Source organism: Chaetodon trifascialis, chromosome 18, assembly GCF_039877785.1.
Source record: "Chaetodon trifascialis isolate fChaTrf1 chromosome 18, fChaTrf1.hap1, whole genome shotgun sequence".
NCBI lineage: Eukaryota > Metazoa > Chordata > Actinopteri > Chaetodontiformes > Chaetodontidae > Chaetodon > Chaetodon trifascialis.
Genome location: NC_092073.1, coordinates 14,162,819 through 14,277,636, shown reverse-complemented (window position 1 = coordinate 14,277,636; position 114,818 = coordinate 14,162,819). Strand labels below are relative to the sequence as shown.

Below are 114,818 nucleotides of genomic sequence, written 5' to 3'. Positions count from 1 at the left end.
AGTAAATTTTGACCTATTGGAGTTTAGACAGAAAACATCTTTGTGACAGAGAATAAGATGTACCTTATATTTTTGGAAAGACAGTTGACTCCCAGCGCCTGTCAAAGGGATGGATGACTTTCCCCAAGGTCATTAATTCATTTCCTGGACTAGGTAGGCTGGGTGATCAATCCCATTCCTCCTCCTCCTCTTCTTCCTCCTCCTCCGCTCCTCATTCTGACGCTCTTCTTTCTTTTCCTCCATAGCATTTAAACAAAGCCCAAATGTCAAATCTCTGCATCACTTCCCACAACGTGTGGAAGCAAATGACTAATATTTTTGTGATGTCTCCTGGCATTAAAAACGCTTTCTTTTTAATCCAAAGTGAAGCACAAGATCTTTTTTTTTTTATTATCCCCCACAGTGTGCAGGCTCATGCGGTCCACCATCTTCTTGTGCATCTGAGAGAGAATAATTGTCTTTCAACAGTCAATCAGAGCAATCAATGAGAGGCATCATGGTCCATCATAGAGGCCTCTGTGGCCTGAGATTTTCATTCCTCTCTCTAGCTATCAGCACCCGGCAGGCTAATCAGTACCACAAACCACCATGAATACACAAAGCAAAGGGATAAGAGGAATTATTTAGCAGAGTGGCTTCATCTCTGCAGTACTTCTGCCAGTACAGCCGCAGTAATTAATCTATTATAGAGGCAAAACGTGTGATTTGCTTGTGAAGTGCTCGTGCTTTCACCTATCGCCAATATACCATATCTGCTGACTTCTATCAAATGCTTTGCAGCTTGTAGCAAGGTTTTTCTTTATGTTCTCTCTTTCACAAAGCAGCTCTGCAGTCCACAATTATTTGTTGTTACTGGTGAGTCAGTGGTTGCCAACGTTTAGATTAGAGAAAAGTCCACAAAACTGAACATAGATTGTGCAGCACAGTTTTCTCCCACCTTGTTTTGAGTTATCACTGAGAGTAAAAGCTTGACTTCACCAATTGTCACTGCGTTTGCCTCATCTTTAACATGTCTGTCAAAGCCACAGGGCACATCCAGCTCAGTTCTGTAGCCCTAATTCTCTGTATATAAGCAGGAGGAGTTGAGGAAGTTTTGAGTAGAAGACGAACATGAGCATGCAATATGCTATATAAATTCATTGTCCACAGCAGATTTTATGCCCGCCAAATGTCATCGATTTAGAGAAGTTGCACGATTAGCCCAGGGACATTTAGTTAGCCCGTGACCTTTCTTAAAACAGAGAGCGAGCCTGACTGCAGACTTCACAGATGACAGGAGCAAGCCTTTCTCCAAAGGTTAATATGTTCTTGCCTTCTCAGAAATAGTTTTTAATGGAGAACAGAGTAGCCTGAGAAGAATTTGGCTTGAATGGCCCACAGCAGCAGAACAAAACGTGTCTGTTTTTGGTGCAGAAACACAAACAGAAAACTTCCCATGCGAACAAGTGCACCAGTACAACAGAGACTGAACAAGCATGCCTGCATTTTTAAAGAGGGAGGGGGGGTCGCGACAAAGCTTTCCTTCATATCGAAAAGTTTCCCACAGCCATTGCCAGCAGTTATTGCTGTATTGCATTGCTCAAATACCCAGCAGTAAAATATACAGCCTCTTATTCGAACAACTGTAAAAACAGTTTATCGCTCATAGGGGGTCAGAAATCAAACCTACTTAAAATATCAATATTTGTGGGCAGCATTCAGACCGGTGATTGATCATTCCCTGTTAACTGTGTAAAATTCAATGAAACTGTAAACTCAAATAAATAGACTATCGAGGACGCCACCTTGTTAATAACATACTTAAAATGTGATGGTGTAATGCTCTGTTTTCAAACCTGAGCACTAAGCAGAGAAATACAACAGCACCCTCTGCTGCGCAATCCAGCTCAATGAGGCCAGGTGCTGCAGACTGCTTGTGTTTCTGAACATGACCAGTAGATGGCGCTTAGCCCTCAGGATTGTTGAGGCGCTGGGCCGCTTAATGGAGTACATGTACACGTGAGAAGCTATTTTTGTTAAAGGAGCATCTGTCTCTCACAAGTTACTCAGTTTGGTTAAGGGGCAATAATAAGTTGATGTAATAGCCCTTTAAAAAGCTTTAAAGGTTTGACAATGAGTTTTTTAAACTGGCAAAATATAAAACTAACTATCTAAAGGTATTTTTATTTATTTTAGCTTTATATATTATTCACATTAGAGAATGAAGTACTCACAACCTTTACTAAAGTAAAATGTACTAATAACACAGTGTAAAAATAAATTGTTACAAGTAAATTTTTTGCACTGGAAAATGTTACTCAAGAAAAGTATGCATGTATAATAAGGAATATGTACTTAAAGTATTAAAAGTAAATGTACTCAAGTGACTGTTAGAGTAATATATGATTAGATTATCATATTCACGCATTAATGTAAAAACAGGATTTTAACATTGTATTGCTTGAGGTGGTTTAGCTTGTTTTGAGCTATTTTGTTCAGGACTAATAATGATGACTAATGATATTTTCATTATAGATTCATCTGCTGATTATTTTCTCCATTGATCCATTGATTGTTTGGTTCTCAAAAATTCTGAAAACAGTGAGAAATGTTGCCACAATTATCCAAAGGCCAAAGACGACATGATGAAATTAGTAAAAGGAAAAGTTTGTGAAGCTCAAACCATGACATTTTTTTACTTGAAATTGTTGCCAATTAATTTTCTGTCAACCAACTAACTGATTAATCATCTCAGCTGTACTTGTGTTGTACTGTTGAGTATTTTAATTCATAACAAACCATCATATTTTATAAGCCCTTCGTTTGTTTTGTGTGCAAAAATCTTCATCTGTAAAGTAACTAAAGCTTCCAGATAATCGTAGTGATGGAAAAATGTGTAGAAGACGTACAAAGTGGCATGAAAAGAAAACTACAAGTACCTCAAATTTGTACTTAAGTACAGTACTTGAGTTACATTCTGCTGCTGATTATCTGACAGCCAGTAATATTCAATATGCCTTTGATTTTGGTATTTATTTTTTCTTCTTTTTCTAGACTGTCCAGTCTATTCAATGTCTGATCAAAGTGTTTATTACAAAGATATTGTGCCGGTGAGATCTTCCCCTGTCAGTTCATGATTCATGTCATCATCATCATCATCATCATCATCATCATCATCATCATCATCATCATCATCATCATGTGCAGCCTGCCTCAACACTTCCCATGGCCTTGGGCCGGTCTCCCCCTGCTCCATCCCACACTCTTCCTGTTAACCGTCCCGACGTTATTGACATTACAGGAATCACTAATGAAACATCATCTGTTTCTCAGCTCGCTCTTTAGGGGAATCACGCTCAAACTTACACGGACATGTGTGTTCATAAGTATACTATACACCCCCATCCCCCCACGCTTCACGTCTGTAGCCTTGGCTGTCACATCCACCAGGTAACGTACGGGAAAATGCAATAATGGCCGACGCTGAGGTGCGTGCATCTGTAACTGGAAGTCAGAGGCGCTGCAGGGAATTCCAGGATACCTGCCTCAGAGGGAAGCATAATTAGTCCTTTTTTCAGCGGCCTCTTCATTGTCTGGCTGGTTTTGCCTCCTGAAAAGAGGTGAAGCAAACAATCCAATCATCTCCGACTGTTGCACGGCTTCATCAGCTAATGGCTTTACAGCAGCACTCAAAGATATAGGAGGACTCTATGCTTGAACTGTTACCCTCTGTGGTACTGTTTTACCACATTCTGTTTACCGGAAAAGGCATCCTTTTAAATTAGGCGTCCTCTTGGTGCTGCTTTCTAAGGTCAACATTCTTGTGTTCTTGTGGACAGACTCCCTGGTCTGTAGCCAGGACTACTCCCCGAATGAGGTTACCCATTCAGAGGGGCTTCCAACTGGAAACTGTGCAACCCTGAGAGCGACTGATACATATGAATAAGGCGAGCAGATCAGGACAGAAGGGTGGTGTAGTAATTGTGTTAAAAAGTGCAAGGGCCCCAAAATAAAGACCCCCGGTAAACCTGCGGAGGCCCCCTTACTGTGCAGAGCAATCCCAGCAGATTGGGCCCCATGCTTATGCAAAAGTCCCTCACCCCTCCCCTCCAGACCCATTACCCTCAACCCTACCATCACCTCCAGAGGCCTGATTGGTAGGCCAGGTTAACAAATGAGTGGACTCACACACAGCTCCTCCATGACAAAGGCTGGCTGAATGTCCCTTTCCTAATAAATCACGAGGACATTAACAAATATGGTCCTCTGCTAAGAAGAGCTTCCACGTTTGGATCTTTAACACTGATAACGCCTTGGATTAGCAAAGACCCCCCCCCCCCCCCCCCCACTGAGCGGAGCATTGGAAAACATTTGCCTGATTATGGATCACTATAAAGCTCATTTTCAAGTCAAGCCTCTGTTTGTGTGTTATGTTTAACATAACTGAAATGAATTCTTCTTGTGGTGATTTCATTTCAGTTTCTCGTATATATTGAAGAGAATATCAGTAGTCAGTTACACACACCTGCACTCTCACTTCAATTCAATACATATAATTTGACTAAATGTAAATGGGTGTGAATTTAGATGTTATGTTTCACCAATGTTGTAGTATTGTCTGTAACATTATTTTAGTGGTTTGCTATCAATTCAGCATTAAAAATAGCAATGTTAGCTCATTTTACAGTAAGCAATAATTACTGCTCCTCATGAATCAAATCACCGTTTTGCTAGAATTATTTCCAAAAAAACACATTATTTTGACTATGAATGCCTCAGAAACACAGATAGCAAGTGTCAGTCATGGATTTGAATTGGAAAACAGGACAACGCATGAGAGTAAATAAACTGAACACATGCTGTTTAATAGACATCACCTGACGATGATGATGAATGTGGGGGACTGGGCTGCTGGGATGAGTTGTGGAATAAAAGCAGTTCAGCTGCATACTCAGCATGTCTGTCCTCCTAGAAGAGACCCTGAGTTTACTGTAAACAGGGGGGCTGTTTCAAGCCCTCCTCAACTCCCCACACACACATATGGAAATGGGCCATACCTTTGGGGCTTTGTCCTCCTCCAAGAGCATCCGCACAGCCCTCAAAATGTTAAAGGAGGGACTGGCAAACATTTCATATTCATGGGCCACAATTACCTCCATATGAATGGAATAATTGCTCTTTAGAGGCTTAAGCCCCCAGCTGAAGTATGTGTACCTTTTTCTGGCCCTTGGGCTAAGGTGATCAGCCATCTAAGCAGAGGGTGTGCTCTATCGTCTGCTTTAGGGAAGGTACGTTTGACCGCTGTGTCAGCCTCGGCTCACATGTGAGTCACAGAGGTCCCAGTATGATGTACAGTGTGTGCATGTGTGTGTCTGTGCGTGTTCGTCGAGGATTGCCTTACCAGTGTTTATCTGATTGTCTATCAGCTGACAAGAAATGCCCAGCTTTAAAGTGATCATATCTTTTGTTTGTTTTTGTTGTGAAAAGGAAGCATGGTGGCCAAAGATAGCAGTAAAGGACTTAAATTACAGCAGCAGCAAATAGTTTTACGGCGCAGGGCTTTGAAATTAAAGGAACTCATCTGTCTGTTGAAACTTTTTTGCAAAACAAAAAATGTTCGTGATATATTGCTGAATGAAATATTTAAAAAATGGCAGCACCAGCCAAAATTACATTTTTGGGACAGCTGTTGCTATTAAAAACATGTCTGTCACTGAAAACCATTATGCTGTGGTGTACCTCTTTTCCTCTGAACAGGGTGGGTCCTGCTTGGATGAACCTAAAGGGAAATCCCTTTCCTATTGTTGTCATACCACCCTGACACACATCAGCTCCTCAGAAGCCAGAAGATACTTGTGCTTGTGCCTTCTTAACCCCTGAAGAGGGTCCTTCTGCCCGGCTCATCCCACTAATTACCTTCTAGCCATACTGTAAATGGGCCACTCCTGATAATCAGCCTAAGCTGGGAGGAAGGCTGCATGGAAGTGCAGGCAGAGGGACACAGGGATAGATAGGGGATGAAAGGAATGGGGGTGTTTCAATGAAACTGATTAGCCTGGGCCTAAAGCCTCAATTTAACAACCTGTAAAGTTTTGATGATGTCATCCCTGATGCTACAGTGGCTTAAGCTCAACCCCCAACTGAACAGCTGATTGATTTCTTTTTCTTTAGTGTGTTACTGCCTACAGAATTGGGAAAGTCTGCACGCGTGAGACATGGTTTAAACGTGAGAGCATTGAACTTTGTTTAAGGGATAGTAATTATAATTATACTCATCACTGTCATTTTATTGAGAGAGCACGGAACAAAGAGCCTCACAATCGAAGAGACAAATAAGAGATTTAGCAACAGACATTAAATGCAGTCAACCGGCTAAAAACAAAAATGAGAAAAAACTAATTTAACAAAAGCGAGTCTGAACAAATGGGTCTAGAGCTGTCCAATGGGAGAAAGTTCCAAAGTTTAGGAGCTAAAACCTCAAAAACACAGTCTCCTTTCATCTTGATCCTGGAGCCAACAAACTGTGGTCAGAGGACATCACATTCCTACTGAACATATTTGGCTGCAGGAGCCAGTAGGTGTGAGATAAGTCTGGTGATATTCCTTACTTTTCATGTGTTCAATAGATCCCATGAAAACCTACAATGAATTGATTCTAATAACACATTTTAACTGTGTAACAAACTCCAATTTAGCTTATTCTTCTGTGCCATAAAGCTATTAACTATCAAAACTTAAGTAAACCACATTGTTGCACAGGGCGACATGCTCCTTCAGTACGTTTATCATGGGTGCTGCAGTTTATTTGAGTCAAACCCACAAACATCATCCACATGGCATGAAAACTCACTTGTGCACCAAATCCCTGTTCTCCTTTAAGACTTTAAGTAATATTTAGCAAAAAACCACAGTGACCATTTTGAGGAAGCATAAGAAGAAAAGCTGCACGTCTCTCTTTGACTCCTCTGGATCATCCTAAAGGCCCCACACACACATCCTCCTCTTACAGTAGTCAGGTTCTTGAGACACAGCTGCTAATAGAGCAATACCTCCTGCCCCCGATCCACATGTCAGTACACACACACACACACACACACACACAATACACCCATGTTTGCACTGTAATTACTGCAACACTGTCTTTGTCTGGACCATAATCCGGGAGATCCATTGTTGGTCATACGTGCCTACTCCTTCATTATTACCAATACTCGCCCTCCTCCTCATCCCTCAAACCACCCCCCAAACCCCTCCAAAAGGCTGTGTCTCTTTCACCCTCTCCGCCCCCACACACAAGAGAAGTGTGCTGCACCACAAAGGGGATAAAAAGAGGCACAATTAGCCCTGTGACAGTAAGCCCCGGCGTGGGCCAGGAAGCATGCCGCACAATGGGGCAAACTTTTATACGACACTTTAATGCAAACACTGGAGTGTGCTGCCTCGTGCCTCGCTGTTCAGAGCCTGGCCGCTCTCATCACGGGCCTTTGTGACTGAGAGACAAGCGGTCATTCATTTCATTTATTGGTTAGCCATTATTTGGGGAGGTACAGCATTGCCATTGATGCAAAGGGGGCGATGGTGTTACACAGGCTGGTTTGAAAAAAAGAAATCATCAGCGGCCGAGCCTTTAATTGAATCCCATGCTAGCCATTCAGAGGTTGCTCTGTCAATGATTATAAGGGGATCAATGCAGTGAGGGCGATTGGTATGTGAGATGTGGTGAGCTCCCAGTTTTTTTCTTTTACGGTAGGGCACACACAGCTCTGCCAGTGCATCCTGCAAGACCTCTTATACACTCTTAGAGCCCAGAATCACACACACACACACACACACACACACACACACACACACACACACACACACACACACACACACACACACACACACACACACTGCCCTTGTTTGTGCTGCTAAGCTGCGTTGGAGCACTTCAACAGGTTTCCACTGCCCTGCAGGACCCACATTAATGATCGGCAGACTTAAATAAACCCGTTGTGGTTGTTCTTATCGATCAGGTGATCTGGCTATCAGATAAGCTAACAGATCTATGAAGGACTCGTGCTGTAATTGAGTTGCTCTTTGGGAGTGTGTGTGTGTGTGTGTGTGTGTGTGTGTGTGTGTGTGTGTGCGTGGGGTGCCAGCGTTCCTGTTAGACCGTATGTGTTTACAAGCACAAAGTATGCTCCTGGAGGATTATCACACACTTTCGGCACATCGTGTTGCTTTTTTGTGTGTGTGTTTCACACTGTCGACCCAACTGGGAGATGTGCTCCCTGTGCTAATTATGAGTTGTAAAGCTGGTTGTGATTGTGGTTGTTGGTTTGAGTCCCAGAGGGGGATCAGTATTCAGTCTGTCCACTGTGCTGTTTGATTAGAGAGATCGGGAGAGGAGGAGGAGGGTGAAGCCGAGGTTGAAATGCAAATAATGCAAAGACCGAGATATCAGTCTGACTAGTCTGATCATTCTAATTTTCATCTGATTTCTGCAATGAAGTATGAAAAAGATGAAAAGTGTTTTATTGAGATGCACAAAACTGAACCCTTTTTGAGACAATGCAGTCTTATATGAACAAAGTGTACACAAATACACAGACATTTGACTCAAATGTTGCTTGTAAGCTGCAAAAAAGCTACAAAACACTGGTGTTAAGTTCCACATCTGAAGAAAAGTAATGGCTTGATGTTATTCAGGAAATGTATTCAATGGAAAACTGACAAAACTTTTGAGAGTTAAGGATGTTTTGAGATGATTTACCATTTATATGATATAAGATGCTGAACAAGTAATGGAATAAGTGGACATGAGTGTGTATATATTGACATGTCTGAGTGCTTCATAGCAGCTGTTTGCTCCATTTTCTATTGTTTTGTAACTTGCATTTAATCTGAACATTTTATGAAAATTAATCCATCAAAAGGAAGAAAAGCAAATGAAGAAAAAGGGAAAGTAGTGACACTGATAAAGGAAAGATAATCATGAGGTGGTTTCAGGTCATAACTCTGATATGATCACCACTAATATTACTCTTCAGAGGGGATACAAAACTAGCGATATTGCCACACTGCAGAGTGTCTGACAGTGTTGTCACTCTTGTGCGTATATATGTGTGTGTGTGTTTGTGTGTGCGTGTGTTTGTGTGTGCGTGTGTGTGTGTATGCGCATGGCACTTCCATGCTTCTGTGACCACCTGACGCTAATGTTACCTGTCAGCTCCCTCACCACAGCAGCCATACAGGCGACATAGTGTACACAGATGCGCGCACACACACACACACACACACACACACACACACACACACACACGCACAACACCATCATCCAGCAGGAGATGGGTTACTGGACAACAACAGTCACAATTAAGTGACTGTCTGCGAGCTGCCTTCATTAGGTGTGTATTCTTTTACCGCAGGAGTTGAAGGGGCAGTCTAATGGTCAGGTTTAAGGCTAATAGGGCACGAGGGGATAGGAACACCTGATTGAGGCCTGCTGCCTGCATATTACAAATACACACTATGTTGTAGAAGAGGAGTTTTCCCCTCGAAAAGGTCAGGGAGCAGGAGAACTCGAAAAGGAGATGTCCCATTGTTACTGATTTCAGTAGAAAGTAGCACCAATAAAAAAAGTTACCCCAGAGTTTTGTGGATTATCAGGGTTCATATCTGGGTGGCTGCTGCTGCTCTGAGCACCGCTAAGGATATTCATGCATTTTGATGGCAACATCCTCAGCGACGGATACCTGAAAACATCAGCTGATGCAACCAGAAAGGGAAAAATTGGCCTTATTGTAATTTAATGTGAACTGGCCCTTTAAACTCTAATGAGGAGAAAAAACTGTTGTGGGCTGCTCAGCTGAGGTTTTCTGCATTGTTTTAACTCTGTCAGTAGTAACCAACATCTGCACTTTTTCAATTTTTATTCCCAGATTTGATGTTTTATTGCACAAGTAAAGAGCTTTTTATCCAGACTGAAATCACTGAAATCTTAATAAGGGTCAATGTAAACCTGTCCTTTCAGACACAGCGCAAAGCAGGATGCCTGTTGCAGCTGCCTGACCCTGACCTTAAAGAGTAGCTCACACAGTTATCTCTGTGGATCCACATCTCGGCCTCTAAATCAGGGCCTGTAGCCCATCAGAGTTTTCCCAGCCTGCCTCCTCCTCCTCCTCCTCCTCCTCTGCTCCAGACAGGACTGATGGCTTTTGTTTGCAGAGGTGCATCATCGCTCACAGCTGCTGCTGCTGCTGTGAATCTGGCCAGCCTCAACCATCCGCCAAGACAACCAAATGAGCTCATCCTGTCGGCCTCACGTGGCTCCTCCGTTGCAGTGGTGAAATATCGAGGATGATGATGGCGATTATTGGTGATTTCCTGGGCTGTGTGTGTCATGAAGGGGAGGAGGGGGTTGTTGCTCTTTGTCTTGTTTATGTGTGGAAGGGCCCACTCGAGGCGGGATGAATTGTCTGTCCTCGGGTCACTGTTTGGATCACCTGGCTGATTGTATTTCAGCTGCTGATTAACTCAGGGTGGATTAATGTGAAAGCTGTGCAGCAAAAAAGAAAGAGTGATTAATCCAAGCGTGTTGTTCCTCATCCACTGTCTATCGCTGTCTTATAAATCGGTGCTTTATAAATGGAGCTCTGAAGTTCTCTATCTCATGTCCACGTCGAGCTGCTCTTCTCCTCTCTCCTCATCTCCATGTTCCCTCTTCCTTTAATTACTGTGTTCATGCTTGACGGCCGCTGATGACTTGATTAAGCCTGCCGTGTGCAGTTCCAGTCTCTACCCTGCTGATGAATGAGTCTAAAGCTTATTAACTTACTCATTCTGATCAATAAGGCGCTGGGCTTGAACACTGCAAGGACAGAGAGGAAACTGCTGTGCTGCTGCCCTCCACGCTGGCAGCATGGATCAAATCATCACACATGATTAGCCTGTGTAACCAATCCGGCTGCTCTGTGGAGACAGGAGCGCAGGTGAATTGATTTTCTGGATTACTTTCAGTTGCGGAGAATTTAGAGCTTTCCTCACATGACTGGCATGATAAATATCCCTGCTTTGGCAAACTTATTAAATTGTTTAGGTTGAAACTGATCATAAAGTGTCTATTTTAAGGCTTACCCTTCAGAACATTGATTTTAAAAGGAGCATGACATTTAGGGAATTTGAATGGTAGCACTGTCTTATACTCAATCACTGAGTAAAAAACAAAAAAGATTGAGTTTTGGAGTCAATCTGACCCTGAATATAGCACTTAATATCTTTGGCATCCTTGCTAACAACACATCAGACAGTTAGTTGAGTTATCTGTTAAGATTTCTGCTTCTAATTGCAGAGAACAAATTAGAAATTAGAAATATCATTAAGTATACTTATATTCTTAAATAGATTTGTTTAGATGATTTCATTAAAAATGTTACTGTTCATCTCACCTGCAGAGAATACTGTTACAGAGTCCAGATTTATACTCGGGAGGCCTTCTGACAGCATCCAGGAGGCGGCAGATGAAGAGGAGTTACATCTAAACCCTATTCCCCCGAGGAGGCCTTTCAGCTCCACTAGGGCCTTTAGAAACGAGAGGCTCATCATTGAGGCTAATTTGACCTCCAATGGAAGCAGTCAGCGTGTGTGCAGCCTTTACAGCGGTGAGCAGATACTGTTCGAAGGTGACATCTTCACTGGTAATCCTTGCAACAGGAGATTATGACTGCAGGTGCCATGTGTCTGTCTGTCTGTCTGCACCCTGGAGCCACAGGACCAAAAAAGATGCTTTCCACTCTTCACATTCCGATATTGATCATTTTTTTGTGCTGCAGATTGAATCTTTTATGGTAAGAGGTGCCAGTATCGATGTATTGTGGTCAGTGATACACACAGCAAGCCCATACACACACATAAGAGAGCTGAAAGGTGTTTGATTCATTTTTCATGTCCAGAAAGCAGAAGCTTCCTGCAGCAGAGAAGATGCAGATCATACGATATCCCCCCATGTCTGAGAACTACCTCTTGTTTTGTCGGGGTCTTTAATGAACAACACTTGGTAATGTAAGCCATTAACTGCAAGCAGGCCTGGCTAGGCTAAACAAGACGTGGTGCAGGATAGCCTGTATTGACCTTTGTTTCCCCTTTGCTGGCTGCTGTGTTCGGAGCTCGTGTGAGAGCGTGAGGGTCTTCTGGGAAGACCCCTTTAAGATGATGTGCGCCATTAATGTGACTGTAGGCCGGCTCCATTTCAGAGGCATTGATCTGCTGCTGGAGCTCACAGAGCGGCGTGGCAGCAGAGCTGAGTCGGAGCCCGAGAGGTTGGAGGGAAGGGCCGGAGGTGGATCTAAAAATGACGTAATGAGGGGTGCTAATGCAGGAGTACTGTGGGTCCTCTCCGTTTCACTGTGTTTCGTGACTTTGACCTGCTGTCTGCTTGCTTTAAAGAACAAAGAGTTTTGTTTAATATGTTGTTTAATATGGATTATTAAAGTGATAGCATTGCTTTTTTTATGGATGTCACATGTAAAGAAGTTATGCAACAGACGAATATAGGCCCAGCTAAAGCTGATTAGTAGCCCCCGTCCCTGGTTAGGTTTCTAAATTCAGCTTAAAACAAATGGACCCTTGTGGTTGTCCACGACTGACAATAACAACAACGCTGAGCTCTGCATCCTCGCTGCAGCACAGCCGGCTGCTTTCAGAAACGTACCTCCCTCCACCTCCTCAGCCTCCTCCTGTATTAGCCTTTAATGGTACCTGAATTTTGAATGTTTCTTGTAAATATGTTGATGTTTATTAAAGTTCATCTCATCTTCGTATGTTCCAGAGCATCACAAGAGCAAATTAAGGTTAGATATATTTGATAAAATGCATACTGTTGCAATAAATGGTGTCCTGACTGAAAGAAAAATAGAAATGTATGAACAGATTCAGGATGAAAGAAAAACCACAGTACAGAAAAAACAGACTGTATGCATGTAAGTATATACTGTGTGTATATGTATGTGTGTATGTGGAAGGTGTGTTAAACCATTGTGCACTAAAAACTTGAAATAGTTTACATATCTTTGAGGAATCTTTGCTGCATTCAAACCTGTGTGTCTTTGCTATGTGGTAGCAGTTTTGAAATCCTCTTGGTTTCAGTGTGTATAGAAAGACTAAGCATGTAATTGAATTAATTAAAGAGGCTGACATGTAGAGGAATCTATTTCACAAAATCCATTAAAAAAAGCCAAGGATACATTTTATAGCCAGACTCCGGACACTCAGCAGGCACCGATAAATCCTGAAGTGAAGAAAATACTTGCAGAGCTCTGCAGTTTTCCTCTGATGAATGCACATTATCAGAAATATAGACTGACTCTTACCGTATCTTGAGTCTGAGCCATCTTCTGTGACTTCTATTACCTCAGTCAATATGAACACTGTCAATAAAGTGGTCTGGCATGTAGAGTTTGTATTAAGTGAGGGTTTGTGTCTTTTTCAAGTATTGGATATTTAGTCCAAATAAAACAAACTGGTCTACACTATCAAACAGTATTTATGGAGCTGCATTGTTGCATTATTGAAACAGGGTAACTGATAATGCTTTGATAATGATCGACTACTGAAAGCAGTAGTGATTGCCACCACTAATTAATTGCTCTGGTGTTACCAGATGAATCAATGACCATCAGAAGATTGTCTGTGGCCGAGATGAATCTCATGTGCTGGAGATTGTTAAAAAAGCATAAACAGATCAATGGAGCTCCACTTTATAGGCTTGGATATGGCTTAGATATCCGCTCTGCTTGATGTTGGAGTGTGTGTGTGGGGCCGACCGTCCGCCTGGTAACCGGAGCCGTAACACAAGCCCATTTAGCATATGGCATTTTTTACCACGGAGAGGTAAACACAGTGGGGAGGCCAGGAGAACAGTAAAACACACTGCTCAGGCCAGATCTCCCTGTGGACCCACACAGGGTGGACACACACAGAGGACACAGTGTCCAGCCCCAATGACAAGCTGAGGTCACTCTGCTCACTTTCAGAGGCTATATCCGCTTTTCTCTGTGTCTTTAATCTGGTCGCTTTTTCAGTGTGCACCTTTCTTACTTTCTCCACACCCTGTCTTAAAGTTTCTCATCCACAGGCCCTCCCTGTGCCTCTAAAACCCTTTTTCCCCCTCTCTCTCTCTGGTGTGTCACAACACGAAAGGATGTTGATATCAGCTGTCAAACCTTAAAACCCTAATGGGGCTTTTTTAAAGTGACAATCTTAACAGATCAATGCACCCGTCAGGAGTCCGATTACAAAGACCGTCAATGACCACACGTGAAGGAGAGGAGAAAAAAGAAGGGGAACAACATGACACTGGAAGCGTACGAGAAAAGCTGCTTTTACACAGCCTGTTCAAGGCGAGAATATCGCGCCGTTATCCCTGAAATGTTCAGGAACATTTCCTGCTGGCAAGCATCTCTGTGTAAAGGGAACCAAAGATATGGAGCACAGTGTGCATACTCACCTGCAGCATGATTTCATAGACATCTTGAGGTAATTGCGCTGCAGCCATTGTTTGTCTGCTCAGACAAACTTACCGGGGCGAGGCCTCTCCAACAAACTGCTGAACGAGCGTAAAAAAACAGTGGTGGCCGCCGGGTGTTAAGAAGTTAGATGCCGGGAAGCAGCACTAAGGTGGCGCTAGGCTAGAGAGAAGCCATAAAGGCTTGTTAGGGTACATTAGGTGGAGGAGAGGGTCATAAGGTTTCATGAATGTTTCAGCAGGGCGGGGGGTATTTGTCTTCCAGCTCCACTGTCAAAAAGCCATCATGACTCAGTAGGGGGGGTGGGGGGGTGGGTTGCGGCTCCAGAGCCAAGGCAGATATGAAGACAGAATGCACTGAGGAACCAACACCAGCACATACACTCTTAGCTGTGGTAGTGCACTCAGTGCCCGCCTCATCCTTCATGGTCTTCATCTCCATCACTGTCAACACACTCACTGTTGAATCATTGCCTCTCGTCTCTTGGATGAGCAGGTTTAAGACCTTTCAGCTTTTCCACTTGCTAATGTTTGGCACCATCGCAAAGCATCAGGTGCTTAAACAGTCATTCCAACCCTGAGATCACTGCTAAGCACTCACACCACGGGGCGTTTTAGCTTCTTCTCCCCTTTGACCCTGGGGGACCTTTGGGAGCTGCCTGGGGTCACGGTCAATTGTCCTGTGAACAATAGAAGAGCTGTGATAGCAACAGAGACTATATAACCTGGTTGGTAAGCTGTGTTTTGAAATTGCAGTGGAAGGAAGACCCTGAAAGAGGAGGATATCGACCCTGACATCAATGTTTTATCATCAAAAGCGTCTACTGCTGGCATCTACATGAGTTAGAGGCATGTTCCTGGACGGTGCATGCACAGCAGGAGTTACATTTTCATTCTGGACACAGCGAAACACGCAACTTTGAAGAAATCCAGAAAAATCTGGATTCACGCTTCTGTAAGACAGTTTGTGATGGCCCTGCCTCAATGGAGACAATGTAGAGGCTTCATTAACCTCACCAGGTGCCACAAATCAGATGATGGTGGCACAAGATTACCTGCAAGACACTGCGGATATCGTCAGAAGCACCACTGGTCACACCACATATACATAAGTAGCACATAGGAGGTTGCTGGTGTTGATCTGAAAAGTTCCATCCCGTGACTTCAGACTTTAAAACATCCCCTGAGTTTAATCCTTTGCTGTCTCACACCCCAACTTCTTTTTACTACGCCATTGGCTCCCAAATCAGACTGTAAGCTGATGGAGCAACAGTATTATAGTGATAGGAGAAGGTGAGGTGGAGCAGAGGAGATGATGAGAGGAGGAGGGAGCTAACCAGCTGATAAAGCAGTTGTCCTCCCTTGTTTCTGTGCTGTTAGCTTTTGTTAAATGTGACTGACAGCTATTGATGGATATGTAGCCCACCGGCCTCCCCCCTCATCCTTCATTTCATGCGCACATGTGTTTTTATGCAGCATGAGTAAATCTTCAGATGTGCAGATTCTTATGCGTTTGCTCATCCGCGCACACATACCCGTGCACTGCAGTGTGTGTGCGTAAGAGGGCTTGGTTTTGCAGGGTTGTAGTGCACTGTGTGGCTCACTCCTGTACTCTCATGATGGCCCACAGGGAAATCAATCATCAGCTGTCCTGTGTGGCTGGAGACTGCACTCTCCAAGAAGAAGAGATGAAGGGAACAAGGAAGGTGAGGAAAAGGCAAAAGTGCTTATTAGCTAATCCACTTCAAGAGGGTTGAAATCTTCCCACTTCCTTCACTATCTCTTGCTGTCTGTCAGTTCATAGCACAGCTCCAAACATATATATAAAGCACACTCCGTATCCCCCTTCCTCCCCCTCTCCGACAGTAACAGAGAGAAAGCAAACATCTCTATTTGGCAGGATGGTGCAGAGTCTATGTCTGCCATACGTCAGTGTTGCCCTCTATGTGTTCGTCTAAATGGAGAGCTTAGTTGGGATTAGCTGGACTAACAGCAAACATCTTCAGAGGCAGGGAGGTCTCCTCGTCTGTGCATGGATGCGCATGTGGCAGGAGTACAGTGTCCATATGTTGTAAATCCTTCCCTTAGGGACAACACAGGCACTTCTTCTTCTGGTAGAAAGTACACACTCCTAGGCGTTTTAGCATTAAACCCCCCTCTCTGATCTCTGAAAACCCAAGCTACCTTTTGTCATATCACTTGCACCTCAAACAAGACTTGAAATGTCTAAATTCAGTATTTTTTCTTCTTGTTTCTGCAGTTGAATATCGGAGCTTCACTGTGCAGAATGATGTATAAGCAGAGCTTGACAGTAGAAGGATGTTTTCATGTCCATCTGCTGAAAGTGGAAAGTTTCTTTAGTGCTCATTGAAAATCTTATTTTAAAGAGGTGGGCTTACAAGTATGATTTGTGACATCACAAATAGTTTGAAAGCCAGTCCTGGTCCAATATTTAACTGATGCTCCAGTGCACCAACACTGCGAATAGACTTTTCAGTAAACCAGGAGACATGTCCTATGAAGTAGTTCAACTTTTGAATTAGACATATTTGCATAGTCACAGATTCAGGATTTTTAGAATAGATAGATAGAACTTTACTGTGAAAAAAACATATCGGAAACACATAATCAGTAAAAGTATAATGGTTTATATGCATTCAGGATACTCTGCTGAACTTTCACACTTACACTGGCATGCACCAGTGTGTGTCTTTCCTCCGGCCAATAGTGTCGTAGCAGCATGAGGTCCAACTGTCCTTAAGTATCAGTTTAGAACATGCCGGGGCCTTTCAACGCCACGACCCCACCGAGAGAAACATTCGCCTGAGAATAGACCCCGGCACAACAGGGGCAGCCAAAAGCATGATGTAGCTGTCATGCGGGAATTACGTGGTCACAGTCTATTAGAGGACAACATATGCAAAATTTGCATGTGTTGTTGTTGGAAAGGCAGCATCAGGCTGCAGTTTCTGGCAATTTATTCTGTTTCTGCACAGATATGAGGACATGGGCACACACAAACACTCGGCAGAGGGGAACAAAAAAAGCTGGGTGATCCAGTGTGAGGGAGAGAGGGAGGGATGGAGGTAGGGAGTACTGTAACAGTAGCTCCTCTCCTCGCCACCAAACTGTGAGCTTCATCACCCATAGGAATAACAGTTGAGCACATACAATAGCCTTGTGCTTAAAGGCCCACAAATAGCACACCGAGAACTATTGTAAAGCGCAATGCATGGGGAGAAGAACCCCATAACACTTTCTAACATCCCGAATAACAATGCCAGATGTCAACCTACAAGCAGATTTACTCCTTTCAGCACTGTTGCATATGAATCGGCCTAAAAGAAGAGCCTGTCAGTCCATCAGGGGTTTAATAGTTCAAAGAGGAGCAAGCAAAGAAGTTTTTTTTAAAGTTTTTTTTTACAAGCATAGATAGATAGATAGATAGATAGATAGATAGATAGATAGATAGATAGATAGATAGATAGATAGATAGATAGATAGATAGATAGATAGATAGATAGATAGATAGAGAATTTATCTAGGTATACAGTAGTTTTTATGAAAGGTTACTTTGGGGGTTACTTTGGGGTATGGGTTTGTGTGAGTGTGTGTGTGTGTGTGTGTGTGTGTGTGTGTGTGTGTGTGTGTGTGTGTGTGTGTGTGTGTGTGTGTGTGTGTGTTGGGGGGAGGTAGGCCAAAATATGTTGCCCCGTGGGACCCCAGTGGAACCTCACACCAGCCCCCACAGAGCAGGATAAGGCCATCTGCCCTCCTCATGCATCAATCCCACCTAGAAGACACACGCACACACTGAGTGCTGGGCAGCAATATGGAGAGGCTTTGCAGACAGTGTTTGATCCGCCTTTCATCCAGTCAGCTGCATGCAGGCCGCTGAGCCTCTCAGTGTGTCTCCTGCTGTACCGTCCACTGTCCCAGTGGAAATCACCAGCCGATAACAACAGCTCCAACCTGAGGCATGAATGGCAGGACACAAGCCGATCGGCCTCATCTCCTCACAGAGGGAGCACAGGGAGGGCACAGCTCAGTGGATCCATTCAAACTTAAATGACTTAAGTCAAATGTTTCTTTAAAGGCAGAAGTCACACAGATAACATGCTGCTGTGACGTGAGAGAGTTAAAAGTAAAATTCAAAGTAAAGACAGGCATTAAAAATGCGGGGGAGACAAAAAACAGATGAAAAAAACTTAATAGTAACAGAAACAAAACAGCATTTATTCTCTCATGCCAAATGAAATCAGTTAAATCAAGGCAAAATTTATTTGTGTAGCACCTTTCAAACAGAGGCTTCAATTAGGGGAAGAAATCTTTAAAAACATGATGAAAAGGGGAAAAAAGTCAATTCAAGCGATATAAAATGAGACAAAACAAAATTTGTCATAAAATAATACACCAGAAATCCAGTTAAACTGCTGTTTCAGTGCAGTAATAAGTAGCTCCAAATCCAATAAAGGAAAAATAAGTACAGTTACTGCAAGAGAAACAAAAAGCAAATGTCCAACTATACCAGACCACTCATGTAAAGATGGTATTTTTTGACATATTTTCTTACAAGAACACACAAAAATAGAAAGAGATGGGATGATGAATTGCAGGGAGAAAGCCTGGGCGTGGATCCAACCTCTGAGCATGAACCCGAAAGCCCAAAAACAGCATGACAAGAGTGTGTCTTTGCAGAGAATGAAGTCTGAAACTGTACAAGTGTCCTTATCTACGCAAAGAGAGGAGTATTCTCCTTCATCTTCATTGTCACTGGGTTTTCAGGCGGTTTGACGCAGACATGAGGCACAGATGGACAAAGAGCTGGTGTGGTTATAGTTTATGAGTCCACTCAGCTGAGAGTCTGAGGCTTGTCTGGAAAGAGGGGCTAGCCTCAACATCAGCCAGACTACACACACACACACACACACACACACACACACACACACACACACACACACACACACACACACACACACACACACAGTCCACTGGCAGCTATTAGGCAATCAATAGAAGCTAATACATCAGAGCATTTGACCACTCAGCTCCACCAGCTTAGCAAAGAGAAGAGAAGAGAAGAGAAGAGAAGAGAAGAGAAGAGAAGAGAAGAGAAGAGAAGAGAAGAGAAGAGAAGAGAAGAGAAGATCTATTAATCACGCTGTATGACGAAATGCATTTAACAAAGCATGAAAGCACACAGGTGACCCCAAGTGTAAGATTACCCCTGCGACGGCAATCTCCTCTTTATACCAGTGGACATTACTAATTGATCACGGCATCAATTTCAGTTGTGGCTGCAGTTATGGGATGAGTGTTATAAAACATCTCACATTCTTTTGCAGAGAGTTATGGCCATCTGCTTCAACCTCAGAGGGAATTACCCAGTGCAAACCTACAAGCCATCAAACTCCAATGTTCCTATCATTAATATCACATTAATATAGAGATTAATTGGACGGATAGCCCTCCGGAGGCCCTGTTAACTTGCCAGGAGCTTAAGTGTGAAATCAATCCATATAAACGACCTGGATAAAAATTCTTCCATGCTGGAGCGTCGAGTCCTGAACCAGCCAATCAAAGAGGTGCTAGTAAAACCAGTCTTTTAGCACAGCTCGCTAACAATCTCACTATTTCAGCCCTGGCAGCTCATTCTCCTTTTTTGTCCTTCTGTCTTTCTTTTTGTCTTTGTCTCTTGTTCCATCCCTCTCCTCCACCCCTCTGCTCCTGGAAGGCCACAAAGGGGAGTGTGCTCTCTTTTTACAGCAGGCCCCTCGTGTCGGCTCGGGGGTTGTATACATGGGAGGTGCAGGTCCAATGAAGGGTGATCTAGACTTGTTCAAGTAGCCATATTTTGGCTATTTGAAGGGAGAGGGAGGCTGTCAAACATTCAGTAAGGAGGTGACCCTCGACCCTGAAGGCTGCTGTCCATCCGTTACAGAAAACAAACAGAGAGGCTTGGCAGAGTGACTTCACTGCTCCTCTCCTTGCAGACAGCTTAGAAAGATGTGCAGAAAAGAGGAGCTAGAAGGCTAATCTTCAGCTCTTTATCACTCTGATCTCATGGCCAAACAGGAGGATTTCAGATCTACATCATGGAAGCTGAAAAATCTGATTTATCTTTTATGCTTTCAAGAAACACACCAGTCATGTTTTTCAGTTTATGTGTTTATTTCTTCTTCTCCGACTGTTTGAATCTGTGTTGCTACACTCACTTAGCGCTGTCGCAGCGTTGTGATGTTTGACTGCATGCCCTCAGTGTGAGGTATGGTGACCCAGAGGTTAGAGGTGACATAACAGAGCACTGAAACAAAGGCTGGACACTGTGTCATCTGTCAGACCCCATGCTGCTGACACCACCAGTAACAACTGGGGCTTTCCTCAAATTAACCCCGACACACATACAGACACACGGCCTGTTATCTATCTATCTATCTATCTATCTATCTATCTATCTATCTATCTATCTATCTATCTATCTATCTATCTATCTATCTATCTATCTATCTATCTATCTCAGGACAACACATGTGGGACAGTTGGAGACAGCGTGACGGCAGATGTCAGTCATGGTGAGCTCCTTTGTGCGTGGAGCAATAGACCACCTTACTGCTGCACTCTATTGTCATTCATTGGGTCCAGTGGGGTTTGTTCATTTTTACGGTGAGTGCACAGTCTCCAATTCAACACTCAGCTACGTATAAACACTCTGTACAGCGGATGCATACAAAGGGACACATGCACTGACTGGACTGACACATAGGTGACAACAGGGCCTGCACACACGGGCGGATATGCGTGCAGATGTCTGCAAAATGTTAACCAAGACATTGCTTTTTGCAGCTTTACAGCCTGTAGCTTGTTTCATTTAACTGTTCCGTGAATAAAATCTCCCATTTTTGTTTCTATTATTGAATTTCATTCAAAAATCAAACATGTACAAATATTTAATGGCTATACTAAAAGCCCACAGGGAAAGTCTGTGCTGTATTAATCAACTTTTAACCGATTTATTTGTTCTAAAATGACATTTTAATGCATGACCTGCTCACTTTGGACACAAACCCAAGCCAGCAATGTTGTTTCCATGCGCTGATTTTTTTTATTTGTTAATCATGAAAAAGCAGGCGCTCATAGAGAACAAACGAGGACACTTTCGATTGCTTATGCAGCCTTACATTACAGTAAAAAATATTATCATACATTATAAATTAGGAGAGGGTATAACATTGATTTTGTACACAAATAAGCTCAAATCCGCAACAATAAAAATAGCTATGCTTTTCAAGCTTAGTCAATGCAAGAAAACCCAACGTGATAATAATAATAATAATAATAACCATTTTTATTATTATTATGGAATCGAAATGGTTTCACCAAACCATTGCAGAGTGAAAGCTTTAAGCCACAAAACAACAGACAGCATATTTTAACATAATATAAATAGATTTAGACATTTTTTTGCAACAATTTAAATTATGATTAGCCTATTTAATTAGGCCTATTACAGAACAACATATTTTCTTAAGCAGCATTTACATAAGAAAAACCACGAGATCCTACCTTACAGGCCATATTTATTTATCTCTTATGGCGTAATGTTCCTGTGTGGATTTAGTGTTGTATTTATCGGCTAAAGTCCTAAAAATATTACACACAACCAGAACGGATCTCAGGATTCAGAAGGATCTCAGGCCATATTTGGTTAGTTCCAGGGTCGATATTCTGGATTTAAAACTGTTAACCCGGTGTAAGGAAAGTTTTGTCCGGTGTTTTTCTGTATTTTTGAATTGTCCTTCGCTGCAAACACGGAGTCCTTCAGTGATCCGTTCCCCGGAGAAGACGGAAGAACTGTGCTGTCCAAGACCTCTGCAGGGCGAGAAAAATAAAGCTCAATAAATAACCAGTTTTCAAGGCGGGAGCAATGCAACGTTTTCCTTCTGCAGTTTACAATATTTATTCTTACGAAATTATCATTCAAAAACAAAAATGGGCCTGTAAATTATTGAGCAGTCAGCCTAAAATGCATTTATTCATACACACGCTGTCATTCAGTGACACAATTCCCAAATATATTGCAATGAATTTGCTACGGAATTACCTCATTATGGGATAATAATGAATTGTATTTAACAGACGTTAAATTTTACTAAATATTCGATTATTGCGTTATTTGACTTTTATCGACAAAACAAAAAGGAAAAAGAGACTTAAGGTGAGTCTGCCTTTTTTGTGCTAAATTCAACGAGAGGATGCATCGCCTGTCAGGCCTTTAACTTAAATAAATAAATCTTACTTTTGTGACTTTTCATGTGGTAATTAAGCTCCTGTTCGTCTTGAAAAGCAGCCCCGCACAGGTCGCAGGCATGCGGCTTGTCCCTGGCGTGGGTCCGCCGGACGTGGCTGTCGTGGGCGGCGTGCGAGGCGAAGGCCTTCCCGCAGTGCTTGCACTTGAAGGGCCGCTCTCCGGAGTGCTGCCGGATGTGTGTTCGCAGAATACTGGAGGCGGTGAAGGCCTGGAGGAGAAAACACAAGTGATATTAGTTTTAGACAGTTTTGGCAACAGTAATGGCGGCATGGTAAATACATTTTTACAAGTGAGGTTTTACGCAGTTTATAAAATAGAGAGCGCAGGCCCGGATCTTTGGCTATTTAACTAAGCTAATTTGGCTAAAGCTCAGCCTAAATGTCACATTTATAGCATTTTACCGGTTGAAGACTTTACGGGGCGATTACTGAGAATTTGTCCAACATTTTAATTGCCGTTTTATTTTAATTTTCGTTGTTTTTTAATGAAAGCAACGCCTCCTAATGTTAGCTCTTTTAAAATGACTGTAAGCCTCTGGTTTCGTGGCGTATTGCTAAAACAGGATAAGGAGAGCGGGGATTAGGTTAAACAAAACCTTCTCCGGGTGCATAAAAAGGGGAGGATATCGAGGGGAAAAAAAAGGACAAAAACCACTTCTGCTCATTCCAGGGCCGTAAATCAAAAGTATAATCTCGGCAGACAAAAGGGTGGGTGTACATCTGGCGATAATTAGCATGTAAGTGTCTCCGCGGAGCGTGCCCGTCCAGAGAAACAATGACGAGGGGCTCGTGCCAAATGCACCATGAAACGAGGAAGTGGTAAATGGACCCAAAATGGTGCGAGTTAAAAAGACGTAGAAGAAGAGTGAGTCAGAGGAGGAGTACAACAAGGCCTGCAGGTCCTGTGCTGAACCAGCGGAACTAAAAATCGTTACTCTCCTGGAAGATAAAAACCTTTATAACAGCTTAATTCCACAAGGGGATACAACCGGATCTTTTTTTTTGTTTCTTAAATGGTTTTGTTGTCATCTTTTTTGTTTTCAATGTAACCACCACACATTTAAGTTCTTGCTGAATATTTGAAGACATTTACTTTTAAGGCAGTCTGGTGATCACTTTTAATGCATTTGAATCTACGGTATCTGCACCGAGTCTGCAGAGCTAGAGCCGAATAGAGCGACTCGGCTTTGGAGAAGGAGAGGCAAAGAAAGGCTTCTTACCTTATTGCAGTAGACACACTTGTATGGCCGCTCTCCAGAGTGCACGCGCATGTGTTTGTTGAGACTGGACGACTGGGAGAAACTCTTTCCACACACTGAGCACTGCGGATCGGACACATATAAGACGTCAGTATGAAGGAAAAGGCATTTAAATTTGTCACAATCTTGCTGAGGGGTTAAGTTATCCTGAACACATTTTTAAAAAAGTTTATCAACATGTAAGACTGATTTAGATCCTCATAATTACAGCAGGATATTAAGTATAATAATTGTGAGTTTCTATTGGGAAAAATCCTGAATCCTTGTTTTTCTTTTTTTTTCCCTTTTTGCTACAGCTTATTTATGTTTACTTGGGATGCTTCGGGCTACATGGCTACCACGAACCAGAAGCCTTACAGTAATTTGCTTTTTTACGAGCCCTAATAAAAACCTGAAGCATCCGTTTCTAAGTGACGCTGCAGGGAGCTGTTCTTTCAGCACCACACTAACATCAGCGTGCACCTAACAGCTTCAGCGCGTGATGTAATGACGCAAAGACGTAATGGTCCGCAGTGTGGGGGGTGTCAAGCACGTGCACGCGCACTGTCTCTGTACCTTGTGAGGCCTGTGCTTCTCGTGAACGTGTAAAATGTGAATCCTCAATCTGTCTCTCTTCTCGAAGGATCTGTTGCACAGGTGACACGGGAACTTCCTGTCGCCCTGGTCCACGCAGCGCGTGTACTTCAGATGCTTGTCTCTGTAGTACTTGTACGCAAACACCTTCCCGCATCTGTCGCACTTGAAGCCCTCACCAGCATCTGGAGGATGTATAGAAAAAAAGTTAAGCAATGGTGGTAGGACAAACAAAAAGAGATTAAATGAACAGAGGGTTAGATTCTGACCTTCAGTCAGAGGCACCATGTTGTTTTCCTCTGCGGGGTCTTTCAGGGTGAGAGGGATGCCGAGGAACTGCATGTAGCAGTCGCCATACCACACCAGCAGCTCCTGTCCTGGCCGGATCTCTTTGCAGGCCTCGTAGAAGATCTGACCCTGGACCTGCACAGCAATTAGGTTCTGCTCGTCTGGGAAACGGGCACACTTCACTAAAGACATCCAGTTCCCCGAGCCTCCCCTGCCGTCCACGAAGTGACTCAGCCGGCCGTTTTCAAACACCTGAGAGAGGAAAAAAAAATGTGTTTTTACATTAGAGGTAAAACGATCAGATTTCTTTCTTGATGTAAAAGACTTAGAGAACAATTTCAGCACATTACCTCCCACATCAGGGTGTTGTCGTCGTATGTTTTAATCTCGCTGGTGTTGACCAGTTTTCCCTGGAAGGGTCCGAAGCGCGTGCCTTTAGGGATGCTGCTCTTATCGGTGAACACCCCGCGGTGGGAGACGTTTCCCCAGGCGGACTGGAGGATGGTCAAGCCTGCAGCACAGCGTCGAAAACAGCGTCAAATCTCAGTGCAAATGCGCAAAACGAAAGCTGATTCGTGAGCAGAAAGTTGGCAGATCTTACCCTCTGGAAGATCAAGTGTGTCTCTGTCCAGTGGGAGGATGTGAGGGTCTGAAACTGAGACAGAAAACAAACACGAATGAGCGACTGAGGACACTGATAAGCAAAGAATTTTTATTAATTGCTAAAAGTGATGTGCAATATGACACTATGTGCAACAGTCAGATGCATGTCCATATATTTTCGGACATTTCTGCAGAAACCAAGGCCAGCACGTCGTTTTATCTCGTATCACATAAAAAACTTCAGCAGAAGTCTCACCTGACTTTTCGGGCAGGGCCAGTCCGGATATAGCGTGACCCACGTTTCGCTCCTGGCTGCCGGAGTAGCCGTAAAGCACCATGAACAAGTCATCCTCGCTGAAATTATAAGAAGTGCGCGTTGAGTCCGGGGACAGGTCCGCACTCCGGAGGCGAAATAAGCTCTCCTTAGGCGGCGAGGTGGCGGAAGAAGAGGCGGAGGAGGACGTCTCGCTGGACGGGCTGCTGAAGTCCGAGGACAGCGGACCGGCGGCGTGCTCGGTCACCACAGCGGCCAGCTCCTCCGGTTTGGAGTAGAGCGGCTGTCCGGGCAGCATCTGGCTCAGGTACGGGAGGCCGGAGGCGCTCAACATGTGTTCGTGCAGGACCGAAGCGTGGTGGCCGAGGTACGGAGGGGCTCCGCCGCGCAGGCCGAGCGGCAGCGACGCCTGAGTGTCCGACACAAGACGACCGAGGGACTTGAGCGGGTGGAGCAGGTTGTGGGTCCGCGGGAAGAAGTCCATGTACGGGTGGGGGCCGGGGTAGAAGCCCCGAGCGGGACTGCCCTTCAGCATGCCGACTGGGTAGCTCTTATCCTTCAGCACTACAGGGATGCTGGACAGGGACACCGACATGACAGCAGGGGGGTGAAGCTGAGGTTCAAATGGAGAGGGTCGTGTATCCTTCAGTGGATGAGAGAGAAGAGAGGAGAGGGAGAGGAAGTGGGGGTGAGTTATAAAAGTTTAATGCAAGAAAGCTAAATAAGGAAACACGACATCCTTCGCTTAACGAAATAAAGCTAAAACAAAGTAGTAAACTTGTGTGTGTCCTGTAGGCTAAATTATAGATCCTGAGAGGAAATGAATGAAGAGATAGAAATACCATGAACAGAACAACATGCGCGTGATTTTCCCCTAAATTTGTATGTTAATGAATCTAAAATTGCAAAATATATCCAGAAATTTCCATTTTAAACTGAAAACTTCACCTATTGAATATACACTGCACATGCAAATATTGAACAAAAGCTGCTGCACGATAGGAAAAAGCAACCCTCAGTGAAATTGGACCGCCGATTTTGCAATATTTCCAGCTGAGAGGACACACGCCGGACACACATCAAATGTTCATCAGCGGCTTGAAATGAGCGGCTGGAAGACGGTGCGGTCTTTTTAGGAGCCGTTTACCAGTCAGCCAGTAAATAGAGAGACAAATCAGGGTCATGACACTAATTAAAGAACAGTCGGCCAGAGCAGAGGTCAACATTAATGAAGCTTTTTATGGACTTTACAGTTACCGCACAATTCATGGAAAAGAAGAGGTCAGCGAAAGGAAATTATTGTAGTGAAGACAAATAAAGCAGGATTTGGGGATTTAACATGAGAGCGTCATGTGCAATTTGAAAAGAATATCAAAAGCACACACAGATAGGCCTATAATATAAAGAAAATGAGTAACTCAGTGAGTACCACAGACTGATTTCCCAATCATACAGAAATGATTTTTAATTGGCAGGAAAAGAGGCTTACCTTGTTCGATGAATTAAAGATGTTTCACAGTCTCTGTCATGTCCACAGGTCTCACTTTTAACAACCTCCCGCGTTTCAGATCAGCCTCAGCAGACAAATGTCCAGAATCTGCAGGTGATCTTCAGAGTGCGTGCGCGCGCGTGCTGCGGGACCCGCTCTGTCTGTCTTCATGTGGGTCGGTGGTCATCTGAGGGCACCTACACTGCACTCAGTCAGGTCTGCTGAAGATGCTGCCCGGCACCTCGCTCCTATTGGCCAGGAGTCAGCTCAGCCTCATGCATCTCAAAGCCCCCCCGGTGGAATAGATTTTCTCAGGGACGACCCACCCCTTTAACTTCTCCACACCAGTCCGCTTTCTCTGCCGCACAATGAGGCTGATGGAGGGGTTACCGAGCATTTCCATACGAGGACCCCCCCCCCCCCCCCCCCCCCCGCCCCAACACACACACACCTGATAGGATTTTATCTGAGGGACCCATCTGTGGGGTATAAACATGCGTTGTTGTGATTTGGATGTGGTGAATTAGGAAGAGAGAAAAGAATAGGCAGAAATAAGCATTTATTGGGCCAAACTTCACAGTTTAGGCCGCGCGTTATACAGATCTGGTGATTGTCATTGACTTTTACAGTAGCTTTATTGAATCATTGTTCGCGTTTTGTGCTATTTTGAGCTAATTTGTTTGTCTTTTGTGGTGTTTTGTAAGTATTTTCTTACCAAGTTTTGAGTTTTATTTGTATTGAGGTTCGGCTTACATGCTGGGCTATAGGCAAAATGCTGGTATGTCACTGGTCTACATGTCCCTATAAACATCATATATATGCATTAATAAGTTTATACGCTACTTAAGGTATTTATAACAATAAATTTTTGGCTGTTCGCTATAAGTCAGTTAAAGCAGCGAGTGCCCCAAGCGGAATTTGTAGCGCTTATTTATTACATTTCCTTACTGTTTTTGTAAAATTAATTATTTTACTGTTAAATTGTATTTACTATAAAATTGACATTAGTATCATTATGGTGTTCCTTACAAAAATTTGGAGTTTCAATAGAAATTCAATAAAAACCTCCGTTTTGGTTTAATCATATTGATTTTTCTTTCACTTGGAAAATAGAATAAAAAGCTACATGGAGGCCCAAGATCACACCTGCTTCTTCTCACTTTAAACCTCATGAAATAAGAGCCACTCGAAGAAATACTGCAATAACAGAATTCTTTATTTACAAGGCAAATAGCATCAGCGAAGCCATATTAGTTCACAACTTGCATAACTGTGGTTTTAACTTCTCTTGTATATCTAATTTTGCATAAAACGCTCACACACACTAGGGATACAAAGATGGATGCGGGTATACGGTGTGATTCCTGTGAACAATGCAGAAAAAAAATATCTCGGGAGAACACAACAGTAAGCTTTCTTCAGAAAGTCCATATAGTATATTACATATTGCTTCAATATCCCTATGTATCATCTTTTCCATACAAACAGTGAGAGGGGGAAATGAAGTAACAGAGTCTTCAACCCAACACAGAACAGAGAGCAATGATGAGGGGCAGTCCAGCTGGGACTGAGTGTCCAGCCGCTGCAGAGGTGAACCATGATGCACCCACTCAATATTGTACACAAGTCATTATACAAATTTATACAGACAGCGGTGTAATGTACAAGAACGAGAACGGACGAAATCTAAGGCATTATGCTAGGGTTTTTAGCATTTCAAGGTTGCATCTTAGCTCTAAGAAATTGGCAGACAATACAAAAGGGCATTTAAAGTTCTTCAAAACCATAAGTTAAAGAGAGAAAAGGAAAAATATTTTCGTTTAGTGGGTCCAAAGCCTGGATACTTGTAAGGGGCAAAATCACTTATTTGCACCTGTCCTCATTATAAATGCTAAAAAAAATGCATTGCTACCACATGGCTTTAAATCTTTTTCAAAATGTTGACAATCTTTGGAAATTTGCAAAGGGCTGTGAATCATTCGTCTCAATGGCTCAAAAAGGCTTGTTCTGCACGACTGTATGATACAATCAAAACAGCACTTATTTAAACACAAAGTGTGATCTCCTGGAGGCCTGCAGCCACACGGCTGCAGGGCATCTGCAACGATGACAACCAAAACATTAATGCAAACTTCCTTTGTCCCAAAGTTGACTTGCTACAGCTTCAAATTTCATGTAGAACTCCATTTAAAAAGAAAAAGAAAAAGCGACAATGGGCATCTCCCTACCTCAATGCTGAGAAGAGCACGGTGTGACAGTACAACACCATGTTGTCAACCTTAGGCCTTCAATGACAATACATTCAGAATGATTCTCTTCCTGTCTTATGCTGCAACATCTACATTATAGACCCTGTTAAGTGACATCATCATAAATTTCTTCTTTTCGGTGGGCCCCAAAGCATGCGAACCAACAGGCCGCCTCTCACTATGGAAATAAAAGCTGGTAGAATTCAGAAATCCAATTGAAAGGTGAGGATTATTTGGCTTGCTCCAAGTCTGTCCTGGGTTAAAACAGCTGATATAAAAAGTTTTTTTTCTTTTTGAGGAAAATGTACTTTTGAGGTTAGAGAGGATGACGTGCTTTAGTTCTTGTGAAGGTCAAACCCAAACCCATACAGGGGCACAAGAACAGCATGTCATTACCGAACACTTTATAGTTGAACGAACTGCCTGAGGTCATAAAATATGGCTAAGTGTCTGTCAGAGCAGGTCTCATGAACCGTGCAGTCTTAACTCTGACCTCTGCTATAGAAGAGCGGCTGGAGGCAGAGAGGGCGTGTGTCAACAAGGGGACCACAAACGGCCTCCCTCTCCAAGCCTCAGCCGATGCTGCATAATCTAACAGGAACGCTGCGTGTGGATGTAGACTTTCTTGGTACAAACTGCAATAAAAAACTGTGTTTAATACTGCATCCAAACGTGGAGCAAAAATGTGTCCGTTTTATTCAGGAAACTGTACAAAAATTACAAAAACAAAAACACAAAAAAACCCCAAGAGTTTATCAAGTATCGTTATTGCTTGTTTACATCACACCGGAACAGTTTGCACCTAGCAGCTTGTATGAAGCATTTTTCACTCCAGACAACATAGAAAGCACACTTCTGTTATTTTTTGAGTTATTGTATGGCTGTGTTGAAGTTGTTGTGTTCTTTTTTTTTTTTTCCTTTTTTTGTGGTGTTCTATGCTAAAGGCAGAGAAGCAAGCGATAATCTGTACACTGTATACACAGCACACCCCCTTACAACCCATCCCGACCTCCCACCCCCACCCCCTGTCCGCATCGTACCAGAGCATCAGACCGCGAAGGCTCCCGATCCACTTCCCAAAAACAAAAAAAAGATAAAAAGAAAACAAAACAACAACAAACAAACCCTGCTCTGCTTCAAGAGGCAGTTCTGACCAGACGGGGAACCAAACCCTAAGGAATAAAATAAATAGGAAAGAAAACGTTTTACTTATTGTTATGTACAATCTCTGTAATTCATTTTTAAACCATATATGATTTTGACATCTTCTGAAACTACTGGACCAAAGCATAATCCATTATTCAGGTTAATAGAAGAATCTTCTCAGAAAGAATACAACCATTACTGTTAAAATTATAAAAAAAAAAGTGCCTCTTTCACACTTTTAGAAATATTTTTTCTTGTTGCTACTAGGATAAAGAATCATCTACAATAATTAAAATGAATCTATACAGAAAAATAAAACTTAATTTAATACACTATATAAACCTCTTGACTAAATTAGTCTAATCATACAAATCCATTCCACTCAAACCATTCTTCTGCAGTGTTTTTCAAGATCAGTTTTTTTCAACCATATCTTCATTCTACATCTTAATTCTCACGACAACAACAACAACAACAACAAAAAAACAAAACAACTAAAATGAGAATAAAATAAAGAACAGCAAAAAGGCAAAACCGGCTAAGTGTTTGAGCTCCATCCGTGACTTTGAACATAATTTGGAGTCCTTGCTGCCATTTTTGGAACTATGTGGAAATGTCACAAATGTGGGAGAAAGGGAGGACAGAAAAGAGAAATCAGTGTACGTCATGTTTTGAGATGAGATTGTAAATGGCCGCTGTCCACTGAGAGGAATACATTCATCAGAACAAGGGATCCCACCCAATGCTGCCCCCTTAGGTCAGTGTCCCCCACCAGGTGGCCTACAGTAAGTCACACTACGGTGAATGCAGCTGGACAGGCAGACAGACTGGCTCATCACAAGGCTCTCCTCCAGGAGGGTTAGGCATGTTGTACAGAGATCCACAATCCTTCCCCAGCCCTGTTCGCGCTCCGGCGTCTGTTCGGGGCCCGGGCTCCTCCGGGGCGGCCGAAGAGGCCCAGCTGGGACAGACCGGCAAACGCGGGCTGGGGAGACGGGGTCAGGGCACGGCCTGGCTGGTCCAAGGGGCAGTCGGTTGGTTACATGTTTGTACAATTTTTAAAGGGCCGACGTGCTCCTTGCGCCAGCTGATCACTGAGGTTCAGGTTAAGAACTCCATGAGGGTCAACAGTATTTCTGCAGGGAAACAACACATGTTGAGTCACCACTTGGAAAGCATTTAATAAATACACAGAGCAACAGCAGAAGGGCTTGGTTAACTTGCACAACTTGAACTTGTCTGGAGTGAATCAGCCACATGGTGCAAAAGGCTATAAACAATTAGAAACCATGCTGGAACACACCATCAAGCCCAAAACAAGTCCGTAAATCACAAAAGCACTAATGGCCAAACGGTAAATAATTGAAATTATCTAAGTGCCAATATATTTCTATAATCCTGGAAGGAGGATAAATCAAATGACAGATATACTGGTATGTTACAACGGTCTGAAGTGCAGACAATCAAACAGCAGCACCTTGATTAAATATTCATGGGCCTTTATTGGGCTTAAAAGCATCACGGACAACAACAGTGCATTCCACATACCAATCTAACAGTACCAGGGAGACAAAGGAAGAAGGATTAACTTGGTTGACATTAAATAATCACCTGAACTGGAGAGCTGACAAAGTGAAAATATTTGTAAATTTACCCCTTTGCCCAAGCGAGGTCTACTGTCTACATGCAAGAGAACGAGTGACTTCTGATGTGGTCAAATCTAATTTATTCTGCTTGCGTTCGTTTGTAGACTTTGACACATCTCTGCCATAAGGAGTCAAGTTCCCCATGATAAGCGAACCAGTTGATTAGTCCAAAGTCCAGACAGGCTATACAGTCTAAATGGTCTGGCTCTAAAGTGCCCGCTGCTAATTACATCATTGTCCTCTAAGTTCACATGAAGCATCAGAACTGCAGCTGGAGGAGTTACGTAAACTATGGAGTAAATTATTCACTAGCATGGCTGTTCAATAAGTGTACACAAACACTTAGGGTCTTATGATAAGACAGAGACACACATAAACAGCCTGGAGTGGTGAGGAAGAAAGACAAACCTCTTAGTTTTTCTTGGTCCCTCGCTTATTGTGGAAAACTCTAAGGGGTCCAGTTTGTTACCCTAGGAGGCTTGAACCCTGCAAACGTCTGACTCATACTCATACAATTAAAGGGACACTCCAAAACCTTGAATTTGGTCTGCCCATGCTTCATGATACCCGAACATGAAATGCTTGAAAACACCCAAAGTCTTCCTGCTGCTACCTGCTCTAAAAGTGTATTTTTTAGCCCATTTAGAGAACAAATGTGTCAGGATCAGCCTGGTATTTACCTGTTCTTGCCCCATGGAGGGCAAGCCGGGTGAGGGCCCTGAGGCCATGGACGTGACGCTCATCTGTCCGGCCATCTGGCCCATGCTGCTCATGCTGCTGGTTGCCATGTTGGTGGCCATGGAGACATTGTTGAGGTTCATGCCATTGCCGTTGTACATGTTGCTGTTATTCTGCTGGGTGAACTGCGGTGACGCCTGCTGCTGTGAGAACATACTGGAGAGAGGGGAGGAAAAGCAAAAAACATTCACTGATTTTACTGATATCACTGGAAAGTGTAAGCCACGCTGAATCTAAGCATCTAAATCAGAGTCAGGAGTAAGTTCCATCCATGTTTACCTGTTGCCTCCCATGTTGCCCTGCGGCCAGCCGTTCATGTCAGGGGAGCCCTGGAAAGCAGCATTTCCTTGGCCTTGCTGCATCATTGGGGACTGCGTGTGGGCCATGCGGGGTGAGAGCAGCGGGCTCTGTGGTGTGCCGGGACCCCCAAAGCCTCCGTCTGCCTGCTGGCTCATACCTGAGGTGGACGCATCAAGACAGGTCAACCAGACTGGACCTGCAGAGCCTCAGCTACAAGCCAATGTACTGAGTGGACTAAATGTTAGCGTTCCTCGTAACTCGCACAGTCATGCCACATAAAAACCAACGTTTTGGCAGAGAATGAGCAACTGAGCAAGCATGATGATTGACTGAAGACTGTTCATTCCAGTCTGCATGCTGGATTATTGACAGGCAGTCACTATTTCCTACATGCACATAAAGCAGGCAAGGAACTAGGAAGAAAGGGAATAAGGAGATGACTTAGGAGAAAAGGGAAAGAGAGGAGTAATGTCTAGTGGAAGTTACTGCTCTGTACGAACCCACGGGCCAGAATCAGATTAAGGAGTGGAGGATAAATCAAACATGTCATTATACAAATCAGTATTACATGAGATTATCAGATTATGTCCAGATTACACAACACTCTGTTCAGACTGACAGGCACAGCCTTGATTATTGCTCTGCCTGCTCACAATCAACAAAGAGTCAGGTGTCAGTGTGTGAGTTGAGCTTTGATTATTGTACTCGTGGCGCCCTCTGGTGGAGCATCAGTGTATAACCAGGACACCATTTTGGACAGTGCACAGAACAACGAGAGTATACTGTAACACTTCCTGACAACAACTCACGTTATCACCCTGAAGAGTGAAATATGGCTTAGTATGATCTGAATCATTCGGTGGCAGCTGATCAGTGCATAACATTATAAATCTGATGGTTGCCGCTACTAAAAAGCATGTGATGTTGTGCAACTAGAGTCACATCAACACACAGACGCAATGGCACGCACACACGCACGCACACGCACGGGCTGCAGAGTGAAGTGTGTGGTAGGCTGGGGTGTGGGAGCAGTACCTGAGTTGGGAAACTGAAAGGCACTGTGCTGCATTTGGGGGCTGAGTACGGCCCCGTACTGTCCGCCCATCATGTTTGTGTTTCCCATCATCATCTGTGAGGAGGAGGAGGAGGTGGAGGAAGAGGAGGAGGTGCCATGCAGGTGGAGCTGGGGGTTGGGGGGGAGAGAGGGCAGGCTGGGGGAGAGAGGGGAGGAGAAGGGGCTGGTAGAGGGAGGTGGCGAGGCCAGGCCTGTACTGGTACCGTAGCTGGGCGGGTAGGGGAACTGCTGGGGGTTGGCCTGGGGGATCCGGGGGTTACTCATGCCTCCGGCGGCCATGTTGGGAGGCAGGTTGAGACCTTGGGCCCTCATGGCCATGCTCCGCTGCTGCTGGACCTGCTGGGCCTGCTGCTGCTGCTGCCTCTGTCTCAAGTGGTTACTCAGCAGCTCCCGCTGACGCTGTGCCAACATCTGAGCGTTGATGGTCCCCTGGAAGAGGAAGGAGGGCGAAGTGTAAGAATAGAGGAACACAGCGGAAAAAGTGTCATAGATTTATATTTAGTAAATCTACAACATAACAAACACTAGAATTAAAAGCCTTAAATTTACTGCAAGTCATCAACAAGTTAAACACAGTCATTAGGACATGTCTGTGCAGACAGATTATGCGATGGCAGCAGTGACCTACCTGGTTTGGAGCACTGGCCCGAAGAGGTAGGTTCACATTTGACACACTACTCATCTGAGTCATCATTGGTTGACGGTTCTGGTGGGAAAAGAAACAGAAGAAGAGGTTACACAAAGAACATCTGCTGAACTGACCGATCTTTCATCCCTAATTCCTGCAAATGTTTGAGACACACAAACAATAAGCTATCAATGCAATTAGTGTCCCACATGAGACAATTTGGATTGAAATTATATTAGATTTTCTGAAAATGATGGTTACATTCATGGATATAAATCACCCTCTCTGCGGAAGAACTACAGTGCACCCTCATGAATATCATTCCAGTAAATATCATGAAAGTCCAGCAGGTGGCAGGTAGATCTAAATGTCCCAACTATTCCTTGTGTGCACAGAGGAGCTGCCAAAATGTCAGCCTCAAGGATAATTACACAACTCCTGTCTGCGAGTCCAGTCACACAGCCACTGATCAAACAGTGTGGTTGCATCAGACAGATTAAAGGATCAATGGACAGTGTGTCTGCTACGAATGTCAGGACAGCAGCCGCACATGTACCTGCTGTGACTGTAGCCGGTGCTGGAGCTGCAGTCGTAGCGTGTTGGGCTGGTTGGGGACGACCCCGGTGGGCCTGAGTCCGGGCCGGGCCTGCATCCTCATCATGGAGTAACCAGGCCGTGGACCCATCTGTCCAGACATGGGGTGGAAGCCTTGCTCTTGCATGGCGGCACCGGGGTAGCCCCTTTGGGCCATGTGGGATGGTGGGGGACCAAACTGCTGGGTGTACATGGGGGGCTTTTGGTCTATCATCATGGAGGGATCCTGGGGGAACTGCTCTGGCTCCAGTGACTGGCTCTGAAACAGGCAGGCACAGAACACAGCATTACAAAAAGTAACTAACAATAATACATGTGTATTAATGGAGATAATGTAGATTAGGAAGGGCGGAGCTCACCTGTTCTACCAGAGCAGGGATCCCCAGAGCACGATCGATCTCCTCCAGGCCATCAAAGTCTTTTAGTGCGGTGTACAACTGGGACATGAGGGCCCCCTCGTCTACTGCACTGCCCTCACCAGAACTGAGCCCCGTACTACAGAGCAAATCATCCTGCTGTGCTGCGTGCACCGGCCTGAGCAGAGAGCAGGCAGGAAAGGAAATTCATGTTTTCTCAATGAGAAAATGATGTCCAGTGTCCTTGATTAAAGAAGCCAGTAAGATGCATTTTGCACTCTTAACAACATGTACTGGTAATTTGCAAGTCAGTAGCTTACCTGTTCTGGTTTACAAACGCTGTCTGGTCAATGGGCATCATGCTGTCTGGCCAAGGGGCAGTCTGGTTGGGTGGAGCCTGTTGCTGGGAGAAATGGTGTCCGGCCATGCCAATATCCATATCAGGTTGGGCTAAATAGGGAGAAAAACAGATTAAGACAGGGTTGTAGACTTATCCAAAGTCAGTTCTTTCATTTTGGCTTCATGAGGAAAACAATCTGGTAACCTATATAAAGGTAAATATTCTCTTAAACCCTGAACAACCAGCACACAGCTTCACCTTGATATTATTCATTCTTCAGTGCAGTACTACAATCAGCCACTGGGTGGAACCTTTTAACACTGAGCAGCAATATAACAACACTGATTAAAACAAAGTTGTGACAGTGTGGAACACATGAATAAAATGGAAAATGGTTTTTGACATATACAATATATTTAATGTTTGACCTCATCAGCTTCATTGATTTAATAAATATGTTTATTGTGAATTTGATGCAGCAACATGTTTCACACAAACAGGAGCAGCAGAAGACTGGGAAAGCTGTGGAATGCTCCAAAAACACCTGTTTGGATCATTTCACAGGTAAACAGGTTAACTGGTAACAGGTGATGGTGTCATGAGTGGCTATGAAAGGGGCATACAGGAAAGACTCAATCGTTCACAAGCGAGGTTCAGCACTTTGTGAACACTAGACTGATTCAACTTCAACTTTATTTATATAGCAGGATTATTTCAATTTATTAAGGATATTACTACATGGGATCAGGAACACTTCATAAAGCTGTTGACTGCAAATAATTCTGTTTTTATTTTCATTTTACACAGCGTCTCAACTTTACACATAATGCTTCATCAGTGTCCCTGCACCAAACTCTTTTAACGACTGTGGGCTGGTAAAAAAAAAAACAAAAAACAAACACTTAAATCAGGTTTCTGTCTTAAAATGCTTTAGCTTGGGCTTATTGGTCAATCTGGAATCTGTCATCCTGTCATGTAAACTCTATGTATTCTGTGTGTTTAGGTACAGTGAGCTCTCACCATTGGCCATCATTGGGGCCTGGAGCATCTGTCGGGGCCCTGGCTGGCTGTTGGGCCTCATGGGAGCACTGTTCGGCCCCATCCTGGCCTGCATGGCACCTTGCTGCCCAGGGCCAGACGCTCCTAGAGGAGGGGCGGAGGCTGATCCCACCCAGCCCTCCTGCTGCTGCATGCCCGGCCGTGGACCACCTGGTGCCATCAGCCCTAGAGGAGCAAGCACACACACAGGGAGATGAGAAACGGTGAGAGACCTGAAGACAGACCTCGGTGGAAGTCCAGCGTCCACCATGAGTGGTGTGATATGAAGAGAAAATCCATCGATGTATAAGTGGGGGATGTTTGAGGGCTGCTAATATGTGGGAGTGACAATGAGAGAAACTTTGTGCCAGTGCGGGTGACTAAATACTTCCTGTCACAGGAAGTGAGTCACCGTGCCACGACATGACATGTCACAGGCTCAGAACGACACAGATTAAGGGAAAAAAGGTCTTTCCTCAGAAAGAAGCAACAAGTGTGAACAGAAATCATGCAAGAGGATGTCATTGCGCTTCATCAACTGGTTTTGCCATAGTGAGATAAACCAGTGGGTTTAAAGAGATTTCACAAGAGATTTACATTTAATAGTGAGCTGGAACTGAAAGAACTGTGAAACAACTGTGATATTAGTAAAAAATTAACGCAATCTTAACTGAATATTAGTGCTTTTAGTTTGATGCCTACTCTAAAGTGTAAAATGGCAAAAGAAACAGATTTTTCTGTTGAAGTGTGTGATTGCTTCATGGATAAAATGCTTTATCACAAGCTCTTCATGTGGTTATTCTATGTCTTCTACTATTGGTGCTTACACAATCCTATGTAGGAAGTGTATTAATCTTGATAATATGATGTCGAGACAACACCTATAAAGAAGTCTGTGGGCTGGTCGTGGCTTGCATCATTGTTTGAACAGACGCTGGTGCAACGTTTCATTGTTTTCTTTTAATCAGGGCACACTGAGCAATGGCAGTACCAGCGCTCACAAACAGACGGCGACAATATAAACAGTGACCACAAAAGCGTAGCCATCACACCCACCTGTGCTGACCATACCGGCCTGGTTAGCTATCATGCCGTGACTTCCCACAATGCCTTGCTGCTGTTGTTGCTGTATGAGAGTGTATGGGCTTGTGGCCCTTATGGGGTACTGTAATGAGGGCTGCTGGGGGGACACGTTCATGTCCAGAGACACGCTCCTCACAGGCAGACCCCTGCCTGGCTGGCTTGGTCGGACACCTCCGAAGTCTGCAGACAGGAATAAATGGATTTTAGCCACACATGCAGCAATGGAAAAGCTTAGGACCTCATGGTGAGAGTATCTTTAATAATTTGAATATAATGTGGTCTACATCATGTTGTGCACTTTTTCCCCCTCTGAGCAAATGTGGCACTCACTCGTTGGGCCCATGCCAGTCCCGATGCCCCGGTGCTGCTGCTGCTGCGCCGCCATGGCAGGATTGGTCTCCGACATCTGCAGGATGTCATTGATGATGTTCTGTTTGTCCATGGGACTGGGCAACGAGACGGGCCGCGGCTCACAGAAGAGCTGCGGCTGAGCATTCTGCAGGTCATTCAGGATGTCGTCCAGCTCTGACGACTGGAGAGAGAGCGGAGAGGGGGAAGAATGGAAAAAAAAGAAACCAATGAACCACTTAGGCCTCTATTTACAAAGCAATTGTTGCTTCACCTGCGGACACTAAAACAAAAATATACATGTGACAGGTGTACACGTTTCACCGGAGCAAACCGCGTCTGTAAACACCACAACACTTGGGTGAGGAGTCTTTATCTGGGAGATGGGAACAGCAGGTTTGGCCTTGTTTATAATACAGCAGTAACCCCGGGATAAAGTGGACCACTTTCCATCAAATCTAGGCCACACTTCTCTTCGACTTAGCTTATAAGACACGTACAAATCTTCGCTTACCGGTTCGTGTTTTCAAAACGCACAACTGCGTCTGGTCCCCGTTTCAAAATCCACAGTTTGTCACGCACATGATTAAAACATGCCACATCAATTTGAGCATCATTGTCTGTCCTCATCGAGTTAAAAACAGCAAAGACAGAAACGATGAGGCTGCTGAATCTGCTTTCTGCTGAGTAACATGGGAGAGCAGCAGGAGGCGGCAGGAGTATGGTTGGTGCCAAATTTGGAATTGCTCTGTGCCCCCCTACTGCAAACAGCTGGACTGAGCCTGCCCAAAACAGCCCAAGGCTGCATTCTCATACACAGCTGGGCTTTGGACTCTTCGCGACAGTTTTTGTTTAGTTTTTCACACAACTATCTTAAACAAAGACCAGGCCATACCGGGCTCTGCTTTCACTTGCTGAGAGGAAGAACTGCTCCAACTATGAAAGATGAATTTCTTGGAATCGTTTCTTTTTTTTTTTTCTGGTTTCAGGACACTTCCTCTCTATGAGCCACGAGGGGTGGACAAAATAACAGGAACACCTAAATAATGCCGTCCAATACAACACCAATGAGACAAAATTTCACAGAAAAGTGGAATGCTATTAACTTTATAAGAGGCAACATTAGCTGCAGCGTTACCATACTGGATTTCATTTCACTCTGGGCTACAGTCAGAATTGAACAGGAATATCCACATAGGCAACTACAGTGGAGGCCTGAGGGACTTAAGGTAAATAAGATGCAGTGGCTGGAACTGGCCACGAGAGTGCAGCACGCTTGGAATCACTGACAGCTCTGATCGTGACATACTGTACAGCAGGAAAACAGCACACCAGCCACTGTTTCCATGTTGTACTTCACTGTTCTAGGCACTGACATGTGTCTGTTAGGCACGAAAAGGCTGATAGAATGCTTCTCTTAAGACTGGGACTAAAGCCTGCATGTAAGACTTTTTGGATCCTCCACCCTTGAAGATATGTTTTAAAAACATCAACAACAGACAGATAGCCACACAGCGCTAATCACTGTAAGCGGCCGACAAGCATACAGGATATGTGGGAGAGCCAGAGAGAGTAGCAGAGTGAGGGGTGGGGTGGTGGTGGTGGTGGGAGAGAGAAAAGCCCTAATGAGGTCAGGAATGATGTAATGCTCCTGTACGCTGCTCTCAGTTTGCTCTTTTCCTCCTCCTCCTCTCCAATTCTCTCTCCTCCCACTTTCTATTCTCTCGTCTTCTCCAGTTGCTTTTCCCCTTAATGGGTCCTATTTCTATCAATCCCAGTTACCGTCTTCTTTCAATGCATGTCAGCGCATGTAATGCAATCCGCGTCTGTCTTTTCTGCACCTCGGGCTGCCGTACTGTATTTGGTTGAAACTGCAAAGATTTGTGAGGCCAAAGGACCATTATCAAATATTCAGTTTTAAGCTACATCCCATTTGCAAGATCATTATTTAAGTTCTTCACGCCAGAGCGGAGCTCGGGCTGGGAGAGCAGCTGAGGACACGTCCTGTACAACACAACATGCAGTTTGTTTAAGGATACACGTGCGTATTTCAAAATGCTTAATCCCTGTTTTTCTCCTCAGGCCCTCTCTCTTACACCCAATAGACAAATAAGAATTTGATTCTGTCTGAAAAAAAAAACAAACAATTATCTCCCACACTTTCATTTAATGTGTTGCAGACTTATACAGTTGCATGTTTAGGAACAGCAGAGGCTGACTGTCTCACAGCAGGTTGGTGACATGGCTCTGCCAAATGTGTATTTTTACAAACTGACCTGAATCCACCTGGGACTCAACTTAAACCGAACAGTCTGTAAATGAGCATGTTTTACTTATTATGGAGTGCACACCCTGAATCTGTTTTCCCATACAGTACATGCCCTAATGTCAGCGTGGAGTTAAAGGCAGTAGGACCCTTGCGTCTCTCTGACCTAACCCATGCAATTTCATAGGAAAGGGAAGTGAGAAACAGGGTGGGTAAAGCAGAACTGCCACTGTCAAGTAAGGCAAAAGGAAAAGTCATTCCACCCCAGAATCATGCGGCCCTTTTTGTCAGCTAAAATAATTTAACAAAAACAACTACCCGATTTGCCGCCTGAAAGAGCTGAAATGACAATTTTTAGAGTCGCAAGAATGGCTGCAATAACTGCAATCCTCATTTAATGCAATGACGATTAACTTCTATGTCAGGAGTGTCACTGCTGCTGGTGTTTATTAACATTGCATAATTTGAAGTCATTTGTAATAGATTTCTTCTCTGTGTGACATCTTGGGGCTTTGAACGCCACCAAAAAGGGAAGTTAAACACTGATTTGTAACACACTCAAGGATTATTTTTAAAGGCAGGACTACTTAAGGCAAATTTTAAGAAATTTGATTGTTAAATGTTCACATTCACCAGTGTAACACGCTCTCACTGAGTGCCAACTCTTCAAGTAATGAACAATACTTCTGACAGCCATTGAAAAACTCCCTCCCTTTTGCTTTAGAGGATTACTGGTTCACCACTTGTTGAAAACTCTTGACATATACCACACAAAAGTTCCTGCGTGATGTGTAATGCATTAGGTATATGTGCCTGTGAATGAGCATCCAAATGACATGTTTTGGCCTGCAGCTTGACATTACAGAGTGTAATGTCCCTGCCGTTGTAATACTTAGGCACAGCACCTTAGCTGGATAACCAAAGAAAGAGAGCTCTTTACCACATCCACCTGCTTTGTCCACAGTTGTTGTTTTACACCACCCCTGCACGCTTGTTAAGATAACTTTCCTGTTGCTGTCATTACATTTAAAATGCACATCAACTCTAAACCTGTTCTGAATTTCTTATGCTGAGGTGAAGATAAAATCCAAACCACACCCACCTCGACAGCTGTTCAGTCCCTTCACCCTGACTTTGGGAGGATGAGTAAATTGCAGTTCAAATCATTTCACTGTCAGCCTTTTTTAACCATTGTTAATATTTTTTACAGCGCATGTGAGGGATTACTTCAGGACATTGCACTTATTTCATCAGTGAGCATATTTGTTTAATTCTTCTCCTGCTAATGCCTGAGTGTAACGTGAAAAACCGCAACCTGTGTGTCATTTTTTAACGAATACCTTAATGACAATCATCTGAAGTCAAGTAAAAATGCATATTTTTGAAGTCAAATCACATTGAATTTTTCTTGGGGGGAGTGAAAGCTAAGGAAAACCCTGTTACACCATCTTTTATATAAAAGTCAAGAGGAGAACTGCTGTATCTAGTTAATTCAGTACAGGTTAATTCAATTCAATTCAGCTTCAGAAGACAATGTGTTTACATGACAGTGTTTGCAATAACCATGGGAACACACACAGAAAACACACAGGCGACGACTAGATGACCATAACTATACTTTCTTCAGCCATCAAGCCGCTACTACCGAGCTCTGCTCTGATTTCTCATTTAGCTCTGCTCCAGCCATCAATAATTCAACCCTCAAACAACCATGAGGAGGAGTGAGGCAGAGGGAGGGAGGGAGATACAGCAAAGAAAACAGTGGGTGAGGTTAGCAGAGAGAAGGATGAGTGGACGTTTTAACTAGTACAGTCAGCTTTCACACATGGCCAAGCAGCAATTTGCCAGCGAGGAACTGAAACCCACTCGCACACGCATGTAATGGCGCTAATGAAGTCATGGCTTGGTTCATCTGACAAATGCTCTTGTTTGGAGTTGGAAACCGTAGTCGGTGAAATATGTTGAGCAGGAACGAGCCACCGGCATCACTGTGCGAAGCTACGGGTGCTTTAATCTCCATCTAACTGTGAATCTCAGATTTCACCACTTGCATCTGTACAGTCAAAACAGTTACAGACTACCCCGAGCATCAAGACATACATATTAAACCTCCATTTTTCTCAATTTCTATCCCCCCCCCTCTATTGTTTCTCTTACGTTGCTTGTTCTATAAACACACCACTCCCTCTCCCCTCTATCTCCATGGTAGCAGAGAGGACATGCAGGAGCATATGGCTCATCATTTTCACTCTGCCTGCCGAGGCTGGGCTCTCCTGGGGGTATCTACACCTCTCTCATCTCTCCTTCTTTGTTCAGTTCAACAGCAGCTCTTATTATCTGTCCAATCACCTTTTCCTCTTTCTTCATATGTACCCAAGTGGCAGCATGCATACTGTACATACATAGCTAGCGTGCGTAGCTAGCGGACATGCTGTCTGAGGGGGACTGTCTGCACGGGAAAAACCACACCGTTTCTGCAGAAATGTGCCAGAAATCAGACAGGAAGCAATAAGAAAGCAATTCCCCTTTAAGACCGACACACTGACGCTGGTTTAACCTTTTTCTTCAAACCAGGATCACATGCATCTCGGACACTCCTATGCTGTTTTATGAAAGGATGAGCACCCATTTCTACAAAAAAATGTGAGTTTTGTTTCATGTTATTAACATTCAAATGGTGTAAGTGTCACCTACACTAATGACTGGTCTAAGAAGATGGAGGTAATGAGAGAAATGGAGACAGCAAAGCGTGCAGCTGTCATATAATTTTGTGTAATTCTATGGTTTAGCAGTGATGTGTGTGTTAGAACTACATCTGCTAGACTCGTGTGTATACCGCGTGTTCAGGGGAATGCATCGTACAACAGTTTCATGCGTAACAGGTCTTTCCTGCATTACAGAATCTGCAAGCTGAGACCTCTGCTACACTGAAAGTTTGAGTTTCACCAGCGAACACTTTCCCCGCTCACGTCCTTTTACTCTTTTCTACTCTTCTCTCTTTCAGCGCCAGGCCTGACCAGAGCTCGGTGCCAAACCTGAGGATCCTGGCCAAGTGCGACCAGGATCAAATGGCTGGAGAACCACAGGGGCTCCTTCCAAATGTCACAGTTGTTTGAAGCTGGCGGACAGCTTCCCTCTGCTTGTGCTGCCAACACACTGGCAGTGAAAGGACCAGATGTGTTTATATATGTGAATTAAAAAAAATGCATGATGTCTTAAGTGCATATGACAAAATTGTAAATCTGAATGAGACTGCCACAAATGCTGTCTGACCTCTACGCTGCCAGACCGTTTGTGAGTTTAGCTGTAGCATCCTGGTGTGGACATGGGACTTGGAGGAGCCAACATCTGCTACCTAACCCAGATTAACATTCAGACTGAGGCAAGTGGAGCAGTACAGGGCAAAAAAGTTTTGGTTTGTGCAATGGGCTACGGAGAAGGAGGTTACAAAATCAGTTTTAGGGCAGCTCTAGTTCTTTCACCACATAAACAAGCTGCTCCTCAGACATAAGGACAAAACGTTCCTTTAATGTGCACTTACAGAGGAGGAGTACAGCTTTTTGTAAAGACTGACCTGTTCAGCCCGGTCGTATCCTGTGTCTTGTTTCTCCGCCTTGACAAGGGGGTGTTTGCCCCCTTCAACCTTCACCTCCCCAGGCTCCAACTTAGGGACCTTGTCCTTCAGTACAGTATCGTCTTTATCCAGTAGGTAGCGTAGGAGGGCATTGTCTTTCTTCTTGGGGCTCAGGGGCTCCTGCTTGGGAGCAATGTCTGCCCCAGAAGCTGTACTACCAGCACCCTGGCCCTGGTCTTGAAGCTCTTTGCCTGTAGCCTCTGCAGTGAGTTTGGCCAGATCTACAGGAGACGTACTGTTCTGAAGCAGCTGGTGGAGGATCTTGTGTTTTTCTTTAAGCGATGTAGCATGAGTGTTCCCTCCAGTGTGGCCACCCCGGACCCCTGCCCCAGCCTGGTCCTTGCCCTCACCTCCTGCACCAGGGGAGAGGGGTGTCTCCAGAGGCTCTGGCTTGGTGGTGAGCAGTTGCAGTAGCTTTGTGTGGCCCTTGTTGTCATGAAGACGGTTGTGAGCATCATGGCCCTCAGAGGGCCCCTCCCTCTCCTCTTTGGGCTCAGCTAGGTTGCTCTCTGTCTGCCCCTGGGGGTGCGCCTGACCCACCTCTGTGTGAGGTCCAAACGAGTCTCCTGTGCCACCAGTAGTGCCACTGCCTCCTCCAAGTTTTGACATTAGATGAGTGTTAACTCCTGACCCTTGTGTGACCCCAGCTGGGGAGCCTATTTTCCGCTCTGGAGACCCCAGTGTATGCGCATGAGGGGGCCCATGGCCATGTCCGACACCGTGGCACTCACTAAGGGCCTGCAGAGCTGACAGAGAACTGCTAGTGTAGCTGTTAGCATGAGTGCTAGTCGTGCTACTACTACCTGCACCTCCAGGCCCCCCACCACACATGCCCACTGGGGAGGGCGAGTGCAGGCCGCCTGCTACACGGGGGCTACCCGCACCCCCAGGACTACCTCGGTGCCTGGGCGACAGCATAGAGTTCTGTTGAGGTGGATGGGGCCCACCGGCTGGGCTGGGGCTAGCACGAGAAGGGCTGTTCATCCTCCAATTAGAGCCCTGCTGTGGTGGCTGCATGCCCCCAGTGTGGTTGTGTGGTGGGGGACAGCCAAAACGGTAGCCCTGCATATGGCCCCCCATGGCTGCTGGCTCTCTGGGGCCAGCAGGGCCTGGAGGGGAAAAAGGCGTGCTGTTGCTGCTGATGGTAGTGTCTTGGCCCTGAGGCCCTGAACCTGGCAAACTGCCTGGGGTTGGAGGAGTCATGGAGGGAGTGGAGGAGTTCATTGGTTTGGGAGCCATCCCTGTAGCCTGACTGCCAGGACCCATGTCCTGGCCCATTCCACATACTGTCTGCTCCCTGGATGTTAAACACAAACACACAGATATACAATTGATTAAGTCACAGTTTTACTTACCACAAATTCTCTGTAGAAGATGTAGAAAATAGAGAAAATTTACTATTTCATGGTCTTGAGGTGTATGTGTAAGCACTGTTTTTGGAGAAGGGCTAATGCTGCTGATCTTTCCAAATATTATTTTGCTGTTTTTTGGCCCCAAGGTTGTTTAAAATCTACATTGAATTGGTGGTATAAATCTAAGTAGTGACTAGGCAAATGCAGCCAAAATTATCTACCATGAGGGGAAAATATTTTTTTACTTTTCTTTTCAATTAAATACATTTTATTTTACTGTGAGACACAGACCACTAGCAAGCATTACTTTACATATTAAGCTATCTGAGCAGAACACATGAAGCCGACAGGCCACGCTGCAGGGCACCAACAAGCTAAGACATGTCATCAAGTTCAAGCGGCAGATTTCTCCCCATCTTCCTGACACAGGTGTAGTTAGTGAGACATACCTCTGAAGAATGTGCAGGGACATGTAGAGCTGGGGTTCGTTGGTGGCGGGAGAGCGCACAAGTTTACTTTTAGTGTGGGCAGACACGATGGTTCCATCAGAGAGGGAGAAACGGTAGATGGGGCTGAACGCCTGGCCATGGCGGAGCACTGAACGCACATATGAGCTTATATCAGTAGATGCAAACACATTTTTGTAACTTCGATGTTTAATTTGTATACAAATAATGGATGACTGACTGTGAGAATGTGCGAGTGGCGTTACCTTCCTGCTGATGTCTCTTGGCAAAAGACATCTCTCCGTCATTCTGCAGGTGGAACCTCTGGATGCAGCGCCTGACCAGATCCTCCCATCCCGGCTTCATAGACGCCCGCAGGAGACTGGTATCAAGGGATGTTATCTTACCTAAACACAGAGGACCGCATTAGGGTGGCCTGAGTCACACATGGAAGTAAGGATTTCTGTACATGTGCGCAAACCAACATCAGGTGAGCTGATCAGGTTTCAACACCTCTTGCGAACATAAACATGTAGAGCAGCTTGATGAGCTTTCCTTGGCTACTCTGCTGCACAACAGTTCTGCAGTTTGATCACAGTTGAAGAAATATTGAAGATTTACTGGAAGTCTCTCCTGTGCTAGTACGGCACTGGGATCAAGTTTAAATCAAGAGCAGAAATGCAAAAATAAGTACAAACACGGTCAGTGTAATTTAGACATTTAGACGCTCAATACAACAGAAGGATTCATTTCATCACCGGAGCAGCTTAAGCTCAACTATCTTTAGAGCTCAAAAAACACACCCATGCTGCCTACGTGTGTAAACACACACACACACACCACACACACACACACACACACACACACACACCACACACACACACCACACACACACATACAGGCGCACTCTCTCGTAGCAGTGTAACACTTGTCCCTGGCCGGGTTGGAATTTAAATGGAGGCAGTGATGCATTTCAGGGGCTGACAAGCAGACTGCTGCTTGAGTGACAGTCATAGGGACTGACTTAAGACTTGTCACTTGGCTCTAGATATGGCACAACACTATATCCAACAAGTTCTCACTGGCAAAAGATGACTGCAGAGGAAATATCTATTTTTTTTTCAATCAGGAGAAAAAAATTCTGTCAATCTTGAAAAAGAAAGTCATGATACTTTTTATCCATAATTGTGCAGCCCTGACAAACAGCAGGCATGTATACATGCACACCTACAGAAGTCTAGGTGGGGAACTACACTAAATTACTACATGCCAGTGAGAAACTATGAGTATGCCTTTGTGGATTGTGTCTGTGTCTACACTACACACACACACACAAATGGTACAAGTACATCAAATACCAGGTGAAACGCAGACGACTGTCTGCATCGATGTGCCGGTGTTCAGACAGATAGTTTACCTCCCAGAGTGCAGACAGAGGTGGGCAGCAGGTTCAACTAACGCGTTCAGTCCTGAGGGCCTTTTACCAAGGATATAATAATCTTTAAATACTTAAACTGTTGTGTGAGGTGATTTATGGGCTGGCGACATGGGATGAGGTGGTGCTGGGCATGTGCTGGGGTATAGGCACTATATTATTTTTTGCAACGCAGGGAAAAGTGTTATTGGAACAGCTGTATGAGTAGGGAATCTAAAATGGTCATATAATTGGCATGACCTATTAGAATTTATGGACAGTCCTTTTCTGTGGGTTAAGGTGGTTCTGTGAGTTTGCTATGAATGTGTGTGACTGGTTTGTGTACCTTGCAGGTCCTGGCGTGTGGTGAAACTCTCATGCGTGGGAAGCATAGGTCTTTCCTTCATTGGCACCCTGCGAGCCACACAGATCAGGCATGACTGGAAGTCTAAAAGACAGAGGAGGAGAGAGAGAGAGGACAGGGAGTGAAGCGAAGATCAGGTGGAGGATGTAACAAAGAGGATAGAGCAGAAAGAGAAGGGATGAAGGGGGATGGGAGAGGAGGGGAGAGAGGGGAGGAAGGGGGCGTGAATGATAGAGACAGAGGGAGGGAAAGAAAATGAAATGCATGTTATTCCCAGGCAGCATAATTAATACAGTTATTAATGAGCATGGGGATCAGGGCTCCGCTCCTTTCATGAGGAGGAGCAGCTATCGCTGGCAAGGGAAATGATGAAGTGTGACCTTTGAAGGTGTGTGCGCGTGTGCGCTCGAGTGTGTGCCTCTCCGGCTGGTCTCACCTACAGTGGCATCTCACACAGATGACACCTCCCCTGGCCCAACATTAAAGATTGCCATCGCTCAATCATGGCAGTTGCCTCTAACACACACGCGCGCGCGGACACATGGAATGACATCGCCAAGTCCAGGACTGGGGTGACCCCAAAAAGTCTGCCGTCTAACTTTCCCGTGTCAGTAATATCCTCAATCCCACACATGTCTCTGGCAAAGAACTGCATGCCAGGGCTGACACACACACACACACACACACACACACACACACACACACACACACACACACACACACACACACACACACACACACACACACACACACACACACACACACACACACACACACACATTCCTCATTTTGACTTGTAAACAGAGCCTCTTGGGTGGTCTAGCCCTTAGATCTGTGAATCCCTCTAAATTGTCTCTCTCTGTGCCTGTCTGTCTGTCTCTCTCTCTCTGTCTCTCCTTCCTTCCTCTGTCTACGGCTGGACAAATTCCTGCAACTGTAACTACTGATCCTGCCTGGCCACACACACACATGCGCACACACACACACCTCTGGCCTGGGTCCTAGTCAGTCTATTTGCCAAAGTATGGTTGGCAAGCAGCTGGTGCACAAAGGAAGCCAGAGAGGGGAGAAGACAGGTTGAGACTAGACTCGGAGTGAAACATTTGCATTTCCACTTATTGTTTTAATTAACTACTTAGTTTTAGTTTGGTGGTGGGGAATTATGGCTGCTCATTAAAGCCACGGAGCCACAAATAGGATTTAGCTTGTTAACATGTAGAATATAATTGTTTAGAGAGCATAACGGATCAATGCTTTACAAAGTGCTTACATTTTTTGGATAAAGGACAGTCAGTTCTTGTGATGGAAAATTACTCAAACTATGGGATCTCAAGTTCCTGTCTAAAGCCATGAAAACCACAGGAAAAGCCCAGTGACCTCTCAGTGACTGAACACTGTAAGGAGAGCAGAGGCAACATACAATTTACTAAATCATTTCCCTTGAAGGGCAGATGTTTATACTGGTGACCAGTGCAAACACAGCTTCTCCCTTTCTCTGCTCGCATATGCTTCAAAACACAGTGCTGATATTTTAAGAATGATTTCAAGGTTATCAGAAGGCCGCTGTATTGATGCAACACGTGTGATTAAAAGAGCCACATCCTTTCCTCTGAGCCATAAGCCCAGGTTTGTGAGGGATGTCCATGAATTATAGATGGGCTTTAATGACAGCTGCCCAGCCTCGCGTCTCCCTCGTGTCACTTAACTTTTCATGGATCTAAGTTGAGTGGCACCAGCGCTGCTCCTCATCAGTTACTCTCCAGCTTTTCACATACAGCGCTACTTATACATATGTCTAAACCTCAATCATCAACTCATAATAAATGTAAATGGAAGCAACTTGGATATCTAAAACCATTTTCCATTCTGCAGCAGTCGTGTTCGGGTCTTTCTTAGACCCGAGCAAGCCCCTCGGCTGTCTTTTGTCCTAATCAAGGCTTCAGAGCTACAACATGAGCAATCACCTCTGCTGGCAGACATATTCTTTACACTGTTCAAGGATTTCTCATTCTGTTAACTTCCATTCATCCATTGAAGATGGCAGCAGTCAGTCTGGGGACGCTTATGAATTTGTTTTCTGATCTCTGTCTGCCAGACGACCTTGAGCTTTTCCCATTTTCTACATGTCTATTTGGTGTATACACCAGCACTAAAAGATCGTTTCAGAATAATTTTCTCTCTTAAGCAATCTTTCATTCCTTAGTCATAATAGTTTGCCTTTTGTCTGTTGTGAACTGCCTTCGGCTCCCATGACGGCAGAGTATTTTAGAAACTTCCACCAATTCTGAATGATTTCAGTGCATATTTGTTTTGCAAGCTTTGAGATCCTAATCTCTAAAGCTGGAACATTGAACTGTTTGATTCTTTTAATTTTAGATTTAGTCAAAAAGATTCAAATCTGAGATGGTCAAAGTCATGACTGGTGCTACACATCACACGGCAGGGGGCAATTTCAGCAGATCCCAAAATATAATCTTGCCCATGGTTGTTTTGTCACTACTACATGTTAAATGAGCCTCAGACTCTTTTCCCACACTATCTGCTTGCGTACCGTCTCCTTCCTCCTTGATAGACTTGGGCTCGGAAACAGCGAAACACTGCATGGTCTCGTATTTCTGCTGCTGAGGCTCGTGCTCGTGCGGCTCGTCCTGGTGCTCGCTGTGGGGGTTGACCAGCATCCGGCAGTTGAACGTGTGACTGTTCCTCCTTGGACCCTCGCTGGACCACGGGACGCCGTTCACTGCAGGGGAGGCAAGAAGGAGAAGCAAGCGAGAGTTACAAGGTGGCCTCCTGGGGATTTTATTTGATGAATTTTACCGCAGCCAAAAACTGAACAACAAAACTGGGAGATCGGTGAGCTGCGGCGAGCGAGCCAAGAGGGGCTACCACAATGCAAGTGAAAGACATAATGAGAGCAAGACAGAGAGAATGAAGCTGGAAAAAGTGCAAAAAGGAGAGAGCGGTTGCTGGGTAGAGATCAGTCATAATGAGCAGTTGGAACCCTGAGCCCTGTGCCATCCATCCACAGCCATGCATCACAGCCAGGCCTCCATATGCATGTCCTCTAAAACATCATTGCCAATCTTTCTTCTGCTCTCCAACACTTGCACAGGCGTGAGCAAACATGCGCGTACACGCATGTGCAAGCGGACGCACGCACACACACATTATAAAAAAAAAGAAAAGAAAGAAAAAGGAGAGATGTACAGTCACACACACAAACTCATTTAACTCAAACTCCCATCACACTCCATCTGGTTTGTGATCTCATTCAGTGCATTGATAATCTCCCAGTATCTGGGACACAGCCCCACTGATCGTTTCCAGGGTACTCCGCTCTGTGCTGCTCCCCCACCCAGATGGCTGGGCACTCAGACCTCAATCCGGAGCACCAGGAGAGGAGTGGAGAGGAGAGGAAAGGGGAGAAGGGACTTAGAAAGAGCTCCTGATGGGCTGCACTGACATACATTACAATGGCTTCTCGTGGAGAGGAGATGGAGAAGCAGAATGTGGAGAAGGAATGGAGCTAAGATATGAACGAAGATGGAGGAGACGGGAGGGAAAAGAAGAGGGCAAAACTAGAAGAGAGAAAGGAAAAAGCGAATATCTGTCTTATGGAAATGAATGGCCTGTTTTCATGAGATGGGAGAAAGAAAAAAAAAAGCTTTTCAGGGAGGCTAGGAAATGGGAAAGCGAGAACATGAAAATGGGAACTTGGTGAGGGTGCGAATAACACACAAAGTGAAGAGAAGGGGAAGGAAGGGCATGAGATGAGAATATAGGAAGGGAGCGATGCTGCTGACAGGGGAGAGGCGCCGAAAAAGGAAGTTAATTAGCTGAAAAGGGAGGGAGGGAGGAAGAAGAGAGGAGCAAGAGCAAATGTCTGGGCTGAGCATCAGCAAAAGAGAAAATGAAGAGCCTATAGGTTTTACACACTGTGCCAATCCTGTATATGACACTTACAAAACACTGCATTATCCAGCTTTCTCGCATCCTCTCCCGAGCAGGTTAACCATAAACATTTTAGCGTTGTAATTAAACTGACATCACTATCAAACAGCCACCTACGACATACCTGTCTGAGCAGGGAGAGGAGGACCACAAGGGTGTTAACAGACACTATGTAAAAAGCAGGATATGAGGCCAGGGTGCAAACGAGAGCCTGCCAAATTATACGCAGTGGTGGAGGGTGGTGCAGCATGGGGGACATGCACGTGGAAACGTGGGACACAAGTGACACAGCGAGACAAAAAACCGACAAGTAGAAAAAGCAGGAGAGGGAAGCGAATGCTGGCAGGGAAAATGAGCTCGAGGCTAACCGAGGGATTTGGGCAGCAGGTTCTTGATGAACTCAGCGTGATCCCCGACGTGCAGCACGCTGTAGACACTGGTGTTCATCAGCTCCTCCTGGTTGTAGCGCAGGTACTGGGTCACATTCTCAGACACAAACACAATGTTGCCCTCCATGTTCACCACGAAGAAGAAGCCGTCCAGGGCCTGGAGGAGCGGAGGAGAGAAAATAAGTTTCAGTTTGTTTATTGGTTTTTTTACACTGGTACAGAACAAATATCTGAGAGTGAAAGTGAAGCAAAAGTAGGAGAGGAAAAATATGTTTGGCCACCTGGATTTCACACTAATACTGGCTGATAAGTAGCTGCTAATAGAAATAACACTGCAGCTGAGTGCTTAATAAAAGTGGAATCCAACCATGATGTGCTTCTCGCACACATACACTGGGACAGTTTTACTGTTCCTGTTTGAAACTCTTTGAAACAAGCTAAATTTGGTTCATGAACAGGCTTTCTAGGGCTGTGTACGAAGCCAAACGGCCAGTTATAGATGCAGATGAGGGTTTCAGGTCTGCACACTGCCACTGTATGTGTATCTTTGGTCACATGAGGTCAAAAGAGGCTAATTTTAAAGTTGTAGGATAAAACTTACTGCTCAATTAATTCCTTGATTTCCTTACTGTCAGCATATTATCTTTAGTGCCTGTTTCAAGGTTACTGTGTATCAGCAAACATGCACATACAGCACTGAATTTTTGGCATGAGTCTTATCTAACTGTGTAATATGCAGCACATCTACACTTGATATAAAAATAGGTAATTAGTACACTGTGTTCTGGGTACTTCCATCACTCCTGCAGACACTCAGCATCAGTGTCTGATACAAAGCGGGATAAAAGCATGTGCCTGCAGAGATTGGAGGATGTGAAGGAGGTGGAGCACTTAATTGAAAGAACACAGCCCCAGGTCAGCCATTACACACAAGATGGTGTCAATTAGGCCATCAAATCACCCAGAGCCTTTAAAAAAGGGAATTCTGGTGCTTCTAAAGCTATAAAGTCGAGAGTCAAGATAAAGTCAAGAGACTCTGCCAAGGTGTCTCCTCCTCGGCTCTCTCTCGCTTAAATAAACATAACCTACACACATGCATTTATAGCAAATGCCTGCTATCAAGCAGCAGGCTAAATTTTGGGGTGGAGCAGCCTCATACATCCCAGGTTACAGATGATCACATCGGGATAAAAGTAGTCCCTTGCCTGCATTAACGCAGCACGAGCTGAACACAGATTTAAGGAGATCTCATCTATCACTGCATGAAGCGGAGTGCTTCCAAAATGCAACACGGTTGTGTAAGTCCACCCTGTGTGAAGAAAGGCCATGTACTGGACAAGTAGGGCAAACAGAAACAGAGCAAACACTCTTCGCTGCCAACTCTTGCCTTCTTCCAGACACTCTTGCATAATGCCATTGGCCAATACCTTAATTTACAATGCTCTGATTAAACAGACACTGTCGAGGTGACCAAATCACATACAAATGAATATACTCTCAGTAAATACGCTCTGAGAGACCGTACTCTCCGTGCTCATGTTCCATTTTGCGCCTATTGTCTTGATATATGACTCTCTATTGCTTAACCTCCCACAGAAATGTACAGTAGGTAGTGAACTGTTATATTGTAGGGAGGCGGGTCAGGTTGACTCCCCTCTCCTCTCTTGGTGTTAGTATTATTTACGACAGGATACTGATGCTTCGCAAACAGGGTCTCTCTTCACATAAATTCTTGCTGAACATGCTGCATGACAAAGGGTTACAGCCAAACAGGTTTCTCAGGGGGCTCAGTACTGAATCTAAATACTTTCTTAATAATAATAATTGGGCCAATTTTAGACGGGATTTTCAGGGCAAAGTTTTTATACCGCTGCTTGTAATTATGTTTAACATCTGAGAGCTTTGGCTTCTTTTGTTAAGTGAAAGAAAAATGTTTGCATTTCTTAAAGTAAGTAATCAAAATACATATTGCTGTTATATATGCACTCATATGAAAGACTGCTAACATACTCAGCCCTAATCTCTAGTGCTGTCATACTGCACAACATGACCATATGGAGCAGTCTACCAGGAATGCAAAATATATGCCACAATGGACACGTGACTGAAAAAGACTTGGTCCCAGGAGGTTAAAACAACAGCGCCTTAATGTTTTTCACGGCTTTCGCTCTCCTGTCCTGTCCTCCTGCGCTCGCGTGAGAGTGGATGGCAGGGAGCCTTGGAGGAGGGTCATGGGGCACGTGGGCGCATTTCCTGGCCATTCTTCTCAGAGCATCCCGTAATGAGCCTAGGCTGGCTGGCGGGATCCGCGGCGAGAGCGGAGCGGGTGTGAATGGCCGATTGCTGTGTTTTGGGGGCTGCTGACAGATGGGAAAGCATACAGGCTGCACCGGGGCTATATTTAGCCGCAAGTTAGTATGTCGATTCAGTGACGCTGGACCAGGAGAGCTATAAATATTCCATGACAGGACAGATCTAGAGGCGAACGAAGAGAAGACGAGGAGGGAGAGAGAAAAGAGAACCGAACAAGTAAGCGAGAGAAAGGGAGGGAGGAAGTGAGTGAGAGGATGGGCTCAATGGACTGATTCATTCGCCAGGCTGTTGCTTTCTTTCCCATTATACGTAAGCACTTCAGTGGCCCTCCACAGGACAACGAGGCCATTGCTCTGCTCGGTGATTTACAGCCAATCCAGGGCAGATACAAGATGCTGGCAGCTTTTACACCACACAGCCACACTCACACACAACCACTACTGGCTCATTTGTGATTGTTCTCTGTGGATAGCGCTCTTCATTACGCACTAATCATGATTTCAAGAGAATAGCGCATCCTATGTGAGGGTACGTATGAGTGTTCAGTGTGTGGCATTTCAATACGGCACTATGAATAAGCAAGAGAAGGCCCACTACCCACCTCCAGCATCATTGGTCCCAAGGCATCTTTGTCAATCACACTTTGGCCTGTTGATGAGACATCAGCCTTTTGTACCTCCTCCTCATTTGCTGCTGCGGCTTTTTCTGTTTAGAGGAGAATCAGTGACAAAACTTTAGAGGCTAGAAGAGAGAGAACACACCAAAACATGCATGTCAAAAGAGAAAAAAAGACAAGGGAAAAACTGCTTTGCTTTCCCCCTGAAACTGACCCACATATTTTTAAAAAAGGTCACTCACTGACAAGACTTTTAACAAGTATCTTTCCGGCTATAAAGAAAACACATTTTGTCCCTTTGTCAAAACATGCTGCCATGGCTCAAACCCAGGCACTGAGCAGCGCGCAGAGTGAAAGGTTGTTGTAAAGGACTGTGTCAGTGCATGCAGCTGCCACGCTGGTGGCAGCCGCTGGATGGATTGCATTGTCATGTGCAAGAAAAAAAAAAAAAAAAAAAAAAAAAAACTCTTATGGAAACACTGACAGTGTGTAAACAACTCATGCTCCCAATAGAGCAGCAAGTTGTTACTATGTGGTCAAGCAGCGAAGGCAGACCTTTGAAATGTTTACTCAAAAAGCTGGCCAGAAAGCTTTCCCTATGTTTTAATCAATGTACATTCACTGAGCTTTGAAGGCAAAACTATTTTGAAGTCTGTTGTGTATTTAACAGAAAGGACAAACTTCCATGAGGGATAAATTAAGATAGCATAGTTGAAACACAAAGAGACAATACATTTCTCAACAAAACACGGGTTATATCTTAAAGCTGGTCTGATGTCTTTATTTTAAACTGTTCCTACAGAACCACACTCTTTAGCCAGGGGCAGCCTCCCTTTACATATGGGCAGCCTTTCTCAAATAACTGGAGCTGGCGGTGTCTCCTTGTGAGCTCATGTGCCTGTTGGATTTCCAAGTGTGGATACATGGCTGGTTGCACATTCAGGTACGTATGGTTTGTCACGCTACCACACTGGACCTTGACGAAACACGATCAGAAAACAACACACAGTGTCATAACACTGAATCGACTGCTGAAATAATTTCTGCCACAAAAATTTGAATGCAATGATTATGTGTTTAGTGTGCTGAGGAGTTCAATCATCCTGTAAGCTCCTGTACCTGTGCTATGGTGCTGTGCATTTGTCCATGTGACTGATTGGGTTAATAACCATGCAGAGAAGCCGTATGTTCAGAGCGTAGGCTGCCCTACTTTTGGAGATGATGATGAGAGGCGGAATATGAGTGGGCTGTTGGGGGGGACACTTTTAACTGTCGCACCATGCCAAGAAGAGGGCTGACCATATGGTGAGAGAATGTTGTGGTGAAAAGCAAACAAAATCATGTCCTTCTCTCTCTCTTTTTTTTTTTTTCTTTTGGGTGTAGACGTGTGAAAGCTGACACAAATGCTCTGTGGGCTCGCGCAACGCCGCACAGACCCACATTCATCTCTTTCAGCATTAATGATGTGTGCATCAGCAGGACCTCTCCAGGCCCAGCGGGGCCCAGTATACCAGCACAGCTGCCCTGGGTACAGACCCATCACTCAATGTCAGTGCAGCCCTCACTGGCTCTCTGTCCGTCTGCAGAGCGGTGCCACAGATAGAGGGAGGAGCTGATTATTCATAAGGGCTGCGTCTGGTAATAACTGCGACTTAATCTGTAACTGGCAAGACACTTGCCATATTCACACATGTATAATGAATAAAAATGTACTCGACTATATACTGGCTCCAGCTAAGCAGCTACTGTATATTTCAGCCTCCAGCCAATGCGAGCTGGGCTTTGCTGTGCTGGCAAGAGCGAGCAGTTAAGAGGGAAGCGAAAGCTGTAAAACTCCTGGTTATGCCATTACTTTATAGGCACTATAAAGATATCGTTACACAACATATTGTCTATTAAGATGGAAAAAGGTGGAAACAGAAAAAAAAGAGCCTAAACTTGTGTTAAGCAAACAACTCCACCCTTACTTTAATTAGCAAAACGCATGCAGAGAGCATGAGAAGAACAAACAGAGATGAATTAAAAGCTTTTGGTAGGAGGCCGTCATCGCTGCACTGCACTTCTCTGCAGGGCTGTGACAGCAATCAGTGAGAGTTATTAAGTCACATTAGTAGAATTTAATACATTCAGTAATGTTACCATAAACTGAGAATATCATACTATAGTTTTTATACCATAAACTGGGGGAGAGGTAGGTGTGCAAGTGTATAAGTGTAGCGAGAGAAATGAATGGCTGCTGTAGATGCTGCCCCCCAGGACTGTGCAAGACGAGGTGCAGCAGTTCTCTAGAAAAGGTAGCCGCTGAGTTCTGTTGAACAAAGCAGAGAAGGAAGGACTGCTCAGCCCTTTCCTCAGTGGTTGCTGTACAAACACAATTATGCCTTCAGAGGCAGGCAGGGGATGTCACTCTAGCCTCGTGTTGGGAAGGGGAAAAAAAAACCAGAGGATAGGAGGGGAGGATGGTAGAGAGGGAGGAGGACGGACAGACAGTAGCCAGAGTTTTTAGCATCACACTGCTCACCAATTACATAACGCTTAGCTCTGTGAGTCAACTAAAACAAGATGACATCATCAGCCAGCATGATTAACCTATACCTGGAGTGGGCCACTCTTTGACTACCAGTCAGCCGGCTGATATTCATGAATGCATCATCATCATCATCATCATCATCATCATCATCATCATCATCCAAGCTTATTCACTGTTTAGTATTTGCCTTTTTATCCACATGAAGAAAGCTACAATGTTTACTTTTCTTAACCTATGCTTGGACTTGCAAGAAGACCTCAACTAACTGCTAAAGACTACTAAAAAGGAAAAGCTGGCAAGTACAGAAGTACAACCGCGCAGGCTGATCCATTCGCCTGATGTTCTGGCTCAGGATGGGAGTGGGAAAGTTCGGCAGCCAAAGCAAAAACTGCTCTGGTGCATCCATATGATATGATGAAGGGATGGAGGGAACATTAAATCAACTGTGCTGCTCTTTAATAACAACATCAATTATCGCGTGTGGAGCAGATCCCAAAACATAATATTTATGCAATCAAACCAGATGCTTCCGCCAGCAGAGTGCCACCTGTGGCACTTGTGGTTAATATTGGAGCCCGAAAAAACCACAACAACATCCAAAGCATATTCATGATATTGTAGCACCTTATTCACAGAGTAAACGGCTCCAAATCAAACCAGTGTTAGATCGATTTGAACATATTCAGTAAGGCTAGTCTTGGTGTCTAACTAGGCTGTATGTCATTGGACGCTGAAGGGAAAGATGTACAGATAATGTGAATTAAATGCTTCAGAAAAAAAACAGCTGAAAGGTAACGCAGGAGCTCTTTCTACCAAAAGTATCAAAAGACATTACAGGTCGTACCTTGCTCCTTTATTTGTCTGATCTGTTTCACAGTTTCCTTCAGGATTGCACATTTGTCAGGCTTGACGTTGAAGTTGTCGATGTCGTTGAAGTTGGCGAAGATCAGCTCGGCGAGCTCTTCAATGTATTTGTTCTCGTGCTCGCGGTTGCGCTTCTCGTTGCTCCGCTTTGGACTACAGGGAGAAAGAGAACAACGGGGTGAGAAAACGAAAGCAAGGACGAGGGTGACAGCGGGACGGCTAAAAGGCATGGAGGGAAGAAAAGGACGTTCAAGTGTGGGTAAATGTATGTATAACAAAAGCAATTCTACCACAGTAACAGAATGAATGGGCAGCAAAGAAAGACCCTGGAGCAGGACAGAAAAGAGGATCCATCTACAAAACGACACCAGGGATTGGACGACTGCAGAGCATTGATATTATCTAGTGGGCATAAGTGCACAACATCTAGTGAAAACCTTGCCATGGAGGGGATGCAGGATGCAGCCAGGGTCAATTATTCTCCATATGGCTTGAAATGCATCTCTAGGCCTCGTCATTGTGCCAACATGGAGCACAGCATCAATAAAGAAAAGCCTCATTCTTGAGTGCTTATCTACAGAGGAATTGTGCAGATTTATTGTTCAGAGTTCAACAGTGCTCCAGGGTTAGCTGCTAGAATGACACACAACCACTGCTGCAACTGCTGCGATGCTGCTGCACACACAGTATTCCAGTATATAAGCAGCTGTCACTGCCTTGCAGTGGGTAATATATGGGAAAAGTTGCTAACCACACACTTTATCATCACTTTCGAGAGTATCCAATTAAATGGAGGAGCAGCGTCTACAAGTGTGAGGCCTTTTCTGGAGGGAGGAGGATCCGTCTTTTGGCCGGAGGTGCAAGTCTTACCTGGGTCCTAGAAGTTCGGCAGAACATTCTTTGCGTTTTCGCGACTCTGCCCTGGCAGGGTCAGATGAGTTTTCCCCGACTCCACTCATCCTCAATGCATATCAGCGTCTGGAAAACGAACAGGCAGACACAAGAAATATAAGTGTACGACAACATTTGAGGGACCGACAACGATCTCTGCATGCAGAATTATGTGAAACCACTTATAACATACAGTAGGTGTGTGTGAGCATGCCGACATGGGCATCTGCATACAGCGCACATATTCTCGCACACACACGCACACACACACACACAATCCAGCGCTGGAGGCACAGGTTGATCCACTCCAGGAGAAATGAGTGAAAATGGAGCGGAGAAAGAGATTCAATCATTTCTCTCTGATGGTGCAGCCCTCCCCAGAGAGGCTGAAATGAGAACACGGCGCTTTGCCCACAGCACCAGACTGCGCGCTCAACCATGTACCAAGAAAAACCCATTCGTTACACGATACCGAGCAAAGCCAACTCGCAGCGAGAGCCGAGCAGGTTCATAATCACAACATGTGTTTGCGCGTGTTTACCGAGAGCCTCCGAGGATGCTTTACCTGCAGTGGTTTGTAAGTGTCACTCAAAAATTAAATGCAAGAATAATCTCTTGTCTGCTCTTTTTAAATTCAAGCTCTGGAGCAGAGGTCTCAGTAAGTAAGAATTCATGTTGTGACTGTTTTATGCTATCCAAAGTGACAAGCCGGCTGAGGGCTGTTTCTGTTACCAACACCCCACACACTGCTATCTTGGGTTTTCTCCGCAATGCAAGATGAAATACCATTAGGTTGTGGCATGGGTTCATGCTGCGTTCTTAATCTAAATCTTTCCAAACAACTTGAGAGCCTTCGAAGACTCGGGAAAGTTGTCACTCTGCAGATGTGCGGCATCTATACTGCAGGTCTTTTACCCTGTTCCTCCTCTTACTGAACTTCATGCCACTAAATGAAAGACAATCAATTATTGATCAAAGTAATGTCTTATTAATTACCACCATCGTCTGCACCAAAATTTGATGGCGGCTAATGGACTTGGATGTCAATATCGGATGATATCTGCTGCATAGGCAATGTGAACACTTGCCGGCCTACAAAGCAAATGACATTTAAAAAATGTATGCATGGAAACAATTTCTTCTTGGTGCATGGAAGATGGGTGATCTGCAGTGGTTTGCTTCGAGAGGGTTATGGAGGAGAAGAGAAAGACACACGGACAGAAAAAGTGACCTAGAGAGAGAAAAAGAAAGTTTTTTCCCCCCCCAGCATAGTCTACAAGGTTGAGGCGCGCTGTGTTGTGATACGCTCTCAGCCACTCTAACCATGGAAACGGCTGTGACACACACCGCTCGCTGCTCAGCCGTTACATAAGGCATAACAGAGTACAGCACAGCACAATGTAGAGCAGAGTGGGATAGCATAGCTTAGCAGAAGCAGGCTAAACTAAAAAGGGAGCTGGTGACCATGCAAACTTGAGTCTGGCTCCCTCCTGGCCTGGAGTGACCTACTTTAAGCTAATGGTGGGTTCTGTGCTCAAATGGATGAAGTCAAAGCACTGGTGATTGGCCAGAGTGCGGCAGAGGAGACTCTGAAGGGTAAAACCCATTTCCACAGTTCAGCTGACAAGTGACTTGAGCTCTACTGGCCTGTTGGACAGGTAATGAACACACGCATCGCGGTGCATGTGTCCTTGCATATATGCTCTTTTGAATGCCGTCTTTACGCCGTGGCACTGTGCTGTCCACTGAAATTATAACAGTCTCTATAGCAAAGGTTATGCGCTTTTATTAATGACAACAGAAACAGGCCATTAAACTCTCATGGCTAAGTGGCACTCTCTGTTCCTATTGGCTGTGCCTGGGCTTTCCAAGTTACCATGGGGATTCTAGACCTGATTGGTTGTCCTCATCCCGCCGGGACGGATATGATTGGTTGCCTATGTCTCCTTGACATGGCAGTAATGATGGGTCAGTGTACGTTGAACAAGAGACACTGGAAGTACCAGGCACGTCTCAATGACACCAACGCAGACAGCCAGACAGCTCGGCCAGCAGGCTGTGCTTTGTTGCTGGGGGCGGGTCCGATACTCACATGCGCAGACTAACGAGGGATTTCTAGTCCTAGAGAATGCCCCGGATCTCTGGGCAGCTATAAACAGCTGGGCACTGGTGTTAGCACTGACTGTGCAGAGCTGTGTCACTGAGCTAATTGTCAGCATGGGCCACAAAGGGAGAGTTCCTCTTTCTTACCAAGGCTGGCAGACTACAGTCAGGATGGCACTGAGTGAATGGCAGCATGTTGCATCGATGTTTTTATGTCTCAGACATAAACTCTCATCTCATCCTTTTCCTCTCAAAAACATAACATACTTTGTTGCTGGGATTAAATCTAACAACGTAAAGAAATATGTCCAATAAAACTGCAGGTCTGTGCACCTGCCTGTTACACACTCGACCACACACAGCGCACTGAGTCATCGCAGACGCCGAGGCAGCGATGTTCAGGATGATGATGATAATGGAGTTGTTGATGACGATACAGACAATCCCGTTTATGGCTGTGAATGCGCATGCAGCTCGTAGCTTAGTCCACGATGACGCCTAACAATCTACCTTCAGTATGACACGCATAAATTATTCATGTGCAACTTCTGTCGCTCAACGATTGAAAAAGACAAGCACAACAACCGATTTCGCCTCGTTAAACGAAGTAATTTAAAGGAAAGCCGAGGGCAACAAGAAGCCATGTCTGACACGACTAAGAGGCTGTGAAGACGATAGGACAACACAGCTCAATCACGAGCTCCATGCTGCCTGGACAGCAGCTCTTTAACCCTCCCACAACTGAATTTAAACAGTCTTTTTAAACAAGTAGGGAGAACCTCAACTGATTTCCACCATTTCAGACTAAACTGTGGTTGACAAACATTTATCATCTGCTGACTCCTCTTCACTGCCTACTACACAATAAAACAAAGGAAGGGGTGTTGAAGAGAATAAAATGAAAAACATTTTAAAGAGACTAAATGAATATTACTTCCACAAGGTCTTATAAAAAGCTGTGTTAACATAGCCAATAAGGCTGACCGTAGATCCATGCATGCATGAGACGGCTCCATCCATCCAGCTGTGCTGTGTGCAGATGTCATTGACTCAGAGCAATGTAGGTTAAATCAGGGTTCTGTAAGGAACCTCATTATGCACTGACTGATTGGCATATTCTGGAAGGCATCTATCAACTTTGCAGTTCATCAAGCTGTCAGCTCATTTAGTTCATCAGTATTGTAAGTTGAGACATATGGCCCATCAGGCACTGCAAGCTACCTTATGTTAGTCATAGGCGGTGTGAAATCAACCGATGGTCTTGTGTCCTTTAGAGCAAGAAAGGGTAAAGAGAAAATGTGGCACCTGCTTTTAGATTGACGTACAGTTTCTCAGATCTGCAAACATGAGCCAGTTTGGCCATTTGCTAAAGGTGGGTTGCATTTTACACTTGAGGTATGAGCTGCTACAGTTTGTTTGGCCGACTGATTGCTGTTGCTGGCAAAGCGCTGGCAGGCTGACGATCACTGGGGGAAGTACAGCTTCGAGATCTGACTGGAAGCGATGCCGGGGTCACGAGGTTTATTGGAGCAGATAGCCTTCCGTGTAGTTGTTTCGCTGCTTTGAAGTTGTGATGAGCTTAGGTTTCCTCTTACATAGATGCAGTAAACACCACCCCCCTCTTTCCATCTCTGACACACAAACACACTCTTATAAGACGGCGACCATAATTGTATATTTGTGTGCTGACAGGTCAGCCCTGCCACTGTGAACTCAACACTTCATTACAGGTTTTCATCTTCTATCTGTGTGGCTGACTCACAGGGCTAAATGAAGGGCTGGGTTATTAAACAACCACAAAGACTGCCTCGGCAACATAACATAACAACAACATTTTCCAATATTTGACCCTGATTTTAATACCTCCATAATATGCAGAAATATATAAAATATATTTACTTTTAGGTGTATATATAACAACTGTGCTGAAGTAACAAACAGCTCATTTGAGCAAACAAGAAGAATACACACAGACAAAGGCACAAGTTCAAGTTTGAAAAATCAATTGACTTTGAAAGCACTAGGTGCACTTGAGGGAGGTGATCATAGGTGTGTGTCATTGCTTATGTCTTAGGTGTCACAAGAGCAGACTTTCCAGGACTGAGCTGGAGCCAACCAGTCTGGCGAGGGGAGGAATGCAGAGACAACAAGGGGCTACTGCTGGAGCTGCTGCTGCTGCTGCTGCTGCTGAGGCCATGTTTCCTCCTGTCAAACTTAGCTTGTACAACCTGGACATGAAATTCTGTGTCAGGCTGCAATAAACACCTGAAAAGCACAACAAACTAAACCCTGAAGTGCTCCAGCGAGGCAATGTGAACGACAGGATACAAAACATTTTATGTGAAGACACACAGAGTGAAAAAAATTACTTTCCAACTGTTGCATTGGGCTAAAATCAGGGCTGCCAGGAGATATGGTTAGTTTTTCATGATGTGGTCACATACTTAGAACAACCATCTGAGCTCGTCAGCGGCAAAAACGAGCACTTTCAGTAGACGGACATTGTTCATGGCTGCCTGCTGCAGCGCTCTCCTTTAATACTGGACCAGTTTCGAAGATTAGTGTCCCCATTAGTCACTTGCACACAAACACACGAGAAATAGGGTCCATGAACACAGGTGACATTTGACCGAATTTCTCTCATTTGTCCTGGACACTGAATCTCCCAGGACACGAGCAACGGCACCAACCATAAGCGTTACAGTGTGATTAATGGTGGCTCTTAGAATATATGCAGTTTTTTTTTTTTTTCAGACAATGTTTAACCTTATAGAATAAACTGAGCTAAATTCTGACGGTTTTCTGCCTGTTTTCTTTTTTTTTTTTACTTTTAGACTCATCAAAGAATAAAAATCTATTGAAGCATCAGGTAAACTAGTCGTCAGGAACCCCCTCACTCCAAACCAGTCAGGACGCTGCTATTCATACGTCCAGTGAGGCAAGACTCCAGCATCTGTTTTTAAACTGCAAAAGTTGAGCTGCAGCACTGTGATATCACCTCCTGAGTGTCACTTTTGCTGTACTTTTTCAAAATTTGATAAATGCAAAATGCCATTATTATTTGATATATGATTTTGCATACATTTTTCATATTGCAATATACACTCCCTGGCCACTTTATTAGGTACTCCGATAAAATCTAATGCAATCCTTCACTTGTTTTGGTGAAAAATTTCCAAGAGGTGTTAATTCAGTTACAACTATAAAACTATGTGTATTATTGAGGTGGTAGTTACTAGTAGTACTATACTGGACTGCATTATACTTCTAATATTCCTCCCTTCTCATTTTTGTAAATGGCCTGGGCAAAACATTACAAACACTCTCAATATAATGTAGTCCAATTCAAGATCTCTGAAAGCGTACATCAAAATGAAACAGTACTATAATTAATGGCCAAGTTGTTGCATTGGATTGCATTAGATTTTATAGGTGTACCTGATTACGTGATCAATGAGTGTACATTGACAAAAAAAAAAATCTTAACCAAACCCCAGAAAATCAAAATGTTTCTTCCACATTAAATGCATCTGCATGTATGTATGTATGTATGTATGTATGTATGTATGTATGTATTTATAAGTGTATAAGTGATCCTACAACCAAAACAAAAAGAAAAAAAAAAACAACACTGCACAGCTTTGAGGCTGCCTTCAGTTACGTCTAATTACTACTACCAGACCATTTTTCCTCAACAAAATTCAGCTGCCATGACCACACAGAGTGGGCCAGGCTGAATGCACATCACCACTGGGGGGGCTTCAAAAACACTGAATCACCAATTCCAGTCATAGTATAATGGAGGGGGTGGGGGGTGGGATCTGTGTCTGATTGCCAAGGGGAGAGGGCATGTGCCAGTGTGCCATTCCTGTAATCATGTGGGTTAGCAGGGCTTTGATTATAAAGACACACCCAGTGCTTCTGGATCTCAGAGAGTGCAGGGCATGACTGTGCATTAAACTGCATGAAAAGCTATTGGGTGAGTGTTTGAAGTCTGCTGCACTACAAAAACGAGGGCCCTTCCAGAAAGTGCAAAACCACTGTGGGGCACTGAACAATGTCTTGCTGGTGTGTAATCTGTCCTCACATGGCTTCTTGGCACAACAGGCCCCCAGAGAGAACTGGAGAACACGAGTGCACCCATGAAGAGTGCTTCTGGAGGTCTGCAGCATGGGCCATTTATTTCCCCCAAACTGAGGAGGAAATCATGACAGGGGAGGGGCCCAGAGGACTCGTGTCTTCTCATTTTACATCTCAATATTTGCAAGGGTGCGAAGAAGTGCTGAGAGAGCCAAAACACACAGAAACATGTTGGAACCATGTCAGATGGTATTAAAGACAAACGCAGTTAAAAACAGTATCAATTTCAACTGAACGCAACTTGGGTGGGGGTCTCCACAGTGAACTCTGGCCTTGCTGACAGCTGCTGTTACCTTGAACCAGATGTTGTGATATTAGGTTTTGGGGCAAGGGATAGGGAGGAATGAGACGATGGACTGAAAGAGATTAAGAGCATCGTGAATTGGTAACCTTGAATCTTGGGTGAATTTAACGAGACTTGAGTGACGTCGCTCCAAAAACATATAGAAGAATGAGATCGATGACAGAGAGCGAGGCGATGGAGAAAACGGGAAATCAGAGAGTGAAGAGAGTGAGAGGAAGAGGAGGAAACAAAGGGAACAAAAATAGGTCATTGGCCTTTTTCACAGAGAAGGTTCACTGAGTGTATGACGTTGTGTTCAGCAGACCATGGGCTTCTCTGTCAGAGACTCTATTTCCATATACATCACTGCTAAAGCACTGAATTACATTATATAAGTGCATATAGTGAACTCTCAGTTCTCAGCTCGCTCTCTATCACTTGCCTTCTTTTGTGCACTTCAAAGTCAGCTTAACGACCCCACTTATCTGGTTACAAAGTACACAAATCTACTTAATTCAAATGACATAATCACACAAAGAGACCACTGTTGACGTAACACAAAGAGAGATATGCACCTTTCCTGCTGCACAGTCCCACTCAAGAGCCTGTCCACTCTAGAATCACTGCAAGGTAATGGCTCTGAAGCGCCAGAGTGCAACTAAGAGCCAGGCCCTCTCCCCACCCCCCCCATTTACTGAAAGCTGATCAGGCTCATGAATCTTTAACGGTGGCAGTCACTTCAGGATGTCGCAGGATAGGAAGGGGAGGGCTTTCTGTACAATAAGCACCGAACGCTCTGGCTGTTGGGGAGAAACGCCGAGGGGAGAGGAGAGCCGGAATCAAGGAGGGGAAGAGAGACACAGAGTCAGGGGATCGCAAAAATTGATTAACTGGTATAAATAAGCACCTCTCCACAACAATCTAGTCAACAATTCATCTGTGGCTGAGAGCACTGCCTGAGGGGAGATTCAGATGTCACTGTGGAAATCAGATTATTGTAAAAGGTTAAATATAGGGACATCCTGAGCTGATCTCTATGTATGATCCGTATTAGGGTCAATCAAGGTATTTCTTATTAATAATTATTCATAAATTTTGCCACACATCCATCTGTGATCCTTCGCTTGTTGTAACACATTGTGCTCTGGGTAATCCTGGCTGTCAAAAACACCTCATTGTGCTCTGCTAAAACACTGGAACGAGTGAACTGTGGAGCGGCACAAACCAGGCGGCACTGTCAATGAACGATGCCAGCGCTCTGACAGCGCACAGCTGCTTTAAGAAAATGAACTTAGTCTAAAAATAGCATTTTTCACTATGCCTCTAAAGTGTTGCTGCTGACATCAGAACACATTTAAATGTTTGTATTTTATTCATGACACTCGGCTCTCCAAAGACATACCAAACTCTGCAGGACGCTATTGGAAACTGAACTAGCTTCACCGTTTTTTTTACTGCAGGTCTTTAAGCTACGCGTGTCAGCTATATTATGTAGGAAAGTATAAATATTGGATTTAAACTCTGAACACACACACACACACACACACACACACACACACACACACACACACACACACACACACACACACACACACACACACACACACACACACACACACACACACACACACACACACACACACACACACACACACACTCTGCATTAGATGACTCAAGAAAAAGTATTTCACGCATGTTCTTATAGAGCTGCACAAAAGCTGAGTGCATTAGGAAAAAGAAAGCCCTGCAACCAAAGTCATGTCAGCTAATACAAACTATTAGTTTGAGGATAAATCCACTCAGAAAAAAAAATGGTGTTGTAAGAACTGCTGGCAACACAGTAATCTCAAAAGACACGTTCTGGCCAAACACCATCTGAACTGTAACCTGTAAAGTAACAGAACCTCACAGAAGGAATGGTGTTTTTTCCATTTAAGATGGATGAATACTGCAGACCAACGGCACTATTGGATGCAGTCCTCGCTTTTACAAAACGGCTGGATCTGGACACTATTGGGTGAAAAGAGTAAAAAAAAAAAAAAAAAAAAAGCAGAGCAAGTCAACGTTTTCATATCAAAACCACCATCAAAACTACAAAACAGACCGGAATACAAAGCATGCACAGGGAGCACTTACTATGAGCATTGATCGAGAAACAAACCAATCAAACTAATGCTGCAGGAGGCCGAGTGTAGTAAAATAAAACAGAAAAATAAAAAGTAATCTTTTTTTTTTTTTTTCTTTTAGTTCTGATGTTTGCATCATCTGCGCAGTTGCTCGTTCTGTGTTCGGACTGAAGTGTCTATTTGCCACATTGCACAGTGCAGTTGCGTAAAAGCAGAGTTGGCTGAGGCTTTGCTTCTCACCTTGGTTTCAGTCCAGAGAGTCCCTCAGGCCATTGCTGCAAGACGGTAACACTAGGAAACCTTTACGCATCATCCACTTCTTCCTGCTGAAAGAAATAACAGCAAATTGGGATGTACAGTACATACAGTGAATTAGCGCAACCCTCATCACGAAGGAATAACAGTGTAGAGGAAGGGAAGGCTTTAAGACTGTGGCAGCAATGTACTGTGCCATTTTTAGGCTACAATTGTTACATGATGAAAAGTTGTAATAGATGTAATGATATTTAAGGTTTTTAGGGCTGAAACAATTTTTCATTATCGATTAATCTACTGACTTCTGTCTTGATGAATTATTTGGTATATAAAATGTCCAAAAAAAAGGGAAGAGGAAATTTCTTATAATATTGTCTTCTAAGTCAGTTTACTATCACATGAGTGAAAGAAAAGCTGAAAATCAAGCAGAATTTTTGTCAATTTTGCATGAAAAATTACTTTTAGGACCAACAGATTATCAAAACAGTTGATTAGCTGATTAATTAGTCGGTCACCTAATAGATATATTAAAGACACTTTCGATCTTTTTTCCTTGCGTTGCTTTAATGCACTGTAACAGCATAACAATGCGTCAAAAGACCACAGTGATCCTCACTCACACACACACCCTTGACTGAGGACACGGAGAGCTGAGCTCCCATGGAAATCTGAGGTTTCCTGAGGAAACGCTGTCCATTTTTTATCATTACACAAAAAAGCTAAATTACTGTAAGCTCCTGTCGTGAAACTGCACAAGATGTACACAGAAAAATGAGAAAAACAAAGTAATGCCATACAGCAGCATGCGCATTACAAATCATACTGCGAGTTCTCACAGCCAAGCCCCACTGAGTAAACCCATGACTCATGAGTTTCAATACACAGTTGAAAACTGCTACTTAGAAAGAAAACAGGTCCTTCAACACAAAATGCGGTACTTTTGCATTGTAGGTGTATTATAGGTGTGATTGTAATCAGTCCACAGAACACAAACCTTAAGTACGGTCAAGCCCTTTTTCAACTTGCTAACTTACATGGTTTTAAAAGTCACACCTAGTCGGTTAACTGCTAACGTGCTTTTCACTCACAACAAGTCATCTCATCAAGTGCTAACTGTTTGCATCAAGTTAACATGGAGCTGCAGGTTCAGTGCCCACAGGGTCTTTCCACCTCCTCGGGGACCTCAAAGCCCATTACATCGTGGAACAGTGTGCCTTTTTAATCATGGCACACAATTAATTAGAAAAGAGAAAAGTTTCAATTTTAAATCATATTCCCATTTGGATAATTAGAAAATGCAACTGGTAACTGGAAAAAAAAAGGACAGTGCTAGGCTATTTGGCAATGCTGAAAAAAGCTCCCAGTGAAGGTTTTCTGAGGAAGAGCTCGTCTTGCAATGCACGGAGCCTGGCGAAGGCAGAGCCAGGCAGCCTCCTCCAGGGCCTGGGTGATTTCTCCCAAATACCTGCCAAGTGAGCCAGCTGAGGAATGCACTCACATGATGTCATGTGCTGACATAACTGGAGAGTAAACCGATTCCCCTTTTGAACCCTTCACAAGTCCACAGCTAGAAGCCACGGGGAAAGGTGATATTCAGAGCTCTGAAACTGAAACCCCCAAACAGCCGAAATCTGTGATGAGTGAGGGACGGTGGACAAACGTACAGCTTAAACATGAAATCCTGACAAAAACTCCTCTTTTGCATCTGCACAGGACTAAACATCAAGTATAGGGAAAGTATAAATAGCTGATGTGTCTTGAATGTTACAGTCGATCTCATATTTTGAATGAAATCACCACATTTTTCAACCTTTCTCTTTTCCTTTTCCCTTTCCTGCACGGCTCTTAGTTCTCATCCTCTGGAGGAATTTCCTCTGAGCTTTAATGCTGTCACATGCTCAGTCTCAGTCCGGCCCTTGATCACTGGACTGAGTGACAGAATAAGGCAGAGTGTGAAAACACTCTACTGAACTAGTTTTCATTTTGAAGATGGCCAAACTGGACCAGAGAACTTCCAAGTGAGGAATTCTTATAATGAAATTAGTCTTTTCTTTGTTTAGAAATGTAAGTCAGTTGCTTAGAAGGTGCACTTAATGATGGTGATTTGCTCTCAGAAAATCAATCAGCAGTACAACAGGAGGAAATGAATCACGGCGAGCTGTTGTCCTGCAGCACAGACATATGTTGTTTTACGAGAAATACTGAAGCATCTGTACATCCAGCAACATCCATCACTTTAACAGACTGCTGTCATCCAGGACCCTGGTGTGGTAGTCTGCGCCATCAATTCAGATACCTTGATTTGTGAGTGTAATGCCCCATGCGAGTCAGTACAGGCAATATTCACTGTGTAAGATTGCACCAAACCACTCCTCTTGCATATTAGAGCAACAGAGTCGTGGCAGTGCTTCCTCTGATATTAGGGGTGGTGGGACCCACTGGCCAAGAAGACCAGTGGCAAGTCACACCACAAGTATGCGTACATGCAAGTGTGCAAATGATCTCGGCACACTGGAGCAGAGACCTCCTCAGGAAAAAAGACTGTGCTCCTTCAGAGCGGAGGAGCTTTCGATCCTTGAAGCGCTGTTCTACTTGGCACAGGAGTGTTGAATGACACATGGTGTGACCTAAACAAAAACACACAACCCTGCCAAGAGTGCCACTGAGCCTTAGCAGCAACATTAATTGAGTTTCATGTTACCCTGAATACTGGCACGACACAATCGATAAAGCTACTTGTAAGTTAATGATGGAGCCTGTTTGAAAAAATAGAAAGGCTTAATACAAATATGAAAAGTGACAAAGATAGATGAAGCCAGAGACATATACACGCACTACAGACGTACACCAAGACAGGAAAGGTCACACCTTCTCTAAAACCTGAGTATCTCATTTGCCCCATACGCCAACAGTCCAACCATCTGTTGGTATTTAAGGGGAGGTCAGAGATCATCGGGTTAAAAGTTCAAGCTCCCCTTAAACAGTCTACAGCCAATTAAACCATAACTGGTAATGGGCAGTTTCACTGCGCAGTACAAATCCTCATATTATTTTTGATGCTTGCAACAAAATAAAATGATCTCAGGCTACTAAAAGTGAAAACAAAAAAAAAAACTGTTATGTTTTTAAAGTGCACAGAAAAAAAATGAAAGTGACTGAATGACGACCACAGGTTTCACCTTCAAGTTCACCCAGCCATGACAGAGGTATTCTCTCGTCAAGGCAATTGGCACGTCTTTTGACAGGCCAAGACTGATCACGGGAGGTGAGCAGAAATGTTGCCTAAAGCCAAGACTCGGGAGTAATCTGTAACCCTTCCTTCTCTCAGAGCTGGCAATGGGCTGCTTGTGAGCGAAAAGCTTTGTCACCCAGGCTGGGCTAACAATGCTAATGAGGCGGCTAATCAGGTTCAGATAGGACAAAGGGTAGATAGTTCATGTGCTAGAAACTGACCATAATGACCAGGTCACAGAAAGGCTAAACACCAATGGAGCCCCTACTGGGTGCCTTCTGAATGGCCCACTAATGGCTTTCAATTCAATAAGAATCGAAGCTGATGTCAACATTAATGAAAACACCTGGCCTTTTAGCTCTACTCAACGCCAAGGTTTGGCCAAGATCGTCTTGGTGCTAACCAATAATCAATTGATTTTGTTAAACCTTGGTGGAGCTGCAAAGGAGGAACTGTGGTAAACCACACAATGAGATTATTCAGCCAAACAAAGATTTTGTTATATGTATAAGGCGGGGGGGGGACGACGACGACAAATGTGTGTATGTTTCGTCACAAATGGGGCTTGTGACAGCTTAAAGGTTAAGAAGTATTGTTTTATAAGCTCACGGTGGCAGGTTTTAACCCACGGACTGGCCATGGGACTTTGGAAAAACTAGAACTAGAAACTAGAACTTCACCGCCTCTGCCGTGTGTTGGGATGCCCCAGAACAAGGCACTTGATACCCATTTATGTCAGTGGAGACACTTTCCAGCAAACATTGCAGGAATGTGGTTGTACTGGGTTTCTCCAGTTTTAACTGTAGAGCCGACCCTACAAGGCAAACGCATCATCGTTCTGTGTGCAAGACTTTTTACCAAGGCAACAAGCGAAGGGATCTACATAAACAATACCACATTCATGGTTCAAGAAGGACATACTCAGAAATACAAACTCGAACAACACATTTATATTATTCATAGCTCTGCAGTAGATAAAAATGGTGGTCCCTGTACTCAGGGCATGATGATTTCCATCAGCAAACACCATGAGTACAAAAAGCACACAACTGGTCTTTCGGCTTTTGAATCTATATCTTTTTAACATATTTCAACAATATACAAATACATTAACTTCAAATCCTCAAGACAGTTCACAAAACAATATGACAATATGACACAATGACAAAATCAGAGTTTAACACTAGGCAAGCGAAAAGTCAACTGTAGTAAACAGTTTTCAATCCAAACACGATTTAAACACAATCACCGCTCACAAAATCTGAAAATAATCCTCAATTTGAATGTCTCTTTTCACTATCAAAATAAAGATAGGGGCTGCTAAAGATTTGTAGATTTGACTGAAATTCCTGTAGTATTTGTGACATCAGAGATCCTCACATAAAATTCTTATAATACACCGTGGCACCACGCCAGCGGACTTCAATGTGCAGATGCAAGCCAGTGCCAGGTGCCCTTACATCTGTTGCGCAAACAGCAACAGCCAGCTCCTTCAACTGTGACCTCGGGGACAGTAAACCCAAACGTGTAAGCAACATAATGAGACTGATAAGAAGAGATGTAAAAGGTGAGTCAAAATGACAGCAGAAAGCAAATGTGTGTAGCTTTAACAGCCATGGAAAAGCAGAGTTGGGGGTGCGAAAAAGAGGGTGTGGGCAGAAAGAACAACTGGCGTGAAGAGCTGATTGCATCATGCTTTTGAGATGATTCGGAGCTCATCTTGTGACTGCTCTGCATGTCAACTGCATACAGTATCTATTGTGCCCGCGTATATGTTAGTCCACCATCTTTTACTGCTTGTCACAGTTTGTAGGGAATTAGTTCCCGCGGAGGCCTGAGGCTGTTCAGTGGGAGCACACTCAGGATAAGGAGGTGCCTTGTTAGTGCGGAGGGCAGGGGAAGAGGAGATCAGCTGACACAACTATGTCACTTTATCAGCCAAAGACTTGAGACAATGTGACAGGCCAATGCTCAGACTCATGGCAAATGCACATACAGCGTCTGACGAAGCTGCAAAACACAACTTAGCAAAAGCAGCCCCGATGTGGAGTTGAATTAGGTGGGGGAGCAGACAGGACGGAGGACGAGGTTCAGAGTCTGCTCTGGTGAACCAGCGTGTGAGCAGGGTAATAATCTGCGGAGCGCGTTTAGGGGGATGCCTTTAAACCTCAGCATTACCTGATTAAGAGCGCTGCTGCTCTGACAGTGGAACATGTAATTGGACCAGACAGAGCAAAGAGCAAAGTGAAGCAGCCTTCCTCCGCCCCCCTCCTCTCTCTCTCGGTCATTCTCTCCATTTACAGTCCCCTGCTGCAACACTCGGTGACAGCCAGGTCAGGTAGACCCTACAACTTTGGCTATTTAACCTTTATTTAGCTATTTAGCAAAGCAGGTCGCTGGCAGAGAGTGACTAAAAAGAGCGAAAATGATGTTTTTTTTATGTTGGGTTTGCTGTGAGATAACTGATTATAGCACTGCAAGTTAATCAGTTGAAACGTCTAAAATTTAGAAAAAAAAAAAAGAGCTAGTGTTTGTCAACGCCTACCCTTGGCAATAACAGCTACACTGAGAATCACCAGCGAGGTATTATAGAAATGATGAATTTCCATCTGAAGTAACCGCTGATCACAGCTGAAGCCCTCTGGTCCTCATTTCAGACACAGTGGTGCATCTATTACATGCTGGTATAGCCACCAGCGCGCAGAGTACGTGGAAAGAGCGTAATCGCAAAAGTTCACAGCTGTGTTTATGTGACTGAAAGTGTCCCGATTAGTGTTGGGCAACTTGGCAAACACTGGTGATAATTCCTTCATCGCCAGTTGTCATTTCTACTAAAGGTCAAAGACCTCCACTCGTACACTGAGCTGCTTTTAAATGAAGATATTGTCTGTCAGCTTCTGTAGAGGGAGCATCAGTGTAACATCATGGCTCTGCCTCTCTTGTGTAATCTCCTCTCCAATGAGCGCCTTTGTTATGCACTCCACTGCCAGATGAGATGGAAGGCAGTTTTGTTTTGACGGCTCACATCTTCAGGTGCCAAAACCACAAACCTCTGGAGTAAAAGGTATGAATGGTAGCACTTTAACATGCAAACAAACAGGTGCACACACTTATTCCATGTGGGACAAATACGGGTGATTTGGCTGCTCTGTTGAGAGGGCGGTGTAATTAAATTATGTAGAATTTAAGCACTTGCGTGTATGGATTATTGTTTTCGCATAATTAGGAAAAAAATGTTTCAAAGAAAGGACAAAATCTTTCTAAAAACTCAGGAACTTGCGCGCCAGGAACAGTGTAGGAGTAGTGCATGTCTGTTAACAATTGTACAGAGGGACTGTGGGAAATGCTTTCTTTCTCTTCCTGCCTTTTTTTAATGTACTAACTATCAACAGATCCCATAAAAACTAAACCCCAACAATACATTTAACCTACTAACAAGCGTTGTCTGGTAGGTCAAAGTCTGACAGCGCTTCTGCCTCCAGTCCATGCTGTAAATCTCCACTGCACCCAAAAACACGTGAAAGAGCCACACTGATGCATTCGGGTGACATATTTCATTAGAATCAACACAGCAGGTCCAGAGTATTTCTATCAGCTCTAATGCAGAACCTTCATGCTTGCATGATGTAAGCATCTTAAATCTGAAAAACAAACAAACAACTGGGTTCTGGACAAATGAATCTTGAGTCCCAACTGTCTAATTTTATCTGACGTGTGAAGGAAAACACTTGATGACTGCATTTTGCAACGCTGACGTTTTTTACTGTCACTCAAATTCTCTCTAGTTTGGTGTTGACTAGGACTGCAACGGTATGAATAAACACCCCAGACAAAGAAAATATTGATTTCACAGAATTACACAATCACAATCATATTATTATTATTATTATTATTGTTATTACTAGTTACAATGAAAGGCATGAAAACATAATGTTTTTTTTCCACCAAACAAATGTTTTTTTTTTTTTTTATATAATTTCACAAAATATTACATCCAATGTATTTTTAGTAACACTTATACAGTACATTTATATACCATATGTACATGGTTTGATACCAGTCAATTTTCCTACCGCGGCATCCCGGTGCAAACTTTGCGTCACCCTGTACTCAACACATCTCTCAGTTTCAGAAAACCCTTCAATCTTCAATTTAAAGTGAGCATAGATGCTAACACGCAACCACTTATCATATAAAAACTGCTAACCATCACATTGCATCTTCTCAAACGAGGGGAAATAGATGGTACACTCTGTTCTATGCCACCGTATAATACCTAATGAAGAGCTGATTCACATGCACACCATGTTCACCTACTCATATTGGTCATTTCACTCACCATTTATGGTTCAATGTGGGAGTTAACGGGGCGTGATACGAGGCTCATGAACCTGTGCAACATTTTATGTTCCCAGCGATTAATAAAAAGAAAACAAGTACTTCGGCTGATGGCTTTGTGCTTAATTTAGCCGTTATTACCTACAGCATACCTGGACTGTACAGCATGGATGGAAAACACAGGTCAGCTAAGGAGATCCCCTACCCCGCTGAAATCAGTAAAGATAAAGCAAGCAAAACCATATTATAGGACACTAAAGGAACACTGCTGAGTCAGCAGAGAGCAAGAGAGAGAGAGAGAGAGAGAGAGAGAGAGAGAGAGAGAGAGAGAGAGAGAGAGAGAGAGAGAGAGAATGAGAGGGAGAGAGGGAAAGAGAAATCATGCCGGTCACAGTTTGACCCTCACAATGTGTACAGAAATGAAAAGCCTGAAACTGAATCCCCACATTCCTCTGGCTTTATGACAAGCGAGTGAGAAATGCTGCTGCTCTGCACATGTCGTTCCGTGCTACCTTACCCCAGCCTGCTGGTGGTGAACGAGCGCTGTTTACCTCCATTGCAGACTAAAACCGTATACGAGATTTTCTCAGGGCTGATTCACGCTGCATATTTTTGGACCACCCACCCAACTCCAGCAGGCAGCTTGCTCAATCCAAGTTTTCTCTCCCTCCCTCGGTGCCAAGGATTCCACCCTGGGCAGTGGGATAGGTGCCAACCACATGCTAGCACCCAGTGCCACAAGCACACTGCGGCGGAGGGAAATGCAATTCACTCACACAAATTGAGACTTCAAAGCACACTCCCTAACCTTTATCAGCTCCATCCTGTCATGCATCGATTCAGAAAATACCATTATGATCTACCTTTGTCACTGTTTTTATACCTTTATATTTTCAAATAGCATATTTTATCACCATAATCAGATCAGTGATGACTGTGGAAAGAGCATCAGAAGCCTCTACAAGGAAAATGACGTGCTTGCAGTACATATTAAAAACAGCATCGGTTATCAGAGCTACTACATTGTAACAGCTAAGCAATACCAACCACACAACACAAGGGAGAACAGCTGCAGAAGCACTGTCACACAGTCAGGTGACCTCTGTTGCCTCCTCTGTACAAACCTAACTGGCTGAGGGCACCTTCTCAGCAATGAGCAGTAGACACCACAATATCATTTAGCTTGGGAGATCAATATGCACTTTGCAGCAGCTGACCTACATAAGTGGAGGAGCGTGGACTGTCGAAATCATTGGATTGTCTGTGAGCCTCAAGATCCCTGGAGCTCCCGGTGGGGTCTCCATGGGAGAGAGCACGAGGCGGCCCACAGTGTGATGTTACAAACCTCAGTTTTAAAAACATTACAGATTCAAATAAATAGCCGCGTCACTGCAGCACTAACAGCGAGCCGAGAAAACACTGTTATTTAGCTTTAGCTTGGCTGAATCTGGATAACAAAGAATCAGTTAAACAGAAAAAAAAAGGTCCTGTCCAGGCTGTTGTTAACAAGACAGGACCTACTCTCAGCACAGATAGATGGGTTGGCTGATTTGAGGTCAGCTAAACAACACAAGAACAACATGCCTCGAAGCAGAGAGGGGAGTAAATACATCCGCTCCTCCTCTTCCATGTCAAAGCCCTCTCCGCTTTCCATCAACCATCTCTGCCTCACTTTAGATGCCTCTCCGCTGCCCCCCCCCCCCCCCACCCCCCAGTGCTGTAAAAACCTGGCCATTTCCCCACAGCTCATCCCTCACGCCCACCCAGGACCTGTCACACTGCTGTTTCCATGACAACACAAACGCAGAGACAGCAGGGTGAGATGCCCAGCGAGACAAGGCAAACAGATACCAGGGGAGCGGTGCATCATGTCAAGAATACACTGTGGACCATATAGAGCATGTGATGGACAGATAACACAATGTAGTCTGATCTGTTACATCTAAACTTGACTGGAAGCCACATGGATTCTCGTGTGTTTGTTGGACTTGTCTTATAGCGCAGCCAAAGTCTATCTATCCCAGTTTCGTCTAAATCATTTTGGGTTGTTTTTTTTACATTTAAAAATATATATGAAGAAGAGAAAATGCTCGTAATTGCAGTGCTGTTTAACTGGTCTGTTCAGAGAGGTCCATGTAGTTTCTCCTGACAACGGGACGTGGATGAAATATGAAGATCTGAGAAGGAGCAGTGATACTTTGCAACATCCTTATGAACGCCCAAACTCCTGCCAGCCTCTCTCGGTACTGGACGTAGCCATTTGATGGCGCTTTTCAACAGGAGCTCCGGAGTACGCATGAAAGAGTCTGCGTGAGACAGCAGGGTACGGTGCTGTTCAGAAGCTGGGCGCACTAAGCGGCAGAAACAGGGATGTCATTTTCCAGCCCGGGTCAAATGAGTCAACATAACGTCGTTAGCAAAGAGAAGTGTGTGGAAATGAGGAACGATGTCGTGGACTAGTAAAATGTGACATGTTCAAAAAGGGACTAACGTCAATTTAAACAGTGGTCCCTGGATTGCTTAGGTGTCACACATTTATCATCTTTAACACAGTTTAGCCAGATTTCTCCAACATGGCACTTCTTACATTGAGATTTGAAATTTTAATTTGTATTTTGTTAAGAATATCTAAATAAAACAGACCCAGTAATGACTTTATGAAAGCAACTAATGATTATTTTAACTATCAATAAATCTGTTGGCATATTCAAAGTTGGCCAACCAACAGCCCAAATGACAAAGACATTCAATTTCAATAATTCACTATCATAGAAAGCAAGCAAATATTAAAAATTGGAAACTTCAAATCTGACGCAAGTTATTAATCACCATCAAAATGGTTTCTCATTATAGTTCTATTGATAGACTAGTTGATTAACCGACTAATCGTTCCAGCTCTGAATGAGTTTAAAAGGATAGAGGTGAGCTGTGAAGGTGTTCTAAATTCTTCTAAAAGTCAATCCCACTCCCAGTAATTTCCCTTACTACTACATTACACGTTGCAGGAAGACCCCAATATAGGGTTCAAGGCAATTACATAATTCCACAGTGTTGTTCATTTCAATTGTTATATTATTATTTGTGAGGATTGTCTCACAAGACATAAAAGTCTGCATAAATCACAAAGCTTATATCTGGCATCAATACAAAAATGTCATTAAAAGTTAAATTATAGTGGGGCTGCAGTAGAAAAAACACATTCCCGAACTATCACTTCAGGCCAAAAGTGAGAGACAACAACCCAAGAACTGGCAGCGTATACTGCAGAGCAAGGGTCAAATGATTACTGTATCATTCAGGTGACGCAACAGAGCAACCTATCACAGGGCAAAAGTTGGTGATTACAAGATGAGAGCTTTGTCTTCAAGTCCACTGGAAAATACTGCTTTGTTTTCTGGAATTATGAACACACACCAAAACATGGGATAGGCAAGCAAAAACAGCCAAACAGCAATAGCAAAAGATGGGTTTGTGTGAAGGAAATTACAGTGTCGAGTGGAGCCCAGACTGAGAGAAGACAAGCAAGAGAGGGATGGACATAGAGATCGTTTTCGAGTCACGTGACAAGCTGGGCATCACTGTCGCACACCTGTTGCTATAGTTTTCAATGTGTTCAGGCAGAGAACGACTTCGAGGTAACACCCATTACGCAAACTCTGCCAAGGCAGTGTGAGAAAACCTCCAGTCAGTTATCCTTGTGTAAACATCCACATAGTTGCATACACACTCGCATGGATTCCTGGACTGTCATCATCCCAACACACTCATTCTTCTGCACGGTTAAGTCTAACTTACTAATGTTTCAGTGTACCAGCCAAAGGCAAAAGCCCTGTTTTGTGAGTGCTCATGCAGACTAGTATAACATAAAACAAACAACAGAAGCAACACTGCATATGGTAGGAATGCATCTGTGCAGGACTGCATTCTTTAGGAAGGAGGAGAGGGTTGTCACAGGCTCGCACGTGTCATAACCTTAACGCACACACTCAAAATCAGAATCTGATCAGTTCAGGAGGATATTTTACTTCTTGACTTGTCATGTCTTCCAAGGACAAACACTTATACGCAAAAATGAATTCTTGTCGGGAGTTTTGTTTCCCTAGAAAATGAAAAAGTCAATAACTTCAGGCACTGTGCCTTGGAGCTATAATGCTGCTCAGGGCTGGCAGGAGGAGTATTTTTTTTTTAAGTGGTTAACACACTACACACGCACACAGGTCTTTAAACTCATTAATTTATATGCCCCAGCCTTGTTCCAATGTGCTGCTGTTAAAAGCAAATATGAACCACATGCAAACATTTATTCTCAGCTTCCCCGGAGCTTACTTTACATATGACTACCGGTCCTTCTTCTGACTGAAACCCATCACATCACATCTGCACAGGAGCCCTGAAGTCGCAGCCGAACCGCAGCTGGACAACATGCCATGTTAAATCTCCTATCGGTGACGTGACCCGAGCACTGTGCACCACCAGGTGGGCCGAGTGATGCAACAGAAACTGCTCAACTGGTTCCACAGGATGCGTTCCTCCTGCATTAGTGAGAGGAGCGTTGACAATCATCGAAATGGCACAAGCTGTCTGCCTGTATAGTCCTGAATCAGTCAAGCAGGAGAGCCCTTAAAAGGAGTGCAGTGTACTCTCAACACAGGCACAACAGCAACACACAAGCTCCATACTGCATGGACGCCTCTTATTTTCAGAATGCATCTGTTCAATGTAGTCCTGCCTCTGTTTACAAACGAAGCCTGCGTGAACCGCTCAAAATCGTGTTTCCACGTAAATGTTTTCAGTGCGATTTTAAGTTATTTGGAAAGCAATGCCACAGCAAGCTGCAACCCCCTGTGCAGACTTTTCCTCTTCCGATCTCGAGTGAGGAGCCTCAGTCTGGTGTGAAGCTAAGTCCACGGACAACTTCCTGAATACATTTTTTTAAGCATTTGAAACGGCTGGTTTAAGTTCCCAAAGTGCTCACATCATAGCTTGGCTGCTAACTAGCATTTAAGTAGAGCACATCGACAATGCACAGCAACGCCACAGAGAGGAGAAACATTAGTTCAGCAAAAAAAAAAAAAAAAAAATGAGAGCGGTCCCTGCACCCCGAACAATCGAAGAAATTCCGTCAACTTACCTAAAGCAGCAAGTCGTAAGCAGGCATGGTTAACACCACAACAAACATGATTAACAACCCGCTCAAACACATGGTGGCGAGAACTGTCCCGACTCTCCCGTATTCTGACAACGACGTTCAACCAGGCTAGCCTGCAGCTAAACGGTTAGCATGCTAACTACGTTCCTGCTGTACTGGCGAACTTAGTCCGGTGTTGTATGCACGGTCACCCGCTCACTCAGCACAAAAAGAAAAAAACAAACAAACAATGACATATGAAAGTATCGTGCACGCTTTGTTCTACTTTACACCAAACGTATGTGTCAACACACTACTATCAGATAACAACGGCTGACAAACATTGCAATAACTCGCTTGCAAGCCCGCTCCGAGCCGTCTAATTGAGTTTGCTGCAGAAAACGCTATTGACACGGGCAGCGGGCTTAGCCAAGAAGCTAACGCTTGCTAACAAGCTAACGCCGAAGCGAAAGCCTGTGCCAGACAGACATACAACCGAGATTGAAGACCTCGCATTGGACCATGGATTTCACACGGAAAACACCACGTCCCGTCTCGTCAAGGAGCACCAACACATGTGGCTACTTACAATTTAATACTTTCGGCTGTGTCCCCGCTGTTAAATTCCGTTTACGAGGCGCAGCTCTGACCTTCGCGGTAGTGAAACAACATTTCTGCTGGCTAACTGTGCCGCCATGTTACTCCTGCTGTGCAAACCAATGCTGAGTGTTTATCTGGCTGGTAGCTGCTATCCTCCCCCACACCAAACCACATCACGGGGCTCCAGCAGTATCCGCTCAGTTACCACCGTGGTTCGTAAGCAACACGATTTACCTGTAAAGATGACAAGGGACTTGCTATATGATTAAATAGCATACATTTGTCTACATTTAAGCGGAGAGTCACTGACCGTCACTTGAAGGCACCACCGTGTCACGAATGTCATTAGCTAATATTTAAATATACGTTATGATCGTGGTTCAAAAGGTGGACAAACTATAGTAAGACCCCCATCCCAACTCAGGTTTCTCAGTGTAGAAAAGAAGTGTTTTACACGTTACACCTGTACACTTACACACGAGGGACTACTGCTAAATCAAGATCATTAAAGGCCATAAAAAATTATGCCAGCCAATAAAATTATGTGTGTATGAACTGTGTCGCAAATAAAAAAGGCTGGTAAAAGGAATATTGTTTGTGTTTCCCTTAATCACAGATCTAAAACTTCTATTCCGGTCAAGCCTAGTTAATTTTCCAATACTACACTTGCTATAACACTTATCACTGGCAGTAAGTAGACAGCGATGGGGAAAATATGCACGATTTTTCAGCAAACGCCATGCTGTGTATTAGCTGTTTTAAGAAATGGCTGAAATGTATTAAAAGACAAACTAGCACTACAAGCTTTAGATATATCATCAATGAGTGTGTCCTACTTATGTAGCCACCTTGATTTACTGTGGTCAACTATCCATAGATCACACAAGCGATTGTTCTTTCAATTAAAACTTGTGCTACACCGCCACCAAGCGGCGGACAGGCCGAACAGCAGCGGCAGGGTGCTTTCACGTGCTGTCATGAGCGCGAGCGAAGAAGAACAGAAACTCCATGCGGACACGTTGAACCACACAATCCGCCATTTGATTCGTTTTTTTTTTTTCTCGCTCTTGCTCCCGTTGGATGGGGACTTTACTGTACTTTGTTTACCTGAGGGCAGCTTTTGTTCAGGACGGTGCTTTACATAGTATAGAGAAAATATTTCCTCTCAAAAATATCATTTTTTTATTTTTATTTATTTATTTTTATTTTTTTAGCAATCTGGAGGGAGTTTACGCCCCAAAATTAGACACGTACACAAGGTTTTTGTTCCGTTGGATAATTTCAGTGGTTTTTCTTACTCATTATGTTTACATTTTATTATGAGACAAACAAACAATAAATAACTAAAGGCTTCAGCTCTTAATTTAATTCATGGCAGTATGCAGAGGGGCACCATTTACACCTCAATGTTAGGATATAAAATGTACGTAGTAGGCCTAATTGTATAGTTACCTCAATAAATTTGACAAACCCAGCAATTATCACATTTTAGACACCTTCTTTTTGGATATTTCTTTTCTGAGAGTGGTGAGGAATGGGTTTGGGGGACTTGTGACTTCAGTACTTCTAAAATCGTGGCTACTGCTTTGCTTCAAGGGCATTAATTTATGTTTTTGCATGGAGTTCCTACCAATATGATATCTGTCACCTAGTTTGGGAGCCACTCCACTGAAATGGCCTCGTCTGTCGCTGCTTCAACACTCAGTTTACATGTTATTTTATGTTTTAGTTCATTACTGGGAGCTTATTTCTTCAGCCGCAAGTGAAAATGAGAACAGAAAACAGAGGAGGGATCCCACCATGGTTTCTTTTGTTTTTCCTCTTCAGATTCAAAGGATGGAGGATGTCATACACTGCACAGATGGTAAAGCCCTCTGAGGAAAATTGTAATATTGGGCTATAAATTAAAATAGAGTATTATCATCACCACAAAACAACAATTCTGAAAGCACACTTTATTCTTTTGTAGGATAAAGCCTCAGGACAATTTGAGAAAACCATGAGCACTGCTGATATACTGCCAGAGGACAACCATGACTCACTACTGTGTTCCTAAAATTAGTTAATGAGTTTATTCTGTAGTTTAAGCCAGTGCTCGGCGGTTGATTCTTACAATAATAATAATAATAATAATAATAATAATAATAATAATAATAGCTGACTGCGCTCCAAAGCTTTGCAGATTCATTTTATGGCATGTATCAGCAGTCAGTCAGGCTCATTTGGCACAGTTAATAGAGGGTAGGGGGGAAAACAACCAAACAAAATATTTCTCATTTCCAGTCTGTGCTTTTACAACAAGTCGCACAGACATTTTTAATCATATGCAAGGCCAAAACAAATACAGAAACCCCATTCTGCTTAAACATCAAATGAAGAGGGACCATACAAGACACTGATTCAGTCAAGCTCACTAAAGGGATGTTTGGCCTGATTTTGTCCTTTTCCAAAAGTTCTCTCATATCACTCAAAACTACCAGATGAGGCGTGTTCATTTAGACACAGCTAGAAAAGATCAGCTTCATGGCAAGGAATGTGTTCTGCTGTGGCTGCAACGCTGCTCTGAACTTCCATGATTAAATGCTACATCAGATCGCAGTTTTGCACAATACTGAACGATGAATCCACTCACAGTACTGCAGTACTGGATGTCTCCTGTTGTCCTCGGTTGCTTTCATACACTTCCCTTGTCAGTCCATTTGAGGATATATATCGAAAATGCTCATATTCTATTTTGCTTCCCATGTTTTGGTCATCGACGGTGGAAACGCTCTAATGATGTCTTGCTGTGTAAGTCTGAACAGTCTGGGGTGCGAACCTAGCCATGTCCTAAGGATGGAGCTCATAACAAGACTTCACTCATGGAAAAATAGAAGATATTATAAGGAAATTCAAAAAACTCCATACAATGTTTACAAAACCCTTGAAAGAGAGGCAGGAGTCACTGAAAGAGGAGCCGGGGTAGCAGTTACAGGAAAAAAAAAAAGGGAAATAAAACAAGCTGGAATACACAGTATTTAGGAGAAAAGCATGAAATGACCTGACTCTGGAGGAACATTAAACACTGAAATCATCATTCCTGAAATTTTAAAATTACACACCCTGTACAAAACAATCTGCATCAATAGGCACTTCTTAAATAAGGTCTTTTTTTTTGTAGTTTATTTCTGAATTTGAATCTTTTTCATTCAAAATGGCACAGCAGGGCAATGACTCTTAAATCAAGGCGCCCTGGACGACTGGCGACGGGTAAAGCTGAATAATGCATTCTGGTCCTGGGGGTGTCCAGCTGGGAGGTCAGTCCTGTGTGGTGTCGTGGTGGAGGAGCTGGAGGAGGTGTTGGTTGGACGCAGCCACACAGGGGAAGATCGTTTTTTTGAGAGGGGGGCGATAGAGGGGGCTGAGGGGAATGTATTTATGAGGACTTCTCTTTCCGTGGTCTTGGTGAGTCAGCTCCGTGGGAGTTCACTCCATTTACTCCATTGGCTAAAAACAGAGGACACATCCAAATTTTTTTTACATTTCACTCATTAATGGTAACCCAATAAAGCATGTCAGGAAGAGAAATGCAACATGAAGGTGCTGTGATGTGCATTTTCTGGCTTGGGGAAATGTTCAGTGCAGAACTTTGCGCTCGTCGCTCACCTTTGTCTTTCTTTGATTTGCTCTTGGGGGGAACTTGTTTCTTTTTCAAGGTCTGAGTCTGGGCATGCTCTCTCCACCGGCGCAGCTGAAAGTTGATAAATTTCCACATCATGAAGGCCTGAGTGAGGCAGATGGCGGCCAGGACAGTTATCCTAATGGAGAGGAGGGAAACAGTCAGTCATTAAAGTCAATAAAAATGGATGTGTTTGGCACATTTCATTTGAATTTATTGAAGCTGGTGCTGGTGAACAACTCTCCTCCTCTTCTACAACAAAGCCCTTCCTGTTCGATTGCTGAAACTTGGTGCTACATGGTGAGTCTAGAAACAAACTCCTGCTCCTTAGCTGATGGATGATCTTTATAATGGCTTAAAATGCTCGGCTGCGGCTGTGCAGCGGATATCTCAACATCATTTACTTTTTGACCCAGAGAACCCAGAACAAATCCGCTTCAAATATGCTGAAAGTTTTAAAACATAATTTTAGGCACTTACCGAACAAAAAGAACATTAAAGTTTCCTGCAGCCAAATCAAAGCCTTGGTTCTCAGCTGTGGCGAGGCCAAAGCCCACGGTGAGGACAGACAGGGACAGGGTGAGCAGCCGTCCAAGGACAAACAAGACAGCCCATATGGTGAAACTGGAAGATGGGAGGATGACCGTGATTGGAGGTGAGTCATTCCTAACACAGGCCATTAAAACTCTGAAATCATCAGCGCTGCACGTGAGAACTCACCCCGTCTGTCTGTTCTCGTTGCTGAAGTAGATCAGGCGGGAAACGTGGAACAGGAACTCGACAAAGTAGTGCAACACAAGCAGCACCAGACCTAGACGGTTCAGACTGGAAGACAAGGAAACATGATTCCCCTTTATTACAACTGACGGGAACAACACGAGGGGGTGCACCGCTAGTGTACAAACACACAATCACACACACATAATTTCAGGCTTTCTTAAGTGGCAGTTCTTACTTGAGAACGTAGGCGCCTGCAATGTGGACCAGGTACAGGAAGATGTACACAAGCTGGCGTGGAATATCCTCCTAAACAGTAAACACAAAGGAGGGGAGGCCCAAAAACGGTCAAAATATTTACAGCAGCGTGGCTCAGCACGTAGAATTAAGACAGTGTGATTCTTAGAAACAATGCAACGCGGCCAAGGAAGTCAAACAGGATATAGCCTCAGGGTCCAAACACAAGCTACTGTACGTCATACTATTCCAAAACGATGGGCCCACCACGCGCACATGCACGCACGCAGGCACGCACGCACGCACGCACGCACGCACGCAGGCACGCACGCACGCACGCACGCAGGCACGCAGGCACGCACGCTCTTACCTTCTTTGTCTTCTGGAAATACAGTTCTGGGAGGGCGTGTAACCAGTATCCCAGCTGACAAATGAAGTAGAATTTCATCTGGAATCTGGAGGAAATCAGGAGTTATAAATAAAAAGTTTTCATAATTCAGATTCTTATAAAATAACCAATAAAGTAGTGTGTATGCGGCAGGTTTTCTTGTCCAATTAAACCACAAAGGACAGCATCACATGACCTTCACATGCAACGCGATAACTTACGGCATCAGTGTATGGGGATAACCCTCCCACAGGGTGACCGGATTGGACAGGAAGTTTTCCTAAGAACAAAGAGCATGCAAATTACACTCACGGGCAGTTTATGGGCTTAACACATATGTCAAGAAGAACAGCTTGGCTACTGTACGCACAGAAAGCAGGATGCTCGCGCCCCAGCTGAAGGAGAATAGGTAGAAGGCGCTGAGCTGGCCCGACTCGTTGAACTTGCTGTGCTTAGTTTTGGAGAAGTGCTTCTTCCTGTTGATTTTCTGCAAAGACGAACAACAATAAACAATGCAGAACTGTGCCAGGTGGGAGCCCGTGCGCTCACGTGTGTCTGACTTACATCCAGCACGTACTCCTGGATGATGGCGTGCATGATGATGGCCACCAGCATGTAGAAGAAAACAGTGGCCATGTCCTTGATGCCATGGTGGAAGTGGTTCACAGCCGTCTCATCTGGGCCTTTGTAGCATGCGTAGAGGTCAGACAGTCGTCACAAAGAGAGTGATTAAAAAATATATGTACTTTTATCCGACAATTGTTCACTTCTAAAACATCGGCTGTGCCCAGTTAATGGAGGTTTTGATGCATGAACCGCCAAACTCAATTCAGACAAGTGATTCATATGCTTAATAACCTTAATGCCTGCGGTGAGGTGTTTGGATTAGAGAGTCTTGACTGTGCAGAATTACTCCACTTTGAAAAACCAGTCACTGACTGTCTCAGCACAAAGCCTCCTCTGTCTTTCTAGAGTTTCATATCATCTATACAGCCTCAAATTTGGCATCTGTGAATTGTGAAACACTGTGAACACTGAGATGAGCTGCAGCAGAGAGAGAGAGACGATGCAACATGAACACAGTTCGAGTGGTACCTCATAAGGAAATCAATCTAATCACCTGTAAAAGGCACACAGACAAAGAAAAAAATACAATGGCCTTATTGAATTTGCTCCACCACAGAGAGATTTAGGCGCTGAGTGCTATTTGCCTAATTTATACAAACGCTGTAAATACGTTACAGTGCTCAATGAGTGGCAAGGTCCCTCAGATAAGAAGTGAATCAACAGATGGCAGCTTCCAGCACAAAAAGCTCTGAGGTCGAACATTCCTTCAACAGTGTCTGAAGTTGGCAAAGAAACTGTTAACCTTGGAATGAGCGGGACTTGAATTGAGAGGCCTATATTACACCTTAGCCCAAATTCACCCGGCACAACCTTGCCACAAGAGAACTTTATAAATCAGGCAGACTAAATTTAGCTGCAAAGGGAAAAAAAGGGCTCTCAAATGGGTTTGTGTAAGGCCACGCAAGTACCGCTCCAGAATCCAAATGAGAGGCTTCCAGCCAGACAACTCTACAGAAACACTGCAGTGTATGTTAAAGCCTAAATTTGCTGTATTCATTGTTAAGTCATCATCATCATCTGTTTTCATTATAGGGCTTAAGATGACAATTTATTGCTTAACTTACCGTTTGTTGATATGGTGACATTGTACTGGACAGTTATGAATAACACTGCAAACTTCGAGGTGACCTGTGGATGTAAAAAGGGGATAAGTGATGAGAGCCTGCGCACATGCACATTTAAAAAAGATTCACACCACACGCATTTTTACTTTTTTATCAAACAGGTTTCTAGAGCTCCTTGTCTTTATGCTCACCGAAACTTGGTGTGCTGCATTTTTAAAACAAGGATTCCCTGCAAGACTGAAAATGCAGTGATTGCAGCTGTGACTTATATATGAATACTGATTATATTACAGCAATTTTAGGCCGATGGCAGACAAAGATAAGCCAAAAGTATCAGACAAGGTGGGAATTATGCACTATTGTTTGTTGCCAGTGAAAGGTGTGATAAAGCACTGCCAACTCCTTCTTTAGGGGGTCTTAAGAATAGAATAAATACAATAATTGAATGGAATGGATTTAAGAATACATGACTCGCATAGGAAATAACCTTTTGAGATTAAAATTAATTATTATTAGTATTATTATTATTGTATAGGGGTAAAATGACTGATGTGTGACGGGCAATCCAATGTGATCCAGCCATTAAACGTACTACGGCGACTAGATCAAGTTAGCCGAATTGGACGGTTAAAATGGGAAGTTGCCTACTCCTCCTTCAGAACAAAAGGCCTGCATGGACAACAAATTGATATCAAATACACCGAAGATATTCAGAGCTTAGCTAAATTGCCATAAATACTTGTCATGTGAGCCTGTTTATGCTACCATTATGATACAACACACACACATCGCAAAAACTGTTATTAAGGCATTTTATTTTGTAAAACAAAAACCGGAAGTGGTCGAAACTATGGCCCCGGTGGCGCTAATGGCGCTGCTTTTTACTGAGGATGAAACATGTTTGAAATGGAGCATAAATATGTGTGAAAGTAGAGCAGCGCGGAGCACAAAGACGGACTTTATCAACGGAGTCTGCTTTATGGGCCCGCGGCGTCGAGTTACATTTTAAACGCCGCTGAGCTCCAAGGACAACTTCCAGTTTTTGGTGCAAGCGGGTTTCTGTGATGACAGCCCTCTCAGTCGTTGTATGATTGCCACGTAACACATCTACGCATAAACTAACCCAAGTCCAGAAGGTTGCACAATACTGCAAACAGCGAGACTGACACAAAACTGCAGATCTGCAACATGATGAGACGTTTCTGTTTATTCTGCTGCACATAAAAACTTTGTTTTTTATGATGAAACCGCGGGCCTGTGGACGAGTGATTTGAAAGAGCGTTTTCAGCACGGGAAGCGGCCAGATGGAAAGTAGACGCTTGTTCCCACGTCGCTTTCATCCACACAAAACTGGGATGTGCGCAAACCTAGTGCCAGACTACCTGGATGAGTTGGTGATCTCGCAGCCTGAAAGCAAAAGCGAGGCCATCGTGCACATAAAACTTTCGATCACAAGAGGAAGTAGAGTGAAGAATAGATCAGACAGCCATGTCAGTTTCTAGGGGGAACAGATGGGGAGCATTCGGCATCTTGTCTACCAGCAGCCGGTCCGCTGTACCGGGCGAGCATCCCCGCACGACCCGCGATTAAAACCCATTCAACATGTGGACCGGACTTACCTCAAACATCAGCCCGAGGAGGAACACCATAGCAACACAGGAAACAATGTCTGCATGGTTCTGGATGACAAACTCATGGCTCAGCACCGGCGGGTTCTTGTTGGTCTTTTTTCGGATCCCCATGTCGACACGACTCGGCCCAACTTTTGCTCGGCGCAGCGCAGATGTAGTCGGTTTCTGTCAGGTATTACTGTTATCTTTCTGTGCGAGGACGCTCAAAGCTTCCTCCTGCTTCCTACAAGCAAAGGGCCAGGCAGCAGTTGAATCTGGCGTGTCACTCTTCTGCTGGTGGGAGGGTCCACGGAGAGAGAGCCGCTGCGCCTGACCAACGAGACCCTTTACGCACAGGAGAGAAAGCGCTCGGGCTCTCTATCGCCCCCCAGAGGCGTGGAGTATGACAGCTTTTAAGCCTACAGAACGACTACGGCCCATTCGCCAATAGATACTGTTGTTTCTCTCACTAGCTGTATGTGTTAAAGAGATTTCTTTTTCTGAGTTACTGGTCTAAGTTACATGTAGTCCGTCTCCAGGCTTGCCCACCTTTGACACTCACTGCAGTAGATAATGTATATATGTATACTGTCATATCTGTCTGTTGGACTAGTGCAAGAATGACACCTAAACAAAGAGGGAAATGAGTAAGTATTTTTTCACTTCTGGTTCCCTCATCTGAACGTCTCAACAGTGGGTAATAAGATCTGTGGTTGACACAAGTTTGAGAGATCAGTCGGGTAGAGGACAATGTGAGTTATTCATATGAGAATGTGGAGATCTTGTACAATGAGGGAAATGGTTATTCAGTTTGTTAAGGATGACTGCACTCGAGAGGCTTTAAGGGGAAACTGCGGGGACTCCCCTTAAAATGGAAAATGTGTGAGAGTAAAACCTGAAAGTGGCGGTAATGTAACATCACGCCTGCAAACTTCTGTAAAACCTCAAAGAGGAAGAAGAAGAAGCTGAAGAGATGTTCACATTTTGTTCTACAACATAGAATATGTTGAGTTTCATGAATTTTGAAGCTTTCACATGAAAGTCATCTACTCTCTACTAGTCTGCCTTTAAAACCTTGTTTTTCATGCTCTTGCTATTCTAACTCAAACTTTCCAACTTGTAGACTTACCAATTTATAGTGTGTGTGTGTCAAGTGAAATGAGTTTAGTTGCAGTGACATTGAAAATAAAAAATGCGTCATCCTTGCAGCTCTTTATATGAAGCTACAGCCAGAAGCTGGTTATCTTAGCATAGCATAAAGCCTGGAAACGGGAAAACATATAGCCTGGCTTTGCCCAAAGTCAGCAAAATCTACATACCAGTACTTGTTATACCTCTTTTGTTTAATCCATACAAAAGCGAAAGTGTAAAAATGACACATTGTGTTTTACAGGGGGTTATTCACGGGGGATTTCTTGGCTGCTGGCTGCCTGTCAAACTCAAAGTTATGACAAGATTCCAGGAAGTTGCTGCACCATTCCAAGAAATAGTTGTTGTTTGTTTTATATGCTTCATATCCTCCTTACAGAGTTAAGAGTGGTATCTATATTCTCATCTAACCATGTGCAAAAAATCCTATAAACATATTTCCTATAATCTTGACCTACCTACTGCCTCTGGAGGTTAATCCAGCAGACTGTGCACAAATTATAAACAAATTAACAGATCTTTAAACCTGAATCTCTGATCCAGTTGGTGCTTAAACTTCATGATCTCATTACTTTGCATTAAGGGCTGCTTTCATTTATTTGAATGCATAAAAAAGAGTCAGTATGCCGACTCACTAATGTCAGTTACACAGCAACAATAGCTAAAGTTCACTAATATTAGCTACTCGTAAGCTACAGGTCATACCAGACCAAATAAGGCTGGAGCAGCAAAGCCTGCTGAATTGATCAAGGGTGAAAATGTGTTATGTATTCTTTCAAAGGTTAGATAAATTAAATTTACATTTCATTGCCTTGGTCAAAATATAGCTACAATAATTCATTTATTAGTGTATGTCAAGTTTGCATCATCACGTGATTGAAAATATGAATTGCATTGCAGCGTTTCTGGTCTCAGACAAAGATATTCCCACATTTACTGTAAGTACTTGTAAGTAAGTACAGGAAAACTACTGTGTGAGGTGTGCCGTCACTCTTTCTGTTCACACTAATCAAAAGGTGACACATGTTCCCATGCTGACACTTCTGCTTGTAAAACAAAATAACATATCTGGGAGACACACACACACACACACACACACACACACACACACACACACACACACACACACACACACACACACACACACACACACACACACACACACACACACACACACACACACACGCACAGGCACAGGATCTATTACGCAATCACATTTTTCCGGCTTGACTGTGTGAGTGCAGATTGCTGTCGCTGAGGTGGAGCTTCTCATGAATTTCAAGGGAAGAGAAAGAGAGCTCACACACACAGAAGTGTTCTGCTTCTGTGACTAAACGCTGCTGTCTGCCATGGGCAAAATATACTGGTGAGTTCAATTACTGTTTTTTTTTTATCTGTGTGTGTTTGTGTGTAACTGTGATCTTTGTAGGATGAGAATCACTAATAACTGTATGTAATATAAAGCAAGATGTGGTCAAATTGGGATTTATATATGAGCTCAGAATAAAGAAACTTCATGAAATATTATAAATGAACACAAGTGTGGCTTTTTTTGAAGGAAGGAGAATATGAATGCCGTTTTGATAGTGTGCTGGCTTGAATTTGTTTGCCCTTAGATTTGCCCTTTGTCAATTACCAATGGCATCTCATTAAACAGTTTAACATTATGGTGAAGGTGCATTTAGGTTAAAGAGATTTTAAAATGCCACTCTGTATAAGGTGTAAGAAAAGCAGTGTGTGTTATGCAAGAGTTCATTAGGAGCCAAGCAGGCTTTGTTATCATTCTGGACTCCTGCTGATAATGCTGTTAATTATATATTATTTAATTATATAAGTGTACCATTCATTAGGACTCCATTTGTTTATGATAGAGGTCAAAGTGCAGCAGGCTGTGACACAACAGCTGACTGCAGTCATGTGTTTTTCAGGACGTTAACAGTCTAAAGCAATCATTTGTTTGCATTGTGATATATCTGCACATAACTGTAACAACAGTTCTATGTGTGTCAAGAGCATTGTCCGTTTCATCATTCTCATGGTTTTTAACACGCTGTAATGCTTTCACAGACTGACCAAAATGGCACCTGAACTGCTGGAGTCCTGCACCAAACTGTCCACATCAGCTTTTCTTCAGAACCTTGAAAAAGAAACATTTCCACCCTCATCGCCGAGTGAAACCTTTGGTTGAACAAAATGCTTCAGTCAGACATTCAATACACTAAAGTGCGATGGTTATTAACTATTGCTGGACTCTTCCTGTATGTGGTGGACATTTGGACAGACATTGGACTGGCCCTGAAATACTTTCAAGAGAAACACTTTGTGTGGACTGGACTGACTCTGGTGTTTGTTCTGGCTGGGCTGCTGGTGACGCAGATCTTCAGCTATGCCTGGTACAAGGATGACATGAATGATGTTTGGATAAATCCTGAGGGAAGGGCAACCATATCAGGCATGTCCAAAGGTGGACTCGCTGCCCTGCACCTATTTGGTTTTGGCATCTTCACCAGGTATGGGATGATGACGAATGGTGTTGACTGCTATGAAAGTGCTCCAGCTTAAGAAGGCACTAATTAAATCTGCAAAATAACAGGGACTGCTCATGTACCCTGCACACTGGGGATCAGAATGTGCAGTATGTTAACAGCAGTGCTGTGGCATGATGGAATGTGCAAAGTGGACTTACCACATTTAAGCTGCAGGAAAAAGAAAGTGCAAATGCATCATCGTCTGTGCAGCAGTAAAAGATGAATGAGTAACAAATGTGATGCATGGTGCCAATAACCTGTCTGACTCTGTCATGTGTTTGACCCGTTGCTGTAGGTATTATCACCTGCTGAAACGAGGCTTCAGAGTGATTTGGACGACAAAAGATCCCTACACGCTGGAAGAGAGGAGAGACGCGCACCACAACCTGTTTTGCCTGGCGACTGATCTGAGCATGCTCAAACTGTTCGAGTCTTTCCTGGAGAGTGTTCCCCAACTGCTTCTACAGCTGTACATAGCGCTGGGCCATGAAGAGTGCTCAGTGATGCAGTGTAAGTAGAGGCAGGAAGTCACATCTTCTGCATATTAGCAGTACTGTTATCTATACCACCTGTCTGTTTCTTTCAGATTTATCTATGGCGTTCTCCTTCTTTAACATTGCCTGGGCCCTGGTGGACTATCGCCGCTGCCTGCGCAGATCCCTACCCCAGACCAGGGAGATGCCCTCTGGACTCCCCACAGCAATCTACCTCCTTTATAAACTGTGTACCATCACCAGCCAGATCCTCAGCTACACCCTCCTCCTCATACTGAGCATCTACACCACAGTAGCCCTCACCATCCTGTGGCTGATGGCGACAACCTGGACACACTTACTTCAGACCAACTTCTGCTCATCCCGAGGCCTCGAGTTTCTGTACCGAGCGGTCATCGGAGTCATCCTCACGTTCACCTTTTTCAACGTCAAAGGACAGGACACCAGAGTAGCCATGATCATCTACTACTTCTTCTATTCTTTAATAAACACCATGGCTCCTTTGCTGCTGGCTTTCTTGAAGCCAGAGTTGCAGATAGCCACGTTTTTGCTGACAGTCAGCGGTTTAATCTTTGGATTTTCCATGCTGGGGCTGGTGTGTCTCGTGCTCTATTACCTCCTCCTGCATCCCAGGGAGATGTGGCGAGAGGCAGATGAAGTGGACGGCCTGGGAAAAGAAACAGAGGCCACAAAGAGAATAAGGAACTTTTTACAGTCGTAATGAGGGTTTTATTTTTTTAAAATCTGTTATCAAACCTGGTAATGGAAGAGGAAGGGAAACACAGAGCATGTGCAGACGTCATCTTGATATTGTTTGCAATCAAGTGCAATATAGGTTACATTTTATTTATTCTGGTTTTCATGAACTCTTCGATGTATGCTATATTTATTCTTATCATATCCATAGAAGATGACATATTTGCTAATCATAATGAACACTCTCTCTTTAGATCGCTTGAAGATATTATATATCACTGCGATTGAGGCAATCCTCTAAAAATGTATTGTAGCCAAATGAAAAACTTATATCATGCTCAAATCATTTGGTTTCTCTAATTTTGACACACAATAATAAGCCTTATTGTTATATGGTATTCTTCTAAGCTATTTTTTTTTTTTTTTACTCGTCAGCCTGTAACACATGCGTCAGCCACTAGGTGGTGTTATTGTCTAGGTTGACTTTAAAGGTGAGGTCCCTTGCTGCTGGATTCACAGGGACAAACTACTATTTTTAGATAGAAAACATGCAACAATATTTCAGGCCCAACAAACCTTTTCTAATTACATTAATGCCTTCTTTAATATTTCCAGTCAGGTATAACCTCATAATAAAAGTGCATGTTAATCTTTAAATTCTACACTGTTACTGTGTGATTCATGAGATTCCTTATTTTAATTATTCAGTCCTTTGTTTGAACTATGCTGAACATTGCTTATGCAAGCACATTATATTCCTGTTCTTTTTCTACCTCTTTTAACCCATTAATTACCCCCACAGATCGTCTCTTTAGCTTAATAATGATGAAAAATGATAACATGCTTAATTGATGCCCACAGTTAAGTTCAATAAGGCCTGGAAAGCATTCAAACTCTTTCTCAGTGACAGTCCGTTAGAACTCATCCCGCTGACCTTGTATAAATTATAAATGTCAGCTGCGACTCTGATCTTTCTCATCCCGATCCCCTAGAAACTCAAAGGTGGCAGCTAACCTTTCCCTCTCCTCAGAAATGATGAACACAGGGGTCACAGATGAGCTAACTAGAAACAACAAACCTGTGCTAATTTTGTTTTGACTACCAGCAAAATATTGTGTGAGTCAAGCCGGAGAACTGAGGACGTCGTTTCTTCCCGGCCAGGGCAGGGGGGAGGTGGGGGTGCTCGACTGGCCCAGTGTGAGCTCACCTGGGAGGAACGCTGACAAACCGCCGAGTCCAGAGTGCACAGCGCTTGTTGGCGCTCAAATACACTCAGCAACCCCCCCCCCCCTTACTTTAATTCAGCCAAACTCTGAGACTTTTTGACTTGTTTACTCCAAGGGGCCACTTTAACTTTCATCTGTCAGTTGTGCTCTGTCAGAGGCACTCCATAAAATGACAAATTTAAGTGAGGAACTTGTGTTGGGGAGGAAATGAATCAGTGCCAGGTAGTTACCACACAGAATTCAGTTTGACGGTGGAGCTGCAGCGGACAGACTTTAACTCTTTGACTCTGAAATGTTTGTTCTTTCTATGCATTTAGACTGAGCAAAGGCATTTGTTCTACATAAATAACTATAGAGTATATATATCTCTCTAGGAGTATTAGATATACAGTGTTAATATACAGTAATCGGATGGACAGAATCCCAAAATGATGCTGATAGCTTACCTTTGCAACCCAAAGGAGGACACTGCACCTGTAGGCATCATTAGGGAGATAATAAAATGACTTCATCCTTTGCATTTCAGATGATGGATGCTCCCCTCGCTCTCCCTTCCACTGAATATATCCTTGGATTCAGTGGACTAATGCGATGTAAACCTGCCAAAGGGACTTTTATTGAGAGAAGATGCATGTGTCCCAGACTGAAGTCCTACGCAGTCTCTCCCTCTCTGTCTTCCTTTGCTTTTGTTGAGCTACACACATGCTTTTGGCTGTGACTCACCACTGATAGCACTGCCAGGGACCAGTCACAAGCCATTGGGAAGAAACGTGTTGAGTAAAGCATTACCTCTCTCCCTAGGAGAAAACAAGCAGAGAGAACTCTGGCGTTGACAACCTCTCTGTAATTTCCACTTCTGGCACCGAGAGCTTAATACCCAGTAATCTCTCACTCTGATCTCACTGTAATGCACCTCCAGAAGGGCTGGAGAGCATGGTGAGAATCTGAGAAACTAATGGCGAATCAAAGATGATGATACATGACAGTGCAAGATGAATCTCCGGAGCACCGTAGGCCTTCATTCTGCTCAGCCAAGGACACGAAATCTTGTGCAAAGCATTGACCACTGAAGAGGGAAAATGTGCAAACACAGAGACTTGTAAACTCACACTGCCCTCACTGTCAGCAGCTCCATTTTTGTCTGATTGAATGGCGCTCAGCGTCAACATAAACAACCTTGACCGCTGACCTCTCTATAACCATCACTAGCTTTTCACCAAATCTTATCTTTTTGTTTTCCATCACCACATCCTGTAACAGCCGGTCAGGAGGGGGGCATTCCTGGCGTACGCCATCCCCACAATTTGTACAGACACAATAAACCCAGAGAGGCAGGCTGTTTTTCATTAGGGCTTCAAAGTCCATATAAACTATGATTAATGAAGTCCTGAGATGTTGTATGTCTTTAATTATTATGACTTGACTGCTACACCAGTGCCGCGGATGCATTAGCAGTGTTGGCGATCTGTACACATCTGCCTGGCTCGTTCTGACATGGCAGCTTCGCCTCATTCTTGGAGAATTTCCCGAATGTGGAGGAGAGCGGGAGGGGAGTGATAGAAGCCCCCACCCTTTTTTTTGCAATGGCACAGAAGTTTCTTTAATCACTGCACATGCACACTTACAAATGAGTTTGGGCAGTGACAGATTGGAGAGCAGGCTGAGGATAATTACATGCAGTGGGCTGGTGTGTGATCAGAGCATGGCATTGCATTACCCAGAGGGTTCTGTAAATAAAGTCCTCATGCAATGAATGAGGATATTGTAAAATGCATTATGCTGGGTACAATAGCCCCACCATTGTTACAATTTGGGTTCCTGCTCCAGAGTAGCAGTTGGTGTAGTATAACAAGAACTGCAACAAGGAGGTCAGTCTAGGCTTAAGCAGAAAATGTTGTGGATGAGAGCAGTTTTTACCATAAATCTGCACCAAGGGCACCAATTAGCTACAGTAACTAAACATATATAGAGAATTAACTTTAGGTAGTAAAGATCTTTATTCTCTCAGGCTTTAAAAGAACACTTTCACTGAAATACATATTTCTTTACAAAGAGTGTCATGTCATAGATGAATACTAAGTACAGCTGAGGCTGATGCGGATGTAATTAGTTTTGCAAGTATGTTTCAATAAAAGGAAGCACATCTTCCTTCGGGAACCACAAATGTCTGCTCAAAACTGCATGACTTTCCATCCAGGCATTTCAGTCTTGACCAATGTGGTGGACTGACCAAGAGACTGAGTCAGCCAACAAATGTCCGTGAAAGAGCGTACTGGAACTACTCCGTGTGCATTAAAAGCACGAAACAGGTAACCGGACTAACCAGCGCTGCTAAGATGTGCAGTATCTGCACAAGTTTTGTGATGAGAAAAAGCCTCTACTGTTTTTATTACCCTTACATGTCAGTGGAGAACACTCACACCTGGGAGCTGTCTGAAACAGCCGCAGCCTCGGTCTCATGCTGTTGTCCTCAGAGCAGCTCCACTGGGACAGTTGGTGTTTAGTGCTGTTTGGGAATGTAACAATAGTTGCTGGGGGAAGAAAGTGCGCAGTTAATCACCTCCTGCTTCCAGATTTTCCCAGCCAGTCCATGGATTCAGCTTGGGACTCACCAGCCTATTAAAATACACTGACTGTTTGACTGTAAAGGATCAAATGAATTCACAAACAGTTCTTTTTCATGAAACCAATGTAAAATACATGCTAGACAAAAACATGACAGTTTGTTTCCAACATGCTATCTTAACAAGTCAGATGAGAGCCGTCTTAAAAGGGCTTCAAAGAATTGTTGCAGTGATTAAACTAAGTGTACTCTCTACTCTGCGTCATGTCCAGACAGCGGGATAGAGAAACAAAGAGCAAAGAGGAAGCTCATTTGTATAATCCTCATTTAGTGCAGCCGGTTTATATTTCACAGTCATGGACTCAGCGCTAACATAACAGTGCTACCCATCCTAGCCCTCACACGCAGTCTTTCACACAGACGTACACACAGATAGAAAACAGAAGCCATGTTTGTGTTGGGCACGCTCCCACAGCATGCAGGATGATGGATTATAGAGTGTTCCTGTTTATTTATGCTGTGCTGGGTAGAGGAATATGGGCGAAGACCTCATGCATACAGCCTATGTACGGCAAACACAATCAGCCGTAAAATACGATTGCATATTATGAATGAGAAATGGGTTCACACATACATGAGCATGAAAAGCACCGGGCTGCAATCAAACACACATACATACACTCGTCTTTTTGCGAGGGAAGCTTGTCTTGATTAACCTGGCCGGGGGAACCCGACATGTTTTTCCTTTTACGTCATGGCCCGTTCCCTGACTGGCTCAGTGGAAGCCATCAATTCTAGTTTGTCTGCAGTTTGTCTGTTTGAATTTTTTGCTAATCTGTATTATTCACTGATGGCCTGTTGGCCTCGTGCAGGAAGTGCTGAGTGAAGACTGTCGTGGTATTTATTTCACTCAGACATCATACATCATGCTTTCTTTTTCTTTTGCAAAAAAAAAAAAATGCCTCCCTCAGTTGGACCGCCCTCGTCTGCCCTTTGCCTTTAAGAATGAAAGTTTCTGCGTTTTGAAGTCTTACATGAAAAATGCTTTAGAGTTGCAGAAGGAGAGGCTTATCAGCATGATCCATGAAAACAGAGGAGCTGCTCCAAGCATCTGTGACTGCGACTACGAGGGACAAATGTTTTTCTCACATACAGCTACTCTCTGAGCTGCGTACAATACAGCTTATCACCCCCTTGACAATTTTCTGTTTTCTCCCACTATCAGAAGGCTCACAGACCTTGAGTGGAGGAAAAGATGCTATGCCTGATTATAGCAAGAGGTCAGGCCTTTGATGCTTGTACGGTGAAATTTGTTATATGTTAAGCCAGTGCTAATGTGATTATGGACATTGATCCATTAAATCTACTGTAAAAATGCAGCCTCCACTAGTTTTGAAGTCGATACTGAGGAGAAATGTGAGAGGTACTGTGAAACATTAAAGACGCTTTGATGTAATATTTAACCCATCTGCAGCAAACGGGGTGAAATGTCCATAAAACGCATTTTGGGCCAGAGTAAGAGGGACAGGCCGGTGTGAGAAATGAGATGTGTGATTTTTCTCTCCGGTCTCTTGCAGTGCCTTTGCAGCGTGGGCATGAAAAGGGGCAACTGCCTGTCACGATTACCCTGGAGGGCGTTTTATCAGGGCAATAAAATCAGGCTCTGTGTGGCTGGAGTACATTGTGGAACTCCCCTGCCTCAGAGTCTCAGACTGTCACCTCACTCCTCTTTCACCATGGGAAATAAGGGTTAAGTTGAGCCCAAGTTTGCCTTTAATGCAGTGAAACTGAGGAGAAAGTGTTTAAAGTTTTTAAGCTGTTCAATATTCGTTTTATGCATTTTTTAGGCTGATTATTTTAACTCCAAAAATCCCATAGAACCTACCAAAATACCTAAAAATACAACCACCGACAAAATGTAGAAAAATTATTTGTACATTTTGACTAATTTGTCAATGAAAAATAATGTTTTAATTATTTAAAGCTCATATAGAAATGAAATGTACCTCTGTTATAGAAGGTGTCACTCTTATTTTTATTGAAAATTTTTCACACATTTAAATATATACTGAAGTTCACTTTATCAAATCAAATTGATTACTCTAGTATCAAGCAGGCATCGTTACTGAGATTTGTTGGCCCACGGCTAGTTAGCTAGCTAGCTTTAGCGGTTCCTCGACTTGACATGATTTAGTCTCGACCTCATTTTACTATGTCCAATGTCTAATTGAATATCAAGACACTGATTCATCTAAATTGATATTTTTCCTTTACAGATAACAACTAACGAAAAGGAAAAATCATTATGTAAATGTAGTTTTGGCTTTAGCTAAGCCAAGCCAAGGCTAGTTCAAAAACATCTAAAATGATGTAATTTGTGCCTTATATAGAAAAACAAATGTCAGAAATTCAGATTCTGCTCTTAATGTTAATATATTGTAGCCTAGACATGATAGCACAATGATTGTGCGCTAGCGTCATCACTTCGTACCTCTAACAGGAGGATGAGGGTTGAGGATGCAGAGTGTAACTGAGGACTTTAACCATCTCTTTACCAGACCATGAGGAAATTACTTAATTTAATTGTGGGTTCACAATAATTTCCGAGAAGGTATCCCGAGGTGTGTCTTTCTCATTTTGTAATTGTAATTTGTTCAGTGCATTGGATCAGGTAACATATACTGTATGAGACCACCAGCAATGTACTGTATGAGTCTTTATCTGATTTCATGAGCCTGCCATGAACAGTTAATGTCGTATAATGTTGCACTAACGATGCCATATTGTGTATGATCAAACATTTGCTGATTGATTGAGAATCAAGAAGATGATTAACTAAGTCTTGACATATGCAAGTATTTGCCATCAAGGAAAGTCTTGCCTATGTGGGAAAAACCTTTTCTTAACGTATTAAAGGGGATAATAATTAAGAATCTTCGTTCATCCGAGAAGAAAGAGACACAGATTGGGCTTGCAGGAGTGCTGGTGTCTGTCCACGTTCATTTGGGTGTCAAAAAGCCGTCAGCCTGGTGTCTCTTTGGGATGTCCACAGTGCACGGCCTTTCACTTTGGCCCATAATGCAACAAAGGTGTGGTGACTGACTAATCTCCTTAAACAGGCTCCCTGGCAAAGCCACGGGTTCACTCCTGGGCCCCACAGTCTCTACCAGAGGAAACTTGCAACCCCCCCCTTCAGATCCCAACTCAGATAAAGCACACTGATGACATCACCGTCTCCCCCATTTTTTTTTTCTTTTAAAAACCATCCCAGTGGCCTTCCCTTATTAGCATGTGCAGTGTAGCGGGCAGTGGGAATAATAATGTGTTCTCCCTCTCGCACCGACTGAACTATTGGAGTTGAAACCACAAAGCCCCAGGCAGCAGCCAAGCTAAATAACAGTCAGGGGGAAGATGGTCAAAGCATCACAATTAGAGGCAGTTTACTTTGTATTCTGCCCATGCCAGAGGAATCACAGACTATAATTTGCGCCAAAGATGTTTAAGAGTTTATGTTTTTGGAGAAATCTGCGGAAAGTTTATGAAGGTCTGCGATAGAGGAGGGCGGTCAGAGGTGATGCTGGGTGAAAGCTGACCAGTAAAGTGGTAATGATGCAAGTGCCGTTTTACACTGAACATCCACTGGAGCTGGACAGGATTCAAGGGAGTTTGCAAGTTCAAGGAACATACGAAAGAGCAAAGAAGCGGAGAAGGAGTGCATGCCCTTTTCTTAAAAGGCCAGTGGGGAACTCACACAAACACTCCCCTGCGTCCCAATATTAACAAATTATTCTGTGATAGGAGCTCTAACTTTGACTTATGATTATTATTGATCATTTTATGAACCGTGTGAAGCAAAAGTGTACTTTATGCCACCCAAGGGTCCTGTCCAGGCCGGGCTCAGCCATATGTACCCACAGAGGACTCTAAGTTCAGGCCTTGTTCAGGATTTTTGGCTGTGTGTCGCTCATAAGGCCCTTTGCTGCTTTCGTGACCCACAGGGTGAAGTAGAAGTAGAGGTTTAGTTTTGAGAATATGGCCCAGCAGGCAGCTCTGAACGGACCCTTCAGGTGAGATCTGTACCTGCATTGTTTTTTAAATTTTTCAAGTTTGTTCAAAAACAGAAAGCAAATTTCTGATTAATCTGAACAATGCTTGAAGACTATTAAGGACTGTTATGATATATTTATTCCCTTCATCAGCAGAAGTAGGCAACAGGCCAATATCTCAATGGCACTTGAGAAAAACATATCTGAACAATTTTACTGTTCAAATTTCAAAATTGCTCTGATGGACCACAAATCAGACTTTTATACATGTATACAAGAGTTAGAGAAAATAATGAGAATACCTTAAAGCACAATGCGGTCCAAAAGGGAAACATCTGTCACAAATAGAGATGAGGTTTGACCATTTTCACTGTATCAGATTCTGTAAAATCACAATGTGCACCTTCACGTCCATCCCTATGCTGACGATAAAGCAGGAAAACTCTATTAGTGTAAAAGAGAAGAGGCTTTGGGAGTTAGAGTTATGTTTGCTTTCATTGCCACAAACACTTTTGCTTTATTCTTTAAAATTCAGTTGTGTGCACATACTATTCTGAACGTGTTCCGAGGCAATGCATGTGTCATTTTATATAGTTAGAGACTATTAAGTGCGTGTCACTGCCTGATCCTTGGCCAGTAGATGGCGGTATATGTACATGGAAGTGCCGTCCACCTATGAGCTTTGAGGCCCAGGCCTTCCACTGCTTCCAGTCACTGGCTGCCGCAGTGTGAGCAGAGGCCAGCGGCCACAGAGACACCTGATCCGGCCTCATGACCTCCATCAGCACTCCGCACTAATTAGCCCTGCGGCCAACTCCTCGCTTGGACTCAAGCAAACTGTCCTTTGCCTAATTAACTTTTTAATGAATACATTTTAGCTTGCGCGAATAACCCTCTGACTCATGTTACTTCGATGTGCAAATAGTTTGTTTGAACATTTCGTTTTTCTTTTGCAAATAACCAGAATTGGAAATGCATCGTTTAGATATCACACTACAAAACGGACAGCAAAATTAAATGTCATGTGTAACTTAAAAATATAGAGATGATTAGAGAGAAATTTACAATTAACATTTTTCTGACAGTAATATTACAATGCCGATTTTTTTTTAAATTAATAATAAATAGGTATCAGCTTGGTTAATTCTTGTAATTAATACAGAATAGTTATTGATTGTAATGCTATAATATAAGGTAAAATATCAAAAAAATGTCAGATTCTTGTTGTTGAAATTTGCATTGTATAATATAAAAAGTTCCACCTTAAATCTGAAAGCGTTTAAACTGCTCAATGTGCTGTTTTATTTATATTTAAATCATTTCTAAATGATTGACTTTTATTAAGACTCGCCCCTATTAGAGCAATTAAAGTAATTTTCGCATCATTATAATTCAAGGCCGCATCTAATTAAGCAATTTAACATGCAACATCACGATGCTGTCGTTTATTTATTTATTTTTTTTAGAGAATTATTGTTATTATTATCATTCTTATTATTTAAGCATGACACTGTCGACATGCCGAAGCGGCTGAATAATTTACCACAATATTATCTATCGATCGGCTGCAGAGAGGAGGTGATCCGTGCGCAGCTCTCCGGTGTGCAGCACTATGGGCTACAGTAAACGTCTCACTCACAGCAGCGAGGGATCAATAATCCCGGCGTATCGGGACAGTGGGGGCAAGTCACATGACATCAGATTCCATGAGAGGGGCAGCAGGACAGGGCCAACCTTGACACTAAAAGGACTATTGAGTTTCAAGACAGCGAGAAGTTCAGGTTTCATACTTACAACGAAGTGGCCACAATTAATGAAACCGGAAAATCAGTTGGTTGTTGGTTGACTACAAATCAGCTATATTGGAATTTGTTTTGGCAAGATATGTCATTTTAAAAGTCTGAACAGGCACATTTTAATGTTTTCTCTTTTTTTTTAAATTATTTTTTAAATAGCCACTGTCTGATTGTATTAAAATTTAAAATGCTCACGAATGCGCAGAAATGAAAAGCCCCAAACAGCTTTCACCCGAAAATCAAAAGTAAAAACGACTTTCCACTTTTGATTCAGGTCTGACACCACCGCTGTCTGGCCTTCGCTAATGTTCCCACCTGTCCTGGAAATTGATAAAGCTCTTCATCTCACTTGTATGCTGTGCCAGGAAGTGACGGCCTAGTGCTCCTACTTAATGATTTCCACAGGATAGGCTGCGCATGACAGACGCCAGAGAATCAGCCCTCATCACAACACACGCACACACCAATGCTGTCTATCAGAGGGATACTGCACTTGGTCCAGCGCGTCTCAGTCTTGCCTGTGTTTGTATAAGCTTGATTTTCACAACTGGAAAGTAATAGCCATCTGCCCAAGCAGGCTGGAGGGGTATCATATGTGAGCAGGTAACCGACGGCTATTAAGATCACACACACTTGGTCCTGAACTCGTCTCTCTCTCTCTCTCTCTCTCTCTCTCTCTCTCTCTCTCTCTCTCTCTCTCTCTCACACACACACACACACCTTTCAAGTTGCTGCAAGAGACACAGAGGAAGAAAGACAGAGCTGAAATATAGTGCAGGCGCTGGGAAGACAGACAGATGCTCATATAGGAGGACAGAGCCGGTCAGACTAGCCAACATAAATCCAGGACACGCTCACGACCAGGCTGACAGGTGAGTGGAGTCAGTCGGGTCCAGGTTAGCTGCATTCCCAGGCCTCATCTCTGCAGGTAGTGTGGGAAGGCGACCCCCCCCCCCAGCTGCCACCCCGCACCCTCCCTCCGGCCCTTGCTCAAAGGGCGTGTGCGACCCCGTGATGACATATGACCTCTTCAATGGCCCTCCCGAGCCGCATCTGTCATTCCCCACAATCCCGCTCCCATTTTCATCTCAGGGTAAGCTCGAAATTACAGGAAAGAACAGTGGAAGCTTCCTCTTGCCACCGGACTGCAGCACAATCTGAGTCCAGCCAGTTTCAGCACAGTGGATGTGTGATAGGAAAGGACTGTAAATATGCACTGTGCTTACTTTTGATAAGAATGTTCATTTGCGTTGAATTTTTCCAGGTTTTACTTATTTTTACTTTTGATTCTTGCAAAGAAACACATTCTGAATTAACGTCTTTACTCAGCATGTAATGTTGTGTATTTGTGCAATATTCTACTATTTTTGACAAGAAAAGGGAACCTTCCCAAATGCATCACTAATTGAAAAAAAAGTAGCTGCACATTTTAACATCTCATTTATTCAGAGGATACAGGGAGCGCTCATTTATTCCCCCGGCTATCTGTAATGGTCTAATTACCCTCTAAAAGCCTCTCCATTGGCGTCTGTGTAATGAGGCCCCTGTAGACTACAGGTTGACATAAGACTGCCTTCAGCTCTCTCCCGCTGCACCTTAACCCCCCCGTGCTCTCGCCCCATCCAGCCTCCAGGGCCTACAGCGGAGCGACCAGCAGCGGTCCATCTGTACGGGACAGCACAGACGGAAGCCATTGAGGTGGAACGTACAGGAGAGGTTCTGACAAGATAAAGATATCAGGAGCAGACAAGGGCAAAGGAACATATTGATGGAGAGGGCCTCTCTCAGGGCACGCTGACACCAGATACCTGCTATTTAAAACAGTGGTTTCGCTTGCTCATGGATTTGTCCATGCTGCAGTGCCATAACCTAACTGGGAGGGCCATGAACTCTCTCTTTCTCTATCTCCCGTCTCCTCCACCCCCTCCTCCGTCTTCATCCTCTGCGCCTTAACCCTCTTTTACACAGTGTCAAGCAGACAAACACAGTCACCCCTTTAACTGCTAATGCCGCCGACATAAGGCTCCATCTTTGGCCCCTAATGAAATCGGAATATGTGTTATGGAGTTCCAAACTGGATCGTATTAAAGCGACCCTCCCCTGTCTGCCCCAGACTCTTCCTCATGGCTCGATTCAGACTTAACCATTAGTGTTGCTCTAGTCTTTCAGTGCGACAGGGGCCCCAGCTCGGCCTTGTCTGGCTGAGGGCCAATGCCCCTCTGAGGACGGATGCTGGGATCCAGTCTACCCATTGGCCATGCATTGTGTGGAGCCAAGTGACAGTGAGTCTTGGGCAACAGCTGAAAGACGCTGGCAGTCTAGATGGGGGGAGGGTTCAATCTGGCTTTGAGCTCTGCCTAAATCTCACATAAGTGGAAACACAAAAAATGTAGCCGCTGGCTGGAGCAGAAGTTGAGTTTTTAGTACCAATAGTTTTGTTCCACTTTGGATCTTCCAGGTTAGTAAAGTACCTGGATTCACTGAGCTTTCTCCTCTCCGTGTACACATTACTGTTAAAAAGTTTGGAAGCAAACAAAAATGCAATATTTTGGATAAAAATGTGTACTTTTTTTTACACCAAGGTGGCATTAAATTGATTTCAATAGAGCCAAGACATTATTCATGTTGCGGCAGGAAATGATCTATAATTCATCATTCTCATGAAACTGCAAAGCCCCATTTTTAGCCGCCATTACTCAAATGTCCTGATGATAAACTCTTTTAGCTCATTTTTGATTAATCGTGTATAAAAATTGCAGATCTGGTCAGTTTATATGCATCTATGAATAGAAGCATCAGGTTCTGTGAACATTTCTGGGTTGACTCCAGTTGTTTTTGGTTTGAACCTCTTAGATATTCAACTTTTCTGACCTGGTTCATTGTTTCATTCAGCAGGCAGACATCCCACCCAGCCCATTAACCCACCCCATCCTTCTACAGTACACTGCCCTTTCCTTAACTTGCCCCCCACCAATGATTAGCCCCTCCCATGTCCCAAAGCCCATTATAGCCCCTCAGTCTGTTTCCCCCGTCACCAGCTCTCCCAACTTCTGCCTCCCCCCCTTGCCTCCTGTCACATACCCCTGCCTCTGCCTTGTCACACCCCTCTACTGATGGATGGTTGGGGTCAGTGGTTCAGCTGTGGAGTTCAAGCCTGCGGGCTCCATGGGTCCCCCCCAACACACCCCATCCCTCTGCCTCCCCCCACCACCTTTTACTACTCCGACTCTCTCCTCCCTCTCGGATGAAAACAATGTCAGAAACCCAAAGCTGGGCGCTCAGCTGAGAAAACTCATAACTCTCCCCTCAGCGCCCACCTTCCCCAACACTCACTCTTAACACTTTCATTCCTCGCTGGGCCCTCAAATAGACCCGGCTTACTGGGGCCACATAAATCACCGGAAGGGTCAGGCTGGGCCTAGAGTCAGGCCTCACCTCGTACTGAATGGGAGGAGGCAGGTCACTCACTGTCATTGCACTGTGAATTATCTCTTTATAATGACGCCTCTTGGCTGTCTGTGAATGTGTGTAAAGCGCGCATGTGTGAAAAAGTGATTTTTTTATAAGAACTCGTCAGCTTTACGTTTGGCCACTGAGTCAAATTAGAAGAATTGTTTTTGCTAGTTTTGGCTGAGAGTTGCATTAGCTCACTGAGCTCTTTGTGGTGCTGTTTACTGTCTGATTGCTTGGGCTCACATCAGTGGAGCCCCAGCCATGTAGCTCCTGATCACCCCTGTCCTAACGACTCCACAGCGGGAGTATCTGGAGAGTCTCAGATCCCGGACCTGAATCTAGACTGACACACACTCTGCTCTTATGCTAATCACAATGTTTAGGAACATTGAACCGACAAGGGGGGTCGGGACGGGGCTGGACAGGGTTTGGGTGGGAGGCCTGACAAATTCCAGTAGTTTTGAAACATGGCAATTATCAGCATTAGCCTGCACCCCCCGACCCAAACCGCCAAAGTGAGCGGAAATGGCAGCAATCAGGCCCGATTTCCCTCAGAGATGCTGGATGGGCTGGACACACACATCCCAGAGACATGGGCCCTCAGTCAGGGAGGGAGAGCAGCACCAGAGCCCAGCAAGCTCCTGACAGATGGGAGCTGAACGGGGCAAGTCCTGGGGCTGACAGCAATGTTGCCAAAATTGCTCTTGGATTGGCTAACAATTAAGATATCAAAAGAGATCACGGCAGCTCACTGACAGCTGCTTCAATTGTTTGCACCTGCTCCTCTGGTGTTCTGCACATGTCTGGCATGGATTAGGCCGACTCGTGCTGGCCACATTTCACCTTTCCACAAATGATTTACTCCAGAATCATCCTCCTGCCTCACTGGCTTGTTGAACACACCCTGTAGCTACTCTCCCTTTTGGAAGAGCGGCTGGGGGGGTGGGGCAGCATAATGGCATCATTATCATTGTCGTTAGCAGCATTGTTATGCACCTCTCATCTCGTCTTTTACTTCTGTTTAACTGCTCCTGTGCAATAGATGCCTCGATGAATGTTCCAACCTGAACATGATACAAACAAGAACTGAACGCTTTCCTGTCTGTTGTGTACACACACAGTCTGCCTCATGTGTAGCATATGTGTGGGGTTGATTTGTGAAATCCCAGGGGCATCAGTGGCTTTTCAGCACACTTGCAGAAGACTTTGATAAGCCTGTGAAAACTGAACTCTGGGTTTGAAGCCCTATCGTGATAAAGGAAGCCTTTGTGTGGTGCACTGCTGCTTGCTGGTGCCCTATCCCACTGGGCAAGGGATGGATGGACGGACGGATGGACAGACTGACGGCTACATGGATAAAACAATGTTGAACCGGTCCAGCTCACCAGACCTGTTCTGTCGTCCCTCGCAAGAGAGGTGCACACACATCAGGGTGGAGTCTGCTCAGGTGCTGTTATGATTGGTCAAGAGATATAACGTTTTACTGGATCTTTCCTTGGTGAGCGTCTTTTGTGCTCAGACATCTGTTTGTGTGGAGAAGCAGCTGAAGGGTGAAGAGTGAGTGACTTGGAGGAAGGACCGTACTCACTCACACACATGGATGCATGAGCACACAGTCATGTATTTGTGTGTGTGTGTGCGTGCGTGTCTGATTATAATGCATGCAGCTCAAACAGGGCAACTCTCTCCCATTATCTTTCCATCAGCTTTAGGCTCCATTAAAACTGCCCTCCCCTCAGTGCACAATAACACCAGTATTCTCTGTGTGCTGGCATTGTCCAGGCCCACAAGGCACAGTTGCCCTCCTCTTTTCTTTTTTTTTACCTAACGGAAAGCTTCCTCTTTGTGTGTGCGCCGGTGTGTACCAACAGCACTGCTTATGGACCCGTAGACAAGCCAATTACTAAAGTATGTCCCCAAAAAAACAGGAACAGGAAGGAAGGATGTGGAGGTGGCAGCTGGTACCACCTTATACAAGCACACACACACAAGCATACACACACCACTCCTCCCCTTGTCTGGCAGGGCAAGACGGGGCCAGCTGTACCCAGTGCCAACCCCTCTGGAGCTGGGCCAGTCCCGCTGGACCCTCAGGATCGTATTCTGGTGTGGGCCGTTGTGGCTGGTTGGTCCCACTGTGTAACTCTAGCTCTGTCTCTGACACAGTACAGGTATGTCCCCTGTGGCCCAGATTACCAGGGGACTGTGTAAACAGCCCTGCTAATCTGAGGAAGTATCCTGTTGGCATATTTGTGAAGCCTGCCTCTGCGACAGGTTTGGTATTTCATTTAGAAAGCCGTCGTGGGCATCACAAGACTGACAGTTCAAGAGGGAAATTCAGCTAATGTAGTTTTACTATTTTGTTTTTTCCAAAAGAACCAAACAAAACAAAAAAATCAAACCATCACATGAGAACCGAAAAACAACTAAAAACATCTTTTGAATGCATTTTTTCCACACATTACTCTTGTGCTAATATAATAAAGTAAAATAATAAGTGAAATGTGGATATTATAGCTGAAAATGTATAGATATTTGTGATACATTTGTGTTAGTGACTCAAGACAACTCTAACACATGAGGAAAGGCAGAGAAAACCCTTCAAACGACCTTGCCAAAATCTTTGTGTCACCTGCCTTACCTTTTGTCATGGAGAATTCGGGTCCCTGCATCTTTAAGTCACTTTAATCTGCTAACAGCACGGGCCGGGGCCACTCGGTCATTTCTTTGGCCCTCTTTCCATTGTCCTATATGTCATCTCCAGGCAGACACTGTTTAGATATTAATGCTGCATGATGAGATGGCCTCCTTACAAGGCTGCCCTTACTGGATAATTGATCATGTAGTGAATGACAGGATGTGGTTCAGGTTTAGGTCTTGCTGCTCCACCACAGTGACATGATCAGCTTTTTTTTTTTTTTTTTTAGGGCAAACCTTCATAGACTGAGGTGGACAAATTAATGTGGACATTGGTTGACAATTTGATAAACATTAAGGCGGGAATCTTGTTCATTTCCTGTGCAACGATCAAGGCATGAATGGAGAAAAAAAACAGAAGTTAATGTAAAATCCTGAGGGACATAAATCACACATTAAATAATAATTCTTACTGTGGAATGCAAACAAGTTTAAAAATCTCCGAGTGGTTTCTCTGATGACTTTTCTGTTGCAGTAACTCATCCCGGAGCCAAATGAGAGAAGTAATGAGCATTCTTTTCTGACATGAGTGTGTTTATAGGAGCACAACTCTAGCATGTAAAGAGAGACGTATGGAAGCACTTGTCCTCCTCGGAATAAAGTAATTAAGGATCTTGCGCCACATTTTTTTCTCCCGCTCTCAGCCAAAGAACGTAGCTTTCTGTATGTCAGTCCATCATCGCTGCAACTTGACATCCTGACCCGGACATTTAATTTATTGATCTTCATTTTATTCGGATGTAAAGGCCCTTTGCTCTTTTAAATTAATCCAGGTTAATTTGGCCGGGTCCTCTATCCCACCCAGCATGAATGGGCCCTCTGTTGGGCAGAGCTGGCCCTGGCCACCCAGTTATATGGGAATCTGCAGTGAATTAGAAAATCTGTCAATGCGAGAGGAGCTGCGCTGCGCGGATATGCCGTGTCACTCCACCTGTAAAAGAACTGCTCTTTGTCCATTATCTCCCAGGCTTACCTGAGGAGAGTTAACCTCGAGGTCAATAACATCTCCATGGTGTCTCATGACTGGCTGGGCCTGGGCCGGGGGTCTGAGGAGAGCCATTGTTAACACGGGGGCTGCAGACCCACACTTCCTCCCTCTTTGGCTCTCCCCATCAAATACCTCTGGGAAACAGATCTGTAAAGAGCAGTGACGGGAGCCATAAAGATGTGATCACTTTCACAGGAAAGAGCAGCCACTGTACTAGTTTGTCTTCATTGTGGTTAATATAAACGCTTCATTTCTTTAAATGAAGTTGCAGCATCGGGGTATATCCCCCCAGGATGTAATTTCTTGGCATCCTGCAGAACTTTTACCTTGAAACCTTTTAAAGTTAGCCTCATAATTACACATAATACATAACTCCACACTAATACTCCACCCATGGACCACTCTGTACCCCTGAAACCAGGGATGTGGAACTTTTGGCTGCATGCTCTCTTCCTCTTATTTCCCCCTCTTATGTGATTCATGCAGTTCTCGAGCATGGCCTTTGTAGTTAAGCATGCTGGTATTCAAATCTTAAGCATCCCAGATTGGACTATAATTTGCCTGTGCATATCTATTGCTCTCCCCATAATCATCCACATGGTAGAAATAATTGTAAGATTGTAGGAAAGTTTTAGGTATAATGCCAGGCAAATAACAACTGTTTTGTCACAGCAGGGCAGCATTATTTCTCTCAATCCCACCCCTGCTGTGAGTAACAGGGAAGATATTTATGTTTACAGCTGCCAGAAATAGATTAAGATGACCAAGAGGAACAAATTGACCTGCAGACTAATTAAAGAGACATACTCAAGGCTCTATTATGACCGTATAAACAATTAGAGATCAGTCTGCAGCATTAATTTGATTATTTCCAATTTTGTGGAGACCTTATACAAATTGACGCATAATCACAAGTCAGTTGAGGTAGTCTGTTTTGAAATGCTCCTCTGTTCAGATGGAGCCATTTGAATGGGATTTGACCTGCATGTAAATGGTGGGTTGGGAGAAGTTTACACTGAGAGCAGGCAGGCAGGTGCAGAGGACAGGAGAGTCCAGGTGTGCAGCCGCTGACAATGACACAGATCCACTGTGTGTGTTGCTGTTTGTCTTCCAGCTACAAACCAGAGGAATATGTCATTTAGCCTTCTAGAAAACAACTTGGTTAAATTAAGTATCACTTACTCTGCTCATTGCAGCGATACTTTCAGCTTTATAGCCTGTGCGACTCTCTGTCAGAGCACACGATGAACAAAGGATTTGCCTAATTTGGGTGGATATTTTCAAGTCAGTCAAGCGTTTGTCAACAAAGGCCAACAAAGCGAGACAGACAGCTCTGCGCTACGCGAGCTGACAGCAAATTAAACAGTACTGGACTGATTGCCGCTTGCTGTCCAACATGGATTTGTTTTACCAAACAAAAGCAGAGACAAATGTCTTTTATTGAGGTGCTCTTGGGAAACATGCCTTTTTTCCCACGTTAAACACAAGCATGCGTGCCACGGCTCTGCAGCACTTTGGCTCGGCTAATCAGGTATCGATCTGTGTCGTAGGACGGAGGGCCCTCTTCGCCGCCGCTCCTTTTCTTGGAAAACTATGTTGTCATTGCATTCACTAACAGCCCCGAGGGGGTGGTGTGGAGGCAAGGGGAACATGTCGGGCCAAGCACATCACCTGTTCCTCAAACCAAAATAGGACACAACTTGAGATTCAATTTTAGCAGCCAGTGGGGCTAACGACTGGTGATGAGTGATGATCACAGGCCTTCACTCACAACCAGCAGTCTCTGGTGGCCTCATTTCACTATACCTGCCACTTACTGTGGCCTGACACTATTAATAACCCTGGATATTTGGATTTGGTTGTCTATTCAGGCCTTATTTGAAATCATCCACACAGCAGAGGGGATTATCCTGTTATTTGTTTGGGAGAGGTAGTTTTTGTTTTATATCCTTTGAGGCTCAGAGGTTCTCAAGAAGTTTGCGCCATCTGTGCCTTCATATCTGAGATCATCTCACCAGTAACAATGGAAATTAGAGCATAGCTGAGAGGACAGGACAAGCTAAATCAAGCAAAGCCTTTGAGAAAGTGAAAAAAAGCTCGTATTTCCTTTGAAATCTGCATCTGAGTAACATAATCAGAAAGATTAAAACTCAAATAATCAAACTGGGCAGTAATCAAAATCGCAAATCTTCCTTGGAGGAAGAGACAGATCCTTCTCCTTGATTTCAGCAGCTGCATCTTCTGCATTCAATTTGCGTCTCGTCTCGCTGCCATATTAAAACACAATAGACCACAAAACAAATATTTGTTTTTGTTTTCTCCCTGGAAGTAGCGGGCTTTGAAATCCAAACCAGCCGCCACGTAGCTCAAACCGGTGCTGTGAAATCTAAAGTGACAAAGCATTTTTCTCTCTCTCTCTCCGAGACTTTTTTTTAACCTGCTAAGAGCAGCAGATGTTTCACTTTTTCATCATTTGGAAAACGTATACCTGCCTTTTTTCTGCTATTGTATATTTAAATCCTTTGTGAAGGCTTGTGGTTATTCGCGGTTGTAATTAGGCTGTTTCCATTAAGGAATATCACTGCTAAATAGATCCATTACTCTAGACCCTACTTCGTCATAGGAAAATGCCCGACCACCAGAGTGACTGGACGGAGGCCCAGCCTGGATCTCAGAACAGAAAAGACTCGCACCTGAGAGAGACAGAAGCAGAACTGCAGCTCCACATTCAGGTTTCTGCTGCTTTTATGGGTCCGGGCAAGGTGGCTGCAGGCTAAGTAAAGTAGCTGTGATGTCCTTCTTCCTAGCCATGTCCTCCAACACTTCCTGA

The 114,818-nt window shown here is 44.0% G+C and overlaps 4 protein-coding genes across 6 annotated transcripts; 1 reads left to right on the top strand and 3 right to left on the bottom strand.

Annotated features, from left to right (window-relative positions):
* Positions 1–22,187: 22,187 nt before the first annotated feature.
* prdm14 (PR domain containing 14) lies at positions 22,188–26,381 on the bottom strand. The gene is made up of 8 exons (XM_070986529.1): positions 25,769–26,381; positions 25,511–25,564; positions 25,260–25,420; positions 24,891–25,161; positions 24,604–24,806; positions 24,010–24,111; positions 22,779–22,998; positions 22,188–22,351 (listed from the first exon to the last, which is right to left on the bottom strand). Exons 1-8 carry the CDS (start codon positions 26,379–26,381, stop codon positions 22,188–22,190), a joined length of 1,788 nt encoding a protein of 595 aa, XP_070842630.1.
* Positions 26,382–30,416: 4,035 nt separating this feature from the next.
* On the bottom strand, positions 30,417–82,175 carry ncoa2 (nuclear receptor coactivator 2). 3 transcript variants are annotated; one of them, XM_070985709.1, is made up of 22 exons: positions 82,041–82,175; positions 68,739–68,824; positions 59,826–59,933; positions 58,936–59,108; positions 55,547–55,650; positions 52,612–52,789; positions 50,844–51,032; positions 48,275–48,376; positions 46,781–46,921; positions 46,518–46,665; positions 44,657–46,013; positions 38,799–39,000; positions 38,442–38,648; positions 37,368–37,571; positions 36,328–36,457; positions 36,011–36,185; positions 35,614–35,910; positions 35,058–35,135; positions 34,390–34,858; positions 33,334–33,511; positions 32,997–33,210; positions 30,417–31,806 (listed from the first exon to the last, which is right to left on the bottom strand). In XM_070985709.1, exons 3-22 carry the CDS (start codon positions 59,912–59,914, stop codon positions 31,795–31,797), a joined length of 4,647 nt encoding a protein of 1,548 aa, XP_070841810.1. In that variant the 5' UTR covers positions 59,915–59,933; positions 68,739–68,824; positions 82,041–82,175; the 3' UTR covers positions 30,417–31,794. The 3 variants fall into 3 exon arrangements, with proteins under 3 accessions (XP_070841810.1, XP_070841811.1, XP_070841812.1); XM_070985710.1 differs by having other exon boundaries at positions 33,334–33,516; positions 34,395–34,858; XM_070985711.1 differs by having other exon boundaries at positions 34,633–34,858.
* A 1,816-nt stretch (positions 82,176–83,991) lies between these two features.
* Positions 83,992–90,675, bottom strand: tram1 (translocation associated membrane protein 1). The gene is made up of 11 exons (XM_070985546.1): positions 90,362–90,675; positions 88,743–88,806; positions 87,616–87,734; positions 87,422–87,538; positions 87,273–87,331; positions 87,034–87,118; positions 86,665–86,735; positions 86,430–86,534; positions 86,190–86,333; positions 85,697–85,848; positions 83,992–85,537 (listed from the first exon to the last, which is right to left on the bottom strand). Exons 1-11 carry the CDS (start codon positions 90,482–90,484, stop codon positions 85,467–85,469), a joined length of 1,110 nt encoding a protein of 369 aa, XP_070841647.1. The 5' UTR covers positions 90,485–90,675; the 3' UTR covers positions 83,992–85,466.
* Positions 90,676–93,578: 2,903 nt separating this feature from the next.
* On the top strand, positions 93,579–95,870 carry xkr9 (XK, Kell blood group complex subunit-related family, member 9). Its single transcript, XM_070986329.1, is given in 4 exon segments — positions 93,579–93,674; positions 93,677–94,011; positions 94,325–94,539; positions 94,616–95,870. Coding segments are annotated over 4 exon segments (1,275 nt in total). The 3' UTR covers positions 95,245–95,870.
* Positions 95,871–114,818: the final 18,948 nt, after the last annotated feature.

Coding starts and splice junctions, on each gene's coding strand:
- prdm14 (XM_070986529.1), bottom strand. CDS start 26,381: ATGTCGGTGTCCCTGTCCAGCATCCCTGTAGTGCTGAAGGATAAGAGC. Junction 25,565..25,768: donor GGCCCTGCCCGAAAAGTCAG/GTGAGACTTCTG, acceptor TTTCTGTCTCAG/TTTCAGACCCTCACATCCTC. Junction 25,162..25,259: donor ACAACACCCTGATGTGGGAG/GTAATGTGCTGA, acceptor TTCCTCTCTCAG/GTGTTTGAAAACGGCCGGCT.
- ncoa2 (XM_070985709.1), bottom strand. CDS start 59,914: ATGAGTGGAGTCGGGGAAAACTCATCTGACCCTGCCAGGGCAGAGTCG. Junction 48,377..50,843: donor TATCAAGGAGGAAGGAGACG/GTACGCAAGCAG, acceptor TCTGTCTTTTAG/ACTTCCAGTCATGCCTGATC. Junction 33,211..33,333: donor GGCAACATGGGAGGCAACAG/GTAAACATGGAT, acceptor CCCTCTCTCCAG/TATGTTCTCACAGCAGCAGG.
- tram1 (XM_070985546.1), bottom strand. CDS start 90,484: ATGGGGATCCGAAAAAAGACCAACAAGAACCCGCCGGTGCTGAGCCAT. Junction 87,332..87,421: donor GCGCGAGCATCCTGCTTTCT/GTGCGTACAGTA, acceptor CTTTGTTCTTAG/GAAAACTTCCTGTCCAATCC. Junction 87,119..87,272: donor TATCCCCATACACTGATGCC/GTAAGTTATCGC, acceptor GATTTCCTCCAG/ATTCCAGATGAAATTCTACT.